Source organism: Camelus bactrianus, chromosome 4 (genome assembly GCF_048773025.1).
Source record: "Camelus bactrianus isolate YW-2024 breed Bactrian camel chromosome 4, ASM4877302v1, whole genome shotgun sequence".
Taxonomy (NCBI): domain Eukaryota; kingdom Metazoa; phylum Chordata; class Mammalia; order Artiodactyla; family Camelidae; genus Camelus; species Camelus bactrianus.
In genome coordinates this window covers 1,845,816-1,970,380 of record NC_133542.1, presented here as the reverse complement: position 1 = coordinate 1,970,380, position 124,565 = coordinate 1,845,816, and the positions used below count along the sequence as shown (strand labels likewise).

The 124,565-nt window shown below is 41.8% G+C and overlaps 3 long non-coding RNA genes across 4 annotated transcripts; 2 read left to right on the top strand and 1 right to left on the bottom strand.

Annotated features, from left to right (window-relative positions):
• The first annotated feature begins 24,809 nt into the window (after nt 1–24,809).
• LOC141577422 (uncharacterized) lies at nt 24,810–39,070 on the top strand. Of its 2 annotated transcripts, XR_012506286.1 has the most exons (4): nt 24,810–24,977; nt 34,239–34,516; nt 36,392–36,586; nt 37,361–39,070. It is a non-coding gene; the product is annotated as an uncharacterized LOC141577422 (long non-coding RNA). The 2 variants fall into 2 exon arrangements; XR_012506285.1 differs by lacking the exon at nt 24,810–24,977 and having other exon boundaries at nt 33,628–34,516.
• Nucleotides 39,071–45,292: 6,222 nt separating this feature from the next.
• Nucleotides 45,293–87,405, top strand: LOC141577352 (uncharacterized). The gene is made up of 4 exons (XR_012506224.1): nt 45,293–45,366; nt 72,967–73,064; nt 79,658–79,781; nt 86,388–87,405. It is a non-coding gene; the product is annotated as an uncharacterized LOC141577352 (long non-coding RNA).
• Nucleotides 87,406–109,383: 21,978 nt separating this feature from the next.
• Nucleotides 109,384–111,377, bottom strand: LOC141577351 (uncharacterized). Its single transcript, XR_012506223.1, has 3 exons — nt 111,249–111,377; nt 109,814–109,976; nt 109,384–109,535 (listed from the first exon to the last, which is right to left on the bottom strand). It is a non-coding gene; the product is annotated as an uncharacterized LOC141577351 (long non-coding RNA).
• Nucleotides 111,378–124,565: the final 13,188 nt, after the last annotated feature.

The window sequence follows — 124,565 nt, the reverse complement described above, 5'->3', positions numbered from 1 at the left end:
TTGCACTCCCGAGTTTCCTGTGGGGGTTTCCAGGGAAAACCTGGTCTGTGATATCACAAAACAGGGAATTTAGAGGCAGATAGAATTCAGAACTCACCAGTCCAAAAGAGTTTTGCAGAAATTAAAATCACTGCTCTTCTTCTCATTAATGATTTTTGTTTAGAAAAATATACTTATTTTTTGCTTGAGTATTAATGGTAACATGTAGTAGGTTGTTATTATTTTTAAGTGAAATCATAAGCATTTTTTAAAGTTCTTATTTAAGTTCTAACACAGGAACTATTGATAGATTTAACCCACATAAACAGCAGCCTTTTGGAGTCCTCAGTAATTAAGAGTGTACAGGGGTCTGTAGGCCAAGAAGCTTGAGAGCCCCTGGAGAATGTGTGCTCAGGTACTAGTCAGGTACTTAGCGTTGTTAGACAGATGCCAAGATGTCTTCTGCATGTGCTCCCGGACTCGAAGTAATTGGCCACATGGAGACGGGTGGGCAGTGCCTCCACTATACAAACCAGAAGCTGCTGAATGTGTCTGGATTGTAGGCCATGGGCTGTGCAGGGATTCCCGTTGTATCTGTTCTATCTAAGCCGGGATTCCTGTGCAGAGGCTTGGCCCTGAAGACCCGCTCTCCTTTGCTCCCTGCCAGGTACCTTCTATGTGACGTCAACCCTCCAGAGGGCTTCAGCCTCCATAGGAGCGTCTGTATCCACATCGCCTTCCTCCTGAAGACCCTGCTGAAAATGGAGGAATCGGTGCTGGTGATACCCCCTTGGGGCCGCCTCTACCATTGGCAGAGCCTGGACATCCACCAGGTCCGGATTCCCTGGTCTGACTTTTTTGATCTATCAAGTCTCAACAGAATCATCCCTGACACTGAGTACCAACCGTTCATTGCAGGGGAGATGGTGATCGTTTAACTGGGGCCAGACGGTTGTTGTTCTGGTTCTGATGTGAACATCAGGCCATCTTGCTTCGGGCTTATCGGTCTGCTAAGGGGTCCTGCTCATGTTTCCCGCACTGCAGGTGAATTTGGTCTTTCCATAGTTTTTCTCAGGAAATAGATCTGAAGTGTATGAGATATGTGTTCCCTCCGCTCTGAAAATCCTGGCCTCCTGGTGAGATGGAGCGGTGACAAGAAGGCCACTGCCACACAGGCCTTGTCTAAGGAGGACTCGCTCCCTGGGCAGTAAGGGCCATTCTTACCTGAAGGAAAACACGATGTGTGTGTAGCATGGGCCACGTGCTGGGGAAGGTATGTAACCTCTCATTCAGTATAATTTGGTCCTGCTCAAGCTTCCCATTTTACTTTCCGTAAGAGGTAAGAGTTGAAGATTTTCTTTGAATAAAGGTATTTAGAACTTATCTTTTTCTTTAATTGAAATGTGGTTGATTTACAATGTTTTGTTAGTTTCAGATATACAGCTGTTTTGTTAGTTTCAAGTATACAGCATAGTGATTCAGTTGTACATATACATAGTCTATTCTTTTTCAGGTTCTTTTCCATTAAAGGTTGCAAGATACTGAATATTTTCCCCTGTGTTCTGCAGTGAATCTTTGTTGTTTGTCTATTTTACATATAGTAGTTTGTAATTGTTAATCCCAAACTCCTGTTAGTTTTCTAAGTCTGTGAGTGTGTTTTTGTTTTGTAAATAAGTTCATTTGTATCATTTTTAAAAATTCCACATACAAGTGATATCATATGATACTTGTCTTTCTCTGAGTTATTTCACTTTAGTGTGATAATCTCCAGGTCCATCCATGTTGATGTAAATGTCATTATTTCCTTCTTTGTTATGACTGAGTAATATTCTTCTATATCTAAATTCTACATCTTTATCCAATCATCTGTCTGTGGGTGTTTAGTTTGTTTCTATGTCTTGGCCATTGTAAGCAATGCTGCTGTGAACATTGGGGTGCAGGTATATTTTGGAATTAAGGCTCCCTCTGGATATATGCCCAGGAATGGGATTGCTGGATCAAATGATAAGTCTTTTTTTAGTCTTTTGAGGACTCACCATACTGTTTTCCACAGTGGCTGCACCAAACTACATTCCCACCAACAATGTAGGAGGGTTCCCTTTTCTCCACAGCCTCTCCAGCATTTGTGGTTTGTGGATGTTTGAATGGTGGCCATTCTGACTAGTGTGAGATGATAACTTATTGTAGTTTTGATTTGCATTTCTCTGATAATTAGCAATATTGAACCTTTTTTTCATATTCCTATTGGCCATTTGTATATCTTCATTGGAGAATTGCTTGTTTAGTTGTTCTGCCCATTTTTGGACTGGGTTGTTTATTTTTTTTTCTTATTAAGTTGTATGAACTATTTATATAGTCTAGAATTTAAGCCATGTTCAGGCTCATCTTTTGCAAAAATTTTCTCCCATTCCATAGGTTGTCTTTTTGTTTTGCTTATGGTTTCTGTTGCTGTGAAAAAGCTGATAAGTGTAATTAGGTCCCATTTGTTTATTTTGTATTTTATTTCTGTTGCTTGGGTGTATTGCCCTAGGAAAACATTGGTGAGATATATATCAAATAATATTTTGCCTATGTTTTCTTCTGAGAGATTTATAGCGTCTTGTCTAATGTTTAAGTCTTTAAGCAATTTTGAGCTTGTTTCTTTTTTTTTTTTTTTTGCGACTCTATTGTATGCTTTCGATTTGTGGTTATCTATTTTTTCAAGTATATCAACTCATTACTATATCTATTTCCTTTAGACTGACAATCACGTAGGCTCCAACACATCCTAAGAATAATGAGAAAAAAAAAAGAAAGAAAGAGAAAAAAATCTATCTTTTCATGCTACCGTCTCCCATTATCACCTTTTTGTATTTTGATGTACTTTTTCTTTTTTCCATCTTCATGTTTATTGTCTTGTAACTCGTTATTGCATTTCCAACTATGGTTTCCCGTTTGTATAGCATCCTGCTTTCTTTCTGTTTAGAATAGAAACTTTTAATGTCTCGGTTTGGTTCAATAATGCTGAATTATCTCCCCACTCCCCTCCCCCCCTGCATCTCTGAATCCTCAGTGCAGGGAAGCCAAACCATCCTTGCCTTCATCGGTTCTGGGAAAGCAATCTTCATAGTGGGAAAGAAAACATTGAAAAATAATATTCTGTGTGTTGCTTTCTACCCTTGCCCAGAGAGTGAGAATCACCTCTGAAGGCGGAGGAAGAAAGTTGGAGGTGCGGGGCACAAAGTCTTTTGTCCTTTTGCTACTGAAAAAATGATTGCTTTTGTAATTAATGATGATGCCCTTTAAATTGGTGAGATCGAGATTCTACAGCTCCAGCGCCTGTGAATAACCAGCCGGGAGAAAGCTCTCCAGGGCCCCTGCAGTGGGAAAGGCAGCCCCTCTGAGCACCTGTTGTTCTGTATTCTTCCTGACTCCACATGGGTTTGCTACGCACCGCACCGTGCAGGACGATGCAGTTACCCGAGGTGGAGGACAGGGAGACCCCTGCTGGGTGGAGAGCCACAGGAGCCCACATTTGAAGGACAAAGTGAAGAGTAGTGGGGCGGGCATAGGAGGAGAGGATGGTTGAGACCCAGGATGGTGTCCTGGAGTCCAGCAGGCGAGGCTGGCGGGGCAGATGGGGCCCTGGGGCATGGGCAGTCCTTGAGGGATCTGAAGCAAAGATATGAACCAAGAGACTGGATTCGTGTGGGCGTACAGCGCCCCCTGGATGCCGCGGGGCAGTGCAGCAAGCCCAGGAGGAGCGGGCAGTTCCCCAGAGTTGGGTTGACAGGTCACAACCAATTCACTGGGGACCGAGAGGTACCGAGATTTTGTTAACTTTTTGTCCCTCTTCCTGGAAAAAAGCTGCTTCCTGTTGAATAGCCTGTGTCATTAGTGAGAATTAAAGACATGAAGCAACATTTCCTCAAAAGTCATCCATTGTGTAGTTGTTAATAAGGGTCAAATGCAGACTTGAATAGACTAAATCAAACATTCATCATCGGATTTTAAAATCCTTTAAAATAAAAATTCTTGCTGTCTTTGTTCTTCATTTCAGGGTTCACTTGGTGATAATAATAGTAAACAAAGCAACAGCAAACCCTTACAGAACTCTGTCCTGCTGTTCCAGGAACTCTGTGTTCACGACAACCCAATGAGGTGGCACTTTACAGGAAGGACAGTCATTAATCACACAGCTAGTAAATGGCAGACCTGGGACTTGAACCCAAGCTGTCTGGCCCCAGAGCCCCCTCTCAGGCCTTTCACTGCAGCTCATCACTTGGCATGCCCGACACAGGCCAGCATTAAGGAGCAGCGTGACCTTGGCCAAGGCTGCTTCACTGCTTGGTCTCTGTTTCCTCATCTGTAGAATGGGGGTGTGGGCAGTGAATTCTGTGAGCTCAGTGGTCACTTCCTCCAGCTCTGCTATTCTACTGCTTTAAGTTAATTTATTAAGTATCTGAGCCTCTGAATGGGCCACACTGGAGCTTTGCTAGGACCTGGGTTACGGAGAAAAGTAAGATCAGCCTGCTTCTCCAAGGAGCCTGTCTCCCTCCACGGGAAACAGCTGCAAGGCCCAGGTTCCCTCGCTGGTGGACGGGGGCTGGGCAGGAAAGTCTGATAGAAGATGGAGGCGGAGCCCCTCCGAGAACAGTGTTGGCCACACAGCTCTCAAGAACGGGAGCGTCTGTCCAGGCTGCTGAGAGGGGTGTCCTCGTGAGACCAGCAGCCCCCCCAAATTAAGCCCTCAGGACAAAGATCCAGCCAGCCCTGCAGTGTCACCATAGAGCCAGTCCATCCTCATCACTGTGCCCCTGTGCTAATTTGTCCTGGGGCCTCTCTTTCCCCTACACCCAGAAGACTCTTCTCCCTCTGTTTTCTGAGTGTCCCCTCACTTCACCCGTGGTCCTTGCTTCCTGGCCCACCATCTCTGGAGTTGACACTTTGCCCCCTCACACCCCCCGTTTGATAAGGAGCCTGGGTTTGCCTCCTTGTGCTCACTTTCCCCTTTCAGATGATTGCTCCTACTCTCCTGGGAGCACCTGGAAAACCCAGATCCTTTCCTAGCAGTGCCTGCCACCCTGGCCTCCCTGCTCATCTGCCTCAGTCAGGAGCACCTGGACCACCAGCTCTGTATTGCCTCGCCTCCTACCATCAAGACGTCAAAGTTCATTCTCCCTCCACCACCCAGTATGTTCATTTAGGGTCTTCTTCACCGTCAGCCTGAGCCAGCCACCCCCCATTCACCCTACCTACGGGCTCATACCCGGGTGTGTCTCCACCCCAGGTCTAGCCTCTCTCTTTTAAGTGCCCACCTCTAGCCATCCAGCTGCTTCTCCACCAGCCTCGTTGGCCCTCATTCACCCTCACTAAGGCCTCATGCACTGACTCCTCTGCTTTCCTGCCTGTCCACATTCCTCTTACTTCCACTACCCCACCTTCCAGCTCTTCATCCACAGTCAGCACTCTCTTTATGACAAACAAAACCCCCTTGAGCCTTGACCTTTTCAGTTCCTCACCAGGCCGACTTCCATCTCGGTTCACCCAGCTCTATTTGTTCTGAGCCTGCAGGCAGCAGGCTCTCCCAGCACAGGTTTCTAAGACTACAAATCAATGCCCACCGTGTTGCCACTGCCAGGCAATCCTCCAGGATTTCTCTAGTGAGCACATTTCCCCACTTATCACTCAGTGGTGTCAACATTCTCTGCTCTCTGCACACCTCTAAGCTTCCCTCTGTCTCTTCCCTGACTCCCAGCAGATGGTCTTCCCTCCTGCTTCAGAGAGAATGACATGTCACTGGAAAGGAACTCGCTCACCTGCAGCAAATCTTCTCACCTCATCTTTTATCTGTCCCTCTCCCACCTGGACTCTAGCTGTAGTTCTTAATTCAGTGAGTTTAGTTGACATATATATACACAGTTAAAAGCATAGCACACTATCGCCTACCTTCTAGGGCTTATGTTTCAATTTAACATAGAGTGTGTGATTCATCCACTTCGCTGCATGTACCTACAGTTCATTTGTTTTAACTGATCTTAAGTGTTGTGTGTGTGAAAGTAACACAAGGCAAGGGTAAGCCAGGATTCAGGATGCTGGTTACTTCCTGTGAGAAGAGGCCAAGTGCAGGTTAGGACACAGTATGTCACTGTCAATAGTCCTGTTCTGATGCTGGGTGATAGGTTCACAACTGTTTCTTATAATATTAATTTTAATACATAAATACTTCTCAAAGGCACCTAAGGTGAGATTGTGTCATGAACCAAGGCATACAATGTGTAATATTACATCATTATTGTTATGTAATCTTGTTATAAAATATATTAATCATAATCCTACATTGTTATGTATTATATATTATATAGATGCATGAATTATATATTATGTATATAAATACCTACATACGTATTATATACTATCTGATAATAAATAAACAGAACATATTATGGTAGTATATCTACTATTATGTATTATTTAATAAATAATAACATACTGTATCCTGTTATATGACATGGCACCTAATCTTTAATCAAATAAAAATATGCCACTATATGTAATGGTAATTAATAAAATTAAATGAAAAAGCCCGCAGCTTTTAACGCCAACACCGCTTCAGCTGTCACTATCTTTTTTCTTCCCTTTCATGGCCGAGGTCCTCACAGTGCTATCTGTTCCCCCTTTCATCTCCTTGTCCTGAGCCTTCCTCTTCCTCCCATCCCATGCTGCCTTCTGCCCCGTGGCCCCTCTAGTCACCAGCGGCCTCCGGGGCACTGATTTTCGGAGATGGTCTCAGGCCCCTGCTCACCTGCCTGTCCGCTGCCCCTGCCACCGCTGGTGGGGGTGGGGTTGGGGTCAGAATGCACCTCTTGTCCTGGAAGAGAACACAGCACAGACTGTGACCAGCAGCAGGTGTGGCCGGGAACTGCAGGACTGGGGGGAGAGCCAGACTGTCTGCATCCAGACCGGGGGCTCTTGGAGTGTGAAGAAGCCCAGTCCTCACTGTCCCTGAAGTGAGGAAAACACCCTCAGGTGAGTTAAAGTGCTTAAGACCTAGGTCTGTTGTCTGGAAAAGACAAACGGGTCCCTAAGGGGAGGGTAGTTGATGTTCCAGTCCCCACCAAGGCCCTAAGGGCTGGCGGGGAACCAGGCTGGATGCTCCACTGGACCCAGTGCCCCCACGGGGCTGGGGCCTTCGGGAACAAGCAGAAAGCCCTCAGTCTCTGGGGGGAACGGGGCAGTGTGGGAGCATCCCTGCAGCGAGTCAAGTGACGTCAGGGCTTGTGGGATCCTTTTTTATGGCCACACCGAGCCTCAGCAGAAGCCATGGCAAGAGTGGATTCCTGTCTCTCCAGGTGCCATCTTGTCTGAGTTCCAGGATTCAGACCCGATCCCCTGGGGTGCTAGGACATTTATACACAGAGGCGGCTCGAGGAGGCCTCAAGAGGGTGGTAATGGCCTTCCTGCCAACACGATTACACAAAGATCAATCAATCGATGGGAAGTAAATAAGAACCATGGTCACATCTGGACCCCAAGCTTAGACGTGGTATATGGGTGACATTTATCGACAATCCAGCGAGGTTCTGGTCAGAGCTAGAGGCCAGGGCAGCAAGATGGGAGTGGCACTAAGGAGCATTGTGGTGCAGAGGCTAGACTGAGGGTCTGCAGGCTCCTCCCAGGAGGAGCCTCAGAGTTTTGGAGGTGGCTAACTTGCCTGATTCGTGTCACCAGCAAGTGATGCCACGTGCTGAAAATCAGCTATAATCCTGAGCCGGGTCAGCCCTGGGTGATGTGATAAAAGCTCCTACAAGAGGGAGCACCAGGCGGATAGTGAACCAACCAACAGGCTGATGCGTTTCTGGCCTGTGTTTATCGTGCTTTCATAGCCAAGAATGAGGAGAGAGTTGAATGGCTCACCATGAAGATTTTAACAACTTAAGAGGTTTCCGTGTCTCACTGCATTTCAGTGTCACCCGGAGGAATTCAGGAGGTGTTTAGACCCAGTGGAGACTAACGGCATCTTGGTTCCTCAACCTGGCAAACCTACCAGCCCTCTATGGCCAGACCTTGTCAAGTGCCTTCCCTTGTAACAAAACCTTTCCACCCACGATTGTGGTATGCTTTTATTTTTTTTAATTAATGGGAATGAAGATACCTTACAGCCTCCTCAGACCTTTCCTTGGGGCTTCTGCCCTTAGACCCCGGCAAGGGGGCCCTCTGACCTGGGTCCTGCACTACAGAGGGTCCCTCTGGCCCTGACACTTCCTCTGGCCATGCCCTCCATGGGGTGGAGTCAGCAGGGCCAAGGGGACATGGTCATTGGCTCCGCCCTGTGCTCTAGAAACCCAGACCACAAATGCCCTGTCTCAGCAGCCCCTGACCCATTTCTAGTGCCTGCATCAGCTCTCCCCAGAGTTCAGATTCCTAGGACTCACAGAGAGGCCAAAGCATAGCTGTTTGCATGGAGGGTATGAGCAGAGCCCGGACATGAGGTCTGTGTGTCCCCCTGTGCACATCCAAGGCCCCTTGTGGCAAGGGATGGACCCAGCATTGGGAAGAAAACGGTCAGGCTAGTGATCAGAGACTGGGAATCAGCTCTCCCCACACGCTCACTTTCTTTGCCGGACTCCCCTGTGTCTGGGAATTCTAAATTTGAACCTGGCCTTCCCCCTTATAATGAATGTATATTTGTAAAGGCAGGAGATTAGACCCTACTGCACTTAACATGTTTACATGTATAGGATGTGAGCTCCCAGGTATGCTCTGGCCCTGCACTTCCAAAGGTCCAGAGCAGTTATGTTGGCTCTACTGAGACTGTAAGTGGTAAAGACCATCTCCAGAGAGGAGGGGTTCCTGCTTCACGCTCCAAAGTCAGGATCTTCTGAGTGGATAAAACAATGGACACTGTGACCCTCAATTGTAAATTGATTTAGAATAACGCCAAAGTGTGTAAGACGTGTGTGTACGCATGCACGCACCTGGGGACGTGTGTGGTACATGACTGTGTGTGTGTGTGTGCATGCGCATGCCTGGGGATGTATATGGTTCTGTATGTTATGTATGTGTGTGCGCCTGAGAGCGTGTGTGGTTGTGTGTATGTTATGAGTGTGTGTGTGTTACATGACTCCATGTGTGTGTGCCCGTGGGGATGTATGTGGAGCAGAGCCAGTGTGTCTGCACGTGTGTTTGTGTGTACGTGCATGTATTAGTTTTAATAGTAGAAGCTGTCCTTTAGAATTATGAAGTAGTAAAAATTGTATGATGTCCTTGGCTGTATAATTCAAAATTAAAATAATCTTCAATCACCAGAAATTTAGTCCCCCTCAGATTCTGATTTTTTTTCCATATTGATTATGTCTTCATTTCACTGATGAGGAAACTGTAGCTTAGAGATGTTAACTGACTCAACCAAGGACATGGAGCTAGCGAGCCCAGGACCAGGACGCAGTCCAAGCCACGTTGTTCCAGAGGCCTGGAGCCCTGCTCACGATCATGCGTGGCCTCTTGGCGGGGGAACAGATTCTGATGGGCTGTGGCCAGCGTGCAGGCTGCCCAAGCCGGGGATTCGGGAAGCTGGGCGGAGAGTACCAGACAGCAGACAAGAGTGAAGGGCTGCTCAGAAGTCAGATAGGTTCCTAGGTCTTGGATGAGGAAGGATGCTCACTGATAATCCTTGATCCCTTTGCTGGTGGCTAAAAGGGACCAAGGCCTATGAGAGCACTTCTGGGAGCTGCCTGCCAAAACCTGGAAAAGGACTGCTCAGGACTGGCTCTGCAGTAGGAGCAGAGGAAGGAAATGCCGCCTCTTGGTGGACATTATTGGTGATGGCAGTAGGAGGCCTAGCAGCCTTGGCATAGAGGTGGCAGGACAAGGTCCTAGTGGATGATCGTTTTCAAGTGTCTTAAAAATCATTGCTTCATATATTTTATCCATTTTGTGGTTTATTGTAGGGTGGTAATTATGGTCAGTGTTACTCCATATTACCTGGATTAATTAATTTTTTTATTGTTAATTTTCTCTTCAGTGATTTGGAAGCTATATTACCTCTTAATGAAAATTCTCTCTAAATTTTTAAAAATCATCTCTAAGTTCGTAACTTTATATGCAATTGGACCAGTATTCCTATAAGAGTCTCAAAAATGAAATAATCTATTAGATCCTGTTCCTCAATAATGAAAAATTTAGCATATTTTACCTCTCTGCTCTTCCAAACTGTGTGTGTGTGTGTGTGTGTGTGTGTGTGCGTGTGTGTGTTTGTGTGCTCCAGTTACTTTTTAGACAGTTGCTTTAAGTTTGTTACATTAACAAAGAAAATATAGGTATAAACATCTTGGATTTCATTGCTCACTAACACTATTTAATTCCATGTGTTTCCCACTTTTGAGTTATTTACTTATCGGGATTTCCCAATCAACTGGACACAAGATTGACTAATTTTTTTCAAGCGGTTGACTTGGAAAACTTTCATATCTATATGCAGATTTATGTTCTCCTCATCAACAACTCTCAGTGTGTTGTTCATAGCCCAAACCTTATTTTAAATTAAGGCATTGTCTTTCATCACCAAAAAAAAAAAAAAAAAAAAAAAAATTCTTAATTTAAGGTGCTGTCTTTTTATGGCTGGCTAGTCTTGTATGCTGAATGGATATTAATAGAGATTTCCTTAACCTTCCTCCTTCTTTTTGCCATAACTCGAATTCATTGAGAAGCATGTTTTTACCATTTATCACATGGGCTTCCACTTTGACTTCCGCCTTAAACCATCACCCCACTCTTTTTCTCCATGCTTATTCCTGAAAAAGTGAGCTCTCTATCTGTTTAAAGGTGGTTCCAGTTAAAGATGTGTGACTCCCTGTCCAAAGGTCCAAAGGAAGAGAAAAGGAAAGATTCCTGTTTCTGGTGGTTACATTTTGTCAGCTTAGAGATCTAGTTATCCGTGTGGCTGCGGTGGAATCTGCAATATCTTGGCACAGAGTTTCCTTTTTCTGGCTTACTAGGGGAGCCGCATTAGCTGGGGTCAAGGCGCTGTGGCCGTTGTCAGGATCCCGGGGCTGAGGCAGCCCCTCTCCCTCCTTGTTATTTTGATCTTGCAAACTGGGTCCCAGCTATGTGAACCCTGGACCTGGCGGCCAGGATCGCCCCCCATGCACCGTGTCCCCAGTTCCTCGGCGTCCCTCACTGCTATCAGCTAGTTCCAGTAAGAGTACGAGATGGCTTCCGCTGCGGTCCTTCCTCCTTCCTCTCCAGGCAGGCCCTCCTTTCCCACTAGTTGGCCCTAAGCCTTCTCTCCTGCGCTACATAAGCTGACGGAATTCCTCAGGGTTTCCAGCAGGTAGATGGCGCTCTTCTATGTTTGGACCCCTTCAGTGCTTGCAGTGGAAATTTAGGAGGTGGGAAGGAGGAGCTTGGGGGTTCTCCTGATCTAGGGGCTCCCTATCCAGCAGATTCAACTAACTGTGGATTGAAAATACTCGGGAAAAAACACAAAGTTTCAAAAAGCAACACTTGAATTTTCCATACACTGGCAACTACTTACATAGCATTCATGTTTTATTAGATACCAGAAGTAACCTAGAGATAATTTAAAGTACACAGGAGGACACAGCAAAAGAGAAAGTGACAACAAATATACGTGTATATTCATGTATAACTGAAAACTTCTGCTGTATACTGGAATTTGATACAATGTTGTAAAATGACTATATCTCAATAAAAAAAGTTTGTATATATATTGAAAAAGTAGATGGGAGGATGTACATGAGTCCCATGCAAGTCCTATGTCATTTTATACAAGAGGTGTCAACATCCATGGATGTTGACGTCTGGGGGGAGTCCTGGAACAAGTGCCCCATGGTTACCAAGGAATGACTGGAGGCCCAGGCTCCTTATCCCAGCCTGTCAGGTCCCCATGTGGTCTGAATCCTACCTGTACCACACTTCCCTTGTCACTCTCCTCCAGCCCTGGCAGACTGCACTCTGATTTTTGAACAGGCCACACTCACTGTGTTTCATATCTGGCCCCTAGAAATACACGTTACTTTCTGAGAATGGCTCTGCTTTCACAAAATGGGCTGCATTGTTACTAGAGAAGACATTGTGGATGTTCCTTTAAAAACTGAAAATGGACTTAACTCATGATCCAGCCTTCCCACACCTGGACATATGTCAGAAGAAAACTCTAATTCAAAAAGTCACATGCACCTCAATGCTCACAGCAGCACTATTTATTATAGCCAGGACATGGCAACAACACAAATGTCCATCAGCAGCTGACTGGATAAAGCAGTAGTAGTATACTTATACAATGGAATACTACTCAGCCATGAAAAAACAAAACAATGTCATTTGCAGTAACATAGATGGACGCAGAGATAGTCATTCTAAGTGAAGTAAGCCAGAAAAAGAGAAAAATGCCATATGATTTCACTTATATGTGGAATCTAAAAAAAGACACAAATGAATTTAACTACAAAAGAGAAACAGACCCACAGACATAGAGAAACAAACTTACGGTTCCCAGGGAGAGAAGGGGATGGGAAGGGATAAATATGGGGATTCAAAAAGTGCCCGTCTTGGGGAGTGATGGAAATGTTAGCTATCTTGATCGTGGTGATGGTTTTCTGGGTGTAGACATTTATCAAATTCATCAAATAGAACATGTGAAATATGTGTATTTTACTGTACAGGAATCATACGACAATAAACGTGCCTGTAAAAAAACAAGAAAAGATTGGCGGCATTTTGTCCTACTTTTTTATGTGTCTTTAGTGAGTCGGTCTTCAAGTTTCTGGTCTGCCATATTTTCTGAACCAGAAGTGCCCTGCTTCCCTTTCCTTTGTTAAACTGTCAGTGGGTGGCATTTATTCCCGTGGCTTCAACTGCTCTCTGTCCACTGATTAACTGTCAAATCTTTTCCAGCATGGGCATCTCAGTTCAGTCCCAGAAATATACGTATAATTGACAACTAGACATTCCCATTTTATTAGCCCATAAAAATCTCAAGCACTGTATGTTTGGATTTACACTCGCTCAGACCTAGGTTTACTTTTTCAAACAACGGCATCACTATCCCTTCTGTTTTCCGTGCCAAACATCTGGGAGTTTTCCTTTACTTTTCCACTCCCTCACCCCCGTCAGTACTACAATTCTATTCCTTAATGTCCCCCAACTAAATCCCTGCTCCTCGCTCCCCACTGCATTAATTCCCACCCCTTGCTAGTCTGCCCAGTTCTGTTCTTTAGAGTGAACAATCCACTTTGCTCACTTTTAATGACAAATTTGTGTCACTCTCCTCCTTAAAACCCCAAAGAATTCCCCGCTGCGTATGTGAGGAAGTCCCCGCTCTCTGATTTAACGTCACACCTTCTCATAACCTAGTTGCTGCTTTTTTACAGCCTCAGCTTCCGTTAGTTCCTCACAGCCTCTAGCCTCACTGACCTTCCTTCCCTAATTGCAAAGTGCTGTTAGACACGACAAGACCTCTGCACGAGACACGCAAGCTGCTGAGAATCCCGTCCCCACCACGCACTCTCCTGGTCTACAGATTTGCTGGAATCCTTCAGATGTCAGTGCAGAAAGCATTTCCTCTCTGACACCTTCCCTACCTTCTAGAACCCTGCCCCAGGCAGTGCAAAAGCCCCTCTGAACATACAGTAAACATGATGCCAAGTGAATCTTAACACATTGTTTTGAAAACCTATTTAAATTTGTCTCTTCCATGACACACTGTGATCTCCTTGAGGGATGGGGGCTGTTTGGTATTTGTCTAGACAGCTAATGTCTGGCACAGACCCCGGGCCATCGGAAATAGTCTGCTGACTCATCAAGAATTGTCGTCTTTGCGATGTAAGAAAGACTACATGATGTCTGATCTTACACCATCCGGCAAGGGTCAAAATAATTTCACATAGAACTACACAGGAAAAATATGTGTATACTTTTCCTCTTTGTGAGCCCAAGATCATAGGCAGCCTGGAACGGAGGTGTCACTCTAAGCTGTCTGTCCCCTAGGCTGTCACGTCCAGCTTCAACATATTTTTTAGAAGTTGTAGGGATACGTGTACATCACCCCATCTTAGAACAAACGGTGCTTCAGCCTGACCAACTTTAATGTCCATATAAAAATCAGAAATCTTCCAAACTGAAGCCTGAAGAAACATTTCACTTCTCTCCTTCCAGTCTGTCTGCCATCTGCATCCCACATCCCCACTGCTCACCTGCGTCAGACCACCTTCTATCTAGAAACATTTTAGGTGGGACACTTGGATGAGAACTAATTACAGCAGTCATGAAAATGGTCCCATGAACGTACGCTCTGCACAACAAGGATGTTTTGACCGGAGGCCTCAGCCGTGACCTTCAGGGTCTGTTCACATGTTCTGCCTGGCTTCCCTACAGATGTTCTGCAGAAAATCAAGCCTGCAGTTAAAGTCATAGAAGTCCCAAGAAATCCAGAAAAATAGAGTGAGATTCATTTCCTTGGGAATATTTTTGAAAACCATCCACTAATAGGAAGAAGAGCTTTAAGAGGGTCATTTCAGATCAGATGATGTCCAACTGCAGGTGGGTCAGTTTTGTCATTGTTGCTCGCTAGTTGGCTTTCTGCTGCTTCTAACATGCCGCTGTTTAGAGAAGTGGCCTGAGTAGGCCCTCAGAGCATAAAGGTGAGCTGGGCCTGGAAACAGCCAAGCTCCTCTGCTGTGTAGTGACCCGCTGAGAAGGAAAGGATGGCCCAGGGCTTCCTCTGACTCTCTCCCTCAGTTATAAACTCTATGAAGGGAAAATGAAACAAAAAATCTTAATTCAATATGGTATTGTCAAAGTATAAAAATAATTGTCTTTGGAGGGGATGGTATAGTTGAAGGGGTAGAGTACATGCTGGGTTCAATTCGCAGTACCTCAATGTAAAAATATAATAAGAAAAAGTCTTTACAATAAAAGAAAAATAACAAATAAGAAAAGAGATCTCAAAGAACCCAAGTTTAAAAAGAAAAAAATGTCTTTTAAAAATAGTAGTCAGCTCGGTCTTTTGCTAGATTAGGAGTTTGGGATTAACAGATACACACTACTATGTATAAAATAAATAACCAACACCCAGGTCCTTAATAACCTAGTTCAACCTGAATCCTTTCTCTTTTTTCCCCTAAGCAACCCGTGGAAGCATCTGAAATTCTCATCTTATAAAAGAATTCATTTAAAGGCGTTTTGAAAGTTACTGGTTAAAAGTTATTTGTGGTTCCATGAATATAGGTCTAGTAAGAATGACAGACAATAAACCACTAAGCAAATTAATATATGACGTACTGCCAGGTTCTAATAATTGCCAGAAAGAAACATAAAGCATATTAGGAGAGAAAATGATTGAATAGGAAATATGTGCGTGCTATTTTAAATAATGTGGTCAGGTAAGTCCTCTCTGAGGGTAAAATAATTTGAACAAAGTCCTGAATGAAGCAAAAGAATAAGCCACATAGGTAACAGACAAGAAAAGCCTCCCAGGCCGGGAGAAGTGTAAGTACGAGACTTGGAGTTACAAACACAGCTCTCCTGGTGGGGACCATCTGGGCGTTGAAGATGGGCTGGAGCAGAACGGTGAGAACTGAGGCTGCAGAGATGGGTGAGGGACCGGATCACACAGGGCCTTGGTAGGGACTCTGGATATCCTTCTGAATACAATGGAAAATTACGAGATTATTTTGAAAAGCAGAACAGCTTGATCCGATTCATAATTTAATAAGACCGTTGTGGGTAATATTTGTGGAATAAGCAATGGAAGCAGGGCAAGGTAAGCTGATGGGAAGCCAATGGTAAGAGTGCTGCTGACCTGGAGAGAGACACCGAGGTTGGGCTGGGATGATGGCGGGAGACGGGCTGAAAGGGGGACACGATTTGACAGTAATGGTAAAAGGCCTTAATGCTCGAGTTGGACACAGACACAGAGTGGTTCAGGGTGATGGTTATGTGATATTTGGGGCTGAGCCACAGTTTTTGTGCAGAGACCTGAAAGGAGAATAAAGTGGGGACGTTGACATCGGTAAGAAGGGTTGGTGGGTGTTTAATTCCCCCTAGAGCCGCGTCTCTGTTTCTCTGTAGATGAAGTCAGCAGAGCAGGGATGGGTGTTCCTAATTCTGCAGTGAATTGCGTGTCCTTCTCATCGACAAATTCGAGAGGCCGACCTGCCCATCCAATTGCAACACCTTGAATCTGCTTCTTTCTATCCAGGAGGAGATTTCCAACTAAGATGCCACTCAAAAATTCCCATGCCCACAGTTAGAGCTGTGTGCCTTTGGAATGATGTCAGAGATGCCTCCACAGAGGCTTGGTGTGCTCTCTCTCCCTCAGAGCACACAGTTCCCTTCAGTCCGGTGGGTCTCAGCAGAGAAGATTTCACAAGTAGCCCCTCTCAGGCCCTGGGGACCAACCTCATGCTTGGCAGAGCTCTGAAAATGAGCACGAGTTCCGGGCAAAGGGCCTTCTCCAGGGCGCCATCTGGCAGATTACATGAAGACAGTGTACAAAAGAGTGGGATGGTTGATGGTATAAATGGATTTTACTTTTTGCTCTGAATCTGATTCTGTCCTTCCATTTTATTAAGGAAGAGTTCTTAGGCCAGACATGATTCTCTTTTTTCTTTCTATTTGATCATCCAAGAGGTTTAGATAGGGTATTTGTTTTAGGGTAAGAATCTTTAAAAAAAAAAAACAAACAACTATGCAAATTGTATCTTGTTAGGTATTTGGACAAGTAAATTCTCCCAGCAGTATTGAACCCCCTTGTACCTCCAGGGGTTCTCCAAAGGTTTACATGTTCCAAATCTGACCCAAAACCAATGAGCCTTTTTGTTTTAAGCACTTCACCATGGACAAAAGATGTCACTAAAGAAGGTGAGAAAAGAGCAGGTCCCCATCATCCAGAGTCCCTCCCAAAGGGCACACAGAAGTAAGGAGGAGATGAACGAGACAAACGGTTTATTTATACACAAGCAGGAGCCAACCAGAAAAGTAAGTACCATGTTAAATGGTGAAAGTTAAAGGCTTTTTTATCAACCTAACTTAATAGGGCAAAGGGAGAGGAGAGAATTGGCTTCCATGACAGGTTTTCTTCTACATCTATTGAATCTCAGGTGTCTTCAGCTTAAAGTGCTTTTGTATTAACCATGGGTTCCATCTGACTTTCCATTCCTCGAACTTTGTTTTCTTTTTCAACATTCACTCATGTATTCTGAGCCCCTGGATTTACCACATGAATTTTAGGTTGATTGTCTATTCCTGCAAAACACCACCTGGGATTTGGGTAGGCATTCTTTGAATCCTTAGATCTATTCGTGGACTATTGTCATCTAAGTAGAATGAAGCCATCTGCTCCATGAATATGGGATTATTCTCTGTGAATGTAGGTCTTAGTTTCTCTCAACAGAATCTCTAATCTATTGTAGTATTAAGTGTCCAAGTCTGGTACTTCTTCCTCACCTCTTTGGATGCTGATTCAGAAGAGACACGACCTCCTGGAGAACCTCTGCTGCCACGGAGCTGACATGGAACTGCATCCTGAGAAGACTTTAAATTCTTTTAAAAATAGGATTAATGTACTTTAATTACTAGATGAGTAATGAATGGGTCACATTAAGATAGGATTTTAATCCTTTTAGAATTAGTAGAGTAATATAGACACAGTACAAAAAATTGAAATATTGCCTAAAAGAGAAGAGATTTGTAATTCCCACCCACAGAGGTGACTATCATGAATGATTTGGTTCTTATGTCTCAGTCTCTGTGTCTCTCAGTATGTCTTTCTCCATCTCTGTCTCTCGCACACTCACAATCAGATCAGTTTACATCTATACTGATTTCACACATATGTGGTCATGCAGATGGGACCCTGGGTGCAGACAGTGGGTCTGCATACTTCCACCCTGAGGCCTCCCTTGACATTGGGTTGAGACCAGACACCCACTTTTCCAACTGCACAGCATTCATTCATCCACATGAACCAGAAAAAATGGACCCCATACACTCTTCATCAACATTAGTATTGCTTTAATTCAGACTGTTTCAACCAGTGCTGTGATGATCACCCTTGAAAAGGCATCTTTGAATAGGTGTGTAAGGATTTTAGTGGGATGAACTGTAAGGATCAGAACTTCTGGGGAAGAGCTGCATCTGTGGCCCTTTGATGCGTCCTGCACCCTGTTCTCCTGAAGAGGAGTGTCCCTTCTCTCTTCCCTCCAGGGGATCTGCTGGAGCCTCTGCCTGCTTACATTGTCACCAGGGCTGGTTGTCACCTGACTAAAGACCCGCCAGTGTGATGGTGACCGGTGCTCTCTCTGCAGTTTCCTTCTGCCTGTGTTCTCACCTGAGAGGTCAAGCATCTCTAACACACACTGGCCACCTGCATTGCCTCTCATTGGAACTGCCCATGTCTGTTCTGTTTCTGTTTAGAACACTGCGTTTCGAAAGGATTTTGGACTACAGGGATGGGAATCCTTTCTCCAACCTTGGGTTATGAGGAATGCTTTTTTCAGGTTGTGGTCTCACTTTCAAGCAGTTTTTCTGGGCTTTTGCTAATTTTTTTGATTGGTTTTGTTTTTGCCACAGGAAGAGCTAAGCATCTCCCTTATGTCTTCTGGCTGTGGTGTCACAGGGGGAACAGCAGTGTCTACCCTGAGATTATGCACAGAGTTACTAAAAGGGCTTCATTTTGTACATCACATCTTTAATCCCCCTGGATATCCCCTTAAAATGATAAAAATGCTGTTTCAAGTGAAAACAAAAAAAAATCCCCAGCCCCAGCTAAAAACAAGTGGGCAGGGACAAAAGAAAACTTTTTTAAAGTTTCATTGACAGGGAACACCAAGGAGAGTTAAAGACACTCAGAGAGAAAGAGGACTTGGTGTTGTCAGGAGCTGGGTGAGGAGGGAGGGGAGTGCGCGCTCTGGATCCAAGGTTTCACTTTGAGGAAAGAAATAGTATGAAACTAGATGGTAGTGATGGTCGCACAACATTGTGAATGCCTCTAATGCTCCTCAGTTGCACAATTTAAAAGGGGAAAAGTCTATATTTTATTAATGAAACTCCAAAAAGAAAAATAAACCTTGCCATAAATGAAGTGAAACAAACAAAGGAAACTAAAGAAAACCAAACAAAAACATCTCCAGGGGAAGGGAAGTCAAGTTTGGGAGGGGGAGGGGAATGATAGTGGGAATTTGGAGAACATTTTGGAGAAGAAGGTGTGGGTGGGTGCAGAGGGGGCTCTACCCCAGTTGGTGGTGATGCCTGAACTGTTTCTCCATTGTCCAGCAGTCCAGCTGCAGATGCAGGTTCAGGAGGAATTGCAGGAGCGGCAGGAGGGAACTCGCGGTCTCCTGCTGGATCCAGATCATCCTTTTTTTGGTCTCTGACATCTTCCCCTGCCCCTGCCTCCTCTGTAACTATTGGATGTGGAGAGAGATTTAAGTCTTGTGGAAGAGCTCATGCTGTGTGAGAGGAAAAATTTACCCACCTGCCTCCCTTTCCATGTGCCTCTTCAAGGACAGAAAACTTCCCAGAGCTTTCCAGACAGCTCCCACCCAGAAAGTGCCCACAGGATGTGTTCTGTGACTGAATTTTTCCAGACAGGTGGTCTGAGGCCATTCTTTTCTCTGGTCCCAACAGTAGCTTCTGGGTACACCTCCTTGTGTGGCCCAGCCCTCGCCCCTCCCTCACCTACACACACGCATCAGCCCTGCCTTCCTGAACTTCGGGCTCTGTTTTGGGGGCTCCTGGTCCTCCACCTGACTTGCAGCGAGGTGGGCACTGTGCTCCATGTCAGAGCAGGGTGTGCTGAGCAACCCGTCATCCACGGGCAGGTACCAGGGGAGAGCCCTGGGTGATCTCTGGGTCAGAGGCGTGCCCCACTGATTTGTGGGCCACGGTGGAGGGGACCCTGCCATATCCAGACCCACCTGGATCCTGCGCTGGCCCTCAGAAGAGCGGCACATCAGCCCTTCACTTGGGGGAGGGGGCGTTGGTTTTCTTATTCATCAGCTGCTGTTCAATATGTGGTATCTAGCTCTGCAATGACAGTGACCAGCAGCTGACCCGGCCTGGAAGCCTCAGAGCCCTGCCCGGCCAGGAACACTCCTGCTTCTGTCCACTCGACCCTCTGCTGCCAGATCAGACCGAGACCTTGTTCAGCTCAGACACCCGGGAGGGAAAAGACATACCCAGAATGCATGGGCTCCACCTTGGGCAGCAGGACCCTTCCCTGGCTCTCCACATCCCAGCCAGCCAGCTTTGCCCTGGGCTGTGGATGTGACCGGCCCACCAGGCCTCTGAACTGCTCTTGCTTTGGGCAGAAACGCATCCCCAAATTGACTGCTCCACCTCCACCAGCCAGGACGGGGCCGTCGGGATACCTGGGTGGGATCAGAGTGGTGGCCTGGCCTGGGCGGGCCTGCCCTGGGCCTCCCTGTGTTACCTTTGGGTCTCTCTGGCCAAAAGTCCAGAGGCGCCTTGGGTGAGACATGACCCAGCGCTGGCAGCGTTGGTTAAGCCCCTCGCTGCGGGCTTTCCGGGGTCTGTGGCCTCGGGATATTGGGATGCAGCAGAACGTGACTCTGTCTCCAATCAAGTGAGCTGAGTAGGGACTTCTCTACAGAGTGGGTGCCTGGTGACTTTAGTTCCAAGTTCTGTTGGGCTCTATTGCTGGGGAAATGAGATCACTTCCTGGGGTCCACTTACCCAAGCTTCCTCCTGACACATAGCTCCCCAAGGACCTTTCTGGGCTGCCGATCTATCATTTCTCACTCCATGCCATGTCCACACACAGTGACACCAACTCAGCCCCCCTCATAGCCCTGGGGAGGCGTGGATGCAGCCAGTGCTGCAGCTCTGAAGATACAGCTGGGTTCAGACATGGCTCCCCCAACTCAACAGTTCTATCACCATGGAAAAGCCACATGCCTCTCAGGGTCTCCCCAATCTCCCGTCAGCACAGTGGGGACCATTCTGGCCCCTGCTTCCTAGAGAAGCCATCCTGTCTCTAGACCTAGAAACACCTACTGCATCTGTCACCCCCATGGGCTGGCATCACAGGGAGCTCGTGCACAGACTTAGCAAAGGAATGACCCCACAGAGGGATGGCGGAGCGCAGAGAAGATGCCACACAGGCCTGGGTCTGCCCTGAGGTCTGGAGAAAGTCACTTTCCTTATTGCTTGCTTCCCAGCTCCCAGTCGTGCGACTAAATTTAAATACAACTCTGACGTCGTCAGCTCTGGCAAACAACCTCCTAGGTCTTTCTGTCATGTTGACATACAGGCCCAGTGTCTGATCTCGGCCTCTGTGGTGGACTGCCCCAGAATGTCTTCATACTTTTTGCCTTCAGTTCCCACGCCCTTTTGTGATCCCCACACCCTCCCCTGGAGGATGGATGGACTTTGAGACCAGGTTCTGACATGCAGACTGACTTGTGAAAATGTGCGTGAGTTCCACTCCTTCCCAGCTCGAGTTTTCCTTCTCTCTGTCTCTGTCTCTCAGTGCCTCTCTCTCTGTCTTTTCTCTCTGTTTCTCTGTCTCCCCTGCTTCTCTGTGTTTCAGTCTGTCTGTCTCTTTTCCGGTATGTATGTGTGTATATATTTATGTGTATATGTGTGTATTTATGTGTGTGTATTGTTCGGGCCCAGGGCAGGTCACTTCTGAAAATCCCTTGATGACATATTGATTATTTTGAATTCATGTTACTAAAGAAAAATTATCTTTGAAAATTGTGCAAGCACTTTGGTGGAATCTTCTCTAAGGACCAGCACTGCTAGGGAAGTGATGTTCCTGTGGCACTTTGGTGTATCCTGTACCTTGTTCTGCCGGAGAGGAGCGTCCATTTGCTCTTCCCTCCAGGGGAACTCCTGGGGCCTCTGCCTGCTCACGTTGTCACCAGGGCTGGTTGTCACCGGGCTAAAGACCTGCCAGTGTGATGGTGGCCAATGCTATCTCTGCAGTCTGTCCATCTGCCTATGTCCTCACCTTACAGGTCGAGCATCTCTAGCACACACTGGCCACCTGCACTGCCTCTCGTTGGAACTGCCTGTGTGTGTTTTGTTTCTTTTCAGAACACTGGGCTTCAAGAGGTTTTTGCACCAAAGCGATGTGAAGCTTTTCTCCGACCTTGGGTCATGAGGAAAGCTTTTTCCAGGCTGTGGTTTTTCTTTCCAGCTGTCTTTCTTGGCCTTTGTTTTCTGCTTTAGTTTGGTTTTATTTTGCCACAAGAAGAGCTAAGCATCTCCCTTCTGGCTCTGGTTTCACACTTAGAACAGCAGTGCCTACCACGAGATTATGCACAGAGTTACCAAAAGGGCTTCATTTGGTACGTCTCATCTTTAATCCATCTGGATTTCCCTCTCAAAATACAAAAATGCTAATTCACGTGAAAACAAACAAACAAAAAATTCACCCGTCCCTACTTAAGATATGAGGGCAGCGAGAAAAAAAAGCCACCTTTTATATGATTTCATTGATAGGGAACATCCAGGATAGGTTAAGACAGAGAGAGAAAGGGGATTAGTGCTTCTCATTGGCTGGGGGTGGTAGGATGTGGGGTGCGCTTTGTATACAAGCTTTTAGTTTGAGGAAGGCAATTGTCTAAACCAGTGGTGTTGGTCTCACAACATTTTTAATGCACTTAATGCTCCTTAAAATTGCACAATTTAAAATGGGAAAAGGCTAAACTTTATTCTTGTAAACTTAAAACAAAAATAGAATATACTATAATAGAAAAGAAAAATATCTGACTCCATAGAAGATCTGTCCTTTTGGCTTTAACCCTGTGCCCTATTTTCTAGGCTTAATCTTACTAGCTCTGCACCTTTTGTAAAACAGTGTTGCCTTTAGCCTGAAATATACAGGAAAGCCTATTTTCAAGTCTTTGGTCTTTAAGGATATTAACACTTTTGCACTTATATAAAGACAGCAAGTTGCAGAATAGAAAATAACTTTTGCTTTGTTAGAGGTTTTACAGAGGCCCTATGACCTGGTCTACGTTGACAGCTGCAGACCAAGATAATGGCAGACTAATATCTTGGAGAACCATCTTCCCCAAGTCAGACTTCAGGCTCCTTTTCTAGTAAATAGGGGAGGGGCTGTGGTTGGTTGTTGCAAACTTCTTGGTGTCGGATTTCTTTGTCCTTTGAATCCTTTGCAGCTGTCCACGTGAATCAGATCACCGTGTTCCTGTAACACCTGCAACAAAACAAACTTTTTCTATTCTGCAACTTGTTATCTTTATAAGAGTGCAAAAGTGTTAATATCCTTAAAGGTCAGATTTTGAGAATAGGATCTTCTGTTTATTTCAGCCTAAAGGTAACATTGTTTTACAAAAGTTGCAGAGCTAGCAAGACTAAGCCTAGAAAACACGGCAGAGGGTTAAAGGAAAGGAAAAGATCCAATATGGAGTCAGATTTGTTCTTCTCTATTACAGTGCCTTTGGGTGAGAGCTAAGAGGATGAGTCCTGGGTGGGTCCTCTACAGTCCCAGGCTGCAGTTCAGGCAGGGTCCCTGCCAGATTCACCATGACTTTGGACCTGATCTCCCGCAGAGAAAGTGACAATTATTGGATTAAAATTACCTGTCAAAATCCCTTCAATTGCCTGTAAACTATACCACAGCAGGGGATGTCTCATTGGCCAGTTAACTGCCAGTCTCCCCTGATGCAAGGGACCAGCGTCACGGCGGGATCCATGGTGGCCTGGACAGTGCACATTCCTACTTTTCTCTCCAGCCTTGGCTTCCTAAAATTGATGCTTTGAAAGCTCCCGTCCCTCTTCCCTCTGGCCTGGTGTGAATGAACAAGATACCTGCACCCACCTGGGCTGAGGCCAGGCCACGCACACAGCCCCATGCACACAGCCCACCATCTGCTGTCTACCCCTGGGCTCAAGTGCACCCTCTGAACTCCCCCACCCCAAAGGTCCGCGTGCCTCCGCCCTAGGGGTCCAGATCACCATCAGGACCATCAACGACCCAAGGCCCACAGGCCATTGGCTGGCAGCCTGGGATCACCCTGACCCATCGGGTCAGATGAGACACAGGGTGCGGGGATCAGGGTGCCAGGGCGGGAATTGGAACCTCTTTCAGCCCAGCCTGCCTCACCCTGTAGCCTCAGACACTAACTATGAAGGTGCACACTAGGCTGGATCCCCCGCTGGTGGCAGTAGTCATCATTACTGGAGCTCAGATTTCCACACCCCAACCACAGGGTTAGAGGTGAGGGAGTGAGCTTAGGGTAGGGGTGCACTCAGAGTGAAGGGGATCCCATGGTGAGGGGGTATAGGTTGAGGAGTGTGGGGCCGCTCAGATTGGAACTGACCTGGCTGAGAGGTGAGGAGTATAGTTTCAGGATTTTGGGGGTCCTTTGGTGAGGCATGAGTGTGTAGGGGCCATAGGTTAGGACCAAGCAGGACGGAGTGTCAGAGCACAGACCTCGGTGTGAGGAGAAGAAGCCCTGTCTTTAAGGTCTGGTGGGAGACTGGGCCTGGCCAGGGGTGGGAGGGTAGTAACAGGGAGGGGAAGGTGAGCAGGGGAAGTGGGGCTGGTGGGGTGTGGCCTGGCCCAGGGAAGTCGTGGTTCTAGTTCAGTGCCAGGACCCAGTCGGTGGCGGGGTGAAGGCTCTGGGGATGGAGACCCGGCGGGACGAGCAGGAGGGGCACCACCTGGCTCCTCCCGGCCCCAGTGGCCAGGTCTGGTAAAGCAGGAGACCCACCCGAGCAGTTTGCGCTGCAGGAGGGAGGAGGAGGAGGGGCGCGCACGCGCTGACGGACAGATGCGCGGACGCCGGAACCCGCCCAGAACGAGTGGAAGCTGGCGGCAGCCGGTTACTCCTGGACCAGCTCCTGGAAGAGGAACACGGCCTGGGGTCTGGGCCGCCGCTTGCCCTTGGTTTGGCTGCCGCTCCCGGGCAGTTAAGGGGGCGCTGGTGGGGGCGTGCTGCTCGAAGCCGGCGGGTGACGCCTGGGCTGTGCGACTGAGGAGGCGCACAGGGAGGGGTGCGGAGGTGAGGTCACGGCCGCGCATCCGGTTAGGACCCTGAGGCGGTTCCCAGCCGCCGCTGTGGTTAGTGGTAACCCCGCTATTAGTAGTTCCTGAACCCCGCGTTTTTGCCGCCGCTTATACCCGGGTTTAGGAGAGCAGGTACTGCCCCGGGAGGTGGGAGGGCACCGGACGGCTCCGAAGCATCTCTGACTGGCCCTCAGACCATGACCTGCTCCCGGGAGGCGGGTGCGGTGCGGTCGCGGGGCCTCGGATGCAATGGGGTCTGCCCCATGAGAGCCCCTGGATTTGCTCCCATCTTCCCCGCGGCCTGACCTTGGGGGCGGCCTCTAAATCCCCAGGTTCTTGTGACTCAGGTTACAGGTCAGGCTGCCCCTGGGAGGTGGGCGCAGTGTGATCAGTGTGCTGGGATGGCTGCAGCAACAGCGGGAAATGGTCGCAAACCCCGCGCTTTCACAGGGCAGCCCCAGTCCCGCCATCGCAGCCGCCGCCATTCCCTGACAGCACAGCACCTGCCTTCCAGGAGCAGGCTGGCCTGTAACCTGAGTTCCACGAATCTGGGGCAGCAGAGGCCAATCTCAGGCCATGCGCTGGGGAGTTTGAAGCCAATCCACGGGCTCTCATGGGCAGACCCCATAACCCGCCACTGCCTTCGACCACACCGCGCCCTCCTTCCAGAAGCAGGCTGACCTGCGGACCGTGCCTGGAGCAGCAAAAGCCGAGCCCTGGACAGGCCGTGGGAGAGAAGGGGGCAAGTCGACCAGCCTGCCAGGTCGCTGCCCATCTCCCTGCCGCTGCCCCAGGTTCGTGGATCACTTGTTTTCAAGTCAGTGGGTTCCTGAGAGGCAGGAGCGGTGCAGTAAGGAGGCGGGGTCTGCGGGGAGGGGTGCTGCCCCAAGGGGATCAGGTGGACTTGCTCCCATCTCCCCCAGGGCCAGATCTGTGGACGGCCTCTGCTGCCCCATGTTCACAGGACGCATGTCATGTCAGTCTGTCCCTGGGAGGAGTGCTCAGTGCCCTCGGGGCAGCCTCAGTGGCTGACAATGATTTTGGAAGTGGGCTCTAGCCCAGCATAACTAACTCTCCTTTCTTCTCTTGCTTCCTCAGTTGGTGGCTGTATAGGCTTTTTCATTATAGGTTATTGCTGGATAATGAACATAGGTTTCTCTGCTATACAGAAGAAACTTTATTTAAAATCTATTTTTATATATAGTGGCTAACATTTGTAAATCTCAAACTCCCAAATATATCCCTTGCCATCCCCTTTCCCTGGTAACCTTAAGATTGTTGACTAAGTCTGCAAGTCTGTTTCTGTTTTGTAGATGAGTTCACAGTGTCTTTTTCTCTATTTTTTTAGATTGCACATATGAGTGATATCATTTGGTATTTTTCTGTTTCTGGCTGCTTTCACTTAGAATGACGATCTCTAGCTCCACCCATGTTGCTTCAAATGGTTTTATTTTGTCCTATTCATGGTAGAGTAATATTCCAGTCTATAAATATGCCACAACTTCTTTATCCAGTCATCTGTTGCTACATTTAGCTTGCCTCCATGTCTCGGCTACTGTATACAGTGATGCTATGAACACTGGGGTGCAGGTATCTTTTCACATTGGAGTTCTTTCCAGTTATATACACAGATGTGGGATTTCTGGGTCATAGGGTAAGTATACTTTTAGTTTTTTGAGGGATTTCCATGCTTTCCATAATGACTACACCAAACTGGATTCCCACCAGCAGTGTAAGAGGGTACCCTTCCCTCTACAGCCTCTCTAGCATTTATCATTCATGAACTTCTGAGCGATGGCCATTCTGACTGGTGTGAGCTGATATCTCATTGTAGTTTTGATATGAATCTCTCTGTTTGTTAGTGATATCGAGCATTTTTTCATGTGCCTATTGGCCATTTGTGTCTTCATTGGAGAAATGCTTGTTTAGGTCTTCTGCCTATGTTTGGATTGAGTTGTTTGTTTTTTTGTTTTTAAGTTGTATGAGCTGTTTATATATTCTGAAAATTAAGGCTTTTTTGTTAGTCGTATCATTTGCAAATATTTTCTCCCATTCGTAGGTTGTTGTTTCCTTTTGTTTTACTTATGGTTGCCTATGCTGTGAAGAAATTTATGAGTTTAATTACGTCCCTTTTGTTTTTTTCTCTTATTTCCATTGCCTGGGTAGATTGCCCTAGGAGAACGTTGCTAAGATTTATGTCAGATAATGTTTTGCGTATGTTTTCTTTTAGGAGATTTATCATGTCTTGTCCATCTGCATCTTAAGCCTGTACTCTAGATCTGTGCTTCAGTTTTGAATTTTGAGCTTCTTAGAGAACACCTACTCTTAGCTCATATGTCAGATTCAACATGTCTAAAGCTGATTTCATAATCATTTTTCTTGCAGCGTATCCATTTATTCAGTGGCATAATCATTCTTCTAGTCTTGAATACCCAAAGGCTTGGAATGGTCTTTGATTTATATTTCTCTCACAACCCTCCACATATTCTTGGCTTCTGGAACTGTATGTTTTTGGTTTCAAATGTCTATTCTGATTGCTGATACTCTGATGAAGAGCGTTCATCCCTGATACAAGAATTTTTCCTTCTGCTGAATTCTTGGATATTCTCTCCCCTCCTTTCAGTCAACCTTCAGTTTTGACCCTCCAACATCTAGAGTCAAGTCAAAGACTTACCATAACCAGATCTCAGCCAGGTAGTCTCGACCCTTAATCACTTTGGCCTTACCTTATTTGTTCCAATCATTATGTGACTTAGCCTCCTAGGGTAACCTGTGCCTTATTAAAATCCAGGAGTCACCAGTCTTTTCCTATCCAGTCCTCAGTTAAAACAGCTTAGAATTGCCCTGAGAACTAGTTGGACCCCCATCCCCTTCATTGATTCTTCCCTATTTACCCAAATACTTCTAGCTCCTCTTTGTATTTCTGCACTGTTCATGATCGGTAGCCTGTAATCTAGTCTTTGAGTACTGACTTGGTACCATTGCCGGTTGGTTTCCAATGTGTCTCCTCACTTAGCTGGTAACTGGAGAAGACTCCCTTGTTCAGCCTCCTTTATACCTTCACCCTGCTTAGCATCGGGCAATAGCAGGCATCCAGGCAGTGCTAACCTACTTTATTCGCAGGGGTGGTGGTTTGGAGTATAGCTAATAACTATTAATTCAGTGTTGCAATTAAAAAAGAAAGCCAAGAAAATCCATAAAACTTTATCTCCATGTTCAGTTTAGCGCTTTACCTCAACAGTTTTCTTAACTCTGTGTTTACATTCACATAGTGTTCAGTGCTTTTACTGTTCCCTGAGGCAAGCAGGTGAGTTGTCATTATGTTTGACTTTCACGTTACATTTCATATTGGATATATTTGTGCAATGACAAAACCTTCTTTTATAAGTAAACAGCTGGAAGCCCAGAGAGACTAACAGCCTAAACCAGGGTCACCTGTTTAGTGTTTGGCACAGGCCAGGACCGCGGTTCACATCTTCCAGCTGCTCCTCTTCCAGTGCCTTTTCATTCCAGTGCTGGGAAATGTAGCCCCATCAGCCAAACGGCCAAGTCTCATTGCTGCCCCTTTACCTGCCAGTGATGGCAGTGCTACAAAACGTGGCAAAGGAAAGGTCAGAAATAGGAGTGATAAAAGACATGGAAGTGCTGGAAATGGATCCTCAGCCTCTTCCTCCCTATTTGAGCACCTCACAAGTGTCCCTCTCTGACACTGCTGTTCATTGATTATAACACAGTCTTTAAAATCAGACTGATGTTTTGTAGGACATGCTTTTATCCTGGTCCCTTTCCTGCTAGTAGTCACCGTCATGGGCAGAAAGTGCCTGACTGTGCTCTGTTTGTCACTTAGGTGGGAGGGGAAGTGGGAGACAAAGCGGGTTGAACTGAAGCCGAGCTTTTTACAGCTCTGTTGTTCTAGGACCAGAGCAGTTCCACTCCTGCTTTCATCACCTCTCCACCTCTGAGTCCCAGCCACCCACTCCTGCCTGCTTCCCCACATGCCACGTCCTGGGGGAGGACAGTGTGGTTGGCAATGCCCCCTCCACCCTCCGCCTTCCGCCCTGGGAGGTGCAGGAGTCTGCTTCAACTTTTGAGCTGTTTTGGTAGTTGGGCTTTTCCAGCCTTTCTAGGCATCTGCTTTCCAGCTCTGGGAAATTGGAGATGTAACTTAACCATACAAGTTCTATACTAATGTATTCAGTGGCATTAATGTGATGTTGTCTTTAAGGTGTTCTGGGACTGGATAGGAGGTTTTTAACACAGGATGCTTCACATCCAATTCTAAAGGCCTACAGGATGCAGGTGTAATTCAAGTTCTTACATGGCTGTAAGGCAGACATGGACATTATTTTATAATATGACCATATGTTCATAGATTACGGTTAGTCCGCCGGCTCTGTATCTAATAAAAGTTTAAATTCCAAACGCTTGAAGAAAATTTGTGGACCATGTCTTTTTGCCTGTAACTAGTTGCAAAAACTGAAATCAAGACTCTACCACAAGCCAGTGTTTCCCAGTAGAGAAACCCTCTACTTTTACAACCTCTAAGTAATTCAGTGGTTCTTTGGGTGAGATGAGGGATGCCAGAGTATTTTGTTGGGACACTAGAGTGGCATGTCAAGTATTCTGGGACTGGTTACAGTTGAATCTCTGCTTCCTATATCCTGGACTGATTACAGAGTCAATGTTAGTGCGTTAACCAGCTTCTGAATGCAAGGGTAGCTAGGAAGACAACAGAGAAAATAGAAGGATATAAAGTAATGGAGAGACTTCAGAGCAGTACAAATGTTGACTTTGACACCACCAGCTGCTGACGTGAACTTGGCAGGAATTTGTGAGAAATGGTGGGTGTCACTGCAAGAAGGAGAGTCCTGCAGATTTTGGGGTGAACAGGCAAAGGGGAGAGCAGATATGGTGACCACTCGGGGGCTGATTATTTGTGTCCTGAATGTGAAAATGTCTGGTCTCCTGTTCAATTTTGCAGCCACAACTTCACGTGACTCAGGGCATTATTTCCACCAGATACCATAAAAACATAAACAACCTCTGTTTCCCAAATTGTTTGTTCTCGATCTGAGATGATTGTCCTGTGGTGGGAGGTAAGTGGGCGGTGGGTCCTATTACATCACTCCCTTTCACTAAAAGTCTACCTCGCTGCTTTTCACCCTACTGCTAGGGGTGCTGCCATTCTGTTACACCTAGACCTATAAGACAGGCTTACCTGAATCCTCACGTGAAGAGGGATAGTTATGTGCAGTTTTAAATAATTGCTTGGGTCATGTGGTCCTTTGTTCCCTCCATTGGAAATCACTATTCCAGAGCAAATAGTATGAATCTATATAAACTATATTGTTTGTAAGATGTCTTCGGAAGTTTTGCAGTAGGTTTAAATATTTGCTTGGTGATGGCCTCTTGATTGTTTGAAGGAGGCAACCCTCACTAGGGGCTTTGTTGGCTCCCTTAGATTTCCCTTACTGGCAGTAGAGTGTTCGTAGGCAGAGTTAGAAAGTTAACTGGGCTGAGAAGCCGAATTTGCCCGCAGCTGGGAATTGGTAGAAGAGTCAGTTATGGAAGGAAGGATTTAGGATTATCTGGTAGCAGAGTTGTGGGATCCAAGCCCTGGGAAACCTCAGCTTTTGTAGAGTATATTCTGTAACAATAGGCTATTGGATAACTTTAACACTTGTTATGGGATGTAGAGTTGGGGAAAGACTTAAAAGTGAAAGAACCTTAAAAAAAATCTCCAAATATTTTAAAGAAAACAGTACTCAGAATGAGAGCTTTCCTGGAAAAGACTAGTTCTTCACTTCACAGGGGAAGCAGGGAGAAAGTGTAACTGCACTTACGGTAACTTAAAAGGTAAACCTTACCCTCCCACTTAGCTGTTTCCTGGTGTAAGTTCATATTCCACATCTGTAGTTTTAGACATGATGTGTCATTTTCTGGTACTCCATTCTGCTTCTGAGTGAGAGACTGACGCAAAGTCACATAGCAATTGAAAAATTGCACAAAAGTCTTTATTGTTAAAAATGTAGATATGTGGCAGAGTGCTGCATTTGCAAATGACTTTCAGTACAGAGAACACTTAAAAGAATGCGGTGTTATTTCTTTTTTTATTCCTTTAAGCCTTTGAATAGAAGGTTTTCTTTGCAGAGTTTCTGGAGTACATCAGAACAAGCAGGAACTAAAAATAGCTTTAAGAAAGCACCAGTATAGATGTTGTTTATAGTATGGTATCTGTCTTAAAGTTAACTCTTTAAAGCAGGAAGTTGTAACTCTCAATTTCTTAAGCAAATAAAAAACATTCTTGACTCTTAATGACATACTTTGTGGGGTGAAGCCGCTTTTGCTTCCATTCTGAGCATTGAAAGGCCTTCAAGGATAATTCTACCAGTCCTCAATATTTTATTTTCCTTCTGTTGTGAACTTGTTATTAAACTTGAAGGAGATATAAATATCATTAACTTGCTACATATGTAGATATTTAGTGTTACATAGTCAGAAAATTTGTGTACATCACACGTATGTACATAATTCCCCAGGTTCCAACTGTGTTCCTGATAAAAGAATGGTGGGAAATGGCATTATGGGGATATGTCTTACAGTACACAGTGTTTCCCCTGTTCCCTCTACCAGATCTGGATATTCTTTCATCTTTCGGCTTCTAGAATTTCTACCTCTTTTTCTTAAGACAGGTGTAACTCATCCCCCTGCTCACACAAATATGCGTACACACACACACACACACACACACACACACAATGTGCCATAGGGAGTAGCGTGCACCATCCCATTCTCTGACTACAGCTCTGATCCCACACACTGGAGGCAGTGTCTTGCACGAATTCATTTGTAAGTTCCTTTTTAAAACTCGGGTGGTCGGGAAATAGGACTGATATCCTCACCTAGTAGGCAAGCCCTCAAGGATAACTTCTATGGTTAATGCCAGGGTATCTTAATGTTTGAGTACCTGGGTTTCATGTCTTCCTGTACCACCTGTGTGACCCATGATTCCCACAGTTCTGTCTCCCGTTAGACTTTTTCTCTCAAACTCTGGACTCTTATAATATTCTGCTGATTTGGCATCTTCACTTGGAACTCTGATATCTTAAAACCAACATGTGTAAAAACTGAGCTCTTTGTCCTCCTACCCCCCAAACTGGTTCTTTATGCAGCCTCCCCCATTCAGTTAGTGGAAACTTAATCCTTCCAGCTGCTTGGGTCAAAAATCTTGGAGTTATTCTGACTTTCACTGACATACCACATGAATTCTGTCAATAGATCTGGTTTGACACTGCCTTTAAAACATATCCAGAGCCCAGCCACTTCTCACCATGGCTCCTGCTTCCACTGCTGCTTCCCTGCCCTGAGCCACTGTCCTCTCCTCCTGCATAGCCCTTCTCAGTAGCTTCCCACCTTTCATCTCTGACCCGTTTGCACTATTCTCACCCCGCAGTCAAGTGAGCCTTGAAAACCTAAGTTAGATTGTGTCGTCCTTCTGCAGTGCCTCCCCATTTCACTCCGGGTAAAAGCCACAGTCCTTACAATGTCCTCCAAGGCCATACAGGATCTGCACTGACCCTTCTCCGCAGCTCCAGCCGTGCCCCCATTCTGGAACATGCGAGGTCACGCTGGCCTTGGTGATGGTTATTCCGTCCTCCTGGGACTTCTCACCTCCTAGTCTTAATTCTAACCTCAGTTCACAGTGTGCCCTGCTCTGGTATTTAATACAACATCACCCTCATCCTATACCCTCAACTCTCTTTACTTTGCCCTTTTTACTTTTTTCCATGGTTCCTCTTTCCTAGCATGCCACCTCCTCTGCTGCTCTGTTGTGTGTATTGTCATCTCCACCCCCCACCCCAGCTAGACTCCAACCAAGCTCCGTGAGGACAGGACTTTTGTTTTGTTTATTGATCTATTCCAAGTGCCTAGAGTAGTCCTGGGTACATTGTAGGCCGTCAAAAATTATTTGCTGAATAAATTAAAAGGCTATTTTAAAAATGAATCATCCTTTCATTAACAGGTGAGGAAAGGAAGCTGCATGAAGGAAAATGGTGCAGTAAATAATGATATTTGCCTGTTGTACTATGTATGATATATATATATGTGTTTTAGTCTTAATTTGGTATCTCAGTTTCTTAATTTAATAGCTGTATTAAGGTGTAATTTACAGGCCATACAATTCACATATTATAATTGTACAAGTCAGCCATTTTAACTATTTCTAGAGTTGTGCAACTGTGTCCTCATAAAGTCCCCTTGTGTCCTTCCTTATGCAGTTCGCCCTCCCCTCAGTGGCACCCTGATTTTATTTGTTTTTGTTTTTTTGGCAATCACATCTGAAAAGAATAAATTACACAGCAGTACTAATATAGCTTTGCACTTTTAGAAATGACACACTTAAATATGAAATCAGGAGTCATTGCTGAATGTAGGCAGCAGTATCAGACATCGGTGAGAAGAATGGACTTGAGTGTCAGACTGGCTGCGATATTACCCAGCTCCACCATTTACCAAGTTACCCAAATTATTTTCTGTCTCAAGCTCTATGTCTGTTATATGGGTGTAATAATAGCAGCTTACAGAATTGTGAGGATTAAGCAAACAGGGAAACAAAATTTAGTATAGTGGCCAGCTTATGTTATTACATAAGAAATAGCCTTGCAGGTAGAGAGCAAAATTCAAATCAGTTTCTAAAGTATGTGTAAAATATGATCCAGTTCCTGCCTGGTTTGTAAACACGTATGCCTACTGCAGAATATAAAAGCAGGCTAATTTCCAACAGAAAAGATCATTTCTCAGCATTTCTTTCAAAGGTAGTTGCAAAATAATTTTTACTAAATTTTCTGTGCCCATCTCTGACAGAGCTTTGACACCAGGGAAGTAATTATCTACATTTTTGTTAAAATGATGCTGACCATCAGGAAGTGTTCCGAATTATATTTTAGCCTTTATGTTGGGAAATATTGTGAAACTTCTTCTAAATTAATGGGGGAGGGGCATTCATTGTAGCTCTTGTAGCCTGATAAGGCTTCTCTAAATTATCTTTTTTTAAATTTTAATTAAAGTAATTAATTAATTTTTTGCAGGGGGTGGTAATTATGTTTTTATTTATTTTATTTTTATAAGAAGTTCTGGGGATTGAACCCAGGCCCTTGTGCATGCTAAGAATATGATCTTTCACTTGAGCTATACCCCCCTAAATTATCTTTAATAAGGTCTTTTTCTCTGTTTTGTTATTTTCTTTTATGTACAGATGCACAAAGCAGGGTCATCAGAAGCCTCTCAATTCCAAAGATGATTATAGTGAAAAACATTGCACAGTGACAGTGAATCCTTGGAATATGAAGAAAGATTGTAAAGTCCTGAATGAATTAAGAAGGAATTGTTACATTAACTTACATGTAACCATGGCTCTCTTACCTTTATTTTTCACTTTATAATGAAGATATTCCTCACCCGTCAAGGTTGCTTTGTTAGATATAGGGAATATCTAAAGCCTTTTCTGGAAGTTTTTTAAATAAATAAGAGCAGGTTATTTATCAGAAGTGTGAATGGTGTAATCTGCTCTGTCTAGTATGGTAGCCACCAGCCACATGTGACTATTGTGAATTGAGATGTTCTATAAGTGGAAAATACATAATATATTTTCAAGACTTCGTACAACAATAATAATGTAAAATATTTATTAAAAGTTTTCAAAGTGTTAATCACTTTTGAAATGATAGTATATTGGATATTTTGGGATAAATATAATTATTCCTGGAATTAAGTACACTTGTTCCTTTTTATTGTCTAAATGGGATTACTGGAAAATTGTGACTTGCACTATGTTTCTATTGACAGTGCTGGCTTCTAACTTATTGCAAATAATATGAAAAAAACTTTGATTAAGTATTTTATAATTGAGTAGTTGATTTCCATCATATTATTTTCAGGTGTACAACACAGAGGCTCAACATCTTTATATATTATATTCCATTTAATGTCACCATAAAATAATGGCTATATTTCCCTGTGCTGTATTATACAGCCCTATAACCTATCCATTTTATACATAGTACTTTTTACCTCTCAATCCCTTACCCCCTTCCTGCCTCCCTCTCCTCCTTCTCCCCATTGGTAACCACCAGTCTGTTCTGTGTACCTGTGAGTCTATTTCTGTTTTATTATAGTAATTAATTTGTTTTATTTTTTAGATATACATATAAGTTAATAAATAGAATATTTGTTTTTCTTTCTCTGACATATTTCACTTAGCATAATACCCTGTAGGTCCATCCATGTTATTGCAAAAGACATTATTTAATTTTTTAATGGCTGAGCAGTATTCCATTGTGTGTGTGTGTTCATGTGTATATATGTGTGTGTATATGCGTGTATATATGTAAATATACATATATATATAATATACCACAACTTCTTTATCCAGTCATCTGCCAGTGAACATTTGGGTTGTTTCAGTGTGTTGGCTATTGTAAATAGTGCTGCTGTGAACACTGGGGTGCATGTGTCTTTTTGAATTATATTTTTCTCCAGACATATACCCATGAATGGGATTGCTGGATCACACGGAAGTATATTTTCAGTTTTTTAAGGAAACTCTATACTGTCCTCCATGGTGGCTGCAACATTTACATTCCCACCAACCGAGTAGGAGGGTTCCTTTTTCTCTTAAAAGGTCAAAAATTCTCTACATTTATATACTTTCCTTACAGTTTAGGACACAATTTGGCAAAAGCCAGATAGAATTTAATAGGAGTAAATACAGTATTTTTTCAAATGTCCATGCATTATGGATAGATATGTTATTGATGAGTTGGTTCCCTATTTTTGTAGATGCAGAAGTTTTTATAGCTTCACAGACATTTCAGTCTTGCAGAAAGAAAAATGTCTTTGCATTTTGCTGAACTTGTCCGGGTGGCTTTATGGAATTTGGTCCAGGCCTGCAGAGGTGAATACACATCCAAACCTGAACCATTTGAATGTCTGCAAGATTTTAAGAGTCTAGAATGTCAGATCTGGACTATAACTCTGGTGAATGACATCAGTGAGTGGACTCAAGAAAACTCCATTTGAGTGCAAAGCCTTTCATAAGCCAAAAAAGGCTTTGAAATTGTGGCAAAGCCAGAGACTTTTGTGCACCACATATGGCCACAAACCCATGGGGACAACCACAGGCCTTCTGGAGTGCCAAGGGAATTCCATGTGAGGAGTCCAGCACTCACAGGAATCCAACAAGTCCCTGCCAGCCAGAGCACCTTCATTGCTACTGTGGTATTTTGAGCAAATGTCTTTTCTTCAGGTTCAAATTGGTTTGTTGTTTTTTTTTTAATAAAAGAAAATCAAACAACTTCTTGTTCCCGTGGTGAAAGTAAAAGTCTAACATTTTCTGATTTCTTTTGACAGAGAAAACTTGAGCCTATGAATCTAAACTCATCTGTGATGGTCTGCAGCTGGGAGCAAGCAGATCAGTGTCAGTCCCTTTGCAGCCGTTGGCTGGGAGCCTGCATGTTCCCTGGAATGATATTTGAAACATGTCACCCTAGCCGTGCCTTTGCTCTGGACTGGGAGGCGAGTCAGTCAGAATCTGCATTATGGAATGTATGTTTCAGATCCAAAGCTAGGAGATCTTTTTTAATAGCCAGAGAATGTAGTCATAAATATATCTATTAATGTATTTATGCAAGAACAATTTTAAAGTTTTTTTATTATAAAAATTTCCCCCAAAATTGAAAATGAAAGAACATTGGAATTAAAATCCAATGGAATTAAAAACAGTGGAATTAAAAATCATCTCTACCTTAGTTATACATAAAGAATCTTAAAATCCTTCTAAACATTTTTTTGTTCAAATGTAGATATTTTTCCCTTCCAAAAATGAAAATTATTATTTCACATTTTTTTCTTTTTCCTTTTATTATATATTCCATATTAATAAATATAATTCTTTTAAATCCCTTTTAATGGCTGTTTAACATTATATTGAACAGATATGTAAATAGTCCTAGGTTTAAGAAATTTAAAAAATTGTCATTACAATGCCCCTGCAAAGAATTATTTCGTGTTTCTATTTTTAGTTACTAATTTGGACTAAAAGTTAACAAGTTTACTTTTCTTCATCTAAAACATTGGTTATTTTATGAATGAATTGTAAGGATTTTAAATAACTTTTCAGTAATTTCAACAAAGAAATTAACTTTAAGGCAAAAATGTATGATGGTTTGCAAATCTATTTTCATTATATCTTCACTTTTACCAGTGTCATATCTGTGTGTGTTTGCACAAGTGCTTTAACTACCAGCAATGTAAGAAAAATCTGTGTACTAAAAATGTGAAAATAGTTTCCTGGTTTGTGTTTTCATTCTCCCAATATAGGTTTTGGATGACAAGCTTGTATTTGCAAATGTACACACCCTGTGGGAGGTGCTCTGTACATACGCTGAGATACTGTACATAAAATTGCCTCTGAATCCCAATCATCTGAAAACCGTGTCCTCAGCCTTTGATACCTTCAGCTGTTTTATGAAAGTCCTCCAAGTGGATGAAAGTATCAACAACCGGAACAAGAGTTTTTCATTGCCCTATTTGAGAAGAGCTGCGTGAACGACTTTTATATTCAGGATAGAGATACATTCATCAATCCAACCACCAGGAGCCTCACTGTAAGTCTAAACCGAGTTTAGCTGCTGTCTTGGGGGTGATTTAGAACCTGCTGTTGAATTATAAGTGATTTGGTTTTGTTGGTTTGGTTTGGTTTTTAAAAGCTGCCCATAAAAATGAAAAAAGAGAAAGAAAAGAAATATGCCTACAGATTCCTGTTAGGATAGTAAACAGTGGCTGGTTATTTACCCTGTATAAACCACACGCTTTCTTAGAATCTATTTAGGTTTACTTCATCCTTTCTCAGATCAAGTATCAAGTAAGGGACAGTTTTAAAAAAAAATTCAGGATTAACTGGCTTGTGAGCTCCGGGATCTGCAAGGCAGCTTTCCCTTCCCATGGTGTAAGTCAAATGGCAGAAATGAAATAAAGCACTTCATGTATCCTCCGGTGTTAACAGGAAAAGGTGAGTCTTCTTGACCTTGTTACTTCCTGGGTAAAATGAAGATAATATGTCAGGAGTCGACAAGCCCATTTAGGGCAGGAACCATGTTGTCTTGTTCACTGCTGAATCCCAGGCACCAGGAAGGCTGAGTTTAACAAGTGGGTGAATGAATGAACTGTAGTTCCCCCAGAGTTACCATGTGGGGCAGTGTGGATTAGCATCTAAGAGCATAGACTCGAGAGGTGAGGGTACAGCTCAAGTGATGGGGCGCATGCTTAGCACGCATAAAGTCCTGGGTTCAGCCCCCAACACCTCCTCTAAAATAGACAAATAACCCTAATTACCTCCCCACCCCCCACCAGAATTACCTTATTATCTCCCTGCCACCAAAAAAAAAAAAAAAAAAAGGTAGAAGTGGCCAAGAGCATAGACTCAGGCTGGAACACTTGTGCTGGTTTCTCGCTGTCTACCTTGTAAAAGTCATTTAGCCTCTGTGTTTATCAAGTTCCTCATCAATAAAATGGGGATAATAATAGTACCCACCTCGTAGAGATGCTATGGGGATTAATGAATCTGTTTGAATTTTAGAACAGCCTTGGCTAATAGTAAGTACTATGCATTTGCCAGCTCTTTTCATAATTACTGACAGATGTTATTATCAACCAAAGAAGTATTAGTTCTTTGTAAGGGAAATGCATGTTAGACCATTTCATTTATCATTTTCTGTAATTCAGGCTTTTTCCCTCTGAAATACCATTTTCTGTCTGTGCACTAGTAAATCACAGGGCTTTCCAAATTTCATCTGTCTGAGTTCTTGTCATGATGACAATACTGCAGAGTTTTGACATTTTTTAGGGACTCCATCTGAGATGACAGCAACCCCTCAAATTCAGAAGCACTTCTCTAACTGACAACATCTCGCATGAAATGAAGTTTGTAAAATGTAAGAGCTTCAGACGCTAAATGATGCCATAAATGCAAAGATGTTATATCTAAGCTCTTTAAATAAATCCTGTCATTGAAATAAAGGAAATACTATATTATAGCACTCTATGACTTTGTTACCTTGCTATCCGTTTATCTGACTCTCTAAGACAAAAGAAAGCAAAGACTGAGATTGATCATTACTACTGTGTGGTACACGTATTTGTGGATGAAGACCATACTGAAATGCACTGTCTAAGATACTAAAATGGACACTAAACAGCTGCTTGATGCACATGCATGAACAGAACAGGGAGCTGGTTGCAGGGAGCAGACACTGAGCTTCCTGGATCAGAGACTCAGCATAGCAGTCCAGCCCAGCAGTCCACATGTTTTATATTTATATCCCAGCAAAATTAGCAGTGAGAGTCTGAAATGAACTTTGGGGACACTTGCAAACAGCTGTCATGATTACTAATGTGGGACACCAGGATTCTACAGTGTTTAGTTGGCATCTGCACACAACCATTTCTTTTCCACTAAAGCCTGTTGTAATTGCTGGTTCCACATCCAGGCTGAGGAATCATCTCATGTGGTGTTTGGGAGGGAGGTAAGTGGAGTCAGGACCCATGCTAAGGCTGGGTGGGTAATAATCTGGTTCTAGTACAGGAGAAAGGAAAGTAGGTCAGGTGGGAAGGAGAATGACTGGATTTAAATTTTGTTTCTTGAGTAAGCTAAATATATAACATCATGTCAAGTTTCTTTATTGTTTATATTCCATGTGCTGTCACCGAATAACTACTGAATTGTGGGGACAAAAAAGCCTGGGTTTTAGAATTGACCCTGCCCCTAAACAGCCAGAGTCCAGGTTCCTCTGGGTGTCCAAGGAGGGGGCTGCTGCCTCCACTGAAGCAGTTTGGGCACTTGGGTGGCGTAGTTTTTTTTGCTGTGGAAGACTGGCCCGGTTGTAGGACATTAAGCATCTGCAAGGCCCTCACCAGGTACCCACGGTGGTCCCAGGACTGTAACATCCAAGTGTTCCTTTCCAGCCACGTTTGCAAATGACCCTCAAGGGGTTAGTATTAATCCTCGGTGAGAATTATGAAAAATTATATGGTACCTCCATCCCTTCTGGCAAAGGAGGGCCCCTTATTTACAAATGACCACAAAGTGTTAGCACCACATTTTATTAGCAGAACATGTGAACACGTGGTGACAGTGACGCTCACCTGTTTGCTTCTGCTTCCCAGTGCAACTTCAGCCTCCATCAGAGGACCTCAGCTGCCCCAGCGAACAGGGCCTTCTGTACAGGGAATGTGCTCCTCCTCGAAGCATAGACAAGAAGCAGCCCTTAGATCTCATCAGGTGAGCTGTTGTGGAGAGCACTCCAGTGGGAAGGGCTCAGGGTTGCCCTCATGGCTTCTGAGTGTGACAGTCCTCCAAGAGTGTTACCAACCAGGAAGCTCACAGGAGCTCTGAGCTTTGTTGCCCCAAGTTTTTACTGGAGACTTTATTACAAAGACATGATTTATTGGGTCACTACTGACATGGCTACCCCAAACACTAACTGTAAGTCAAAGCCCTAACATTTGAGCCCCTACCTCTCCTGATGGTCAGTCACTTGTCACAAAGCTCAAAGCCCCACTCCTCTAATCACATGGTTGGTGTCTCTGGCTGGCCAGTCCCCATCCTGAGTTATCTCATGAACACAAGCCATCCAAGGGTCCACCATGAATAGTAAAGACACTCCTATCTTGGGAAATTTCAAGGCTTTAGGGGTTGCCGTCCAGGAACTGGGAACAAAGACCTACCAAATTCTTCATTAAACAGGAGTAAATGTTAGGTTTCACTTAAATTATAAAATAAGAGAAGTATTCTCACTGCTTAGCTCTATCTGCTGTTCGACACCGTTTCACTACACCACGTGACTGTAATGTCGCGCTCAGCATGTGTATTCTCAGAGCATCAGCGCCGGCTGCTCCCCGGGAGCTTATGCTGTTTGTGCAAGGCTGCTGGGAGGAGGGAGGCCAAGGACAACTGAGCAAACAAAAATAATCGGGCTAATAAGGAAACAATTTCAGATTGAAATGAAGGAAATAATACAGTGTTGAGATGGGAGACTTGGGGGAAATGGAGTCAAGAAAGCTATCTTTGAGAAGGTTACATGTGAGCTGAGATGGTGATAAGGAGGCTGGTCTTTGAGGATCTGGGATAAGTCACCCCAGGAATAGAGGCAGCTTGTCCATTGCCCCGAGGCACAAATGTGCTCAGCAGGTTTGAGGAGATACTGGAGCCAACGCTGGTGAGAGTGATGAGACGCGAGGTTTAGAAGGGCATCAGGAGCACGGAAAGTAGTGTAGACTCTAAGTGCAGTGAGAAGCAGTCATGATAGTTTAAGCACTAAGGTAATTTTCTCTCACAATTTGCAAAGATAATGTGGAGAATGAATTGCAGGGACCCAGGAAGCAGGGAGGCCTGGTCGGAGGCTCTTGGAGTGGGCCAGATGAGAGATGGTGGGAGCCAGGGAGAATGCGTTTGGGGAGTGGAGCTGACAGGATGCAGTTATGGGCTGGCTGTGGATGGTGAGGAGAAGAGAAGGGTCAAGGTAGCCCCAGGTCGGCCTGGAGCCAGGTGCCTGATCTTCCTAATCTCAGTGCCCCATTCAGATGCCCACCTACTTGGGCAAACCTCTTAACCTTCCAAGTGAGGGTTTTAAATCACTGAAGTCTTTTTGTTTGTTTCACATTTTATGGAAAGATTCAAACACGTACAGAAGTAGAGAGAACAGCACAGCCAGCCTGTCTGTATCAGTCACCCATCTCCAGAATTATCAACTCAGAGTCACTGTTGTTGCAACTTTCATCTCCACCTCTTCCCCTCCCCCACTTCGGGATCATTTTGAAGGCAATCCTACGTAGCTTAACCTTTCATTAGTGAAATGACAAGGTCTCTTTCAAATACAATTGGAATATTCATTTTTTTTAGGGTTACAAAATAATTCCCTGATTGTCACAAAAATACACTTTTAAGCAGTTTTGGGGTTGAAATCAGGATCCAGACTAAGTTCACACATTGCAGCTAGCATATCTCTCAAGTGGGTTCTAATCTATAATTTTCCTGTTTCTCATTTTCCTTGAAATTGCTGAGGGATTTCTCTATTTCCTGTTTGGTTGATTTCATTCTCCCCTGTGGTTAGACTTATTTCTCCATCCTATGTATTGGCTTTAGCTAAGTGATTTGATCCTCCCCTAAAAGCTTGATCTGAACGAGGTTCAAATTTGTGCAAGAATATTTGTTATATGAAGTTTTGTACTCCTGTCATAAGGTACATAATGTCCAGTTGACCCTCTTTTTTGTGATGACAGCAGCCAATAATGATTGTCACCCGGGATCATTATTTCATAAGGGATTTTATTTCATGTGGTCATACTCTAATTTCCTCCCACAATTATCAGCAGGATCACAGTCATGAAGAGGCACTTTCTCATTAACCCGGATTATCCTGTAGAACAGTTTTAAAAGAGGAAGTTTATATATTTGTAAATATTTAAAGTTGATACATTTTTCTATTGTTTCTAATGTTTTTTTTCTAATAGAGGTACTGAAGATTGAATCTAGGACCTTATGCTTGCTGAGCACACACTCTGCCACTGAGTGTACCCCATCCCCCTTGAGATTCATATTTATATGATATATTCCTTCTGTTATTTTTGTTTTATGTTATACAGAATTTGATGGCAGGGCAATGGGTTTGATGGCTATTTAATCATTCTTTATGGGATTTTGGGGTTGGTGTGTGTGTTTGTGTTTGTAAAGAAAACAATTTTCCCACTATTTTAAGTATGTTTTGTGAAGGAAATTATGTTGATCTGTTCCCTTCTCCTGGTCCATGTATTCCCTTGTTGCTTCCCACTAGTGGCCCCTTGAGCTCTGTGACAAGACTAGCATGTCGTTAATCCAGGTTGAAGGAGATCTGAAGAGATTTATTCAAGGAGATGAAATTTGTAGACAATGAATTGGAAAGTATTGAGAAAGTTATTCATTAGGAGAAGGTATGGGGTTGAATTGTTAAGCGCAGAGAAATCTAAGCTATGAACCACCAAGACAATTATTAACTCCAGGAAAAACAAAGTAGGGAATAAAAAAGTAAGCCTAGCAGACAACTTGCTACAGCTGTGAACAGTCTGTACAGAGTCCTAATAATGTAAATCAAGGATACTGAGCTGATCAAAATTATAATGTATTTGTATCAAAAGGTTGGAAGAATGAAGGTTTGGGTGTGTAGAGGAGATGTGGTTTGAAAGAGAGCTTAATATTCATTTTCCAAAATAGAAAGTTAAATAGGTGATACATAAAGCTGAAAAAGTCAGTAGGCTGTGTTACAAGGATATTAGTCAGAAATAGGGAGTTTTTATTCCAAGAGTCAGCAGTAGGAGCTGAACATTGTTGCTTCTGACCAGGAAATCGGGTGGTTGTTGGGAACTGCTCCTTTTTACAATCGGTGTTCGAGAACTGTTTGACTCTTTAATGAATGTATGGTATAAGTTTGATAAAAAGAAATCAAAGCTGAATTTTGAAAAATTGATGTTAAGAATTGGGGTGTTTTTGACAGAGAGAGATAACAATCAGACAAAACTACATTTGAAGGGATCCTCATTATTTCTAGCCTTTCAGCAAGGACTAGGGGGCAGACATCTGTTTAAGGTTCAAAAATTCTTTCTGACATTCTTGCCGACATGTAACCTTTGGAAGTAATGAACTCTCCGTCATTGTAAATATGCAGGCAGAGGCTGCCTGACCAGCTCTCTAACTGTAGCAGGGTGTGTTTACCATTGGCCAGTTGGAGCAAGCAACTTCTAACATTCTTTCAGTTTTGAATGTGGCATTTTCAGGATGGATAGTTGATAAGAATGTATTACAAAAAGCTTAACAAGAAAGAGTCCAAAACATCTCAAACCCATTGCCAGGGTTTTCTCTGCCAGACACCATCCTGAGCCTGCCATCTGTGAGCCAGGCCACAAAGACCAGTCACATGAGAATGAACACACTTTGTCCCTCCTATCTGATTTGGCATCGGGCTCAGCCATTTTCCCCATGGAATAGTCCAAGCCCAGGTCTCTGACGATGGAGCTGGTCTCACAGCAGCCCTGTGAGCGCTGGTCCAGCCCTAGGGGTTCCTGCGTGAAGTTTCTCAGGACTCTAGGCTGTTCTCAGAGCTGAGTCCCCCCTAGGCTAAGCCCTCGGAGCTCATCTCAGCTCCAGACTGAGCCGGAAGCTTCCGAGAGAACTCAGAGCTGAGGAAAGTCACAGGTCTTACCCAGCACTGCCGCGTCAGCAGTGCTCCAGCTGAGGGAAGTAGCAGCAGCAGCAAACACACCTGAGCCGCTGCCTCATTTTTCCGCCTCATCCCTAAGCCCTCTGTGTCTGCCTGTCTGTGTCTGTCTCCCTTTCAGGACCAGCCTGGCACCGCTTCGTGCCCTGCCTCCTTTCTTCTAATCTTGCCTCCCTGGCCTGTTCCGTCTACTCCAGTTTAACTGAGTAACATTGAAGTGTTTTTGAAACCTAGGAACAGCCGACGTGCTAGATACAAAGAATACAGGGCAGTTCCTTACTCAGCCACATCCCTCCTGCCCTCTCCCATTCCCACATGAGTTTTATAAATATTTTGTCAGAGAGACATTGCACTCCCAGTTGTTATCATTATCAGCCATTTCCTTATTATCTGTGGTTTACGATGCATTTGCTCCAGGGAAGTTCCCGAGATAAGGCAGACTCAGATGACTGAGCCAGTAGTTGAAGTCCACTTGTGTCAAGCCTGTTAAGAATGATCTTTGGTGGGATTTGTTGAATGTGCCAGACTGTCCAGTGAGTGGTGATGATCCCCTGCATCTGCTCCGGAGTCGGCCTCGTCCCCTCCTTTGCTCTGTTCTCATTTATCTCTCTTCAGCAGGTGAACCAGTGATCTGTATTTCTATGATACGTAAAATACTTCTTATTTCACGGTAGAATTTGGGGGCTGCTGTGAAAACGCATATGTTTTAAGTGTGAATTGAGTCAGAGGTTTAAACTTAAAGCCCCCTTGATTTAGAATCAGAAATTAGTATGATGGAAGGAGGGTATAACTCAGTGGTAGAGTGAATGCCTAGCATGCATGAGGTACTGGGTTAAATCCCCAATGCCTCCATTTAAAAAACAAATAAATAAACCTATTTATGCCCCACCTTAAAAACAAAGAAAAAAGAAATTAACATGAGGATGAAGCTACAGAGTGAATATGTGTGTCTTCTGAAACTACCTTCTGTCTTTCTACAGGAAATTCTACGGAGAGAAGGTAGGAATCTACTTTGCTTGGGCTGGGCTATTACATTCAGATGCTCCTCCTGGCAGCAGTCGTGGGGGTGACTTGCTTTCTGTATGTATATTTTAATCAAAATAACTGTACTTAGAGGTAACTTCTCTTTATTCCTTGTTACGGTGCTTACTTAACTTAGAATGACATTCTCCAGGAGCATCCACGTTGCTGCAAATGGCCCTATATTGTCAGTTTTTATAGCCGAGTGGTTTTCCATTGTATAAATATACCACTTCTTTAGCCAGTCATCCGTTGATGGACATTTAGGCTATCTCCATGTCTTGGCTATTGTAAATAGTGCTGCTATGTATATTGGGGTGCAGCTGTCATCCTGAAGTAGGGTTCCTTCAGGATATATGCACAGGAGTGGGATTCCTGTGTCATATGGCAATTCTATTCCTAGTCTTTTGAGGAAACTCAATACTGTTTCCAAAGTGGCTGCACCAAACTGCATTCCCACCAGAAGTGTCGGAGGTTTCCCTTTGTCCACAGCCTCTCTAGCATATGTCATTTGTGGATTTTTGAATGATGGCCATTCTGACTGGTTTGAGGTGATACCTCATTGTACTTTTGATTTGCATTTCTCTGATAATTAGTGATATTGAGCATTTTTTCATGTGCCCATTGATCATTTGTATATCTTCCTTGGAGAATTGCTTGTTTTGGTCTTCTGCCCATGTTTGGATTGGGTTATTTGGTTGTTTCTTAGTAAGTCATATGAGCTGCTTATATATTCTGGAGATCAAGCCTTTGTTAGTTTCATTTGCAAAAATGTTCTCCCATTCTGTAGGTTGTCTTTTTGTTTTACTTAAGGTGTCCTTTGCTGTGCAGAAGCTTGTAAGTTTCATTAGGTCCCATTTGTTTATTCTTGCTTTTATTTCTATTGCTTGGGTAGACTGCCCTAGGGGAAGATTTCTGAGATGTATGTCAGATATTTTGCCTGTATTTTCTCCTAGGAGGTTTATTGTATCTTGTCTTATGTTTATCTTGCTGAAGAGACTATCTTTATTCCATTGTATATTCTTGCCTCCTTTGTTGAATATTAGTTGACCAAAAGTATTTGGGCTCATTTCTGGGCTCTCTATTCTGTTCCATTTGGCTGTATGTCTGTTTTTGTACTAATACCATGCTGTCTTGACGACTGTAACTCTATAGAATTGTCTCAAGTCTGGGACAGTTATTTTTCCAGCCTCTTTCTTTTTTCTTAAGTTATTCCCTGGAAATTCTATGTCTTTGATGGTTCCATATAAATTTTATTGTGATTTGTTCTAGTTCTATGTAATATGTCCAGGATAATTTGGTAGGGATTGCATTAAATCTGTAGATTGCCTTGAGCAGTGTGACCATTTTAACAATATTGATTCTTGCAATCCAAGAGCTTGGGATACCTTTCCATTTTTTAAAGTCTTCTTTAATTTCCTTCACCAATGGTTTATAGTTTTCTGTGTATAATTCTGTCACGTCTGTGGTTAGATTTATTCCTAGATATTTTATTACTTTGGGTGCTATTTTAAAGGGGATTGTTTCTTTACTTTCTTTTTCTGTTGACTCATCATTTGTGTAAAGAAATGCAACTGATTTTTGAACATTAATCTTGTAACCTGCTACTTTGCTAAATTCTTCGATCAGCTCTAGTAGTTTTTGTGTGGACCTTTTATGGTTTTCTATATATATTGTCGTGTCATCTGCATATAGTGACACTTTTACCTCTTCTTTTCCAATTTAGACCCCTTTTACTTCTGTTACTTGCCTGATTGCTGTGGCCAGGACTTCCAAGACTATGTTGAATAGGAGTGGTGATAGTGGGCATCCTTGAGTTGTCCCAGATTTTAGTGGGAATCTTTTGAGGTTTTCATCGTTGAGTGCTATGCTGGCTGTAGGTTTGTCATCTATAGCTTTTATGATGTTGAGATATGTTCCCTCAATACCCACTTTGGTGAGAATTTTTATCATAAATGGGTGTTGAATTTTATCAAAAGTTTTCTGCATCTATTGAGATGATCATGTGGTTTTTGTCCTTTCTCTTGTTGATGTGAATTATTACATTGATTGATTTTCATATGTTGAACCACCCTTGTGTCCCTGAGATGAACCCCACTTGAGCATGATGTATTATCTTTTTTATGTGCTGTTGGAATTTATTTACTAGTATTTTGGTAAGGACATTTTTCATCTGTGTTCATCAGTGATATTGGTCTGTAATTCTCTTTTTTGGTGGTGTCTTTGCCTGGTTTTGGTATCAGGGTAATGGTGGCTTCATAGAATGAGTTTGGGAATATTCCTTCTTTTCAATCTTCTGGAAGAGTTTGAGAAGGACTGGTATGAGTTCTTCTTTGTATGTGTGGTAGAACTCCCCGGTGAAGCTGTCCAGTCCTGGACTTTTATTTGTAGGGAGGTTTTTTATTGTTAATTCAATTTCATTCCTAGTGATCCATTTGTTGAAGTGGATAGTTTCTTCTTGATTCAGTCTTAGTGGACTGTATGTTTCCAGAAACTTGTCCATCTCCACTAGGTTATCCATTTTTTTCCATGTAGTTTGTCATGATATTCTCATATGATATTCTGTATTTCTATGTTATTTGTTGTAATTTCTCCATTTTCCTTTCTTATTTTGCAAATTTGTTCTCTCTCTTTCTTCTTCTTTGTGAGTTTGGCCAGAGGATTTTCGATTTTATTTATTCTTTCAAAAAACTAGCTTTTGGTTTGATTGATTATTTTCTCTATTTTTTTAATCTTTATTTTATTTATTTCCTCCATGATCTTTATTATTTCCTTTCTTCTGCTGACTTTTGTGTGTTTTTGCTCTTCTGTTTCTAGTTCTTTCAGCTGGTGGGTTAGATTGTTTATTTGGTATTGTTCTTCTTTTTTGAGGAAGGCCTGCATTACCCTAAACTTTCCTCTTAGCACTGCTTTTGCTGTGTCCCATATGTTTTGTGTGGTTGTGTTTTCATTTTCATTTGTCTCAAGGTATTCTTTAATTTCAACTTTGATTACATCATTGACCCATTGGTTTTCTAATAGCATGTTGTTTAATCTCAATGCTTTCCTTTCTTTCTCCTTTGTTTCTCTGAAGTTGATTTCTAGTTTCCATGGCATTGTGGTCAGTAAAGATGCTTGAGATAATTTCTATCTTCTTAAAATTGTTGAGGCTTCTTTTGTGACTAAGTACATGATCAATCCTAGAAAATGTTCCACACACATTTTAAGAGATTATTTATTCTGTTATGGGGGATTGTAATGCTCTGAAAATATCCACTAAATCCAATTATTCTCTTGTATCATTTAATTTCTCTGTTGCCTTATTTATTTCCTGTCTGGAAGATCTGTCTAGTGATGTTAATGTGGTGTTAAAATTTCTGACAATGATTGTATTCCCATCAATTTCCCCCTTTATCTCTGTTAGTAGTTGTTTAATGTACTTAGGTGCTCATGTTGGGTGCATATATATTAATGATTGTAATATCTTCATCTTGTATTGATCCTTTAATCATTATAAAATGTCTTTATTTATCTTTCTTTATGACCCTTGTTTTAAAGTCTATTTTGTCTGAAATCAATACTGCTACACCTGCTTTTATGGCATTTCCATTTGCATGGAATATCATTTTCCGTCCATTCACTCTCAATCTATATGTGTCCTTCTCCCTAAAGTGTGTCTCTTGTATGCAGTGTATTGAAGGTTCTTGCTTTATTATCCAGTCTGCTATTCTGTCTTTTGACTGGAGCATTTAGACCATTAACATTTACAGTAATTAATGATAGATGAGGGTTTATTGCTATTTTGAACTTATTTTTGCAGTTGATTTGGTATTTCTTCTTGGTTCCTTTCTTCTTCCTTTTGTGGTATGGTAATTTTCCTTTGTATTGTATTTAGTTTTTGTGACTCACTTGTAAGATTTTGGGTTGTGATTACACTTTTTTGTAAGTCTGTTAACCAATTACTGTAACTGTGTGTACTAAACAGATATTAATGTAATCTCAAACCCATCCTACTGAGAAAAAGATTTAAAAAAAAAAAAGAAGAAAGGAATAATACTCTCACAGTCATGAATTCTCATTTCTGTAGCATCCTGCTTCTTTTCTATTTAGAGTAGACCTTTCAATATTTCTTTTAGCATGGGTTTAGTGTTGCTAAATTCTTTTAGTATTTGCTTCTCTGTGAAATTCTTTATCTCTCCTTCTATTCTAAAGGATAGCCTTGCTGGAGCAAGTATCCTAGGCTGCATCTTTTTTTTTCATTCAGGACTTTGAATATATCTTGCCACTCCCTTCTGGCCTGTAGTGTTTCTGTAGAGAAATCAGCTGAGAGCCTTCTCTTGTAACTCACTCTTTGTTTTTCTCTTGCTGCCTTTAGGATCATTTCTTTATCCTTCAGTCTGGCCATCTTGATTTATGATATATCTTGGCGTGTTTCTCTTTGGGCTCTTCCTGTTTGGGACCCTCTGAGCCTCCTGTGCTTGGGTGTCTGATTCCTTCTTTAGGTTTGGGAAGTTTTCAGTCATGATTTCTTTAATTACCTTTTCCATCCCCTTTGTTCTTTCTTCCCCTTCTGGAACCCCTATTATGCATAGATTGGCATGCTTTATATTATCCCATAGGTTCCTTATATTGTTTTCATTGTTTTATATTTGTTTTTCTCTCAGCTGTTCTGATTGGGTTCTTTCTGTTGTCCTGTCTTCTAGGTCACTTATTCGTTCTGCTGCATTATCTAGCCTGCTTTGTACAGCCTTTAGGTCAGATCTCATTTCAGCCAATGAATTTACCAATTCTACTTGGCTCTTCTTTATAGCTTCTATTTTGTTTTTGATATATTTTATGTCTCTAAAGACTATCTCTTTTAGTTCCTTCAGTAATTTGATCACTTCTTTTTTGAAATATTGATCTAGTAGGCCATCAATGTCTATTTTATTGATCGTTCTTTGAGGGGATTTCTCTTGCTATTTTAATTGGCAGGACTTCCTCTGCTTCTTCATTCTGCTCATATCTCTCTGGCCCTGTGGCTTTTGGAGTATCAGTTATCTATTGTGGTCCTTAAAGGAGTTTATTTATTTATCTATCTAAAGCCTATGTGGGAATAAAACTTAAAAGAGAGAGAGAGAGAATTTTAAAAGAATGGAGGAAAAGAAGGTTTGAAAACAGTGTATAATCAATAATAGAAGAGCAAGTTGAAGCAGAATAGGAATCGAGTTGAGATATCTTTTAAGAATCTTAATAAAAAGAAGAGAAAATTCAAAATACAATATTTGAAACCTGTGACTAATAAATAACAGATCAAAACCAAGAGAATATAAATGAAATGAGAATTGTAAACATATAGGACTGTTTAAAAATAAAGATTAAAAATGTAATAGGAATAAAACAGATATAAAAAATTTTAAAAACAAAGATGTGTTCTCCTAGAGACTGTGTGCTCTTAATGGTTTTATTGAGAGGCCTTTGTGTCTTCGCCCTGTTTCACAAACTCACCTTGCTCTGTTTGCCCCCTTGTCTGTGCTGCTCACAGTGTCTTTCGGCAAGAAGATTGCACCCCTCCAACACTGGGTCAGGTGATCCTTTCCTTTGTGGTGGGTGGGTGGGTCACTCCCCCTCCAGATGCTACAGTCAGTGCTGGGCCAGTTGCTCCATATGTGGGCTCAGCTTCAAAAGTAACAGCTTTATGGAGATATAATTCACATACCATAAAATGCAGCCTTTGAAATTGTGCATTAGGATTTTAATTACATTTCAGGGTTTTGTAGCCATCACTCCCAAAAAGAACCAGTACCCTTTAGTAAGTCACTCCCTAAACTTCCTTTCCCTTAGACCCCAGCAGCCACCACTCTACTTTCTGTCTCTACGGATTTGCCTGTTCTGGGCATTTCATATAAGTAGAACCATACAGTATGCTGCCTTTTTTGATTGTCGTCTTTCATTTAGTGTGACGTTGTCAAGGCTCATCCATGGTGTAGCATATATCAGTACCCAAAGTCCTTTTTGTGTTCAAATAATATGCCATTGTTATAAATACACCACTTTGCTTATCCATCCATCAGTTGATGATGAATAATTCTGCTGTAAATGCTCATGGACAAGTTTTTGTGTGAACACATATTTTCAGTTCTTCTCAGGATATATCAAAAAATGGAATTGCTGGGATGTATTCTACTTTTAACATTTTGAGGAATTGCTAAAGTAGTTTTTAAAGTGACTGCACCATTTTATATTTCCAGTAGTAATGTATGAGGAGTCCAGTTTCTCCACATCCTCATCAACACTTTTTATTACCGAGTTTATAGATACATATTTATATATCATATATCATATATATTTGTCATCCTATTTGGTATGAAGTGGCATGTCATTGTGCTTTTGATTTCTGTTTCCCTAATGCCTACTGATGTTGAACATCTTTTTATGTGCTTATTTCCCATTCGTATGTCTTCTTTGGAGAAACATCTATTCAAATTCTTTGCCAATTTTAATTGTATTTGTCTTTGTATTTTCATGTTTTAAGTCTCCTTTGTCTATTCTGGATAAAAAGTCCCTTATCAGGGAAAATATTGGAAATATTTTCACCCATTCTGTGGATTGTCTTCTTACTTTCTTGATGAAGTCCTTTGAAGCACAGAAGTGTTTAATTTTACTGAAGTCCAGTTCACTTGATATATTTTCTTTTGTTGTTTGTGCTTTTGCTGTCATATCTTAGAAGTATTTGTACTTCAAAATCCTGAAGATTTTCTCATTGTTCATTTTCTAAAAGTTTTATAATTTCAGGTCTGTGATTTATTTTGAGTTAATTTTCATAAATGGTGTTAAGATAAAAGTTCAGTTTTCTTTCTTTCCAGGTGTATGTTCAGGTGTCCCAGCATCATTTTTGTAAAAATTACTTTTTCCCGTTGGATTGTCATGGAACCTTTATGAAAAATTTACTGGCTACATGTAAGAGTTTGTTTATGGACTCTCAGTTCTTTTCTCTCAATCTATTTGTGTGTCCTTTATGCAAGTACCACACTGTATGGATTACCATTTTGTTACTGAGTTTTGAATTTGGAAACTTCAAAACTTTGTTCTTTTTCAAGATTGTTTTGACTATTCTGGGTATCTTGCATTTCCATAGTTTTAGGAACAGTTTGCTCATTTCTCACAAAAAGCCAGATTTGCATTGAATCTATAGGTCATTTTGAGGACAAATGCCATCCTAACAATGATAAGGCTTCTGATCCATGAACACAGAAGAGCTTTCCATTTATTTTAGGTCATTTTTAACTTCTATCAGTAGTATTTTAGTTTTCAATATACAAGTTTCAGACATTTTCCTCAGTATTCCACATATTTTTCTTAATATTCCTAAGTATTTTATTCTTTTTGATGCTATTGTAAATGAAAATGTTTCCTACATTTTATTTTTAGATTATTCACTGCTGTTGTATAGAAATATAATTACTTTTTTATATATCGATTTGTGTCTTACAATTTTGGTCAAACTATGTTGTTAATTCTAATAGTTTTTTTTTTCTCTCTCTCTCTCTCTTTTTTCTTTGTGGATTCCTTGTGATTTCAATGTATAATATCATGTCATCTGGAATTGAAATAGTTTTATTTCTTTCTTTCTAATCTAGAGGCTTTATTTTCTTTGTCTGTTTGCTTTGACTAGAACCTCTAGTACAATGTTGATTTTGGGAGGAAATAATTCAGTCTTTCACCATTATGTATGATCTTTGCTCCAGGTTTTTCATAGATGTTCTCTGTCAAGTTGAGGAAGTTCTCTTCTATTCCTAGTTTTTATCTATTATTCTATTAATATTGCATATTACATGAATTGACTTGTATGTTGAAGTGCCTTTGCATACCTGGATACATCCCACTGAATTGTGGTCTATTTTATATGTTAATGGATTGGATTTGCTTTTATTCTGTTGAGGACTTTTGCATTTATATCCATAAGAGATAGTCTTTAGTTTTCTTGTGATGCCTTTGTCTGGTTTTGGTATCAGTGTGATACTCGTGTCATTGAATGAATTGGGAAGTGTGCCCACCTCTTTATTTTTAGACGAGTTTGTGAAGCATTTTTTGTTTGTTTGTTTTTTGTTTTTGTTTTTTCTTTAAGTAGTTGATGGAATTCACCAGCAAAGCCATACTGGCCTAGCATTTCCTTGTGGGAATGTTTTGGATTACTGTTTCAGTCACTACTTATTGTAGGATTATTTGAGTTTTCTATCTCTCCTTGAATTAGATTTAGTCACATATTCTTCTAGGAATTTATCCATTTCATCTAGATTATCTCATTTATTGGCTATACAAGTATTCATGGTATTCCCTTATATTCCTTGTTATTTTTGTTAGGGCAGTAGTGACATCCTTCCTTTCATTTCTCATCTTAGTAATTTGAACCTTCTCCCTTTTTTTCTTCAGTACTAGCTAAAAATTTGTCAATTTTCTTGATCTTTTCAAAGAACCAACTTTTCTTTTTGTTGATTATTCTCTGTTATTCATCTATTCTCTATTCCATTTATTTCTGCCTTTACTATTTTGATTAGAATATTTAATTCATTTACATTAATGTAATTTCTTATCAGGTTGAAGTTACATCTGCTATCTGCTTTCTATATGACTTTTTATTTCCCCAATGCTCTATTACTACACTTTTTTGTACAAAGTAGGCATTTTCAAGTGTGCCATTTTAATTTGTTGTTTATTTTATCTTTTTCTTCTCCTCCTCCTCCTCCTCTTCCTCCTCCTCCTTCTCCTCCATTGCCCTGGAGATTATTATTAACATATTGTTTTAAAGCAATCTAGTTCACATGAATGCCAACTTAATTTCAATAGTACACAAAAACTTTGCTTTGATATCAATCTTTTCCCTCCCCCTCCTCATGCTGTCACTGTCATACAAGTTACACCTTTATGCATTTATAAGTGCATCTACACTGTTTCATAAGTATTGTTTTATGTAGTTGTCTTTTACATCAATTAGAAGAAAACACGTACATGTAATACTGTATTTATACTGTTTTATTTTCTTACTCATGTAGTAGTGCTCTTTATTTTTCAGGTGAGTGTCTTTTCATTTACACCTGCTGGACTATCCTTAGTATTTCTTGTAGGGCAGGCCTGCTAGCAATTTATCCTTTCAGACTTTGTAGGAGTGTGTTAATTTCTTCTTTTTTTTTTTTGAAGAATCATTTTGTTGGCTATAAAATACTTGGTGACAGTATTTTCCTTTTATCACTTTGACGATACCATCCCACTGCCTTCTGGTCTCCATGGTTTTTGATGAGAAATCAACTGTCTTACTGAGGAGCCTTTGAATATGTTGAGCCTCTTTTCTCTTTCTGCTGTCAAGATTCTTTGTTCTCTTTTGACACACTTAGTCTGATGTGCCTATTTTCGATGTCTCTACGTTCATACCACGTGGAGTTTGTTGAGCTGCTGGGATGTACAAATTAATGTTTTCATCAAATTTGGGAAGTTTTCAGCCATTATTTCTTTATATACTTTTTCTACCCCTTTTTTTCTCTCCTTCCTTCTGGCGTTCACATTATATGTGTATTGGTATTGTTGATGGTGTCCAACCTATCTCTGACACAGTGTTCATTTTTTTTCATTCCTTTTTCTTTCTGTTCCACAGACTGGATAATCTCAGTAGTTTTAAATTAACTGACTTTTTCTTCAACAAGTTCATATCTACAGAGAAATCTCTTATTGAATTTTTCATTTTAGTCAATATATTTGTATCTCTAGAATGTCCAGTTGGTTTTTAATGTAAATTTTATCTATTGATATTCTCTGTACAATGAGATGTTCACATACTTCAATTCTTTAGGCATGGTTTCGGTTAGCTCTTTGATCATATGTGTAATTCCTTATTTATGTCTTTGTCTAGTAAGTCCAGTGTCTGGGTTTCCTCAGGGAGTTTCTATTGACTACTTTCTCCCCTGTGTTATGGCCAAACTTTTCTGTTTCTTTGTACATCTTGTAATTTTCTGTTGAAAACTGGACATTTAAAATATTACAATATGGCAGATCTGAAAGCCAGATTTTCCTCATCTCCAGGGTTTATCATTGTTTCCATTGTCATTGCTGCTGCAGATATTTATTTAGTTACTTTCCTGAACAAATTCTGTAAAGTCTGTATTCTTTATCATGCATGGCCATGAGATCTGTATGTGTGCAGAAAGCCTAGTTGTCATCACTGTAATAATGATTGGACAGTGAATTCTTTCAATGCCTGGAGCCAATCGTTTGAGCTGTTGCCAGGTGGCTGTGTGCCTGCGTGCTGAGGGATGCCCTCAGCACCGGCAGGCAGTCTGCAGCTATTCTGTAGCCTTTAGTTCTTGCTTATGCAGAACCTCAAGTTCAGCCAGAGTTGAAGGCTTAAGATTTTCTCAGATCTTTCCTTGCCATATGCCACACATGTGTACGGACTTCTACAATTCTCAGAATTTTTTGGAGCTATTTAACCCTACCTCCACCCCCAGAAAGTCTCAATACTCAATTTTGCCTTCTAAGTTTCCTAGTCAGCATCTAATTAGCCTGTACTGGTACCACTGCCTCATGCAGTTGTAAAGTTACTCACTGCTGATTGTTTTCCACAAACACTCTGGGGACAGGCTGTTTGCACAGCATGAGTTTGAGATAGGTGAATAAGTGACAGCTCTCTGGGGGCGGATTTTTTGGGTAACTTCAAATCACTTCTGCCCCTTCCTTGATTGTGAGACTTTTGCTTTTAAAGGCCACCATTTAGGTGAGGATACGGGGATGGGGGTAGTTCAAGTTACGATATGACAAAACTGACTATCTTTATGGAGATTTAGCTGTTATTTTTTCTCAAATAAACATTCCCCTTATTGCTGGAAGCCTTGGTTAAATTTCCAGAGTTCTGCAGAGGTTAATTTTAACAAATTTTCCCATTGTCATTGCTTAACAGAGGAGTAAGTTTTCCAAGATTTTTACTCAGATATTGTAGAAGTGTATCCCATTTGCATTTGTTTTTAACTGAGTTACTTGCAAGAGTAACTAATTCTACAGCTCCAGCCCCATTCAAATAAGAGTCCATCTGCATGGCTTCTCCTACAGGAAGAAGTGTGCAACCTGTTGTCCGTTTGTTGTTTTACTTATTAAAGTGTAGGGGTTTTTAAGAATATGCTCATGAATAGCCCTTTGTCATTTTTACACGTTACAAATCTTCCACTAGACTGTGGCTATTTTTTTCCCTTTCTTTTAGTTGTTTTAATGAAGTTCTCAGTTTTAAGGATTTTCAGTATAGCAATATGTGGATGCTGATTACACGGGTGAGGCATTTAACTACTGTCTAAACCTCAGTCTTTGCTCTGATTCACTGTCTAGAACATCTGAACATATCTACTGAACCCCATATACCAATGGACACTGACAGTCCTAATTAAAAAAATGCTTTTTAAGTAAAGCAAAAAATATTATCTTTGACACTGGAAAAGACAAATTTCAAATTTACTAGCTGATCTTGTTTTCTGTGATCATTAGCTACATCATGTTTATAGAGCCGAGAGGCATATTGAGCTACTGATTTTATTTCATCGGATTTTAGAATGTAGAACACATTTCAGGCCCACTTATAGCACCATATGTGTATCTTTAAGGATATGTACATATGATGATGTCTTTATTATAAGTACCTTATTTTATTTTAAGTACCAACTGCTGTGAACCTCATTAAGGAAACCTTGGAACTGCGGGACTAAAATTTTTCACACCACCACCATCCCGTAGCATCTCTTTTGCACTTAGATGTTGTGTGGCAGAGTATTTTTCTGCTCCCTAGGAATGATCAATGTTGAAGGGGGAAAAAAATCCCTCCTCTAATTAATAAAGTCCAAATCACATATTTATCTGAACAATGGCCACCATTTTAGTCCACACCAATCCATCTACTCATACTGACTCAGAGTCCTTAACACAGACAATCCACAACTGTAGTCAGGGTCCTCAGCCCACGTTGTATCCCCTCCCCATTCTTTGTTGATTCTGACCTACTTTTGTCCAACACGTCCTGCCAGCCTCTTCGCTACCTTACTGCAGTTTTTAATTTTTACCTTTGAGTCCCAGGCTGTGCCTAGTGATTTCCAGAGAAACGCCAGACACCTGGCTCATCAGGAGGGGTGGGGAGGATTTCAGGAAGCTATTACCAAAACTCACTTGCAGATCAGTAAGTGGCTGTTGTGAGCATTCCTTCTAGATCTCTGCCAGGCCCGCTGCATCCACCCCAGCAAAATAACGTAGCTCCTCCACCCACCTTTGCCTCCAATCATCTGGGTTTCTGCTTTAAGTGACACTCAGAAGGTGCTGATGGGCATTATATATATATATATATTTTTTTTTATTTGAAGTATAGTCAGTTACAATGTGTCAATTTCTGATGTACAGCACAATGTTCCAGTCATTCATATACACATATATATGTATGAATTCCTTTCCATATTATTTTTCATTGAAAGTTATTACAAGATATTAAATATAGTTCCCTGTGCTATACAGAAGAAATTTAGTTTTTTTAGCTATTTTTATATATAGTAGTTAATATTTGTAAATCTCAATCTCTGATGGGCATTTTTAAAGCCACATCTGGAACCCTTGCTGCAGAAGAGTCTGAGAAATATATTTTCAACCTCATAGCATTTTGGTTAGGAAGTTGGAATAAAGCCTGAGCTGGCTCACCTAACTTTTCTGCCTTTGTGAGTAAAGAGGTCTGGAGATTCAAGGCCCAATGAAATGTCCCAGCCCTTCAGTAGCAAACTCTTAAAGCAACCAAAATGCTCCCATTTGCCAGAGCATGACTTGTCCTTAGATACTGCTGGCCATAACCACCAACGCTGTCTAATGCATCGTCTTCATCTGGTGCACAATTTCTTTAGATGTCTAATATCCTGATTAAGAGGACAAGCTGGTTTGGATTCCCAAGGTCACAGGCAGCCTTCTGCCTGACTTTGATGTATATATGTTCATTGAAGAGTCCTCTCTCAGATCAGCTAGAGCTGCCTGGTGTGTGGTTTGCCAGAGAATGTGGGTATATTGCTCCCCACCAGAGTCCTACCAGTTGTTTTATTGCAGGAAGAGAGAGAGCAAAAGAGACAGAACAGAAAGTTCTTGTCCAGCCTCAAGCACAGTCACCCCTGCCCAGGACTCTTGCTCTGGGACACGAAGAAGTACAGGTCAGCATCGACGTGGCCCTGGTGTACTCCAAAACATGGTGTGGTTTTACTGGGCTACCTGTGTCTTTCATGGACCCTGCAAAATTCTCCCCATTTGTGAAATGGGGTACTAAGGAACTCCCACCCATGCCTGTAGCTCCCAGGGTTTCCACCCTTATGGGTTTTGAGGATTTGCTGGCAATTCATTCTTTTACACCAGGTCATTTCTCAGTTAAACGGCAGTCCTGTGACTTCCTCATCAGAACTACTCCTTAAGTTCGGGATTCAGTGAAAAATGCCATTCATGTTCAGGGAGGAGGAGGAAGACAGCACAGATCAGAATTTCTGTTTTGCTTTTTTTGTTGTTGTTGTTTTCATAAGCCGTCTCCAGTTGTCGAATAGACCCTGAGCAAATGAATGACTGTTACACTCCCATTTGAAGGATGAGGAAAATGACACTAAGGGAGAGGAGGCAAATATCCTGAGGTTCCAAAGACAAAAAGGGATGAGCACAGAATAAGATCCCTGCAAATTTCTTGGCTGTCATCAGCCTTTAGGTCAGTGACAGAGTGCCGTGTGTAGTAGTAAAGTTGTAGCGTGCATTTAGAAGGGTGCAGATATTCTTGTTTTAGTTGATACAATCACACTGTTTTGTCTGGGACTCTGAAAAAGAGTAATGGGTTAGAAAATGTTGGTTTCTCATCCTTGGTCCTTCCTCACCCTCACCCGTCTCATGAGATCAGTACTCATTCATTTCATCCCTGCCCACCTGTAGGTGATAAAGCATAGCATGATTTTCATGTCCTGCTTCACTTATTCTTGTGAAATTAGGTGTTTGAAGATAGGAAGTCATGAAAGGAAGCTGCTTTTTTTAAATAAAGTGCAGTAATTTTCTTAGCAGTGTAGGAAATTGAGGATTTTCTTCATTGAAAATCAATAGAGATTTCAAGAATATCTGTATTTCTGATGTGTAGATTAAAATGACAAAATCTAGAGGGATTACAGAAACACAAGGATGATACAAAAAGTATCTTTAAAGAGCTTTCCTAAGACTGGGCTTGTAAAGAGACTGTTAGTTGACAGAGACCCTCTTCTCACCCATAGTCCCTCTCCTTAGGTTGCAAAGGGCCAGCGTTTCCCCTGTGTGCAGTCCTGGTGCTTCAAGTGAGTTGTGGGGTAGGGCGGTGCACATGGTGCTGCCTTCAGTTTGTCCACCCTAAGTAACATCTAACAGTCAAGGGGCGAGTGTGTTGTAACGGCATGAACCATGCGCCATGCTCTCCGGGGTGTGTGCCCATCTCAGCTCATCCCAGCTCAGGTGATGGCAGAGCAGAGAGTGGTGGCAAGAGGTCAGCCATGAGTAGCAGGGAGCACCTGTAGTCAGCTGGGACCCAAGAGGCTAGGAGTTCCAGGTGGAAATCCCAGGACTTCCCACAGCTCATTCATTCAGCTAATACTTCTCCAGCACCTGTGATGTGCTGGTGCTTCCTTTGTGAACAGAACCAAATCCTTGTCCTCCTGAAGTTGATGTTCTAGTGGAAATAAGAAATGATACACACAGGAGCAGATCCTGGCCAGGACACATGAGTGCTGTCTATTTTGGAGTGCACAAGGTGAGATCCTTTGGGAAGGAATGTATGATACAGGAAAATGTGGGGGAGAGGATGGCCATATCCCAGGTCGTATTTGGGTCCCTGGGATGCACCTCACCAAGTGTGGGTCCTTGGTTTGCCCAGCAACGAATTCGAGAGCCACAGTTCAGTAAAAGTAGATTTATTCAGAGAGATATATACACCATAGACAGAGTGGGCTGTTTCAGAAGGCAACAGAAATGCCATGAGGCATGGGGGTTGGGTGCTCCAGTTTAAAGTAAAAGTAGATACACACTCCACAGACAGTGTGTGGGCTGTCTATCTCAGCAGAGAGAGCAACCACGAGGTGTGGGATTGTTAGATTTTATGCACTCAGTATCTTCATATGCTAATAAGTGGGAGGAATATTCCAACTGCTTTGGGAAAGGTGTTGGGATTCCCAGAAATTGGGCCACCACTCACCCTTTGACATTTTATGGTCAGCCTTGAACCTGTCCTGGGACCTGTGGGAGTGCCATTTAACATCCTGCTGTATTTCGGTGAGTGTGTATTGAAGCTCAAGATCTACTGGGAGTTGACTTTTCCACCATCTTGGTGCTAAAGGCTGTGCCATTCCTTTATTGGATTTGCCCGGCCCCTTCCTTCCTTTCTCATGAGGGAGCTCTGGACTGATTGCACAATTGCAGAGCAGGGGACACAGTGGAAAGAACTTCATAAGTGGAAGGTGGAAGGCAGTGTTTTCAGTAGAATTCTCAAGTCAATTACAAAGTAACGGTCTTCTTTTTGCTGGGGGTACATGGTGTCACATGAGGGAACTGTGAGCCTTGGATACTGTAGTGAGTGGGTGGCTCACTGTGTATACTGTGTTGCTTCTTAGGTGGCCCGAGTACAGTTGGCTTATAGGTGACCCATTCCCTCAAGCAGGGGTCTCTTTGGGGATTTTCTGCATGTGAGGGTAACATGGGTCACTTGGGGGGCAGGACCAGCCAGTCACAGCTTGGTCCACAGTCACCTAGTGCCCTCAAGGCTTTCACCCCATGGATGCGTCACCTCCCTCTGGATGGGGACAAGGGCACAAGTGGTGGGGCAGCTTCTCAGTGGTGGAGGCATTGCTCTCCAGACCCAACACTCAACAGCGTGGACCCCTGGTGTTGGCCACAGTCTTGGCTAGATGAGGCTGTTCGGTAGCTGAGCTCATGAGACGTGGGTGCCATGCTTCCATTCTCACCAAGAGCTCTAGTTTCGAAGGTTCTCGTCAGACAGCCACAAATACTCCATAGCCCATAAACAAAGAACAGTCTCCTTCAATCGGGGAAGGGCACACAGAAGGAGAACGGAAGATCCCGAGAGCAGGAGAGGACAAATCCGTCCTGCCATCAGGGATCTGACAGACGAGCCAGCTCAGTTCCTCTTACTAGTTGTTTACTTGGAGGATCTGGGGTATTTGGGTGACCTGCAAGTGTCAGGAAATAGTACACGAGGGCTTTGTAGATTTTCTGGTCCGGTGTTTACTCACCCCATTGTAGCTGTCGTGTAAGGAAACAAAACTTGTTGGACAACAGGCCATGGCCTCTGCTCCCTGGTGGAGCCAGGAGATTACAATATTAAGTACGACTGCGGGGGCATCATTTCTATGTTGAGAGGCCAGATGGCCTTACATAACTCTCATGCTGGATGTCTAAGTTGCAGAGGGAAACTGGATTCCATCCAGCTCTCCAGCCAAGGAGGATACCAGAAGTGGCCTCCGCCACCAACTGTGAGCTATTTGCCTCCACTGACAGCAGCATCTATAGCAAAAAGCTGGGCTGCCACCTGCGTTTCCGTGTAAACATCCGAGTACCCACAGCAATGGCCTCGTGAGGGTTGGTGTGCCCAAGGAAGCGGTGTGTGAGATGGAGGGAGCAGTGCCGGGGTCAGACACCGGGCGGGCAGGCAGGCAGTGACGACATCTGTGCAGCGCAGGGCCCATGGAACTGAGCCAAAGGGAGGCGGGTTTTGGAGCAGGGAACCTGGGCAGTGCCGTGTTATTCATAAGAAGATCCTGGGCTCTGGATCCACGAAGTCATTGGCTTGATTCCAGACACTAACCTTCATCTTGGGCAAATGTTTGAAGCTTTCTGTGACTCTGTTTCTTGGTGTCCCAAATGGGGACAATAGTAGCAATTACCTCTGAGAGTCAGGAGTGCCTTTATAGTTGTCATTTCATTATGCTCACAGCAGCCCACGAGCACGGTTCTAGGTCCCCCAGTTTACACGTGGCAGACCGGTAACCTTTTAATCAGTAATCACGCAGCTAAGAATGGTCAGAACGAGCATTTGAATTTGATCCCTTTGTCCAGATTATTTCTATTCTCACCCAGTATTACTGGAAAATTAGTAAACTCAGAAGAAACACTGCTGGGAAGTGGGTGCTTGAAACATGTTTGTCATTGGGGAGTGTTGAGTTCACGTTCCTCACAGCCCATCCGAGGCTCCCTGCATCTCCGGCTGCCCTTGCTGGGGTCTGCAGGGCTCTGGGAAGCTTCTCCTTGATCTCTACCCCAAGGCTCTCTGCTCTCTACAGGTTGATTCTCAACCCTGACTGCTCAGTAGAGCTAATGTCTAAAAACAAAAAAATGGTGGGGAGGGTATGGCTCAGTGGCTGAGCACTTGCTTAGCATGCAAGAGTTCCTGGGTTCAATTCCAAGTACCTCCATTAAAATGAATAAATCTAACTACCCCCCCAAAAAAGGAAAGTATTTAAAAAACAATAAACAGTACAAAGGCCCCACACCAGGCTGGGGCGCACTATGTTTTAAAGGCTCCCAGATGCTTCCCATGTGCAGGACGGTGAGAGCTACCCCTCTACATCTCTTCTCGTGAGCTTGTCCACTCACAACCATTAGCCTCTTGAAGCAGGAAAACTACTTGGCTCAGCCTAGAACTTTCTCCCGATTTCTAGACTTTTATTTGCCTATTGGACATCTCTCCTGGAGCCCACAGGCACCCAGCCAGAACTGAATCAGTTGTCTCCTCTCACGACTTGCTCCTCTTCCTGCCCTTCTTGTTTTAGGAAATGGCACTATAATTTAGGACACTGCCAAAGCCAGAAAGCTGGCCGGCATCTTTGACCTCTTCCTGCCCTTCCATCACATCTGTGGCCAATCCGTCCACCTGCTGAAATGTTTTCTTCTCTCTCCTCCTAGCGGGGCCTCAGCAGGCCTTCACATGAACCTGCCAATAGGTCTCCCTGCCTCTATCTTTTTTCTTTCTAGATCACTTTGCATGTCTCCTTTACCTTGGAGGCACACAGAGTCCTGTGTGATGTGCACCTGTGATCTCTCCACCTGGTTGCCTCACCTGCCTCCCACACCCTGTTCTCACTTCTAGACTATTTGCAGTTCCTGGAAGTGACTTGGCTCTCTTTGGCCTCCCTCCTTTGCATGTGCAGCTCCCCAGGGAGAAATGGCCTTAACATTATAACTTCACCTGATCACTTCTAGGGCATCTCAGAACTCACCACAGTGGTTCCCTCCTCTGGGAGAGCGTTGGCTACAGTTCCGGCTCTCTGCCCCGAGCACCCACTGCTGACTGTTATCCAAGCCGTCTTAACACGCCTCCTCAGCCATCATTTCATGATGAGTCCTGTGCACCTAGGAGCTCCCGGAAGCAGGGACTGTGTCTTTTTTCTCTTTATTCTCAGAGCATGGTAGAGACTCAGGTATAATGGTGGAGGGAACAGTGGTTATTCTGGAATTTCTCTAGAGTTAGGGCCTAGGGGTAACAGTCTGGTTGGAAGAAGGGCTTAGGGGATTTACCCTGAAGCCACATTTTTCAATAAACATTTCATGTTGTTTTTGTCTACTATTTGAAGTTACGAGTCTTAAAACAGATTGACGATTTCTAAAAATTACTTTACCGAAGATTGAGGAAAATGGCAGTTTTCCATATTTAAGAATATTATTTTAATTTTGTGTGACTGGGGTGGTGGAAAATAGAAATGCAAGGGTTACTAAAGCATTGTTATCCCCTTCCCCACCCTCAGATCCTTTGGACAGAAGAGACAGGGATGTGAGGAGAAGGCTTGGAGGGTGGACCGTGCACTGCTTTTAAATTGTGACAGTTAATTTTACTTTTTTTTAATTTTCTTTTTTAATGGAGGTACTGGGGTTGAACCCAGGACCTTGTACATGCTTAGCACGTGCTCTACCACTGAGCTATACCCATCCCTCTGATATTTGTGTTTTTAGTGGGCATAATGTGCTGGTAGCAGATACTTTAGCATCAGACACAGTCACCTGCGTCTGACCATCACGTTAATAACTTTTTCTTGAGCTAGAGAGCTAGTCTGTTTCCAAAAGTTCAATAAATAATCTACATTTTCTTTTTTCTTAAAAAAAGGCATTAACTCATGTTTCTCTTTAGTATCGCCTATAAATAAATGTGATTTTATTAACCGTTTACCAAAGTGTTAACGGTAATAAATATTAAGTACTGGTTTCTGAAGCATCAGTCATCACTGAAGATCCACATTCTGCTGTTCTCTCTCTCTGTTAGTCACCTTACTTCTGGAGTTCTGGAAGCGGCGCCAGGCAGAACTTGAGTAAAAATGGGACACGTTTGAACAGGAAGAACAAGTCCAGCCAGAATAGGAGGCGCGGTGTCCCCACGTGGAGACAGATGAGATTACCCAGGAAAAGCGGGCGCTGTTTAGATGCACTTTAGTCTGTTTACTTCTGGGCTTGTCAGCCTTGGCTGCATGTTGGAATCACCAGGGTACCTTAAAAAATGTTGGTGCCTGGATTCCATCACTGCTAACTCGGATGGTACTTAGTGGCCTTTGGTGCATTCTGGCATAGGGAAGTTTTTAAAGCTCCTCTGGTTATTCTAATGTGCAGCCAAGTTGAAGGAGCACTGACTGGAATGGTGTACACAGAAGAGAAGTGTGGTCCTTCATTCATAGTAACAGTAAAAAGGGGGAAAAGAAAAAGTCTTGTATAAGTGTATAAGAAAAGAGGCATTGACTTTTATCCTTTCATAACACCAATAAATAAATGCAAAATATAAATTAGCTGCTATGACATAGATGTAGGAGGAAAGACACATTGGTTTTTATAGTTGACTCCCATTTTTTCACATGTGCCTTCATTATTGCCGCCTCCTTTTCATCGTAGACTAGGTGCCCATTTGTCTTTAACTAAGTCCCGGTCACTGCTCCCACTTCCGGTTGGGATGTGCACAAAGCAGCATGACTCTCATCCTAAAGTCAGAGAAAGGTTAGGAGAAGCAGGGAAACATTTGTTGTGATGCCATCAGTGTTTGAGCAGTGTTTGAGCTAGGCATTTTATATAATTGGAAATGTAAATTTATTGCTGCCACTCCTGCTGCAAAATTAAAAAATAATAATATATATCTTTGTATCAACGTTCCAGAGCTATGAAAAGATGATTTTTTGAGTCATCTGTATTATTGCTTCTTTCCATCAGCTGAGATAATTTAGAGCTGATGGTACTTGCAGTCAGCAGCAGCAGGACAGTATGTTGTGAACATGAATAACTCTTGGAAAGAAAATGCTTTTACTAGGAGCATCTGAAAATGTCTCCAACTATAGATTTAATAAATTGAATCACAGATCTACAGAATGTTGGCACTGAAAAGTTCTGGAGGGAGCAGGTAAAACTCCTCTTTTTATAAATGGAAAAAAATGAGGTTCAGCTACCAATAGAAAGTGACATTTGTCTTTTACAATGTAATAAGCTTCTAATAATCCCCATTATGAATATTTCCCATTGTTTACAACTGAAGATGGGGGTCAAAGCATATGTTGGTAAAAGACTGTACATTCAGAGTTGAAAGCTGAAACTTAGACAAAATTAGATGTTCATAATGCTTTTGAGTCCTGAAAAACAAAAACGTATCATATTGGCAGTATACAAAAAAATACTGAATAAAAGTTTTTTGGTCATTTAAACTGCCAATTTTAAATTTAAAATTGCCAGCTAATTATTTTAAATTTTCATTAGAACATGCTTGTTTAAAAATTGAAGATGAAAACTCATTTCACTTTATTGTTCTTCCTTATTTAAAAAATTGCCTAATTTTTTTGTTTAGTTTTTTAATTGAAGCATTTTACTTTACTTCCGAAAGTATGCTCCATTGTTTAGAGAGGCCAGCGTTGTGGTAGTGAGAGCTTGGGAATGAAGTTGCCTAAATTCATATTTGAACACAGCAGCTTGCTTCCTGAGTGATCTTGGACAACTTAACTTCTCTGTGCCATAGTTTCCTATAAAATAAGAATAAGAGGGTTGCTTCTTCATGACTGTGGCAATGACGGGTCGAAGTAATGTACAGAATCTACTTGGAAGACTTCCTGGCACAGAGGAAGGGCCATGTACTTAGGGACAGCTATTATTATACTATATCTGTTTTTATAATCCAGGTAAACCTTGATTCTTACTGATTTCATCTCTTAAAAATATTCGAAATATAAACTCTATAATGTAAACTCTAAAACTTCATAGTTGTAGCTAATTAACACATAAAGCTCAACCAAGAAACACACAGTGGAGACCAGTTAGCTGCCGACACCTGTGAAACATTCTGTCCTGCACGGACTCTATGCTGTCACTACCGTCACTTCTGAAATCTAAGGCAAGCTCAGGCCTCGTCAGGTACCCAGACCCCCAAGCTCAGACCATTTCAGGGAAATAGTTTACTGTTCACATATGCATTTTCAAAAAATAGTATTAAAATGAACACTGTACGTATTTTGTTGTTTGTTTGACATCGTTAACGGAAAAGAAAAGAACAAAAAAAAGGAAAAAACCAATGCAATTACAAATAATGAGGCTATGTCTGAAAATTATTTTTTTTAAATTATGTTTAGGATTTATTGACCAATTAGGAGAAAAGTCATTTCATTGGTGTAATCCCTTGATTGACTTAACTTGTTTTTTTAATTAGGAAGAAGAGAGTTTTCCATTTACCACCTGGGGAAAGTTTATACATATAACCCTTTGTGCAAGTGCTCTTTTTCTGGGTAAGAACCTGCCACAGACTTTTTAAAATCTAATGTGAAATCCTGAGAAAACTGAAAATCAAGCTGGGAACTATGAAGTCTCATAGAGAAAACTTTTTCCAGAGAACATCTGAGCCAATGCAGGGCGCCACTCTGGAGGTTCCACAGTCTCTTCTGCTCACAGTGCTTCCCCCTATTCTTTTCACCTCATTTGTTCAAATCAGATCAGTGGTTTAGGATTCTCCAGGGTCTGATTAAGAGACCAGATGGAGGCATTAAGATTTCTAAAATTTTCCAAGAGTAACAACCAAGGTAAAATGTCTAAGAATAACCTAAGAAAAGGATAGTAGGAACTATCAAAAAATAAAAGTAAAAACTACTGAAAGATATAAAAGATGCTTTAATCACATGATTCTAGATTAAAAGATCATATCTCCAAAATATCAGAAGTTATAAAATTGATTTGGGGTTTATTGTGAATAAAATCATATTAGTAATATAATAATTAATAAGATAATGAGACTTTTAGTAGTTCAAGAATAGCCAGATTAGAAAATAGGACAGGAAGTCCAGATATGGGCTCTGATATCAATAATAATTTAATATAAGAGATGGAAGGCATTACAAATCAGGGAGATAAATAAAGGTTATTCAGTGAATGGAACACTCGTTAGCTACTTGGGGGGAAAAGAAAAGATTGAAATCATACAGTGAACCATATATTGTGATAAATTCCAGAAACATTTAAAAAGTAACACAATTAGAAAAAAACTAGAAATAAATATGGATGTTTACACAAACTCTAGATGAACAGTAAGTTTCTGAGGAAAGTATACAAAGATTTCCATGCATCAGAAGCATCCTAATTTTAAACAAAACACCAGAGGATGTTATTTGTTTACAAATCCAACAAGGGGCTAATTCCTTCAATACATAGAGAGTTCAGATCACTTCAAAGGTAACATCAAAAAATCTCAGGAGCATAGAAGGCAGAGAAAAGGAACACACATTCACAAAGAAAAATAGATGTCACACTCCAATGGTAATTCACTCAGTTCACATCAAAATGAAGTAGTTTTCCACCTCTCAAGTGACACAGCTCTGTTTATGAGGATGAAATGCCAGTGATCACCAATCCCTTGCGTAGGTTACTGGATATTTTTTGTGAAGTATGGTTGATTTACAATGCTGTGTTAATTTCTAGTGTACTCCTCAAGCTTTCTTAGAAAGCAGTCTGGCAGTTGATATCAAGAGTCAAAAATATTCATATGCTTTAATCAACTAATTCAGCTTTGAAAAACTTAATCAGGAAGTATTTCAAAATGGCAGGGAAAAGTCAGTACGGATGCAAGTCACAGACATACTTTTATATGTATATATATATATATATATATATATATAAAATCTCAGCCAAAATATTCTTCCAAACGTTAACAAAGTAGAATATTTTGCAGCCATGAAAAAGTGTGTCCATGAAAATATTTTATGACATGCCGAAGTGTTACGCTTACGATAGGCTTGAGAATAAAATTAATATATAAAATGATTTGTAATATACAAACAATGTACCCTTCTGAAGGAATTATGTCTATAGGTAGAAGCATTTTCCTTATTTTATTTTTTATTCATTTTCAGAGTTGGAGTCCTTTCATTGTAGGTGACAAAATCAATTTCCAATGTGTTTAAACAACACCCAAAATTGGGGATGCATGGGATTTATTGGTTCCTGTAAATGAAAACCTCAGATCTGAGGTCTGGCTTCAGTCAAGGAGAGATACTGTAGCCCAGATGATGTCAAGGGCTGGTCTTGTCCTGTCTTCATTCTGTGTCCAAAGATGTCTCAGCATGCTGCTTCTAGGCACTCAGCATCCCAGATCATCCATCCAAACCAAGAGAGGTCTCTTTGGCAGCTTCCTCTCTTGATAGAGGAAGCTTATCATTCACATGGGCACAAGCACGTATCTCTTCACATAATAGTGGCTCTTACTGGGTTATTTGCCAATTCTCCAATCATGTGTGAGGCCAATACAATGAGGGGTATTATTTGTCTTAAACCAACTGAGATCTACCTCTGGTGCTTCAGAATGAGTTGGTTAATTGAGCTTAAATCACAGGACTAAAAACAAAAGGGAGGTTATTTATCCTAAAGCAAATTCTGGGCCCTCTTCTAAGACTGGGGACAGATCCAGGACAACAGTTCTGTCCAGTACTGAGTACTTTCAAATTATCTTTAATGAGCAAATGTTAAAATTATGATCAGAAAAGATGATAAATAAGAAGAAACTTGAGGAAGGGGAATGGAAAGCTTTCCTGTTTCATAAGAAATATTGAACCCATTAAGTGCTTGGAAGAAAAATGGAAATGTGTCAAGTTTGTAAAAGTTCTGAAATGAATTACAATTGATTTCACAGACCATGTAGTAGACAGTGCTCTACAGTTAGTGTGTCTTCGGGCTCTTTGAGTATTTCAGTTCTTTCACTTAATAGTTGCTTCATTTGGGGCAAATTGCATCATCTCCATGTGGCTCTATTTCCTCATCTGTAAAAGAGATATAATATTACCTTCCCAACAGGGTGATTGTGAGGATTTAGAAAAATAGATGTGTGCTGAAGCAATAGTAAGCATTTAAAGAATCTTAACTATTAAGTTTACTTAATACATAATTAAAAAATTATTATGCAGACTTTTTAAAATTGCATAGTATTTGAATAGCCTATATGTGCTGTACAAGAGAGGAAGGCTTAATATACCTTGTATAATACATTTTTCACAGCCTTAACTAATTTTCACATTTAATCACACACACACCAAAAAGTTATTCCTTTCACAATCATGAAGACTTACTGTGAAGAAAAGGATGATGAAAGAGAGTAGAGGAGAAAATAAAATGCTTTCTCTACAAAGTGATGGCTTAAAAACTAAGAAAAACACCTTTTTAAGACTTTGGTCACCATATTCATAGCTAATACTTAGGTATAGTTTTTCACATGCCTGTGGTTAATGTTCTAATTGTTTTCACAATTAGTAAATCATTGACTCATCACAATAGTCCTATAAATTGCTATTATTATCCCCCCATTATATGGGTGAGGAGATTGAAGCCCCTAGAAGTTAAGAAATTTGCACAAGGCCCCACAGCTAGCATCGGAGCTGGGATCCAGATGCAGGAGTGTGGCTCCAGGAGGGGCTTGTAAACACTCCATCTGCTCTCCCCTGCAGGTGCAAGCCAGCCTCCCGCTGTTACTGTAAATAACATGATGTGGTTCACCTAGTCTTGAAATTCACATTCTTTGTAGCTTTCTCTCTGGGGCAGCCATCAGGAGCAGCCAGGGACCCTGAGTACATGCTTCTGGACTATGACCAAGAAGGTAGATGGAAGGAAAACAGTTTAAAAATGGTACCTTTAATGTGCATTCTTCAGTGGGCAGAAAAATACCTGCCTAGTGAGGAACTGAAGCCTTACCAGCCACGTGCAAATTATGCTTCAGACACTCCCGTTGCCCTTGAGTCCACACAGTCAGAACTACAATGGATCAGGGACATGAATCTTGTGCAAATGCAGGGAGTAGGAGTACCTGCCATTTTAAGATCTCAAGGAGTATGAAAAGCATGTGAAGCTTTCATCACCAGAGACCTGCAGTCACTTCCACTATTTCCCTCAGGGCATGTCCACAGCTTCACTGGTCCTATTCAGAATGAAGATGACAGCTAGCACCTGCTGACCCCTGAATCAGTGATAGGTTCTCCCTTGAAAGGAAGCATATCCCCTTCATGGGTTACAACTAGTTCATAACCTAAATAATTCTATAGATGTAGAAGGGATACTTTCATTGGTTCTGCTATCACAGACTTGTCTCCAAAAGAACATGCCACCAGTTACTCCATTTTCAGCCATTTAAAGATATACTTAACAGGCTTCCTTCTTTAGTGCAGTTTTAGGTTTACAGAAAAATTCACAGAAAGTGGAGTTCCCATATATACCTTATGCCCTGCACACAGCTGCTCCTGCTGTCAGCATGTTACATTAGTGGATGTACTCATTCTTTTTGACATCCTTCATTCCTCCTCCCCTAAAATTTAACATGCCGGATATTCACGTCTCTTGTGGCATTTACATGCGATTTACATCACTTCTCAGGTTTATGTGAGGTTTACAGCACGTGCATGTTGTCTGTTTAAGCGTAGATTGGGGGCAAGTTTTCTGTGTAAAAATATGATCATTAGTGAGCCTTATGCTGCTGGGCTTTTGGGTTGTCAGGTCCTGTTGACCATTGCTTCAGTTATTGGGATCATTGTCTACGGACTTTCAGTGTTCATTGTATTTTCAGCAGAACTTCCCAAGAACCTGAATGGAAGAGACCCAATCCAGAAGTACCTGACTGTGCAGGTGGGCCACGCCCATCACTGCTTCCCTCATCAGTTTTAACATCATCGTGACCCTGAACGCCTTATATGAGAAAGTGGCAATCAAGATGACTGAGTCTGTTAAGCTCCTTCTGCAGCTGAGGTCATTTCTACACCAGTTTTAGAACCAGGTCAAAACAGAGACTTTATCTTTTAGGCACTTCAATTCCAGTACATTACAGTCTTTAGAAAACTTCAAGTGTAAACGTATTTTCTCTAGCCTATATGAGAAGTGAATTAGCTGCAGCTATGCATTAGTAAAAGGGACAAAGAAAGCTTTAGAATGTCCAAGCTCTGTGTAAATATGTCAGTGCTTAATAATAATTTCAATTACATTAGATCATGTACCCTATTGTTGAAAGTAAATAGTCTCTCTATTGCAAATAAGTGGAAGAGGGTCGTGGTTCCAGTGGCAGATTTGCTTGTGCGTTACGGAGAGGACAAGTAATCACACTGTTATGTGTCCTCCCCCCATGCTGTTCCTGTTAGTGTAGCTCCATTCTCATCAGCTGTGGCTTCTATAACAAATGTTTCTTCTCTCTGGCTTGTATCCCAGCCAGCGGCTTAGCGGCCCTAGTTAACTGCTTCCCACACACTGCATGTGGCTGGGTCGTTCTCCCAGTTGTCTGCTCAGTGGTCATCTTCTGAAAACACTAAGACCAATTCAAATTTTGAACTAGCAGGATGTTTTATGTTCCCCAAATGCTTCTAGCAAGTTGCCCCGTGTTTTGTTTGTTTTCTTCAATAGTCCTACCTTCCTGCCGTTCAGGGAGACAAGAGAATTTCACTTAGCAGGATGTGTAGAAGTAGCTTTCTTTCAACTTACACCTGACAGAGGACAGTTCTTGCCCATTGGATACTGTTGTGCTTATAAATTTTAAGGAACGGGTGACTTTGTTTTTTTTTTGCCTTGTGTGATATTGCATTCATAGTGGGAGAAACTCTTACAACAGTGTGTACAGTTGGAATTAACATAGTAGTTATTTTAAGGAATTCAAAACAGCTTATATGAAAAAAGTGTGAATTGTGTATATATATATATATATATATATATATATATATATATATATATATATATACATATTTAGCTTGTTAACTCATGTGTCCGTGGCTTTGATTATGGTCTCAAAGCTGTTCACAGTTTTACAGACTTAACTTTTCTTTATTCTAGCTGCAGAGATCCCAAGGACCAGACTGACTGTGGGAACAACCTAGCCATGAAGGTGTTCTTCTTCCAGTTTGTCAAATACTACTCCTCGTGTTTCTACATCACATTCTTTAATGGCAGATTTGTGACTTATCCTGGAGATCTGGTGTATTGGCTGTGAAAATACAGAAATGAAGACGTGTGAATACAGCTTTGTGTTCGGACAGTCTAACCTGTTTCATGTTTTCTCTTAGTTGCCCAATGAAGAGTGTCTTTACTCTCTGTTCCTTAGATTTTTTTAGGCATAAAATAATGACTTTATTTCATGTTAGAGCTATCTAAAATTTAAATGAGATTTTCTGTCTAATATTCCAGTGTGACCCAGGTGGCTGTCTCCTTGAACTGATGATGCAGCTGACAATAATCATGGGAGGACAGTCCATCTGGAATAACATACAAGAGGTGTTACTTCCGTGAGTACTAAGTCATGTGATCTTGGGGTGAGAACGGCCCACCCATCCAAGTAATTTTCCTGCATGCCCATCTCTAAAACAGGGGAGACTCTCTGCTTATTAAAGCTCTCCAGATAAGATGATCCAGCCAACAGTGTAAACATACCTCCTGTTTAATAATTATGTTTAAATTCCTTCCTTTTTATGTTTAAATTAAATCCTCAAGTGCTATAGTTTCTGCTTATTAGCCCATCACTGGGGACTGACTGATCAGAGCCCGTTGAGAGATGGCCCTTTTTGGGGCCGTGAACTAAGTTTTCCCACAACATCCCGCAACTTTCTCCTCCTTTTATACATGCATTTAAAAATCCATAACAGGAATTTGTTGAGTGCCTAGTATGTGTTAGTCACTGTATTAAATGTTGTACATATATGTGTGTGTGTGTGTACAATTTAATCACCCAAACAATCCTTATTCTTATCTTCCTTTTCAAATGAAGATCCCGTGGCTTAAAGAGGGTAAATGATTTGCCCAATTTCTCATTGCCAATAAGAGACCACTGTGGGACTCAGATGTAAGACCCTATCTCATGGAATTCATGTTCTTCTAAGAACAGAGACTCTCTTGGTGTCCTAAGGCACAGGGCTACATAATGTTTTAAGAGACACTTGTCTAAAATAATAACTACAGAGGTTTTGACTTACTGTTCTCTTCCTAAAAATGAGAAAAGCAGATGTTAGCAAAAGTCACACTGTCCTTTGGATTTTCACATAAGCCCTATCCCATATCAAAGTGGACATTCCAGTGTTATCTGCAATTTCTGAACATTTCAAGGAGCTTAGTGTATTCACTTTCTTTTGTAACAAGTATCCCCAAATGACATGGTAGTAGGAAGAAAAAAGAAATAGTCTCCACTAAACAACACAAATTTAACCTCGTAGGGTTCTTGAACGCAGGAGCCTGCTGAAGTCAAAATATTGGCACGGCTGTTTCTGAAGGCCTCAGGGGAAACTGTATCTTTGACTTTTCTGGCTTCCAGAGGCCACCTACGTCTCTTGGCCTGTGACCTCTTTTCCTTCTTTCATGGTCAGCATGGTTGTGTGCCTCTGACTCTGATCCTGTGGTCAAATCTCCTCTCCTCTCTCCCCTCTTCTGTCTCCCTCTTCCTACTTTAATGACCCTGGTGATTACAATGGGCTCACCTCTATAATCCAGCTCGTCTCTCTTAGAGAAGGCTGGTTAGCAACGTTAACCTCATCTGAAATCATAGACCCCCTCTGCAAGGGAAACTGACCTCTTCCTATTTTCTGGTGATAAGGACATAGACATATTGGGGGGGAACATTTTTCTGCCCACCACACTAAGCTTTTTAAGATAATTTCTGGCTTTGAGTTTCTGTCCTCATGAAACTGTTGATCTCTCTTCTGTCTTGCCTTCCACAAAAGCATTCTGCTCCTGGCCAGCCTAACTGCATTGCTCACCCCTCTCTGTGGTGTCCCCCAAAACCAATTACACAAGCAATTCTTACTGTTGTTTGGAGCATGGAGGAGAAACTCAAACAACTTGAATTTTGAAATAAAAAACCTCCATCATTTTAAAATCTTCCATGCCACTATAAAAAAATTATTTTTTTAACTTCATTTTTTAATTTTTAAACTATTTTAAACGTTGTAACTTTTTTTAAACTTTACTTTTTTTCTTATCATCCTTCATTGTAAGCTCCAGAAACCTGCTATTCTGCCCACCGCATCCAAGTTCCCTTTCACTGTTTCTCCTCCCTTCCCTAACTTTCCTTCACTCTCCCTTATTACCAATTTTCTGTCCATTCTCTTTATAGGGCAGTTAAATTATTTTTTCTTTCCTTCTTTCTGTTTTTGCAGAGTGAACACATTTGGGTGTCAGTGTGTCCTTCCACATTTCTTCACAAGGTCTTCATCTTTCAGCTTCAGGATGGATTACTGTGGTCTGTCTCTAAACAAAGGCATTTCCCTTGTCCCCCAGCTCACCATGCCCCTCAAAAAAAAGATTCTGATCTTTGCTGTGAAATGAATCTTTTTTTTCCCTACTGTGCAGTAGACAACTCTTACCCTGAGCTCACAGTCAGATTTCTCCAGAGGAGTAAAAGTAGCTCATGTGCAAATAATACTACTTTTCTCTGTGAAAAGAAATAGATCAGATAGAGGAAATACTTAACTCAGATTACTCAAAAGCATTTCCTGAAGGAAATAGGTTAATTATTTAACACTAAATTTTGTTGAATCTGGTTATCAGTGAGCTATTTTTACCAATCAAGAAGGATATATTTCCTAAATTGGTACTGAGCAATTCATGTGAAATGAAACTTGCTCACATTAACTAGTTTAAAGTAAAGGATGCATTATAGTATCTGTGGTCTGTTTATACCTTCGCTTAAGTAAGCACGTTGTTGTAGGTTCCAGTGAGCTGAACTTTGCCTACATGTATTTCTACTCTGGGCTAAAATATTTAGGGAAAATATTTTGAATTATGTTTCCCTTTTTTGAATACCAGAAATTCTGAATGGTAGCCAAGTTCGAGGGTGGCTTGTGTTTTCCTCACTGCCTCTTCTCTTTGTATAAGGTGCCAGTTTCCTTCTTAATTTTTCATATAAAATCCTAACATACTAAAGATCTATCAATTACTCTTGCTGCCCCAAAACTATACCCATCCTCAAAAATACATAGGAAGGGAAAAGAAAACTTATCAAAGTTAGTGACTATTTCATGCTATTTAAATATGTCTAAAGGAACATAATGAAATGAATTTTACCATATCTCACCTGCCTCCACCCCCCAATCCCATGTGGGTTTGTTGAGTAGGATTCTGGGAGCAAATGAAGAAGGACAGTGATGCCGTGATCCATTCTCTCTCTGGGGTCTCCCCAGCACTTGGATCGGCACTTGGTATAAAGTAGGTCTCAGTCCGAGCCAGCTGAGTGAGTGAGTGACTCACAGGCATCGAATGAGTAACATCAGTGAATTAACAGCATTCTTTGTAGGACTCAGAGACTAAGCTGAGTGCCCTATGGCCTTCCCAGCCTCACGTACTATTTTGATGTTGGGGTCATTTCTGGGAATTTTATTCTGTACTTGACAAAAGTCTAGTACAATTCCAGGGTTAAGTAACTTGCCCTAGGGAAATTTTATGATAAAATATTAAGAAAAATGGTTAAATGCCCAACATGACATAGCACTGTCCTTTGGTGTTTAGATAATGTATGGCTGTAATTTTCTTACTTTATATGCTTTCTACATTTTCCACCGTGTGTACGCACTACTATATAGTAAGAAAATGCAAATATTTAAAAGAGAAAATCTCTCTTCTCCAGATATGATTTGGTTAGAGGATGAGTCAGATAGATATATTAAGAGAATCTTAAATACATGTGTCCATAATTCACTCTTTAAATCCAGGAACAGGAAACTCAGGAATGAAATAGATTAAGAGAATCAAAGATACTTGTATTCAAGATTAGCAAGTAGGAGTGTCCTCAAAAGAAAAGGTGATTATCTATAATTCAGGGATTAAATGTGATAATGAACGTACAAAGACAACATGAAGTAGAAAATGCCACGTGGGAAGCACTGAGTAAAGGGCAATTTACCATGATTATGCCAATATGTGTGGTCAATTCCCAAGCAAATTATTGTGTAACCCCTGCTAGAGGGAGAAAGCTTCCAGCCTTGGCTGGAGAGTGGGGAGGATCCAGTGTCTGTATTTTTTAAAATGTCTACAGGTGTTTCTCATGTGCAAATTGGTATCCCTGCATGAGAACCATAAACCAACAGAAAGCCCAAAAGACCGAGGACAATGATGGGTTGCCGACAGCCCAAGCTTTTCTGCCACAGAAGAGTGGTTCCAGTCAGGAAGACTGAGCAAGAGGCTCAGAGTCTTAGCTAAGGACAAGCAAGTCGGGACTTCTAATACGACCTAATGTCATCGACGGGGGAGGGCAGTTCAGCACAAGAAGGGAGCACCAGGTGAGTTAACATGGAAGTTACACCCTGGATCCAAACCGTGATGGATTTGGGTCCCGGAGGGTTAAAGCCCTGCTTCCGTTGGGCATGGACCGCATTCCACAAGAGGCTGAGACAGGAATTATGAGGCAGAGAAAAATTCCCCCAGGGGACTCCCGAGTCTGGGTGCCTGGAAGGGTGATGGACGAGCGCGGTCCCAGCTCCACCCGCACCGCAGGGCTCCGAGTGGCTGTGGAGCTGTGCGCTCCCGGCCGGACCTCAGACCTGACTGCAGTGTTCCGGGCTGCGGCCTGGGGAGCGGCGTCAGGAGCAGGCTGTCCCCGTCATTCTCGTAGGAGCTGCAGTGACCGCCACCCCGGTGGCCACGGCGTTCCCAAGCCAAGGGTCTAAGTGACTTCAACCTTATTTACAGGTGACCACAGCTGGTTAGCCTGTGTTGCTCAAAAAGAAGATCCCATATGGGGTTTTGATGTGTTAGGGGGTTTGCTAATACCTGGCCTGCTTTGAATCGTTTCATCTTGACAGCAGCCTGGGCAGTCGAAGTTTCACCTCCCAATTTTATTTCAACATTTTTTGTTGAAAGTATAGTTGGTGTAAAATATTGTGTTAATTCTTGGTATACAGCATAGTGATTCACATATATATACATATATATATATATGTATTCCTTGTCATATACTTTTCCACTATAGGCTATTAAAAGTTATTGAATGTAGTTCCCTGTGCTATACAGTAGGATCTTGTTTGAAACAAAAATTACTAAACAAAGTAACAAAGGAAGCAGACTAAACCTATCCATGTATACGGCACAGTTGAGTTTATCTCAGGATTTAAATGTGGTTTTGAGCTCCAGGATCTCTTTATCAACTTATCATATGTAAAGTGCCTGTGGAACACTTCTCAGAAAAATGTTTAAAAATCATAAGATTTAGAGAATAAAGAAGGAAGATAATTATACTGAAAAGCAGGTATCAAAATATAGAAATGGGCATTTTGTGATACAGTAATATGTGAATTATTGGAAGGACGTGTTGAATAAGAGGATCCAGTGGTGGGTCTACTGACCGCAACATTCTGCCACAGCAGTGAGTGTAAATCAACTTCTGAGATCTGCAACAATTGCATTTTGAATGTAAATAAAGTTAAATAACAAATAAGCCATGAAGTGTGGATTCAGATTCAGGGGTATCTCGAGTCCATATCCCCAGCACTTCACAGAGCTCCCTGCTCTTCCCCTAATGTCATTGAAAGAATTGGGGAAAGTTTGTGAAGCGAAGGGCATGTTCCATTGCAAAGAAATCTCGTAGCAACCCTGGGAGCATGGCCAGGGAAAGGTTAACGCTGAGATCAGAGGCAGTGGGAAACCTAGCAGGGGAAGCTCTTTACAAGTCACATCATATACTCTGTGTGTGTCCACGTGTGTGTGCATACAGACGTGTGGGCATGTATGATGTATACACCTGCCTTTCGTGTGAAGACGCCTCACTGTCCAAATTTGAAATCCATCCAAACGTGCAGTGCAGTCAGCCGAAGCTCCGCCAGATGCTAAGTTGTCTGTTGTTGCTCTGTCTCTTCTGCTGAACTCCACGAGTAAACCACGCGCCAGCTGTTGCTTTCAGGAACAACAGCTCTGTAGTCTACAGGTCCATGCCTTGTTTCACTGCCAACTCCGAATTCCTTTCAGGACAAATTGCCATTTGAAAAAGGGGGAAGCATTCAGTTGTCCCACAAGCCTCTGAGTGAGGAAAAAATTTAACCTTAGAGACAGCTCTGTGGGACAACATCCAGAAGGGTGCAGAGCACTGGGCTGCGAGTCGAGGCTGTTTCTTTCAAGCTCTGCACTGAATTTGAGGTGGCATGTCACTTCTTTGGCCCTTGATTTGTTCAGCTGAAATTAGGGTCTTGGACCTGTTCGATCCAACGGTAGAGTATCACTTTTCTGCTCAGTGATCCTCCATGGTTCCACAATTCCTTCAGAGGGAAAAATGAACATCCTCACGGCAGCCTCTAAGGCTCCACCCCCCAAAACCACCACTTATTTCCTATTCACTCTGGCCCACACCAGCCTCCATGCTGTCTGTCCAGCGTGAGGGACCTCAAGGCCTGTGATCACTGTTCCCTCTGCCCACACCTTTGCCTCCGTCTTTGCCTTATTCAAAGGTCACTTGCCCCATCCACACTCCTCCCTACCACACATTCCTCGCCCTCCTTTATTTTCCTCTGCAGCACTTATCACCAGCTCACCGACCCTGTATTTCTTTCTTTTACTTATTTTCTCTGACAATTTACAAACTGGAAATGCCATGGTGGATAATAGCAGAGAAATGGGGGAAAAAACAAATGAGGGTAGGTATCTTCTAAAAGCTAAAGTGCCCACCTGAAAAGGAGGTAGGAGATAAAGTAGTAGTAGTCGTTACAATTTTGGTAAACACAAGGTACGTAGTCAGGACTAGTTTTCACAATACTTGAGTGTAGGTAGGCAGCAATAAAAAGAAATTTATCCTGAAAACAAGAAATTAAATTCTTGGGAAGATGATGTGTTCAGCTTGAAATGTCAGTAATACTTTTATGACCTTGGTCTGATAATATCTTGCTTTATAATTTGATCTGTTTGACAGATGGGTCATGAATCTAATGATGCCACAGTTTCGGGAGCAGAATAGACCACCCCACGATGGGAATGGGACAACCATCTGTATCCAACGGGCAAACTGGGGTTATTTTATGAATACCCTGAAATGAGTAAGTCATCAGTGGGGATTTCTGTGCTGTCGGTTATACTAGAATATGCTTTGGGTCTCAGAAGCATCGGTTACCGAGCCAAACAAAGACCTAGCATACCGAAACGGATCCCGCTTTTCTCAATTAGATGCAATTATGCAGTCAGGCTTTCAAATAGGTTGCCTGTGTATATCTTTGTCAATATTTATGTTGTACAAAGCTGAAGGTTTACTGCCAAGGAATGAAATGGAATACTCATTCAGGTAATTCTCCATCATTGATTCTCAGATCCTTCTGGTCATGTCGTCTAAGGATGAACTCAGAACCGTTACTAGATGTGACTCAGCACGGGCTGCAGCCCGTGTGGCACAGCTGTTGGCTGATATCCTTCTAAACAGAGTCATGTGAGCCCGCCAGCCTGTGCAGAAAGCCCGCAAGAGCATCCTGCCTCATGGCAGCAAGGGTCACAGGGTCACCCCTTCCACACCTCACACCTGCCTTTGACATTTTTCCTATTTCTTCTGGCCGATGGTTTCAGCCTGGTTCCTTGAGTCACCTCATGGCACATCACTGGCTTGAAATCAGGATGAATTTGCTGATCTGGAGTATTGGTAGAACACAGATCCCCTCCTTCTCCAATGTCTTTGTCCATTTCTGTAAATTTGCTTGGCCTTTGTTTCTCTTTGTTTGAACTTGGTTTTGAGCTCTCGGTTGCCTTTAAATTGTTGCATCTCAAAATAGATTTCCATAGGAAACTTCATCTTTTCTATTATGCATGGCGCACTTTTATCTACTAGAAGGCTGATGATGTGCACGTTTTGTATCTGAGACCTTTGAGCTCACCACTGCCTTGAATTACTTTTTTTTTTTTAAGCTTAGGAGACAGGAAAGTATTTTTGTCAATAGGCTTTGCATTTATGCATGCCGGTTCATGTCTGCAAGACACCCCATTGGGCTTCTTGTTTATAAGTCTACAGAAAGAGGGAGTTTTCTTTTTCCTAAATTACATGCTATATATATAATAATTGCTTTTAAAATATATAATATACATAGAAACGCATCTGATTCCCTCGGTGAATGAAAGGTCATTTTGTGTCATCTTCAGTCAGCTATGCTTTGTGGCCTGGTGTCTGATTTGAGTTTCATCTTTGCTTTTGTTGTGCTTAGTGACCAGGTTCGATTAAGGGTGCAGCTCCTGTCCCTGGTGTAGAAATTACGTTCGTTTTTTCTGCTTATTTTCAAAAGGACTTTAATCCAATGACCTGTTATTCCAAAATGAGTCATAATTGTAAATATTTCTTATTGGGGCTATTATCAGCATTAATAATAACAACAACATTCTGAGGGCAGCATATCATTTGGTATTTTAACACACACGAAAAAAGCCTTGGAAAATAGTTATTGTTCTAGTTAAGTCAAATAAAGGTCATTGAAAGGAAAAGTTGTACGCTTTTGGGAGAAATTGATAGGACTTTTAGAACTTTATAGTCTCATTAAAATACTAATTAAATAATTCAGCCTAACTCTACCCTACATAACAGGATGGAGTAACAGCTATTGTAGAGAGATTGTTCAGATTTATTCGTTTTCCTATTCTCTAAATAATCCCTAACGAATTAGAAAATTCAATCCATTTCTGAGAGTTGGCAGTCTGTTATTCTGTATTCAACGCTGGAATGAAACTTATTTTGTGTTCTTTTCGTTCATGGGAGATAGGATTTCCAAGTGCTTTTTGAATTATTTTTGTTCCTCTCAAATAAAGTGCCTTTGGTGGTGATCTCCTGACCTCAGTTTCCTCCTCCCAGTTTTCCCCATGATCATTAATGACACCACACCTGCCTTTTTAGTTAGGCCTCTTAGCCGCTGAAGGGGAACAGCTTCTGACAGATGACCCTGGAGCCCTCCACCCTTGCTTCTTTAGGCCTCGCACCCTGCCACCATCCCTAGTCTCCTTCGCCAGAAGTAACTTTCTCTGCTTTTCTGCCTGGAAGGGCTCTTGCCAAGCCTTGGCAGCAAACCCTCAACTTTTTAGAGATTTTCTGCTCTCCTCTCTAAGCATGAATTGCAGTTGATTCTTGTCTTGATGGTGCGTGATCATGTCTGTGTCCATTGCGCTCCCCGGCTGGACTGATCCTGTCGGAGGCAATAGTCAGGCTTTTCATCTTCCCGTGCATGTCTGAAGCACCACAGCCTGGACCCTGGTTCTCATACGTGTTTAAGTGACTTGAGCTTGGAGTTTCAATGCACTCACATACAACTGTTAGATGAGTTGGCGGTAACATTGTCCCCAAGGCCCCCACAAGTTTCTATAGGCCATATGTTTTTTTCTGAGTGAAATTTCTCTTTTATTTGTTCTAGTGATTTCCCCACTGTCCTTTGAGATTATTGGAGTAACCCTGAGTTATTAACCACAATAGCTCACCACCAGAAGCAAAAGATCCTGCTGTTTGAGAACTCAGACACGGGACATAAGAGAAATAATCTATCAGTCTTAAAATCTGGAAGCCATAAGATACCGTTTTGTACTTAGAGCACCCACAGCACAAACACCAGTCTCTCAAGAACTTGGCGCTGCCTTCCCAGAGGGCGGGTGCCGTAAGTGAAATGCAGTGAGTGATGAAGTGAGAGCTCTTCGTCTCTGGTACTGCCTTTTCCACCCTTGCTGTGTTAACTTGATCTTCCCTTCATATATTATGTTCTCCATTTAATTTACTGCAGTTAATATCAGTTGTTCTTCAACATCTCCTTGCACCCGCCCCCTCCATTCCCTCTCTCTCCAGTGCTCTCCCACCCACGCCTCTCCTGCGCTCTCCAGGACCAGGCCTTTCTCCCCCACGCCCTCACCTCTGTTCTGTCTGCCCACCACCTGCACTGACATTTCCTTAACTCCACAGAATGAACTTTCCAAAATGGCAGCTGAGTAACTGGGGGGGATTGTAGACCTCTCATCTCTTTACTGATTCATTCATTTATCTATCCAACAAACACTGAGCACCTGCTATGCCAAACACTGTATCAACTGCTGAGGAGACCAAGACAGGTAAGACTTGGTGTCTGCACTCCGCAGGGCAGGCGAGACTTGACGAGTAGTTGATGGATTCCTAAGCAGGTGAACACACATTGGACTTCATAGAGCTGGGAATATTTGAACTGAATTTTGAAAGGTGAAAGGAAGTTAGCTCTCTAATGTGTGGTAGAGGGAGTGGACACTTCATGCAGAGAGGTAGAGACATATAAGAGTACACGGCATGAAGCGGCTTGGCCAGACTGAAGAACAACAAGTAGGGTTAGAACAAAGTATCCACAGGTGGGAATATCAGGTGCACAAGGCCACTGTCACGATGGGTCTTGTGTGATTAGACTTGAATGTATCCTTAAAGAAACAGGGCTATATTGGAATATATGTAAGCAAGAGAATTGTATAATGATTATGTTAAAGTAGATCTGGTTATACTGGCAGCAGAATGGATAATAACATTTTTGGGGGGAGGCCCATATTTTGGGGGGAAAGGATATTTCGGGGGCCACCCCAGGTAATCCAGACAAGTGGCACACGCCTGCAGAGAGGCCCTGGGCAGAGGGAGAGAGTCGTGGGTGGCAGAAGTGGTGACTGCTGCAGAGGGGACTACAGGGCCGGGGCGGCGGGCTGCAGAGCTGCTGAGGTGACTTTCCAGTGACCCATCTGGAGAGCGGATCTGCAGTGGGAGTGTAAGGGGAGGAGATGCATTCGAGGAGATGGTTCTGTGTGTGGCATTTTGATTGCAAAATGTCTATGGGACATCTGAGGAGTGATGCCCGTTGTTAAGCTGGATTCAACAGTCAGGAGCTCAGAGGAGCTGTGGGTGAGGCCGTGGGGGCGATTCATTCCTGCCAAGTGGAGGATTGAGGACGAGGCCCTGGGGAAAATGGCCATGTACATGGCACATGGGAGAAGAGAAATCCACCAAGAGAAAGAAGAATAGCAGAGCTGTTGGGAGAAACTAGTTGAGGCAACACAGAGAAGGCTGTAACCTGGCTTAAGAGGGATTTGAACACTGACTAAAAGGAGCATAGTGAGAAAGGGGGGGGTGTGTGGGGCAATAAAGAAAGAGCTAAAGCCCACCTTTAATTGCCAAGCCTGGGGAAAAGGAGGAGGAGGACTATACTTAGGTAGACTTTAAAAAACAGATCTGTGTGTATCTGTGTGTGTGCATATGTGCACACAAACTTTTCTGTCTGGGCTTTTTAAGTTTATTTAATAAAACAAAAATTAAGGGGGGAAAACATCCCCCTGAGAGGAAAATATTTGTCCACGGCAAAAGCTAACTGGTAATCAAATAAACACGAGCTGAAAATGCTGACTAGTTTGAAACTCGCAGCCACCGGCAGTACAACTCCTGTCTCAGTGCTGCGATGAGGGCCGTGGGGGATGCAGGGCTCTGAGCCCTGAGGAGTCTTCAGCGCAGGTACTTCTCCAAGAAACTGGACTTTAAAGGGAAGAAGAAAGTGTAGAACATATCAGAGAGCAATACAGGGCCGTGAGAGATGGTTGGTCCAGGGTTCGTTTTGTTTTACAGTGGGCGTTTCTGGCCTTGCTGAGTTGCTAGGCCTTTGCTCTTTTTGGTCTTTGTTCCAAAAGCTTTTTAGAAAGTTCTTCTCGCTTGAAAATCTGAACACATTTAATCATGTTGGGTTATTTCTGGTGTTTTATTTTTTAATTAAAAAATTATCTGGAATTTATTTTAATGTCATAAATGAGGACAGTCTACCAGGCCTTCCAATGATTTAGCTAATTACTGCAGAACTTGAATCCACTGATTTGAAGTGTCAGTTTTATAATATTACTAAAATCTCATAAATATCCACGTCTATTCTTGAAATGTAATGTATTTCATTCATACTCTCAGTGCACTATTTCTATACTGTTTCCATGAACATAGATTAATACCTCCTAGAGTTGGTCCTGTTTTATCCTTTTCCAGAATATCCCTAATACTACAAATTCAAACATCCCTCCTCATTACTTTATTTGTATATATAGGTATATTTCTGGAATACATTTAGGATCACTTTTCAGATTTTTTTCTTAAATCCATTTGGGAATATTAACTAAATTTGCATTCAGATACTAAATTTATTTTGGAGAAAAAATGTTCTATGTCCCCCAAATTTGAGTCTGCCCACTGAAGATGGTGGTGCATTCTACTGTTCATTCAATCATCTTTTTTTTTCTTTTTTTAAATCATTTATCAGAATCTTCTTAATATTTTTCATTAATTTATTTCTGAATAGTCTGTGCCTGCTTTGTCATTATAAAATGATATCTTTTCTGGGTTTTGATCTGGGTTGATTGCTAATAAACTCTTAATTTCTGGCTTCTCTTGAATAAGAAGGAGATCTGACACTGTGAGGCCCTATTTCCAATATGGTGATGGTGAGCATTGCGTTTCCTTAGGATGTCCACTTGCCAATTTGCCAGTGGCTGCACCCACTCCAAGCATTTCTGCTACTTACCTGCCCCCGTAGGCAGATGAGCTCATGTAGGGTTAGGTGGGTTATGGACACAGATACTGACATCAATGCTGCCACGCTGCTGACCCTGTGGTGTCACTAACTCTGGTTCTTTCTCTCTGACCTCCCTGAATATGACAGCTCCTTTTGGGCTGTGGACCTACTGCATCTTTCCAGCACTGTCGGCTTTTCTGCAACACACGCCTGCCTCTCAGGTCAGAAGCAAATGTCAGCTCCTCCTACCCATCCACCCCATTCACGGTCTTGCCGTTCCTGGCCAGAGTGGTCCCTACCCCTTGACTGAGCAGTAACACTAAAGGGACTATAAATTTGCCTCTCATCCACTGTCTTAGTTACATACCTGTGCTAGTTTACTTTAAAGGTCTGCCAGTTAGGAGGGGAGGGTCTAAAAGTCTTTTAGATCTCTGACCTTATCATTTCTAACCTCTCCCCCACCCTATGGAACAGCTTACCACAGATCTCTGCTGCCCCATCTGTAGCATTGCTCTGTAAATTACACACAGAGAGAAAAGAACTTCTAAGCCACCACCATAACTTTGACTTCCTGTGACCTCACAGACCATAGAAATATCAAGATAAAAATTCCTGAAGAAGAATATTTTGCTTAGGAAGACACTTTAATTGCATACCTTTCTGTGACTTGTAATAACTTCATAGACTCTCTGAATGTGCTGCACTCACTTTCCCAGACTCAAGGGAGCTTGCTCACTTGCCTATATTCAGTGTATTTCCTCCAACATTCTCTATGCATAGCTTTCCCAAAGGTACATTTCTTATTTCTATTTAAATTGTTAGATACATCCACAATATTCTTTTTTTAATCCTCAAATACAAATCATCTTCCAAGATTGTATTATTTCAACACAAAGAGTGAATAATTTGCTTCAAGATTCCCAAGTTTATTATGAGCAAATAATTATGTTTGGTTGAAGATTTTTAAGTATGTTATTTCTACTAAGGGTATATATGTGAAAGAAACAGGTTGTAATGAGTCTTCTTTCCAGAGATTTTATATTTGCCTTTTGTTTGGATTCTTTCACTGTTGTACATTATTATTACCATGAACGTCTTTTCTCTTTGGGATTTAGTTCACCATTTTCCCCTCTCTCTTTACAGGAGTAAAAGAATTTATGTTGTCCTTCCATCCATCCACCACTCCATGTTTTGTGTCCATTCCTTCAACAGGTATTCAGTTTGGGTTCACCACAGTATATGTGGCCTCTTTCCAGTGGCCCCTCTGTTGGCTCTGGAGAACAATATATTGGAAATCAGAATGGGTACGTGGAACCTTGACTACCCAGTATAGACGCATTGTGCCAGAAAAAGCCCAGAACATCGCAGCATGGCAGCCCACCATGCAAGGAACAGCAATTCTGGCTTTGGTGGACCAATGTGAATAAAAAGGCTTCAGTGGGTGAAGACTTAGAAAAGTCCAAAAATGCATTGGCGTTGTTTCCTAAGGAATCTAGTGTTGGGTAATGTTTAATATGAGAGGGAGATGCTAACACTATCATCGTTATAAACAACATAGTTGTTGTAACTGTAATTGTTATTATTTTTAATATATTTTCTTTATAATTATTATTTGTGACTTACAAGACCCTTACAGAGGCAGTTGTTAAGGAGCGTGGCCGTTATACTGTTGCTGAAGTGTTAATTCAGTAGAAGCATGGTAATAGCATTAATAAGTACTCACTCTTTTGATCCTCACATTGACTATAAAGGTCACCCGGCAGTGCATGTATAATGGAGATAGAAATCTATCCGTTTAAGTGTTTGTAGAACTTAAAATAAGAGCAGACATTCCACCGCATTTGACCATATATTCCAGACTATCAGTTTAAAATAGGAACTACCTGATGAGGCCATAGAAACCCTTTGTGCATCCCCAATCATTCACTACCTTCCTGGTCCCCTGGGGCAGCGGTTCTTCCAGAAGGTGGCCCCATCTCTCCTCCCCACCCCACTCTTGGCCTTTGATACCAACTGTTGGTCATTAGCTAAGCATCCTCATGTCCTGCATGTGTCTGAGCTGTGAGGGAACAGAACTCAGCTGTTTACAAACTGTATTGACTATGACCAGTATGAACAGCCTCTCTCCTTCCCTGCCCACAACCCAACAGTGCAACACGGGGCTCACAAACACAGCGATTCCCATGCCAGCCCATCAGGGAACCTTCTTCCCTAGAAATATTCTTACAACCAGAGATGTTTCCTCCCTTATTTCACTGCCAGTTTCACTCCCAGGTTACAGTCCCCATCAAAAGGCTATCCCAGTTTGAATTTCTTAATCAAGTCGCATTGACCCTGAGTACCTGGCTTTTTCCTATGAGCACTCATAGAAATAGAACAGGGCCAGGCAGTGGCTGTGGGCCAGGTTCCTGGGTGAGGGGACTTGCTGGGAGCTTCAGGTTCTGTAGCCTGGCCCGAGCTTAGCTCCCAACACGGCGTCTTCCCATCTGCATTATTTCGGGCCAGGCTTCAACAGTTCAGAGTTTCATTTTATCATCTGCAAACAGAATAATCCCCTGCTGCATATTTTAAGACTGTTATGTACCACAAAGGGTGCTTAGGGAATTCAGTGAGTCAATGCATGGAAGTCACATAACCTGGTCCTCAGGAAATGTTAGTTATCTTCATTATGCACCATCGATAAAATTGGCTCACAGACTCGGCCAGGTATCAAAGCTACAGGCACAGGAATTTGACAATGTTTTACTGTCTGGATCATAGTCACAATTTTACACAGTAAAACAAGCTACCTGGGACCACCAGCTGTCAGCCCACCTGACTCCCCACCCCAGGATCCCTCAATTTATCTGATTTGCTTGCTACCCCTACTTTTTGGAGAAAGTTGGCAAATCACACACAGTCACTGACTGCTAGGTTATTTCCATTCCCATTCACTCAAATTGCCCCATTTTCAGTATCCACTGTGCTGCAAAACATAGACTAATGTTCAGAAATATGACAGCAAGGCCTTTCCCGTTCCACAGTCAGAGAACTAAGAATCTGTCATGTTTAATATGCCATGTGACACTAAGCAAAGCAGGAAAACAGGCTTCTGTGCTTTAAGAAAGTTTTTAACAATGACGTTTGAAACTAAAAGTGTTTTTGTTTGGCCTTCAGCTAACCAGAAAATTCAATTGACTCCTATTACCCATTACTCAGGTGTCCTGGTTTGATTGCATTAGGCACTTTTTCCTCATCTCCCCAGCATGGCTTTGCTCCATCAGCACAGATGGAGTGTCTCCAAGGCTGCTCCGTGTGCATAGGCGTGTGTATGCACACATGTGCACCCACTGATTGGTGCCACTGTTTCATATCCAGGAGTTGTTCTGTCTTATAACTCAAGCACTGCTTTATTATATCCTAGAAAACTGCTTTTAGATCATTGATTGAACTATAGACCATCCTTTTGCCCACATTAGAAAGTGACATCTTCCAAGACACAGGTCCTGTGTGCTTGTATTTATGTATAAGTAAGAATTAAATATGTATGTCATCCCCTCACATATTTAATTTGTGCCTTTCCAATTGAATGTGCACAGTAAAGGCTAACTTCCCATAACAGGAGAACTTTTAGGAAGTAAGAAGAATGAATTAGCCACCAGGGAGAAGACAGGATATCAAGCAGGAGTTTGGTATAAAGTCATTTATTCTAAAGCTGCTCTGGCTCAATAAATAAGTGGAATTGACATTGTTGTATCATGGCAGAGCATCTGCTATTGAAGACTGATTTTAATTTACTTTGATATAAGTGGAAAATTGTGTCAGAACAGCATGGGAAATGAAGAACACTGCATCTATCTGTACTCCTGAAGTGTGTTTCAGAGCTGCTCAATTTTGAGGAAAATTATCTTGTCTGGAGACAATAGAATTATTTTCATTGTTGGAATTTTTGTAGCTCCCAGAAGCACATCTGCAGGTGATTCTGTAAAAGTCTAGAGTTGACTTAAATAGCAGTAAATTTTAGCCTAATGAAATCAGGAGATGTGAAATATTTTTGCCTACCACCACCACCGCCACCACCACCACAAGGCAAGCACTTGTACACCCAGAGAGATTTCACATCAGAGGGAATGACAAAGCTGGTTCTGTTACTGAGGCCAAACTTGTTCTGCTCACTGCACAATAGTGATAAATAAATAAATCAGGAGACAAGGTTTTGGGGCAAGGAATAGTAACTTTATTCAGAAAGCTGGCAGACCAAGAAGATGGGGGACTAATGTCCTGGAGAATCATCTTTCCCAAGTCAGAATTAAGGCTCCTTTTGAACTAAAAAGGGGAGGGGGTGTGGTTGGTTGTGCAAACTTCTTGCTGCCGGGATTCTTTGTTCTTGCAGCCATCCATGTGGCTCAGGCTATTGTGTCCCTGTAAGCCTCCAACAAAACAAAGGTTATTCTCTATTTTGCAACTTGCCATCTCTGCATAAGTGCAGAAGTGCTAACATCCTTAAAGGTCAGAGCCCCGAGAATAGGCTTTCCTGTAGGTTTTAGGCTAAAGGCAACGTTGTTTTACAAAAGGTGCAAAGCCAGCAAGATTAAACCTGGAAAACAGGGCACAGTGCTTCAAACTGAAGGAACAGATCCAATATGGCGTCAGATTTGTTCTCAATTACAGTTTTAGTTAGGGGAAATTTTGCAGCAGAAAATCCCCTTAGTTGTTTTTCTTGCTTTGCCTGAAATCTTGTTTGCTGGCTTGTGGTCTCATGGTGTCAAAACCGTATGTTCAGATGAATACTATTAAAATCATATGGTGCACAAAACATACCTATTCTGCTTCAAAAAAATGACTGAAACATTTAGCTTTGTTTATTCCCATAGAATTTGGATTGAATCTATTCTCGACTTTCTTCTTCTTCAAACCAGTTTTTTACTGGAGGATTTAAAGCCCAAATTAAAGAATTTTGGAGAAGACTCATGTAATTTATAAGACGTTTACATCCGAATTTAAGACTGACTCATATTTGTACTTTTAATCAAGGAACACAATAAACTTTGTTAGTCAATCATTTATGACGTTTTAAACTTTGTCCATGTAATCTTTTGGAAGTTGAGAGGCTTAGACAATTGATATAACAAAACAGGTATCATTGCTTAACTGTGTGAATGAAAGAATCCCAGTATAGTTTCCTGAAAGTATATTTTATTAAAAATAATAATGAATTCTTGCTCTCTAATAAAGCAACAGACAGAAGCACATACTGAGTGTTTAAAATAAATAATACTGCGGGAAAAATTATCTAAGCAACTCAAGATAGTATAGAGAAAAAAGGATGAACTTGAAGGAAAATACATATTGTGCAATTAATATCTTATTTTTAAGAAGCAAATGATAAAAAAAAACCAATTTTTAAATGATTTATCGAAAAAGGATTTATATAAAGCCAACTTATTTTCATAAGTATTACATAAAACAGGGCTATCTAAATCTATATTATTAAAGAATAAAATATATGAAATATATCTCCAAGGTTAATTGATTTTCATAATATTATAATTTTTGAAAATATAACTTACATATACATATTCAAGAAGCTCTTCAGATAAACACAGTAACCTAGTATACAGTTATACCTATTCCACATAAAAAATGAAAAGGCAAGGATAATGCCCTTGCTTACGAACTGCCATTGGACTTCTGGATATTCCTTTAGGTTAAAGACCAAAAGCAAAGTAACTAATCTACTTTGAAGCGGTCGCTCAAGATTTTAAGATATTCACTATCTATATCCAGTTACAGGAAAGACTTAAGTTTTCTGAAGTTTAAAAAAAAGAAATCAACTGCTGAAAACGAAATTCTGTAATGTCTCATGGCCATAACTATAAAGGCTCTAAATTAATGCTCCCTTAACTGTTTTTTTACAAGCACAGGTCATGATCATCACTTTCAAATTCCATTTATGCTAGATGAACGAACGTCTCCCAACATGCTCAATTCTGAGAGTTAAGTGTGTGTGAAAGCCGTCAGTCACCTACCTTATTGAGAAAACACAGTTTCATTTAAGTGGGAAACAACACTACATACATACATATGGGGAGGAACAAGTTCCAACTGGGAATTAAAGTGAAAACTGCAGGAACTTAAAATCGGCAGAGGAAACATCCTGAGAATCCAGAGTAAGTGTTTTAACTGCAAACCATTTCCCTTAAGCTAGATGAACGAATGTCTTTCCACATGATCAATTCTGAGATATAAGTGTGAGTGAAAAAGTCAATCACGTAGCTTGTTGGGAACACAGCTTCTTTTCAGTGGGAAACTACACTACATACATATATATGGGGAGGTTCTAGCTCCAAATCTGTTTTACAGTAAAAACTGCATGAACTTTCAACAGGCACTAGGAAACATACTGAAACCAGAGTAAGTGATTCTACTGAAACTCACTACATTTGAGCTAGATGAACGAATATCTCTCCACATGCTATGGTCTGAGATATAAGTGTGAGTGAAAGAAGACATTCACTTAGCTCGTTAGGAAAACAAATTTTTTTTCAGTTGGATTCTACACTACATAAATATATATTTATTGTTACTTCCTCGAACTCGGGTTTACAGTGAAAACTGCATGAATTAAAACCTGGCATTTCGAAACAGAATGAGAAACCAGAGTAAGTGATCCTACAGCATCCAATTCCGTTTGTGCTACATGAAAGAACATCTCTCCAAATGCTCAGTTCTCAGGTATACGTGTGTGTGTGGCTGTCAATCATCTAGCTTGTAGGGAACATAAAGTTTCTCTAATTTGGAAGCAACACGACATACATATATATGGGTAGGTACAAGCTCCAACTCGGTTTTACACTGAAAATTGCATGAACTTCAAAACGGTACTAGGAAAAATACTGAGAAACCAGAGTAAGTGTTTTTACAGCAACCCATTTCCTTTGTGCTAGATGAACGAACGTCTCGCCACATGATCAGTTCTCAGAGATAAATGTGTGTGAAAAACGACATTCACATAGTTGGATGGAAAAAAAGTTATTTTCAGTTGGAAAAAACAGAAAATATATATATGTGGGGAGGTACAAGCTCCGACAGGTTTTTAAGGTGAAAACTGAATTAATTCCAAACCAGCACTAGGAAACATACTGAGAAACCACAGTAAGTGTTTCTACGGCAACTCCTTCCGTTTCTGCTAAATTATAGAACGTCTCTCCACAGGCTCAGTTCCGAAAGATAAATTTGTGTGAAAGCCTAACTTCACCTAGACTATAGGGAACATACAGCTCCTTTTATGTTGGAAATTACACTCCATACATATATATGGGGAGTTTCTAGCTCCAACACGGTATTACAGTGAAAAATTTAAAGTTCAAACCGGAAATAGGAAAAAGACTGACTAACCAGAGTAAGTGTCTCACCTTCAAGCCGTTCCCTCTGTGCTAGATGAATGAACGTCTCTAAACAAGCTCAGTTCTGAGAGATAAGTGTGTGTGAAAGCCGAACTTCACATAGATTGTTGGGAACACAAAGTTTCCTTTCACTTAGAAACAAAACAGCATGGATATATATAGGGAGGTACTAGCTCCAAATAGGTTTTACAGTGAAAAATACAGGAATATCAAATCGGCACTAGGAAAGAGACAGAAAAAACAGAGTAATTGTTTCACCTGCAACCCGTTCCCATTGTGCTAGATGAAAGAAAGTCTCTCAACATACTCAGTTCTGAGAGAAAATTGTGTGGGGAAGCCGACTATCACCTAGCTTGTTGAGAACACAAAGTTTCTTTTTAGTTGGAAACTACAATGCATAAATATATACGGGGAGGTACAAACTTCAACTCGGTTTTTCATTGAAAACGGCAGGAATTTCTTACCAGCACTAGGAAACAGACGGAGAAAAGAGAGTAATTGTTTATCTTTCAAACAGTTCCCTTTCTACTACATGAGCGAACGTCTCTCCACATGCTCAGTTCTGAGAGATAAGTGTGTGTGAAAGCCGTCCTTCAACTATCTTGTTGGGAACATAAAGTTTATTTCAGGAAGAAACAACATAATATACATATATGTGTTGTGGTATTAGCTCCAACACGGGTTTACAGTGAAAATTGCAGGAACATCAAACCGGCAGTAGGAAACAGACTGAGAAACCAGTATAAGAGTTTCCCCTGCAACCCGTTCCTTTTGTGCTGGATGAACGAACGTCTCTCCACATGCTCAGTTCTGAGAGATAATTGTGTGTGAAAGCCGTACTTCACCTAGCTTGTTGGGAACATAAAGTTTCTTTTCACTTAGAAATTACACTATATACATATATCTGGGGTGTTACTATCTCCCGCTTGGTTTTACAGTGAAATCGGCAGGAATTTGAAACAGGATCTAGGAAGCAGAGTGAGAAAAAAGAGTAAGTGTTTCTCCTGAAAAATTTACTTTTGTGCTAGATGAACAAACGTCTCTCAACATGCTCAGATCTGAGATATATGTGTGTGTGAAAGCCGTCCTTCACCTAGCGTGCTGGGTACACAAAGTTTCTTTTAAGTTGGAAACTGCAATATATACATATATATGGGGAGGTACAAGCGCCAATACGGTTTTTCAGTGAAAACAGCAGGGACTTCAAACAGAACCTAGGAAACAGACTGAGAAAACAGAAAAATATTTTCCCTGCAACCCGTTCCCTTTAGAATAGGTGAACGAACGACTCTCAACATGCTGAATACTGAGGTATACTTTTGTGTGGAAACCGTCCTTCAACAAGCTTGTTGGGAACACAAGATTCTTTTCAGTTGGAAACTACACTACATACATATATATGGGGAGTCACTAGCTCCAACTCGTCTTTACAGTGAAAACGGCAGGAATATGAAACCGGTACTAGGAAAAAGCATGAGAAACCAGAGTAAGTGTTCTCCTGCAAACCGTTCCTTTTGTGCTAAATAAACGAACGTCTTTCCACACGCTCACTTCTGAGAGTTAAGTGTGTGTGAAAGCCGTCCTTCACCTAGCTTGTTGGGAACACAAAGTTTCTTTTAATTTGGTATATACACTTCATACATATATATGGCTAGGTACTAAATCCAACTCAGTTTTACAGTGAAAAGGGCAGGAATTTAAAACCGGCACTAGGAAACAGAATGAGAAACCAGACTATGTGTTTCTCCTGCAAACTGTTCCCTTCGTGCTAGATGAACGAACGTCTCTCCACATGGTCTTTTCGGAGAGAGAAGTGCGTGTGAAAGCAGCCCTTCACATATCTTGTTGGCAACACAAATTTTCTTTTCATTTGGGAACTACAATACTTACACATATATGGGGAGGTACAAGTTCCAGCTCGGTTTTACACTGAAAACTGTAGGAACTTCAAACCGACAGAAAGAAAAACACTTTGAAAGCAAAATGTTTCTCCTTTATCACGTTCCCTTCGTGCTAGAGGAACGAATATCTCTCAAAATGCCCAGTCTGAGAAATACGTATGTGTGAAATGCGTACTTTACCTTAATTGTTGGGAAGACAAAGATTCTTTACAGTTAGAAATTTTACTACATACATATATATTTGGGGAGGTTCTAGGTCCAACTCTGTTTTCAGTGAAAATTGCAGGAACTTGAAACGGGAACTGGGAAACTGACTGAAAATCCAGTGTAATTGTTTCTACTATTACACTTTCCGTTAGAGCTTGATGAACGAAATTCCTCCACTTGCTCAGTTCTGAGAGCTACGTGTGTGGGAAAGCCACCTTTCACCTAGCTGTTTGGGAACACAAGGTTTATTTTTAGTTCAAATTACACTGCATAAATGTATAAAGGGAGGTACAAACTCCCACTCATTTTTTCATTGAAAACTACAGGAATTTCTAACCGGAACTAGGAAACAGACTGAGAAAACAAAGTAAATGTTTCTCCTACAACCAGTTCCCTTTGGACTACATGAAGGAACGTCTCTCCACATGCTCAGTTGAGAAAAAATTTTTTGTGAAAGACGTCCTTCAACTAGCTTGCTGGGAACATAAAATTTTTTATCAGTTAGAAAGTACACTATATGGATATATATATTGAGGTACTAGCTCCAATAAAGTTTTACAGTGAAAACTGCTGGAACATCAAACGGGCACTAGGAAACAAACTGAGAAAGCAGAAAAAAGTTTCCACTGCAAACCGTTTCCTTTGTGCTAGATGAACGAACGTCTGTCAACATGCTGTGTTCTGAGAGATGTTTCTTAGAAAGCCGTCTTTCATATATCTTGTTGAGAACACAAATTTTTTTCAGATGAAAAAACATTATCTACATATATATGGGGAGGTAGAAGTTCCAACACGTTTTAAGTTTGAAAACTTCATAAACTTCACACAGGCACAAGGAAACAGACTAAGAAACAAGAGAAAGTATTTTCCCTGCAACCCGTTCCCTTTGTGCTGGATGAACGAAAGTCTATCCACATGCTCAGTTCTGAGAGATAATTTTTTGTGGAAGCCGCCTTCACCAAGCTTGTTGGGAACGCAAAGATTCATTTCCTTTGGAAACTACACTACATACATGTATATGTAGATGTACTTGTTCCAAGTATTCATTACTGTGACAACTGCAGGAGCTTCAAATCGGCACTAGCAAACAGACTGAGAAAACAGAGTAAGTGTTTCTCCTGCAACACGTTCTCTTTGTGCAAGTTGAACGAACTTCTCTCCACTTACTCAGTTCTGAGGGCTATCTGTGTGTGAATCCGTCCTTCAGCAAACTTTTTGTGAAAGCAAAGTTTGTTTTCATTTGGAAACTACACTTCATACATATATATGGGGTGGTACTAGCTCCAACTCTGTTATAGAGGGAAAACTGCATGAACTTTAAACAAGCCCTAGGAAACAGGGTGATAGAACAGAGTAAATGTTTCCCCTGAAAACCGTTCCCTTTTTGCTAGATGAAAGAACGTCTATCCACATGCTCATTTCGGAGTATTAAGTGTGTGTGAATGCCGTCCTGCAGCTAGCTTGATGGGAACACAAAGTTTCTTTTCAGTTGGAATCTACACTACAAACATATATATGAGGAGGTACTAGCTCCAACTCGATTTTACAGTGAAAACTGCAGGCACTTCAAACAGACACAAGGAAACAGACTGAGAAATCACAGTAATTGTTTCCCAGCAACCCGTTCCCTTTGTTCTAGATGAACGAAAGTAGATCCACATGCTCATTTCTGAGAGATAATTGTGTGTGGAATCAATCCTTCAACAAACTTTCGGGAACACAAATTTCTTTCCCTTTGGAAACTACCAAACATAAATATATACAGGGAGGCACAAGTTCCAACGCAGTTTGACAGGGAAAAGGGCAGGATATTGAAACCTGCACTAGGAAACAGACTGAGAAACGAGAGTAATTGTTTATCCTGCAAAAACTTCCCCTTGTGCTAGATGAACGAATGTCTCTCCACATGCTCTGTTATGAGAGAATAGTGTGTGTGAAAGCCGTCCTTCAGATTGCATGTTGGGAAAGCAAATATCTTTTCAGTTGGAATCTACTCTTCATACATATATATTGGTGGGTTCAAGCTCCAACTCGGTTTTACAGGGAAAACTGCAGCCATTTCAATCAGGCACTAGGAAACACTATGAGAAAACAGAGTAAGTGATTTCCCTGCAACCCGTTCCCTTTGTGCTAAATGAACGAACGTCTCTCCACGTGCTTTTTTCGGAGAGATAAGTATGTGTAAAAACCTTCCTTCACCTAGCTTGTTAGGAACATAAAGTTTCTTTACATTTGTATACTGCACTTCTTACATATATTTGGGGAGATAATAGCTCCATTACGGTTTTAAAGTGAAAACTGCAGGAACTTCAAACCGGCAGTAGGGAACAGACTGAGAACAGAGATTAAGTGTTTTCCCTGCGGCCATTCCATTTGTGCTAGTTGAACGACCGTCTCTCCACAAGCTCAGTTCTGAGAGATAATTGTGTGTGAAAACCGAACTTCACAAGGTTTGTTGGGACCACAAATAATCTGTTCAGTTTGAAACTACAGTACATACGTATATATAGGGAGGTACTATCTTCAACTCGGTTTTAGATTGAAAACTGCAGGCACTTCAAGCAGACACAAGGAAACAGATTGCGAAAACTGAGTAAGTGATTTTCTTGTAAACGTTCCCTGTGTGCTAAATGAACGAACGTCTCTCCACATGCTCAGATCTGAGAGATAAGTGTGAGTGAAAGCCGTTCTTCACCTAGCTTGTCGGTAACACAAAGGTTCTTTTCAGTTGGAAACTACACTACATACCTCTATAAGGGTATTTAATAGCTCATACTCGGATTTACAGTGAAATCTGCAGGAACTTCAATCCGGCACTAGGAACAGTCTGAGAAACCAGAGTAGGTGTTACTCCTGCAATGAAAAACTTCTCTCCACATGCTCACTTCTCAGATAATGGTGTATGAAAGCAGTCCTTCCCCTAGCTTGTTGGAAACACAAAGATTGTTTTCAGTTGCAAACTATACTCGATACATATATATGGGGAGGTACTAGCCCGAACTAGATTTTACATTGAAAACCGCATGAACTTCAAACAGGCACTAGGAGACAGACTGAGAAACCAGAATATTTCTTTTACTAGAAACCACTCCCTTTAAGCTAAATGAACGAACGTCTGTCTATATGTTTAATCCTGAGTGTTAAGTGTGTGGGAATTCTTCTATCTTCTATCTTGTTTGGAACACATTTTCTTTTCAGTGGGTAACTACACTGCATACATATATATGTGGAATTACTAGCTCCAACTCGACTTTACAGAGTAAACTTCATGAATTTCTAAAGGGCACTAGGCAAAGATTCTGAGAAACCAGTGAAATTTTTTCTACCCTAATCAGTTCCATTTTTGCTAGATGAAACATCGTCTCACCACATGCTCTATTCTGAGAGATAAATGATTTTGCAAGCCATCCTAAACATTACTTGTTTGAAACACATTTTGTTTTCAGTGGGTAACTACACTACATGAATACATGTGTGGAGGTATAGCTCCAACTCCGTTTTACAGTGAAAACTGCATTAATTTCCAAGCGGCACTAGGAAACATAATGTGAGTCCAGGGTAAGTGTTTCTATTTCAACCCTTTACCTTTGTGTAGATGAACGAATGTCTCTCCACTTGCTCAATTCTGAAAGTTAAGTGTGTGGGAAACCTTCAATCACCTAGCTTGTTGGGATCACACAGTTTCGTTAGAGCCGGGAAATTCACTGCTTACATATATAATGGGAAGTACTATCTCCAATTCGGTGTTACAGTGAAAACTTCATGAACTTCAATCTGGCAAGAGGAAAACATACTGAAAACCCAGTAGAAGTCTTTCTAGTAGAAACCATTCCATTTAAGCTAGATGAACGAACTTCTCTCCACATGCTCATTTATGAGATTTAATTGTGAAGCCATCAATCTCCTTGCTTGTTGGGAACACACAGTTTCTTTTATGTGGGGACTACACTTCTTATATATGTATATGGATGTACTAGCTCAAACTCGGTTTTATCGTGAAAACATCATGAACATCAAACCGGCAGTAGAAAACATACTGAGAAACCCGAGTACGTGTTTCTACAAACCCATTCCCTTTATGCTAGATTATCGAACGTCTATTCACATTTTCACTTCTGACTTTTAAATGAGTATGAAAGCCGTCAATCACGTAGCTTGTTGGGAACACACAGTTTCTTTTGTGTGGAAAATTAAGCTAAATAAATATATTTTGGGAGGTACAAGCTCCAACTCGGTTTTTCAGTGAGAACTGCATGAATCTCCAACCGGCACTAGGAAAACATACTGAGAAACCAGAGCAAGTGTTTCGACTGCAACCCATTATTTCATGCTAGATGAATGAACGTCTCTCCACTTGCACAATTCTGAGAGTTAAGTTGTGTGAAAGTCTTCAATCAGCTAGCTTGTTGGGAACACAGTTTCTTATGAGTGGGTAAATTCACTACATTTGTGTAAATGTGAAGGTACTAGTTCCAACCGGGATTTACAATGAAAACTGTATGAAATTCAAACCAGCACTAGGAAGCTTACTGAGAATCCAGTGTAGGTGTTTCTACTGCAAACCATTCCCTTTATTATACACAAATGAATGTCTCTCCACATTCTCAATATTCAGAACTGAATGAGTGTTGAAGCCATCCTTCAACTACCTTGTTGGAAACCCAGAGTTTCAGTCCAATGGAAACTACCCTTCTTTCATATATATGAGGACTTTCTAGCACGGACTCGGTTTTACACTGCAAACCGCTTTTATTTGAAACCGGCTTTGAGAAACATGCTGACAACTCAGAAAATGTGTTTCTGTATATCACTTAACCTTCAATGCTGGATGAAAAAACGCCTCTCCACAGGCTTACTTCTGACATCTGAATTTGTTTTGGAGACGTCCTACACCTATCTTTTTGGAAAACCAGATTTTCTGGTATAGGGGAACTACGCAACTTACAAATCTAAGGGGAGGCACTTGCTCCAACGTGGTTTTCCACACTAAATCGCTTTTACATTGAAAACGGTGTTAGGAAACATGCTGAAATTTTAGAGAATGTGTGTCTATAATACCTCTGCATTTTATGCTGCATGAAGGAACTCCTCTTAACATGCTCAATTTTCATAACTGTATGAGTGTGGAAACCGTATTTCACCCAGCTTGTTGGAAACCCAGAGTTCCAGTCCAAGGTAAACTACGCTCCTTCCATATATATCGGGACGTACTAGTACGAACTCGATTTTACAGTGCAAACCGCCTTTACTTGAAACCGGCTATGAGAAACATGCATAGAAATCAGAGTATTTCTTTCTGTATGTCCCTTAACCTTCAATGCTGGATGAAGGAACGCCACTCCACAAGCTCACTTCGGATATCTGAATGTGTCTTGGAGCCATTCTTCAACTAACTTGTTGGAAACGCAGAGTTTGTGGTATAGAGGAATTAAGCTGCTTACATATCTAAGGGGAGGCAATTGCTCCAACTTGGTTTTCCACAGCAAACCGGTTTTACATTGAAAACGGAGGTAGGAAACCTGCTGAGATAACAGTGTGTGTGAAGAATACCTCTGCATTTTATGCTGCATGAAAGAACGTCTCTACACATGCTCAAATTTCAGAGCTGTATGAGTATGGAAGCCGTACTTCAACTAGCTTGTTGGAAACCCAGAGTTTCAGTCCAAGGTAAACTACGCTGCTTTAATATATATGGGGACGTACTGGCACCAACAAGGTTTTTCACAGTAAACCACTTTTATTTCAAACCGACTTTGAGGAACATGCTGAGAAATCAGAGTAATTATTTCTGTCACGTAACCTTCCATGCTGGATGAAAGAAAGCCTCCCCACAAGCTCACTTCTGACATCTGAGTTTGTGTTGGAGCCGTCCTTCAGCTAACTTGTTGGAAACCCAGAGTTTCTGGTATAGGGGAACTACGCTACTTACATATCTAAGGGGAGGCACTCGCTCCTAAGTGGTTTTCCACAGCAAACTGGATTTACATTGAAAAAGGCGTTAGGAAACATGTTTAGAAATCAGAGAATTTGTGTCTCGAATACCTCTGCCTTTTATGCTGTATGAAGGAACGGGTCTCAACATAATCAATTATCAGATCTGTATGAGTGTGAAAGCCGTTCTTCACCTAGCTTTTTGGAAACTCAGTGTTTCAGTCCAAGGTAAACTACGCTGCTTTCCAATATATGGGGATGTACTAGCACGAACTCGATTTTTTTCACTGCAAACCGCTTTTACTTGAAAACGGCTTTGAGAAACATGCTGAGAAATCAGAGTACTTGTTTCTGTATGTAACTTAACCTTCAAGGCTGGATGAAAGAAACCTCTCCACAAGCTCACTTTTGACATCTGAATTTCTCTTCGAGCCGTCCTTCACCTAACTTGTTGGAACCCCTGAGTTTCTTGTATAGAGGAACTATGCTACTTACATATGTAAGGGGGGGCTCTCGCTCCAACTTCGTTTTCCAGATCAAACCACTTTTACATTGAAACCGGCGTAAGAAACACGGTCAGAAATCAGAGAATGTGTGTCTAGAAGTCCCTCTGCCTTTTATGCTGAAGGAACGCCTCTCCACACGCTCAATTTTCAGGAATGTAGGAGTGTGGAAGCCGCATTTCACCTAGCTTGTTGGAAACCCAGACTTTCAGTCCAATGTAAACTTCGCTGCTTTCATATATATGGGGATGTACTAGCACGAACTCAGCTTTTCACTGCAAACCGCTTTTACTTGAAACCGGGTTTAAGAAACATACTGAGAAATCAGAGAACGTGTTTGTACATCTCACTCTGACTTTTATGTTTACTGTGAAATGCTGGTTTCAAAAAAATTACTTTGCTTTGGTAAACTGTTTTGAATCGTGTTCCTCTGCTTTGATATGTAAATTGGGTAGTTCCCGTATTCCAGAAACTCTGGTTTTCCAACATGTTAGGAGAAGGACGTCTCCAACACAAATTCAAATGTCAGAATTGATCTTGTGGAGAGGCATACTTTCATCCAGCATTGAAGGTTAAGTGACATACAGAAATACTTATTCTGAATTCTCAGCATGTTTCCTAATGCCAGTTTCTAAGGAAGAGTGGTTTGCTCTGGAAAACCGCTTTGGAGCGAGAGCCTCTGCTTAGATATGTAAGCAGCGTAGTTCCCCTAGACCAGAAACCCTTGTTCTCGAAGAAGTAATGTGAAGAATGGCCTCAACTCACATTTAGATGTCAGAAGTGAGCATGTTGGGAGGCTTTCCTTCTTCCACCATTGAAGGTTAAGTGACATACTGAAACACTCACTCTGATTTCTTAGCATGTTTCTGAAATCCGTTTCAAGTAAAAACGTTTTGCAGTGGAAATGCGAGTTGGTGCTAGGACGTCCCCAAATATAAGAAAGCAGCGTAGTTCCCCTAGTCCTGAAACTATGGTTCCCAAAAAGTTAGGTGAAAGACGGCTTCCGTACATATACAGATTTGAAAATAGAGCATGTGGAGTGGCGTTCTTTCACCGATCATAAAAGGCAGAGTGACATGTAGAAACACATTCTCTGATTTCTCAGCGTGTTTACTAACGCTGGTTTCAAAGTAAAAGTGGTTTGCTTAGGAAAACCGCGTTGGAGCGAGTGCCTCCGGTTAGATATATAAGTAGCGTAGTTCCCCTATACCAGAAACTCTGGGTTTCCAACAAGTTAGGTGAAGGACAGCTCCAACACACATTCAAATGTCAGAAGTTATCATGTGGAGAGGCGTTCTTTCATCCAGCATTGAAGGTTAAGTGACATACTGAAACACTTACACTGATTTCTCAGTATGTTTTTCAGAGCCGGTTGCAAGTAAACGCGGTTTGCAGTGTAAAACCTTTTTGGTACTAGTGCATCCCAATAGATATGTATGTAGCGTAGTTTCCCTTTCCCAAAAACTGTGGGTTCCCAATTAGCTAGTTGAAGGATGGCTTCCAAACTCATACATATCTAAAAATTGAGCATGTGGTGTGGAGTTCTTTCATACAGCATAAAAGATGGAGTGACATATAGAAACACTAACTCTGATTTCTCAGCATGATTCTGAAAGCCGGTTTCAAGTGAAAGCTCTTTGGAATGGAAAAGCCTCCTGGAGATTGTGCCTCCCCTTATATATGAAAGTACCGTAATTCCCCGAGGCCAGAAACTCTGGGTTCTCAAAAACCTTGGTGAAGGTTGGCTTCTACTCACATATGTTTCCAAAATGGAACAAGTGTAGAAGCATTCCTTTATCTTACCTAAACAGCAAGGCTTCATCTCAAGCACTTACCATGATTTCTCTGCATGTTTACTTGAGTAGATTTAAAGCTAAAAGCATTTTTCGCTCAGAAACCTAGTTAGAGCTTATTCCTGCTGTTATATATATCGGTCGGGCAGTGCCCCAACACCACAGTTCTGTGCTTCCAGCAGTGTTGGTGAAGGATGGCTTCCACACACTTTCGGTTTTCTCTCCTCCTCACTCTTCTGCTTAGACATCAATGCAGGTTGTGTATTGTGGAAGCCAAGGATTTTTTTTTTCATTTAGGATCATCCTCGGAGAAAACTGAGACCTGCTTCTGCTTCTTTTCCCTGCTAGATTTCCCCTTGGTGCATTTCAAATCCTCAACAGTGAGTTCCTTTAACCAAGTAATTATTTCAAAAAAATGAGCAGGTTTCCATAGGGCCATTACTTCTTTTATATTCTTGCTTTTTAATACCTCCCTTCCATCTCTTTATCTCCAGTTGTCTTATTTCTATGTCCTTTGGTTTGGGCTGATGGCTAATCAGCATTAGTGTAGAAATTGTTGCTTGATATTACTGATCTATATTCTTTCCATGGATATTTGATTTATCATTGGATTTTAGGGAAGATAGTTTCTTTAAAAAAATTCTGGTAATTAACTTGTGGGGGATACTGATTCTCTTGGCCTAGAATTATAATGCTTAATTTCTGAATAAGTGATACTTTCATAGAGCTCAAAATTCCAAAGGTTTGAGTGTCACCACTGTCCCGAAGCCTTTTATACTTTTCTTTGGGGGCACTCAGAACTGAGTGTGTGTGTGTGTGTGTGTGAGTGTGGCCTTCTGAACTTAGTTTAGCCTGAAATGAGCAAAGACAAGTACCACCCATTTTACACAGATGACTTTCACAAGTTGATACCTTTTAAAAATATATGAACTGTAATGTTGTAGAATTTTACAAGAGGCAGTGACCTTCAGGGCTGTCAGCAATGGAGGCAGAACAATTGGAGGGACAGCAGGTGCTCGTGCTCAGTGACTGAAGTCACACAACATCCACGGCCACCTCTGGTTAATCTTATAGAGTTGTTGCTGTCTGCAGGCATTCAGGGCTGTGCCCCCCTCCCCACCAAACATATATATTAGGAAAAGTGTTGAGACTCAGTATAAGAAACAATAAAGAATTAGTAAGGGGAATTGAGTTTATTGTTTTTAAAAAGAAAAAGTAGCATCCAGGTAGTTTAATTTCAGCTCCTAATAGACTGATGTGTTGACATTCACAAGGATGCATAAACACCTGCAAGATCTTGGGTCAGCACCGGAGACTCTGAAGCAGCAATCACCACACACAAAGTTCACTGCTGCCCTTGACAGCCTTATAGAATTACTTGATTAAGAAAAGGCCATAGATGTTAAATATCATCATTTTGAGAAACCAGTTCTTTTGAAATCTTATGTACAAATGTAACTGAATTGGATAAAGAAATGCTAAATGTGTAATAAAGTATCCAAAGAGGTAATGATTACTGAAAACACCACATATTGAAGAGGACCACAGCATAATGTGCATATATATTTTAAAGATCTGGAAGAATCAGCTCAGCAGTATATTCAAGACATCTATAGATGATGTCAAAAGGGGGTGTCTTTGGATAGCTTTTTGTGAATGTTAGAGTGAAGTCAGGGTCAGGTACACAAATTAGGTTTAAAAGCAAAAGGTGAAACAGATTTCTTTTCAAAAATCTATTGTGTCTGTTTAGAAATCATCAAATCCATGGGTCAAGGTAAGAAAAGAAAAAAAAAACTAGTGACCACGTGACTGTTTCAGGAGCTGTTAATAAAATGACAGTTGACAATTGTGTAAATTAGATATGTTCTTGGTGCCCAACTGACCCAAATATTTTTAGTCCATGTGCCAAAAATATATCAAGGAATAAATAGTGATCTATGTTTTGTCAGATCTTTTATCCCCCCTTCAATCCTGCATTGTGATTGGGAAACTAAGAACTTCTACTGCAGGGAGGGGGATTTTCAGAAATGGAATGTCCCCCAACTGAGAAAATAAAGAAAATGTACCCATACACTGTAGAGACACAGGGAGATCTGTTGAGCAAGATGACACTTGCTTTACTGTCAACTAGTAGGAGGTGCAGGTTTTGATGAATTGGGTACCATGTTGCTGCCTTTCTCAAGGTATTGCCCAAGGCTCTTGAGAAGCGATGAATTGGGGCCAAGGAATTAGCCTCCGATTGCCCTTTGCCATAGATGTTGTCTGTATTCTCCAATTTTAAGCTTTAGCTTAGACAAGTTGTAGCGTCTTGCCAAGTGAGCTCCAGACAGGAAGTGAGTCTTGAAGCATACGGCCCTTTCTTCCTCACTGCAGCAGAGAACCACTGCATTGGAGCATCCTGAGATGTCATCGATGGTCATTTTTCATGTTAGGAATCAGTAAGGATGCTATGTCCACATGGATGAGGAGGGTAAGATTTCAGTCTCTAAAGTGGTAATGATGGGTTGACCTTTTCACTTAAAGAGTCTCACATCAACAAATGCGTGTCTGTTCTGGACCAAGAAGAAGCAAGTGTTTGAAAAAGAATAGCTTGAAAGGTCAGTGGGACATGTCAGGCATCTTCTTCATGTCTTCAAGTTCGGGTATCAAAAATGCTTTTCCTATCCTGAGTGATACTGACAATTTGCCGTGTTCTGTGCCTCATGAATACCAAAGGCTTTCCTAAATAATATATCTAGAAATGGTAACATTCTTGATATGTGTTAAACCGGGGGAGATGAAGTAATTAAAATTACTTCCAAATACTGATTTTTTTAAGGACATCAATTTTATAGAAACTTTTGAAGAATTAAAGTGACAGAAAATTTCAAAGCACTTTTCCTTCTGGTAAGAAAGGGTTCTGTATTCCTTTACTGATGAATGTAACATAGAATCAGTACTAATATTTTTTGTATTGTACTTAGTGTTTACAAAGTGATTCACAGATATTCTCCTATTTCATCTGTGCAATGACCTCTGGAAGGTAAGATTTCCTAGTTATGCTTTTTAATGTCTATTTTTAGCTCTGTTTAAAAGCAGATTGATTGAGCTCCATTTGCTCAATTTAGAAGGCTGGACTGATTAATTGTGTCAGAACATTCCAGGAGGCAGAGGAAAGGAAGATACATGGGTTCTACATGATGGAAACTGCTCCTGAAATGATTTGACCAGCAGCCTTATCCATTTTTCCCAAGGCTGGAAACAGAACACAACCCAAGACATGGAAAACAGGGAGCCCATGTGACCACAGCCTTGGCATGTATAGTCAAGGCTGTACTCCTGTGCCTTAGAGAGGAGGATGATTTGGTCTCTGTTCTACAAACTCTGTTTTGCTTCATCTCCACAGTGTCTTGTTTTATTGGCATATGCTGAAACTTGATTTACATTTCATAGCATTAAAACAAAAATCAAGAACTCTTTATCATTTATTAACTATTTGGTAAATAGTTTTTGGTGAATATTGAACTTTATTATTAGGTCTTACCATGGCAATGTACAACACCTAGTTCCCCAGATAACAGCAGTGGCTTAAACATGCTAAAATTGTATTTCCCTCTTACATAAAGAAGTCAAGCAATCGGTAGCCCAGGGCTGGTTTGCATGATGGCCACTGGGTCAGAGAACAAGATGCCTGTTATCTTCAGCCCATCAACATGATGGCCCAAATTGGCTGCCTGAGGGTCAACCATCAGGTCCACATTCCAGGAGCAGAAAGGAGGGAAGAAATGTGCTTCAGTTCCCTTTTGGGATGGTTCTGTAAAGTCCCTTGTAGCTTTCCTGCTTTTATTTTGCTTTAGACAGAGGGCTATGAGACAGCTTTCTATGAGGTAAGCTCAATTCAGGACCAGCCATCTCCCTGGAGGGGAGGGGAGGGAGTGGGCGGGAAGGAACCGATCATCCTGCACATGGTGTAAGACACCACGATGAGCCGCCGGGGGCATCTGCAGTCCGTCCATTGCTTCGGGCTGCACTGAGCAGTTGGTAACGCTTGAGATTTTCACATAGAGGTGCGTGTATGCTGGACCAATTTCTCGGTTCATTTAAACAAGTGGCGACCAGAGCACGTTGGAAAACACATTTGTTCTCACCTTCTAGCCAGTGACCCTCCCGCCAGGTTTCTGTCCTGCTGTTCATTTCCACGTTATTTTCCAAGACTTCCAGAGGAAATGTAAGCAGCCTGATGCTCAAATGCTTTTCTGTGTGATTCCCCCCTTGTTCTTTGCAGGAACAATAAATTGCCTAGAGAAGAGTGGACGAAATTCCAACCCTCCATTTCTCTAAAGCTCTGAGATTTGGTGTTAGGAAATAGAAGAAAATTCCAGAAACACCCTTAAGAAACATTATTCTTTCAAATGTGATTTGGAACAGCAAAGGACTATATATTTTATAGAACAATTTTTAAGACAACTGAATTGGCAGTAAGTTCACATAATGAAACTTCCAAAAATTCTTTATATTTCTCCTGGAAATTCCTTGGTTCTTGGTGTAAATTATTAGTAATTAATATCAGCTTTCTATTCTTTCTCTTCCTGTAGTTGTAGAGTTCACATGAAAATAGCAACTTGTGTCACTGAGAAAGCCTCCTGGTCAGCCTTCTTGTTAAACAGCAAGTGTGCTTTTCGGTGGCAGGTGTGCTAAATAGTAGTTTTCAGGCCCTTGAGGGATGCCCATCACACCAGCACTGTGGGAGCCTATTTCTCACCCACGACCATGTGAGACCCTCCTTCCTTCCGCTGCCTTGCCCAGGCCCCAGCATTCTGGTTCTTTCTCATGACCCATTTTCATAAAGTTCAGCCCTGCACCAGCCGATCAAGTCTTGGTTTCTCAAAGACCAGGATCTTACTTCTAGGCTTTCTGTTAAAGGACAGTGTATAAAATCAGGAAACTTTATATGTCTTTTGAGGCCTCAGGATCTCTGCAATTAAAACAAGAACTTGAGTTACAATACTATTCTTTTCCACTTCTGAATTTCTAAAACTCCACACAATAGCTTTTTTATTAAGTAGCTAAAAATTTCTCCAGAATTTATTATTCTAAAATTCACAAATATCTGTTAATTTATATTTAAAGATGCTATATTTAAGAAATGGAATAATTATTTACTTTTAAAAAATAATTTAAGTCAAGAAATATTTGATACTGAATGTTTACTATGAGTTTAAGTATGTAAGCTTAATTTGTGTGGTACTGTCAATAAGGCACACAACGTGAGAGTTCTGGGTTAAGTTTTATCTGGGGCAAAATGAGGACTAGAACCCAGGTGACAGCATCTCAGAGAGCTCGGAGGAACTGCTCTGACGATGAGGGGGAGCTCAGCATTATATGAGATTTCATTGTATGCGGACGTGCAGTCAAGTATACGTTAAGTCCGAGGCTGCTGCTAGTCGAGGAACAGGTGTCTCTGTTAATGATTTTAGTGCTTTTCTAGATAGGAGGAGATGCAAGAATTTGGGCTCATAAAATTTCCTGAAAATGTCTAAATATCTGAAAGATTTTCTGCCCATTTTCCCAGAGCACAGAGCGCCCCATTCCTGATCTCCACACAGAACTACTTTCAGAGGGTGTTAAAGGTCAGCAGCTGCAGTGGCTCATGACTTAATCAAATCAGAGGCAGATGACACGTGCCAAAATTTAGTTGACAATATGTATATATTGTAGGAAAAAAATTACTTTTCAACCCTACCCCTGTTTTACTTTTAGTTAGAGATCACCTGATAACTGTTAGATGACTTAAGTCAGACGAGGGGTTGAAGGAGTCGTCTCTTGAGCCAGCCAGTGCTCTATGTCAGCCTCCTTGATCACATTCAATTTTCTTTCCCTTCAAACAGCATGCATCTGATTTTATGAAGTTTGGAGGCTGTCCTGAGCACATGGGGTCTGGAAGTGGCCCTGTTCCTGTGGTCTTTGTTTATTCTGTGAATTATGGTGTGAATCTTTATGTGCCCAAGCTTCATCATAATTTCAAACTTAAAGGATTTAAATATGGGAGATGGATGCCAAGTTCTGGGAATAGATTTTCAGGATAACAGCCAGGATTGGTAAAAAGTAGGGAGAATGGATACAGCCTTTAAAAAGAAATGTTATTTTACAATTTCTGGCAGATAAATTAAAGTGCTTGTTGGGATTCTGTCAGGAATGTTTAATTGGGAGACCTATCTCCCATTTTCATGAAATAAAATAATTTTATTATTTGTTTAGTGCCTACTGCTTAACAAATAAGTATCCCCTATGCATATAGTTTTATCGTTTAATCTCTACAAAGATTTCCTGGAGAACACACGTGTCACAGGTGATTGAACCAAGATCATCCAGGGTATGTGGCTGGAAGGCAGATGGGTTGGAGGGCTTACCCTCCTTCAGGCAGAGACAGAGACACCAAGGTTTATTGACAAGCTTGTTGTTGAAGTTGTTTATTTAATACTTTGCTTCCTTGATGAAGTGGATCTCTTGAAATTGTTTATGTCTGGACTATCTTCCCCTCTCTCCTCGGTCTCAGGACTTCTCCTCATAAGTAGTATGAATTCAGCCTGAACTGATTCAGAAAAATCAGAAAATAAAAAATTAGCCCACACAAATGTCTGATAAGTCTTTGTATTTCAGTACTTCCTAAAACTCTTAGAAACACAAGGAAGGTGTGTTACCTCGGGGACTGAGTGCATTTGAAGTGTGAGAAATGTAAGTGTGATCTGGTAAAGGCACAGGCTCTATAGACAGTGATCCCTGTTTGGATCCTGGCTCCCCTAAGTACTGGAAACATGACCACCCATAGCCTCAGTATCTTCATGTGTTAAGTGGGCTGATGGAGCTCACCTCCAAGTGGCCAGGTCAAAATGAGATGGTACGAGTGACTCTCAGGCAGAATGCTTGTCAAAATGCTAGTTGCTCTTGCTGCTTTATAATGTCTCCTTAGGTAATTCCGTTGTCCATTGGCTTGCGAATACCTCCTCATTTGATTTAAAAAAAATAGCATGCCCTAAAAATTTTAAAAATAAGGAATGAAGATTTACTGATTAATGCTGGTTGTATTTTTATAGGTCATTTATTAAAAAAAAATGTAGGAGTTCTCTAAAGAGAATTTATTCTGTGTGCCTAGAATAAGATTCAGTTAAAAATGATTTTCCTTTAAATGCTTTTCAGAAATTTTCTGTGATATTTTTCTTGAATAGTAGTTGAAGATTTCTGAGGAGGTTTTACATTTAGAAAAGTTTATTCTTGTAATAATTGACACGTTAAATAAATGATTCAAACCCTGGACAGCATAAAGCCCTGGCTTTTTTTTTTTTAATATATATAATTTTGGTGGTTAGTGCTATGACATATTATTATTTATTAACGGTTTTGATTTTGCTTCTGGGTTGTCCTAGGTTTCGGCGCATGTGCCTTGGAAGGTTTCTCGGGCAAAGATGCTTATTTAAGAAGGTTGTCATTGTAAATGCTCTCAAGAGGATTAAACAAATTCCACAGCAAATAAATGAACATGTTTGGAAGTTTTCCACCCTCATGTAATTTCCAGAAAACAGACATGATTCACTTGCTAAGCCAAACACACAGGTACAGTAATGAGCCTGGCTCACATGACTGGACAGCACGGAGGGAGCCTCATCTATTGGCGTGGGTTACGCTGCAGGAAGGGCAACTGAAATTTTAATTAGAATTTATTTCCAGCGAGTGCTGCTTCCGCGTTTTTCTCCCAAAATTAAGGAAGCGCCCTCTTTCCCTGGCCATCAGTCTGCAAAGCCACACGGCTCACACACTCCCCTGTTCATCAGAAGGCTGGTGGAGTCAGTTTGCTTGGACACACTTAGCTACACTCGCAGCGGGGATCATCAGTCTCTTCTGTGTGTTCACCTCCACGTGCAGGGGAGAAAATCGACTTTTGCTGCCGACAAACGCTAATTGACTACCAGTTGTTTCAGAGGGACTGTGATGTTGAAAACTGGTATCCCTTTCATTTTTATATGTTGGATGCTGACAAATTGCACGGCCACACCCCCACTGTAAGTACACCCACCAGGGATGGTGTCGGAGTTTGAATCTGTGTGTTTTAGTATTCAGATCCTGGCACTGGTCAGCTTTCAGTGTTCTCGTTGGGTTTGGGACACTATTTCTCAAGCGATTTCTTTGGCTACCAATAAATTTGCAAAGCCGTCTCCTTCAGTGGAGTTCCGATGAGTTGAGTTGGGAGGGGCATGTGAAATTGAGGAGGGCAGAGAGGTGCAATGAAAACTAGCCACCATCTGGTTACCTCTCATTTTTTATGGGCCAAAGATGCTTGTCTTCTTTTCTTTACTCCTCCATCCATCCCTTCAGGTCAGGGAGTCGTCTTCAAGAATTTCATCCTAAAATGTAAAGTAATGATGAAGGCAGTGTGTTTCTTTGGTTGATTTCATTTGATTTGCGTTCATTGTTAAAGATTTTCTGGTGAGGTTCTTATGAGCTCTTAAAAGCTGGAAGAGCAGCACAACCAAGGAGAGAAAGTCAAAGGAACGAGTCAGCGGCCCCTGTGAGGTCTGCGGGAAGAAGGCAGGAGGTGGGGCAGAGGCAGCACCGTGGCCTCCACTGCAGCCCTGAGGGCAACCTGCGCATGTAAAGCCAGCGTCTCTTGTCACCATGTGTTCTAACAGGACTCCCACTAAAGGAATGCGAGATTTGGGGAGGCCTTACCTATTACCCTCTGGTCAAACATCTTTAATGCTGACTGTATTTATTCAAGATGACACAGAGATCACCTGCAGAGAGTGAGGGAGTGGTTCTTGCTTCCTGTCTTGCCCGCCCTAGGCTCACTCATCAGATACCTGATTCTCGCAGGCACTGCAGTGCCCGTTGGGGGAGCTCTGCTCCTGGGGGTTTCTGCTCCTGTGGGGGAAGCTCTGCTCCTCGGGGAGCTGGGCACTGCAGTGCGCACATTGGAGGCGGTCGCACCAGCGCTGATACCTCTCTACGTGTTGTGCCTTTTGTGTAAGTAGTAGAGGTGGGATCCAGAGTCTTCCTTTGTCTACGGAGCTCTCCAGCAAACCAACTTGGAGGAAAGAAAGAAAATGCCTACTGTTCCATGACTGTGTCCTAAGGGTTTAAAGCTCATGCGGAGCACACGTGAGATCTCATTCAGTAAATACTCTGGGGTCTTTTCTCTGACTTATCATGAATTTGGCATTCTCTTAATGTTATTTCTCTTAAAACATGTCTAAGCAACCATTTTTGTGTGATGGTTATTGTGCGTAAGTGTCCTGAAGAAGCTGTTGTGGATGGAAGTGTGGGCATCAGTGGTACCAGAATGGCTGGTGGCCCTGGGGGCTGCCCGAGCTCCACACCATTTGTTACCAGCAGTCTTTCAGATTGCATCTTATTCCAGAGCTCACTGGGGCTCCCATCTCTCACTACGTATCTTGAGAGAATATTTGTTCAGAGGGTAGGGGACACGATGCTTCAAAGTCTGGGTTCTGGGGTTCCCTGTCTAAAGGTGGCAATGGCACAAATCCTTTATTCATGGAGTAATGAAGCCCCCCAGTCTCGTGGCTAATTGGGACTCCCTGTCCTTCTTCATGTTAGGAGCCGGAGGGCTTGGGTTAGGCCCCCAAACCTGTTTTGGTGAGCTTTCAGCCCTATCACACCACCTGTGTTGTCCCGTTTCAGTCACATGACTTTGATTTTTGCTGGTAGGTGTGACTCCTGGACAGTGCCTGGGACTTCCAGGTTCCCCCTACTGTAGGGACACTGAAGAAAGTTCACCCCATATGGTGTGTTCGGGGGCCTCGAGGACAAGTAGGGACCCACAGACAGATATCTGGATGGGTGGTGATCAGGCCAGAGTCTTGGAAGAACAGAGATTCCATTACTGTTTTAACAGTGAAATTGAGGGAGTAATTCTGGAAGGTCTGATGCAACTGAGATTAAAATTATTATATGGTTTTTATTGTTAGCAGGAGTGGTTTTTAACTCTTAGACCCAGTCCCCCCTATTTATAATAAATATTTTGTAACCTTTCTTTTCTGGTGCCCGGAAGTGAACGTCATAGAAAATGTAACCTAACTATAAATATGATAAACAAATAGGTAGATGGAAAGATGTGGTGCCTAAATTCTTATATTATGGGGTATTTTATATTCTATGCTAATTAGTGACCTCTCAGGACAAAAGGCACATACAAAGAGAGTCACTTCTAATAAACTATTTTTTCAAGCCTTACCTAAATGGGAAACAAGTGGCTTCAGAATGTTAGAGCACCTCCATGTCCCCGGGGAATTCTCCTTGTCAGAGTTACAATTGCTGATGGTGTCCTGTGCTAAGTGCAAGCAAATGCGGTTCGGAAGCTGCCCGGAGGCTGACTCCGGGGATTCCTTCTCCTTCGCAGCAGTGAGGGAGCCTTGCCTTTCCTGACCTCAAACACAGAGGCGATTTTGAATCTCTGAAAACTGCCATACCAGTGTTTATCACAACCCTCACAAGATACATTGAATAAAGTAGAAAACTTTAAGTGTCTCCTTTAGGATAGAAATAGGGTATAAAAGTAATAAATTAAAAATTCTAGTGCCCGAATAAGTGCTACATTACACTGGCTGCATCGTAAGGTTAGAAAACTTCATTACCGCTTTACATACCACATCTTGCAGTTAGATTTTATTTATTTTTTTTCCCTAAAGAAAAAACAATCATTTGATGAGTTCTTGGGTCAGAGGTGACGAGCAGAAAGCAAGTGTAAAACCAGGAATCGTGGTGCTGGTTAGTCTAAGACCATCTCCGTCACTGTGCAGATCATCCTTACTCATTTTACTGCACTTTTTGGAATCACCTTCTCACTTGGAAATACCCCTGTGTCAGTTGGATTTGTTAGTAAAACAATTCTATTTCTTACCTAGAACATCAGTGATGTTTTCAAGATGATAAAAAAAATTTGCCCATGGCATTTAAACAGTTGCTTGTTCTCGTAACTCATGGCTCACGGTCTAGTATTTGTCACAATTGGAGAACTGTGTTTTCTTTGTGCAAATTCTCATTGCTTTGGTGACGCAGGGACACTTGTCCTTACTGGATGGAGTATGATAGTAGTTTTTTGCATTCTCTCCCTAAATCTGGAGTCCTGTGTTATGTTTCCTGTTAACTTAAAAAATAGGAATATTGTTATTTACCTAAATATCTAACCTCACACCAGTGGTGCATATCAAATTGGTCCAAATAAGAATTCCAATATTAAATGAGACAGTAATTTCACAACCCACTTTTCCAAAAATTTGGATTGATGGTTCAATTATACCAGGGACATTAGCTGTTTTAATTGAATCAATCATTGCTTTCTTCAATAAAATTTTCCATTCCATCTGCTCTTTTTGGTTTATTGTTCTTCAGTGTTTCATTTGCTTTCTTTCCCCAAAATATATGATTTTGGCTTTTGTCATTGAAAATCCTTTCTGGTTTTGCTACCTCATGCTGGAGAGGAAGGCTTGTGACTGTTTTATAGTCACTGGTTTCATGGTTGTATGAGTGCTTAATGCCACGTTGCAGGGGTGTGGAGACCTAATGAATTGTGTACATAAAAGTCTTATTATACACTGAGTGCAGGGTTAGTGTTCGCAGCCCATGTCATCAGTATCATAATTAATCCATTACAATCATCCTCTATTAATCAGTGTTATCCTTCTAACGTCTCCAGGAGAGGAAATGTAGTAGTCTAAATGCAAATCTTTGCCAAAATTTGTCAATTCAAAACATTTAAAACTTTGCTGTCAATAGGACTGTGTGCTTTCTGTCCCTAATTCTGCTTCTCCTGACCCAGGACGCGGTCTCCACAGCCGATGATCCGTGAGACACTGGATTCTTGAACCCATGGCTCTGTGTGTTCTGAGACATCTGGGGACTTCAACACTGTTTTAGGGGCTTTGGTTCCCACCTCTTCATAGCATTGCTGAGATGAGATCTGTGGGTTCACCCTCATTCTTGAGTGTATTGTGCATTTTTTCTAGAACCAACACACGCCACCGTGGCAGCACTGCTTTGACCACGTGCTGGGGCAGCGTGTGCTTGTCAGTTCTTGGGTTTAAATTTTCTGTTCAAATTTCTAAAATGGGGTATATTGACAGATACACTCCATGTAAACAGAAGCTCTGTGGGGTTTTCAGCAACTTCTAAGAGCATAAATATTCCTGAAGCAGCTAATCTTCCTCCCAACAAGTGAGGAGAAAGCCGGCAAGTCCTGGGTGCCTGTGGCGGTCAAGCTGTGCAGCCCAGGCTGCTCACCGAGGAACAAGGAGAAAATCTTAAAAACCTACTTCCATGCTGTCTTTCACAGAATCTCAGAAATGAACGTTTTAATATCTAAAGAGGGGTGTTTTTTTAAAATAAATTTTTTATTTTTTTCCTTTTTCAGTTTTATCAGGTAGAATTTTTACAGTTCAACTTCACATACACATATTGCATGTAAATACATGTATAGAGCATACTGCATTTTTTAGTTTACATATATGTACTAATTATTGTTTCATAAGAACAGATTAGAGCTTTAGATTTTTAAAATTAGTTACCAGAGGAATAAGGACATCTACAAAAGAATAAACAGAATATGGTAATCCAATCACAAAGGATGGTCAGATGTGCTTGCATATATTCAAGAAATCAAAACAATATTTAGTTCATTTGTGGTCTTATTATTATTGCTATTAATTTTAGATTCCCCATAAATGAAGTCATATGGCATTTTTCTTTCTCTTTCCACCCCACTTCACTTAGAATGACAGTCTTCAGGTCCATCCATGTTGCTGCAAATGGCATCTTTTATGGCTGAGTAGTATTCCATTGTATATATGTATCACCTCGTCTTTATCCAGTCATGTGCTGATGGACATTTGTGTTGTTTACATGTTCCTTGTTCTATGTCCCTTCTGGCAACAATTACGGATTTTAAATATTTTCCACCTTAAAATCCTTCCTGAAGGAGATGTGGTAACTGGAATCAAAAACAGTTTCAGCACAGGGTTGTTTGTGATGGCCTTGGGGGCTTGGTAGAAAGGTTGGCAGAAAGGATTTCAGATTCTGATCAAATGAGTCCTCCTCTTGTAGCCCTGCTGACCGCCTCTCTCACGGCCTGCCCTACAAGTCTGACCAGTCCCTTCTGTGAATCCTACTGTATTGTGCACAAATTTTGTCCAATTGGTGTCATCCAGTAGGGACCTTAAGTGAGGCACCCAAGCTCCTGTGTTGGTTTCTTCCATCAGCCCTTACTTCCTTGGGAGCCAGGACTGTCTCATTGCCCCAAGGATCCCTAATGCCTAGTGAGATGCATGATAAAGCTGGCACTTAATGAGCACATGGGTCAAATGGAAAAACCTGATCAAAAAAAGGCCCTCATTTTTCAGACATGCCTACTTGAGCACATAGGGTAAAATGACATGTCTTCTTGGATTTGCTGTCAAATACTTCAACAAAGGACAAATAAAAGAACAAAGGTCTGAATAAAGGAAATATGGAAAAGTTTGTGAATTCCTTAATCTGGGTGATTGGCTTATTGTACTATACTTACTCATGTATACTTAAGTTAGTTTATAATTTTACTGTCATTAGCTGAATAGCAAGTATTAATGCGTATTAATTGAAATCCTTAGAACTGAACAAACTTACCCCACACAAAATCCTTAATATCCTAGTAGTTTGTCTTTCAGAAATCTTTTCCCACAAAGACAGGAAAAAAGGGAAAGGCAGATCCGTGCAGTATTTCCACGTTGTCAAAAGACCAAAGGCCGATACAAAAGAAGAGATTGTAAAAAAGATAAAGAGGCTGAAATCAATGTCCGGAAAACCTAGCTAACAATCCTAAATGGCCCAACTTAACTAACCTCAGCACTGCTGCATCAAGAATGGGGCAAATAGCACCTAGTGGATTTTTTTTTAATAAATAAATAATAATCCAGTTCCTACCACAGGCAATTATGATAAGACTGAGTATAATTTCTAACACCAACTAGTGTACAAATCATAATTTCTACTTGATTCAAACTGCTTCTTCTATAAAATTTGAATCTTTTTATTCTTAACACAGATTTGTGGCCTATGACCTAGTGATAAAATCTTCAACTGGCTTGTATTAAAAAAGGTTCACCATAGTGAGAGTTTATTACATCAAGTATTCCTTTTTGGGAAACCCATGTGCCTTGTCACTCTCTTTCATAAGATTTCCTGTGGAAAATTCAATCCTTCATTCAGGAAAAGGCTGAGCAATATATCTCATGGGAAAACCTTCATAAACTGCAACACAAGAAAATGAAAATGACAGTGAGCAGCCCGTGAAGCCGGCAGACACACAGCGCACGGCTGTGTTCCCGCCTCGAATTTCTTTAACCAGCAGGGAAATTGTGCATTTCAAGAAATAGACATAAACAATTTTCAGGACTTGAGCACACAATTTCCCTTTCAGGGTTTAGTGGGCTTCCATTTAATTCTATGAGAAATGTTTAAAACAACAGAACAACAGCTGAGATAGGGTTTAAAGTAACTTTTATGTCTTAGTGAAAATAAAGCCAACTGATAGTTATCATTTTTACTTTATTTGATCTCACTCTCTTACTTTACCTCCCCAACCTCCTCCAGAAAATGATTGTGAACATCCCCTCCTGTGTCAGAAGGCTAAGTAGAAAGTACCAATCAAATGGAGGTGGGCTTTGTTGTTTTATTTTTCAAAACAAACAAGTTTAATTCATGTGATTTAATAATTTACATCAGAAACAAAGTCTACTCAATAAATGGTAGCCAACACATGTCATCATAGCTGCTCATCAGGTTTGGCCCCACGTTACACACTTTTACATGGACATGTGCCATGTGCTGTCATGGGAAATGGTGAGTGGGGACAGGGCCTCTGCTCTCACAGGGCACACAGCCTGGTGGGGGAGGTGGTGTTCAATCATTGCCCTTTTTTTTAATATACTTACAAATTATGGGAAATGCTATTTAAAAAGAACAAAATGAGTCAATGAAAGTGAAAAATACAAGGACAGTATTTAGGCTGAGGGAAGACAGGGAACCTCTTTGAAGAGCTGACACTCCACTGAGACCCAAAGGACAACTCCGGTGCTGCAGGTGAAGGGCAGGGACACATTGATAAAGGGCTGATATCCAGAATATACCAAAATCTCTTTAAACTCAACAAGAAGGATGAACAACCTGATTAAAAAATGAGCAAAATTCCTGACACAGATCTCATCAAAGAAAAAATCTAGATGCCAAAGAAGTCTATGGAAAGATGCTCCACAGCATCTGTCATCAAGGGGATGCAGACTGAAACAGCGAGGTACCACTGCACACCTGTCAGAACTGCCAAAACTCAGAACACTGACAGCACCAAATGCTGGTGAGGATGTGGAGCATAAGGAATTCTCATGCATTGCTGGTGGGAATGTAAAATGGCCCAGATACTTTGGAAGACGGTCTGGCAAATTTTTACAAAACTAAACGTACTCCTAACACATGATCCGGCAACTGTGATCCTTGGTGTTTACTCGACGAAATGGAAACATATGTCCACACACAAAACTGCATACAGATGTTAATAGCAGCTTTATTCATAATCACCAGAACTCAGAAGCAACTAAGCTGTTCTTCAGTAGGTGAATGGATTAACTGTGGTCCAGCCAGAAAATGGACTATTATTTGGTGCTAAAATGAAATGAGTTATCAAGGCATGGAAAGACATGGAGGAACCTTAAATGCATATTACTAAGGGAAAGAAGCCAATCTGGGAAGGTTCCGCAACTGTCTGATTCCAACTGTATGGTGTTCTGGGAAAGGGAAAACCACAGAGACTAAAAGATCAGTGGCTGTCAGAGGCTAGAGGGGAAGGAGCAATGAATGAGGTGCAGCACGGAGCATTTTAAGGTCATTAAGACAGACTACTCTGTATGATGCTGTGATGGTGGATACATGTCATTGCACATCTGTCCAAACCCACAGAGTGCACACCACCAAGTGTAAATCCTAGTGTTAAGTCTGGGCTCTGGGTGATGATGACGTGTCAGTGCAGGTTCACCCATTGTCGCAAATGCATGCTCTGGTGCAGGCGTCAATAGTGAGGAGGCTGTGGGGACAAACTGCAGTTCATACACTGAATCCAGCCCCAGACACCGCTGTTAATAAAGCTCTGTGGGTGTGTGGAATGTCCGGATGCTCTGGCGTCTGAACAGCAGAGCTGAGCAGCTGCACCAGAGATCAGGAGGTTTCCAGACCCTGAAATATTTACTCCCAAGCCCTTGAGAGAAAAAGTCTGCTGAGCCCTATTCTAAACGAATCAGTATTCACCCTGATGAGACAGGACAGCAGGGCCCAAACCAGGCATGGTTAATGGGACTGAAGCAATGTTTTAGTTCCAACACCTTTGCTGAAGTCCTGCAGATCCAGCGACAGACTGTAGCCAGGAAGCGTCTGCAGAAGCAGTCGGTAGCAGGCCTTCCCGCCAGGCTCCGTAATGCCGGGGGCCGCGCGCTGCACGGGGGCCACCCGCTTGAAGAAGGCGGACTTGCGGTGGAAGCCGATCAACTCATAGAGCTCGGAGAGGATGCTGCACTGCTGAATTCTCTCCTAGGAATGCTGAAGCACAGGGAGAAAAGCAACAAGCATCTGAACGAAACATGTAATGGAAAAAAGACCCGTAAAAAATTTTCCCTTAAAACAGAGACCGAACGACACAGGAAGGAAGAGGAAGGCTGACTTCACGCACTGATGGGACCGGATGCAGAAATGCAGGGAAGCAGCGCTGTGCGGATGCTCCAGACCCACTCTGGGCCCCACCTTTCCGCGTTCCGCCTCTCCTTTTACTAGAAAGGTCCGAATTCCCTGAAACAGAGGAATCTGCTACCTAAACATGGGACACAGAGAAGGGAAAGAGGAAAAGGACGGGAAAGTAAAGGAACAACAGTTCATCTACACCCTAGGGTTTGGGCGGGACTTTCACCAAACACACAACCTCTCAAAGCACAGAGCACACAGTGAGAGGCTGACAGAGTGACTGCGACTTCTGCTCCTTAAACACCAGCTTCCTGCCAGCACACGCTGTGCCCGTTACTGAATCATTACAATCATTTCAGAAACTATTACTACCCCAGCTCACAGGCAAGGAAATCTGAATCTCGGGGAGGATTTATTATCATCCTGGACAAATTCCCATGGCCCAGAAGTGTCAGAGCCTCCGGCAGACCCTGGACTAAAATGCTCCTCATCACCACGGGCCCTGAGCCTCAGGCTGAGGCCACGTTAGTTCTGCACGGGCCCAGAGCACGAGTCTGTGGGACAGGGAGTGGTCCCATTTGAAGTGCCAGGCCAAGGCCCTCAGGAACATATGTAATGAAACCAAATACCCAAACTCATTTCCAACGCACTTCCCTGTCCGGTAGGACTGCTCAGCACATCTGGCTTATCACCTGTGCACAGGCTGCGCAAGGGGCCCAGACAGTGACGTGACGTCCCCATGGAAGTGGCTCAGAGACCGCTTCATCACAGGACAGACTCTCCCGGCTTCCAACGTTAACTCTCCATTCCATTTCCAACTGGAAAGTAAGTTTAGACTTGTTTTCCTCTCCAGAAACAAAGACAGTGGTAACATCAGCGGGAAACTCAAGACTGAGGAAGAGTCTCCTGGACATTTGGAAGGATAGGCTGGGGAGGGAACAGAGACAGGGATCAGAAAGACCCGTGTTCCAGTCCAAAGTCTGCACATCACTCGCTTTGACAGTTTCCTTATTAATACAGGTGATAAAATCTAATTATGATTGTTTTGAAAACCAAAAGAAATAACGTATGCCACTAGCATAGGTGTAAAATCCTCCATGAGTGTTCCAGAAATGGACGTGACCATGGTTAGATACTGTCTGCCAAGTCTTGTGTGCTAAGCTCACATCAGCCAGCCAGAGATGTGCCAGAGAATGCCTCAACAGCCAGCAGCCTTCTCCAACTTGGAAACTCACAGTGTGCGAAGAACAGGCAGTGGTGGATGCTTTGGGACACTGTGGAGGTAGCACTCCAGTGATGACTTTAAAAAGCTGGGGAGAATTTAGGGGACCATACAGTTGAAATACAGTAAACTCATTCCATGTCTACAAATATTCATCTGTAGCCATGATGATTCAGAGTGGAAATACATATTCAAACGTACATCATTTTCCCACATAAGTGCATCAAAACAATTTGGAAAGAATGTAACTTTCTTCTCTAGATCACACAGTGGGGATTACAAGGTTTGTATTGACAGCACTACGTGTAAATCATCTGCAAACGTAACTGGGTCCATTATCAGTCATCATCATTTGAAGGGAAGGATGGAAAAGAACAAAGCCAAGCTAATACTCTCCGGTAATTTGTTGGGTTACGATGTCACAGAGGAGACGGACAGCTCAACAAGGAACCACTCGGCCGTGATCACGGAGCCGGGGAACGGGATGGGCGGCAAGATGTATGGCGCAGCCGTAGCTGTGCCCGCCCTTCTAGGCAGGTACCCAGTCACTTTGACAAGGTGTCAAAAGTGTATGCACACGTCCTCATCACCTGTCATGCATTAAAGAGAAATGGAAACCTATTAACGGCCAATAACCTCGGTGGGTACACCGTCCAAAGAGCAACGTCACAGTTTGACAACTGGCCATCCCGGTTCCCTGGGCTTCATTCTTGGAGAACCTTAAAAACCACTCCTCTGTCCTCAAGAAGTGCTGCCTACCTGTCCTATATTTGGCTCAGGGATACAGCACGTTCACGTGGACTTTAATGTCTGCACAGATTTGACTGTCTTTCTCCAGGTTCACTTGTCCATTATGAAGAGGCCTGAGTTAAGTCCAAACTCCATATGATCAATTCCCTCCAGTGACAACTCAACGAGCCTGCAATTACAAACCAACTGAACAGGACTGTCCTCAGCTAAAAATGTCACCCGCCCTTCACTGCTTTCTTAATCTCCTGTCCTGGCTAATTGCAACAGTCTAACACCACCCTCCACCAAGTTCCCCAACTATGTCAAATAGAAAGTAAGGTCCATAAAAGAGGTGACAACTCCATAGTCACCTCTGAATTCCTAGCATATATTAATGTCAATAAATAGAACTATGATTATGGCTTCTTTCCTTTAAAACCTTTCTGGTTATTTAAATGAGACCATGGAAGGGAGGTGTTTGGGTCCAGTATCTTGATCCAGAAGACTCTGGAGACCTTTTTCGGAATGGCTGCCCACTGATTCATTCAAAACACAACTTCTCTTTCCGGGAGGAGCTGTGATTTTCTGCCAGGATTTTGTTGTCAGTCTCATGCCAGAACAGATTTAAACTAAATACTTACATTGGATATGTTATTTTTCCCCGCTTCCAAAAAAATTGACTTTCCTTACTTCCTTGCCTTGAGGAATGCTTTTTTACTTTTCTTTCTAATTCACCCTTTTATAAAGCAGGATTCTCAGGATGTGCTTGTCCTTACATAAGAACAGCCATCCAACTCCCAGTGTGAGAGGCCTGGGGCTCACCTCCTGCCCTCCTGTCAAGGCAACTGAAACTCAGTTCAGGAGCCAACTGGCCCCCAGGTCTTCTAAGGCTCGTGTATCTCCCAGAATCCCTGCTTTCTGGTTGATTTGGCTTCTGAGGATTTTCCCTCACTTTCTTGACAATTAGCTGTGCAGCTTGAAAGATGAGGAAGGAAGGTCTTATTTCTTAATCAGCATTTTAAGGAACTTATGTAATGAAGGTTTTCAAGAGTTTCTAGAACCCTCCATTGCCGAGACAGAAAACACACTAGATATATTCTAAATCTAGCTATCATGTGCATTTTTTATTTGCTTTTGTTTTCTTAACTGCTAACAGACATTTTTGAATTAAAAAATAAAATAAGGCCCCAAATAGGATAGAACATTGAAGAGGAAACAAAATTAAAGGGGAAAGACAGAAAAATGATAAGTACTCTACAAAGTTAATAGAAAAAATACACTATGGATCAGATCAGCAGTTCTCAGTAACAGCTAATTGAAACCTGACCATGAGGTAAAATGTCTCTCCTGTCAGGAGACAGCCAACAGAAAACAGAATTAAATCAACAAACTAAAATTCTAAGTCTGGCGAAGTAGAGAAGTCTACCAGCTAAATGTGTTTTCTTCTGGAAAAGAGGGAGACTCACAAGATCTTTTCTGTGGAGCCTGAGCCCAGGTGAGGATGGTGAATTGAGCTCTGTAAGTACCCAATTAGCAAAGTGAGTGATGAATAAAGAGACGTGAGCTTTGATGACAGAGATGATACTACTATTCACTTGTCCTGTAAGTATGTCTTCACGTTCAATGATCAATACCTTGGCGTCCTCAGGGATTGAGATTATAGGAAAATGCACAGCCCGGGCCTAGACCTCCTCTGTGATTGTGGCACTGCACTTAGATGTTTCAAGGGCACCACCAACTCCACCCTCTGCCTCTCCCAGCTCAGTCCCATCACTCACAGATGTGACTGGACCCCTCCTTCAGGGCCCAATTTCCTCAGTCAACGAGTCACACCACCCACACCTCACCTACAAAGTTCTTACTGGCACTCCCTCAGCACTGACTGTGTGCTGGGGACCACGCTGCACATTGTGCACACGTTATCTCACTGGATTTCCACAGAAGTCCTGGGAAGTCGGTATATCACTGCTTCAAGTAATAAGATAAATTGTTTCACTTCCTTGAGTGCGTCATCCAAAGTGACACGGCTACTGAGCCACAAACCTGGGACTGAAAACCATTTGAAAATTGAACACTGCTACACCTCATAGCCACCCTACTCTGACTTATCTCATCACCTCCTGCCGAGCCTTCTAAATGTTTCTAAGCATTCTACAAGACAAAAGTGATCTACGAGAGCACCCATCTCCCCTACTTAAATTCTGACAATGACGTTCCACTTCCCTTAGGAGAAAGCCCCACCGGGCCTGAGCACAGCCCAACGGCCCGGCATCCGCGTTCCCTGCACGGCCGCGCCGCCTCACCCACCACGCATTGCTATACGTGCCGTGTCCAGGACAGGGATGCTGACTCCGTACAACCCGGGGCTAGTCTTACTCAAACAATGATCAACCTCTTCAGTGCTGAATCTCAGAAAAATGTTTTCTCTGGATGAATCAGTATCTTTTTCCTTACAACTTCCCATCATTGATAATCAGCTCCCCCCAAAAGAGAGAAAACCTAATACTCAGACTCCTTATCTGTAAAGTGTGAATAACAAGGAAATATGAGAGGTTTTAAGCGGAATAATATTCATGTGAGGCTGAGGGACAATTCCCAACATACAGTAAGCACTCAATATGTGCTTACTTAATATTAATAAAATAGATACCATTCCAGCAACCTTAAATCAATGCTTTATGGCTTTGTCCAAAAGACTACCGACAAACTATTGGACGAACCCCTTTGAGCAGATCCACCCAAGCGTACTGGGATAGGTAAGACTTGACTCCAGTTACAGCTGCAGCCAACCAGCACTACGGGGCGGGGGCAGTTTGCTCAAACTCTTACATGTTGTTTGAGCATTTAGTTGTAGTTATTGAATAAAGACAGGTATTATATAGTCAAAACTCCTGAAACATAAATCTT